General features: G+C 40.0%; 5 protein-coding genes across 6 annotated transcripts; 2 read left to right on the top strand and 3 right to left on the bottom strand.

Moving 5' to 3' along the window:
* Nucleotides 1-889: 889 nt before the first annotated feature.
* On the top strand, nt 890-3263 carry LOC119723103 (tctex1 domain-containing protein 1-B-like). Its single transcript, XM_038193628.1, has one exon. The coding sequence runs from the start codon at nt 1318-1320 to the stop codon at nt 1765-1767; it is 450 nt and encodes a 149-aa protein (XP_038049556.1). The 5' UTR covers nt 890-1317; the 3' UTR covers nt 1768-3263.
* A 19772-nt stretch (nt 3264-23035) lies between these two features.
* LOC119723099 lies at nt 23036-24433 on the bottom strand. Its single transcript, XM_038193622.1, has one exon. The coding sequence runs from the start codon at nt 24185-24187 to the stop codon at nt 23051-23053; it is 1137 nt and encodes a 378-aa protein (XP_038049550.1). The 5' UTR covers nt 24188-24433; the 3' UTR covers nt 23036-23050.
* A 7295-nt stretch (nt 24434-31728) lies between these two features.
* LOC119723098 (RNA exonuclease 1 homolog) lies at nt 31729-54960 on the bottom strand. Its single transcript, XM_038193621.1, is given in 16 exon segments — nt 31729-31963; nt 32680-32800; nt 33329-33467; nt 34470-34585; nt 35201-35311; nt 36123-36196; nt 37187-37300; nt 38035-38175; nt 39806-40061; nt 40815-40946; nt 45667-46035; nt 46702-46785; nt 46894-47672; nt 47675-48361; nt 48364-49779; nt 54645-54960. Coding segments are annotated over 16 exon segments (4755 nt in total). The 5' UTR covers nt 54763-54960; the 3' UTR covers nt 31729-31865.
* Nucleotides 54961-55933: 973 nt separating this feature from the next.
* LOC119723097 (E3 ubiquitin-protein ligase UHRF1-like) lies at nt 55934-75094 on the top strand. Its single transcript, XM_038193620.1, has 16 exons — nt 55934-56281; nt 58810-59070; nt 60011-60477; nt 61735-61903; nt 63499-63670; nt 64371-64557; nt 65122-65245; nt 65487-65594; nt 66915-67019; nt 67554-67660; nt 68601-68763; nt 70039-70176; nt 71066-71210; nt 71920-72059; nt 72753-72851; nt 74777-75094. Exons 1-16 carry the CDS (start codon nt 56129-56131, stop codon nt 74921-74923), a joined length of 2685 nt encoding a protein of 894 aa, XP_038049548.1. The 5' UTR covers nt 55934-56128; the 3' UTR covers nt 74924-75094.
* Nucleotides 75095-83788: 8694 nt separating this feature from the next.
* LOC119723096 (ankyrin repeat domain-containing protein 13C-like) lies at nt 83789-109126 on the bottom strand. 2 transcript variants are annotated; one of them, XM_038193617.1, is made up of 12 exons: nt 108913-109126; nt 105092-105133; nt 101998-102102; nt 94654-94785; nt 92682-92893; nt 91276-91293; nt 89114-89313; nt 88324-88414; nt 87163-87242; nt 86164-86230; nt 85258-85387; nt 83789-84195 (listed from the first exon to the last, which is right to left on the bottom strand). In XM_038193617.1, exons 1-12 carry the CDS (start codon nt 109037-109039, stop codon nt 84062-84064), a joined length of 1338 nt encoding a protein of 445 aa, XP_038049545.1. In that variant the 5' UTR covers nt 109040-109126; the 3' UTR covers nt 83789-84061. The 2 variants fall into 2 exon arrangements, with proteins under 2 accessions (XP_038049545.1, XP_038049547.1); XM_038193619.1 differs by lacking the exon at nt 91276-91293 and having other exon boundaries at nt 83793-84195.
* Nucleotides 109127-121390: the final 12264 nt, after the last annotated feature.

Here is a 121390-nt window from a genome sequence, read left to right as displayed (position 1 = left end):
GTAAACAACAGCTGGTCCCTATCGATAGCGCCCTCTAGCATCGCGGCAGGTGGTGCATACGAAAAACACCAGTCTGACTGTTGAGTGACCAACTTTATTTGACAGAAAATCATCCGGTAAACAATGTTAAATATTGAATTTAACGATCCCATACCAACCGGTGTATTTTTTATTATCTTTCTCGCCACCGTCCGGTATATATTTCGCCTCACATACGTTTCATAATTCAGAGGCCAAAACTTTCGCTAACGTACCCCCGGTCCGCCCTGCAATAATCAAACGGGCAGGGCGGCCCCGCCCCGCCCTGCAAACAGGCAGGCCGCGCGGGATCGGGGTACGAGCGAACCCCAAACCTCGCATTACAAAAGAAAAACTACTGGAACGAATCGGGCGATTTTGGTTTCATTCTTGATTCTCCATGCATTGATGTGGTTTGAGTCTCAGGGTACTGAGGTTCCGGTTTTTTTGGTTGGACCACCCTGTAGGCTGTATCTATATGCCTAGTACAACTGTCTTTTTGCTCTTCAAAAAATTCATTCTGTCTGTTTACGATTTTTGAACGTTTTAAGTTTAATGAAAAAAAAATCCATGTTTTCTTCTATTTTGGGCGTCTTCAACGGTTCAACCCACGGAAAAACTCTAATAATGAGTATTCAGTCAATGTTAGCCTGTTTCCTCATTATATGCACGGTCATACCGTATGACTGTATACGAGAAGATACTTATTAATAGCACATCGTGCCACCTCCAAATTCGCCTACTGGCGGACCGCACAGTTATATTTATTGATCATGAAACTTTCTTTTGTGTGAGAACAGACCAACACTAAGCCGCTTGTGGAATATTGTCCCAAATGCAGACCGCTCAAAATTACACTGCACAGACACAATAGGCATGGAAATCGATGAACAATGCGAATGCATCGCCCCTGGTTGCAAAAAAACACCGGGCGGCCGCGGCGCATATAGTTGTCCCAGCATTGCCAACAGTCAACTGCTGGTGCTTGACTTTAACCAAACTTGGCTGTTCGAAACATCACGGTTCATTCAACATTTTGTTCTCCATTTTTGCACTGGTGGAGTTTGAAGCAAAACGTGACAACCATCACATGAGCCGGTTACGGTTTAATTGGTGTGGCACATGAACGGTGGATGTGCCCTCCGGGTAGGCCTACACCTATTGACAAGTCACTGACAAGCAAAGTCAAACACCTTTGAACTTGTATCCTGTTGTCCCTTGTAGTTGTATAGCACCGTGCTGTACTGTTTAAAGGAATACCACATACTCTTGTCGAGGATCTTCCTCCCTGCCGTCGCCATGGCCCAAGTTTCCGTCAGCAAACTGTCCGCGTCCACCCAGCGCAGCAGCGAGGCTCGAGGAGGTGGGCCCCTGGGAGGCACCCGTCCCCAGGCCCGCTACGAGTGTACCTACAAGATGGAGCCCGACAAGAAGTTCATGTCGCACCGTGCTGGCAACATCATCGAGGATGTGCTGGAGGCGGAGCTACGGGAAGCCAAATACGAGCCGGAGCGGAGCCAGAATCTCTGCCGATACCTCGCCGACACCATCAAGAACAGAGTCAAGGAGTTGGACTTCGACCGGTACAAGATTGTCGCCGTCGTGACCATCGGCTCGCTCGACCAGAACGCCTCGTCTCTTGCTAGCCAGTGCGTCTGGAACGAGAAGTACGATACTTACTCCGAGTTCACTTTCAAGAACGGGTCTCTGTATGCTCTTGGAGTAGTGTACGGGATTTATCAAGAATGAGGCTTTCCCGCCCCAGAAAACTGTTCTTTGTGTGTGGCTTGCTGCAATGTTCTCGTCAGGATGTTATTTACGGTGCCAAGAATATAAGGTTTTGTGACGGCCAGCCTTTGCACCTGTCTCCAAAAGACATCGGGCAGCCTTTACATCTAATAAGGCCGATCAGTTTGAACTGAACATTTGGCACTTTATGAACCAATTTAGCAGGTATTAGTTTGTTTGGTTTTACTTGTTTTTAAGTGTGATTCCTTATTTTACTACCTTACAACTTGGATCAATCAAATACAAATCGTCCACGTTTTGACCTCATACCGTCATAATTACGTGGTCGACATATAGGGCCTAAATGCCCAATTGTTTGGCCAATAATAGTTTTCCCACTGTTTGTTTTTGTAATAACTTAGTATTTGATAATTGTGAATGTATTTTACAATTTAGGTTTGTCATCAGTGTGTGTTAATCAAAGTTGCAATAACGCGCTATTTTTTTTCACTTAGTATTTTCCTATAAAAGTTATTCACTTTTGAATGAGACATCAAACGAAAAAAAAACCCCTTCACTGACGTTTAAGTTATTGAATTATATAAATTCAAATTATTTGCGACCCCACAATAATTTGGCTTTCAATTTCATTTGTGCGCAAAATGAACTTACCTTTTCAGGGGGTTGCACGTGCCCAAAATCGGAACAAAGTTTTTTTTTTCCTTTAAAACAAAACATACAATATAGGAGAGAAAAAAATCTATCATTTGAAGAGCATGGAGTATGCAACCTTAATATCATTAAAGTTGAGTACACATCAATCTATATGTAAAATTATGTAAGAATCCATGCAGAAACCAACGATATGTTTATGTTTGCAGTGTGTACAGGCTTATTCCTCAAAAGTATTCTTATCCGTAAGCCATGACTCAAGTTTATTTTCCAAGATGATTACAACACCTTAAATCGTTTCTGTTTCACAAGAAACTCAGAATGCAGTCCAATGTTTGAAACTGAACAATAAATTCGTAATATGGTTTATATTTTTGTTTACAATTTGAAAGAACGAATACAAAGCATTTTTATTGAACTAATCAATCTTCATCCTAATTATGTAGGCCTAATTTGGTTCAACTTGCTCTATTCGTTCAACAGATTTGAAGTGTTATATACAAGAAAAGAACCCTGATATTAACGCCCAATGTCAGTAGGCGTTTTCACGAGAAAATGTTGTATAATATCACTATTAAAAATATAATTATATGATTTTGGTCAAGAACATCCATTAAGATGCAATTTACGCCCGTCACCGTGAGTATAAAGAGGGTGACCAAACTTTGAAATTGAATGGTAAATGACTAATTTGGTTTTGTTAAAGGCGTGTGAAATTTAATGTTGAAGATATATCGCCTCTAGTGAAATAAAATACTCGCCTTGAAATCTAGTGAAACATCGCCAATACACATCATGCAGTCATGTAGAGGCAGATTAAAAGGGGATTATCTCATCGACCGATAGCAGTGTATTCTTTGTGTTCTTAACTTCCCCGCGGCCGGCCGCGCGGCCCCTGGATCGAACGCCGGTTAACAACGGTTCGGACAGTTATAGGCAAAGTCTATAGTACCGTTATAAGCTGTAGATTGTCTAGTGTGTATTGATAATCGATTCTAGATGTAATGGTTGGCTTTTAGATGATAAAGGGAGATGCGCTAGCTACGCATTAACGCTGCGTCCATATATAATGATCGGTACAGGTGCTATTTCAATCACCTTGGAATCGACGTTTGGAAGATTGTTCCCATAGGGTTGCAGACCAGTGGTAAATTGCCATAGACCCCAGTGATAAATGCCCCCACTTCCGAAATTCAGGAAAAATACTCACAACTCTCCAAAGGTTCGAGACACAGTGTGTGACACATCAAATTAAAGCGTATTTCTTCATCTTTCATTTTCTTACCAATTTTTTTGGGGGGTCGACCGATGACTTTTAGGAGAAATTTCCATCCGAATATGATCACCCCTTAAAGTAGTCAGGAAGCCCGTCGCCATTTTGAAAAACGATGCCACAACAAACTGGAGCAAAATAGGCCCAAATTTCATCCAAATTGCACAAAACTACAAGCTCACAGTCCTGTGCTAGGCCCAGGCGCGGTTCTAGAACCAATATTTTTTTGGGGGGGGGGGGCTAGCTCGGTGAATCCAGATTTTTTTCAGGGAGGCGTGCTGAAATGTTGACCGGTTATTTTTTTCCAGACAATTAGGCCTCCGAAAATCAATAGGGGGGGGGGGGGGGGGGGCTCATGCAGTATTTTCAATGGGGAGCGCCAATAAAATCCTAAAATCATTCACACTATATTAACTAATGCACCCTTGTCACAGCTATTTCTTCTTTAGGGGAGACCGTTCGCATGTACATCACAATCCTTCTTTTGCTAATACAATTTTTTTTACGGAATTTATTTTGGGGGGGCTAGACAAAAATTGAGGGGGGGGGGGCTAGGGGTAGAACCGCGCCTGGCTAGGCCTCCACCTCTATTTTTTTTTAAAACAAACTCTCAAGTTCATGACCCACAGTATGTTCAAATATCGAAGAATTTGAGGGCATGTAAATCGTGAGTTGGCCGGCGTAGCCAATTTTGCACCGATTTACTGTCCATTCGAGACCTAGCCCGGGCATCCCCGGGCGACCCGCTCCGGCCGCGCCGTCTCCCCCATGCGCTGGCGCGGCACTCGGCGGCGCCATGCTTCCAAAACTCTGTTGTGGGACACTCCCGACTACACCCGGAAGACAGCCGGCGCCCCACTGGAGCACGGGCCGGCCGGGGAGAACCAAACCTCGGCCCCTTGGGCGGCCGGGTTTCTCTCTGATCGGTCATGATCCTTCCGCAGGTTCACCTAAGGAAACCTTGGCCAAGTTCGCGCAAGGACTATAGTTGACCAATATGGCGTGTCAAACGTTGCAATATTCAATATTTTGCAATATTTATGTTGGATGTTCAATATGTGTTTGTTATCTTTTACATTTATGTGCGATGTTCAATATAAGTGTGCGATGTTTTTCATTATTTGCGCGATGTTTAATATATTTGTGCGATGTTTTACAATATATGTGCGATGTTCAATATATGTGTGCGATGTTGTACATTTATATGCGATTTTCAATTTATATGTGCGATGTTATTGACGATATATATGTGCGATGTTTTCAATATTATGTTCGATTTTTTGCATTAAATGTGCGATGTTTTTCGATACAATTGTGTGTGTTGTTCTACAGTTTATTTGCGATATATATGTGAGCAATGTTTCACACATAATTATGTTTGACATTTCGAGCGATTTGTATTCGATGTTTCATCGGTATGTTTGCATTCGATCTTTTGCAATATGCATTCGATATTTCCCTTTTCATTCGATGTTTCTTTAAGAGTCAAAGTCTGGTTGCTAGACCGTGAAAGTCTGACTATTTTGCCTAAAGTCAGTGTATGAGACGTCAGGGGATCGCGTAAAGTGATTAGAGCCAGACCTAAACGGTAAAAACCGGAATTGTGGGTAATTCTTTAAGCATACGCAATGCGTTCATCATTGTTTGGGCAGTACCCCCAGCTGTGCCTGTACTACCCATAGTGTTATGTGCATCATCTATGCATTGAGGAGTGCATGACACATGGTCTGAGCTCCAAGGCCGATGTGCACCTGCCCCGTTTAATGATCCAGTTATTACCTGATAATTTGTTTGAAAAATTCCAGATGTAAATTTGGGCAAAATTAGATGTTTATGAAAAAAAATCAAATTATAAGGGGTTAACCTTGCATTTTTTTTTAGCAAAATCGGGAAAAATCAGATGTTTCTGGAAAATTGCAGATTGTATGGGGTTAGATGTTTATGAAACATTTTAAATTGTAAGGGGTGAACATTGCAGATTGTTAGGGCTTAACCTTGTATTTCTAGCAAAATTGGGCAAAAAGAAATGTTTATGAAAAATTTTAAATTGTAAGAGGTGTACCTTGTATATTTAGTAAAATTTGGAAAAATCAGATTTGTATGAAAAATCTAAAATGGTAAGGGGTTAACCTTGCTTTTTTAGCAAAATTTGGAGCATATTTTACTAAAATTGGGCAAAATCAGATGCTTCTAAAAAATCCAGATGTAAAGTTTCCGCAAAAACAGCTGTTGAAAAAGAGCCCAATGTTGAACTTTACTGAGTCTGAGGTCTATCGAGGGGACGATCCTTATTTCAACTCCCGGAGATTCGCTGACAGTCTCTATTTTTCTTTTTAAGAAAGTCGAAATAGCTGAAGAGGGAGGTGAGAATCTATATGTGCCCAGATACAAAGAGTAGAAATCTACGCGTCTGCCTTTTGAAAATACACAATTGCGGTGTTCATTGTTGCGTAATGATCCGCCTAGCACAGGACTGTTTTGCACATTAGGCTGTGTTATGCAGCTTCCTAACAAACCAAACACACTGGGCTCATTATATCGACTTGTTTTTACCCATTAAGGTAAAGCAAATGGACCCAGTAATCTTCCTGGCGCGTTTGCTTACCTATAAAGACAACTTTTCTCAGTTTAAGGAAAATTCTAAGGTAACGAAATGGCCGAGTGGTTACGATTCGTCGTCCACGGTTAGCGGGGTCCCGGGTTCGAATCCCGCTGGTGTCTTTTTGGTTTTTAACGTATGAGTTCAATTATTCACTATAAGAGATTTAATTTCCCGTCGTAAAGTACCAACAGTACCTTAGCTTAATCGGTAAGCACTGCTGCTGGTACTGTCCGCGAGTTCCAGGTTGGCGCCTTCGTACAGGTTCAGGGCATGTGGTCCACTCGGAGGATCAGGGCTTAGGGGCCGCCCTGTTCCTCCCTTAGCTCTTTGCTTTTACATGGTGCCTGGCCCTCCGGGGTTATATGGATGGATAGGGAAGGAAGTGTGTATTGGTCGGGGACGCCGAGACCCCGGAAGAGAACTAAGGGATCGGCTGGGGCATTGTTATGGCTCAGACCGATCCCTGAAAGCTTGACTAGCACATAACTTTTTGATTTTTTTTTTACCCTCTATCTTTTATACTTTGGTTTAGTTTGATATTTACAGCTGCTCGGCAGGTCTACGGGTAGTATCAAAATTGAAACAAAGGTGTATGTCATAAATCAATGAATATTTCATAATTGACTATAATCAAAACGGAGTTTCGTTTGATCAATTTGACTATCATTATATAATGACGCGATTGCCAATTGACGTAAGAAACGCCATAAATTATATCGGGAAAGAATAAAGATGTACATTGTAATATAAATATATTTATGCATCTTTCAAATAACGTGTCTTTAATTGTGAGCATTCCAAACAATACAGTAACTCGCAATGGTATTAGAATGGTATATGATAGCACGATCAATGCGTCTCTATTAAATTTAAAAATATATAATTTAGGCCCCTATGTGTGAAATATTCTTTGATTGACTATGAGCATTCCATACGAATGAGTTAATTCGCAAAATGTAGCAACAACAAAAGAGAAAGGAAAAAGAGAAAATTCCTTTACCCTAAAAACTGGAAAAATAATTTGTTTTAAAAAAGTCAAATGGGACACTTCATGTATTGATTGAACAGTTTGCAAGGAGTTAGCCTTACATTTTAGCAAAATTGGGAAAAATCAGATGTTTCTGGAAAATTGCAGCTTGTAAGGATTAACCTTGCATTTTTAGTAAAATTTAGATGTTTATGAAACATTTCAAATTGTAAGGGGTGAACCTTGTATTTTTTAGCGAAATTGGGCAAAATCAGATCTTTCTGGAAAATTTCAGATTGTAAGGGGTTAACCTTGCTTTTGTAGTGATATTTGGCAAAATAAGATGTGTATGAAAAATTTCAAATTGTAAGGGGTTAACCTTTCTTTTTTAGTAAAATTGGGCAAATTAAATGTTTATGAAAAATTTCAAATTGTCAGTGGTTAACCTTGCATTTTTTTTAGCAAAATAGGGCAAAATCAGGTGTTTATGGAAAATTTCAGATTGTAAGGGGTTAACTTTGCATTTTTAGCAAAATTGGGCAAAATCAGATTTGTATGAAAAATCTAAAATTGTAAGAGGTTAACCTTGCCAAATTAGGGCAAAATCAGTTATTTCTGGAAAATTGTAGATTGAAAGGGGTTAACCTTGCTTTTTTAAGCGAAATTGGGAAAAATCAGATGTTTCTTGAAAATTGAAGATTGTAAGGGGTTAATTTGGCATTTTTAGCATAACTGGGCAATATCAGATTGATATGAAAAATCTCAAATTGTAAGGGGTGAACCTTGTATTTTTAGCGAAATTGGGCAAAATCAGATCTTTCTGGAAAATTTAAGATTGTAAGGGGTTAACCTTGCTTTTTTAGTGATATTTGGCAAAATAAGATGTGAATGAAAAATTTCTAATTGTAAGGGGTTAACCTTGCTTTTTGTAGTAAAATTGGGCAAATTTAAATGTTTATGAAAAATCTCAAATTGTAAGGGGTTCACCTTGCATTTTTTTAGCAAAATTGGAAAAAAAATAAGATTTGTATGAAAAATCAAAAATTGCCCAATTATTGCAAAATCAGATGTTTCTGGAAAATTGCAGATTGAAAGGGGTTAACCTTGCATTTTTAGCAAAACTAGGCAATATCAGATTTTTATGAAAAATCTCAAATTGTAAGGGGTGAACCTTGCATTTTTAGCAAAATTGGGCAAAATCGGATGTTTCTGAAAAATTTCAGATGTAAGGGGGTTAACCTTGCTTTTTTAGAAAAATTGGGCAAATTTTAATGTGCATGAAAAATTTGAAATAGTTAGGGGTTTACCTTGCATTTTTTACGGCAAAACCAGGTGTTCATGAAAAAGGGTTCACCCTGCATTTTTGGGAAATTTCAGATTGTAAGGGGTTAACCTTGCTTTTTTAGTAAAATTGGGCAAATTTAAATGTTTATGAAAAATGTCAGATTGTAAGGGGTTCACCTTGCATTTTTAGCAAAATTGGGAAAAATCAGATTTGTATGAAAATTCAAAAATTGTAAGAGGTTAACCTTTGCCCAATTAGGGCAAAATCAGATGTTTCTGGAAAATTGCAGATTGAAAGGGGTTAACCTTGCATTTTTAGCAAAACTGGGCAATATCAGATTTTTATGAAAAATCTCAAATTGTAAGGGGTGAACCTTGCATTTTAAGCAAAATTGGGCAAAATCAGATGTTTCTGAAAAATTTCAGATGTAAGAGGGTTAACCTTGCTTTTTTAGCTAAATTGGGAAAAATCAGATTTGTATGAAAAATCAAAAATTGTAAGGGGTCAACCTTTGCCAAATTATGGCAAATTCAGATGTTTCTGGAAAATTGCAGATTGAAAGGGGTTATCCTTGCATTTTAAGCAAAATTGGGCAAAATGAGATTTTTATGAAAAATCTCAAATTGTAAGTGGTGAACCTTGCATATATTAGCAAAATTGGGCAAAATCAGATGTTTTTGAAAAAAATTCCGATGTAAGGAATTAACCCTACTTTTTTCTTTAGTGAAATTTTGTAAAATTTGGTGTTTATGAAAAATTTCAAATTGTAAGGGGTTAAGATTGCATTTTTTTTTTAGCAAAATAGGGCAAAATCAGATATTTATGGAAAATTTCAAATTGTAAGGGGTTAACCTTGCATTTCAGCAAAATTTGGCAAAATCAGATGTTTATGGAAAATTTCAGATGTAAGGGATTATCCTTGCTTTTTTAGTGAAATTAGGCAAAGTAAGATGTTCATGAAAAATCTCAAATTGTAAGGGATGAACCTTGTATTTTTAGCGAAATTTGGCAAAATCAGATCTTTCTGGAAAATTTCAGATTATAAGGGGTTAACCTTGCTTTTTTAGTGATATTTGGCAAAATAAGATGTGAATGAAAAATTTCAAATTGGAAGGGGTTAACCTTGCTTTTTTACTAAAATTGGGCAAATTTAAATGTTAATGAAAAATCTCAAATTGAAAGGGGTGAACCTTGCATTTTTTAGCAAAATAGGGCCAATTCAGGTGTTTATAAAAAATGTCAGATTGTACGGGGTTCACCTTGCATTTTTATCAAAATTGGGAAAAATCAGATTTGTATGAAAGATCAAAAATTGTAAGAGGTTAACCTTTGCCCAATTAGGGCAAAATCAGTTGTTTCTGGAAAGTTGCAGATTGAAAGGGGTGAACCTTGCATTTTTAGTAAAAATGGACAAATTTTAATGTGCATGAAAAATTTCAAATTGTTAGGGGTTAACCTTGCATTTTTAGTAAAATTGGGAAAAATCAGATTTGTATCAAAAATCAAAAATTGTAAGGGTTAACCTTTGCCAAATTAGGGCAAAATCAGATGTTTCTGGAAAATTGAAGATTAAAAGGGGTTAACGAAATTGGGAAAAATCAGATTTTTATCAAAAATCAAAAATTGTAAAGGGTTAACCTTTGCCAAATTAGGGTAAAATCAGATGGTTCTGGGAATTGCAGATTGAAAGGAGTTAACCTTGCATTTTAAGCAAAATTGGGCAAAATGAGATTTTTATGAAAAATCTCAAATTGTAAGGGGTGAACCTTGCATTTTTAGCAAAATTGGGCAAAATCAGATGTTTCTAAAGAAATATCAGATGTAAGGGGGTTAACCTTGCTTTTTCAGTAAAATTGGGCAAATTTTAATGTGCATGAAAAATTTCAAATTGTCAGGGGTTAACCTTGCATTTTTTAGCAAAATACGGCAAAATCAGGTGTTTATAAAAAATATCTTATTGTAAGGGGTTCACCTTGCAACTTTAGCAAAATCTGGAAAAATCAGATCTTTCTGGAAAATTTCAGATTGTAAGGGGTTAACCTTGCTTTTTTAGTGATATTTGGCAAAATAAGATGTGAATGGAAAATTTCAAATTGTAAGGGGTTAACCTTGCTTTTTTTAGTAAAATTGGGCAAATTTAAATGTTAATGAAAAATTTCAGATTGTAAGGGGTTCACCTTGCATTTTAAGCAAAATTGGAAAAAATCAGATTTGTATGAAAATTCAAAAATTGTAAGAGGTTAACCTTTGCCCAATTATGGCAAAATCAGATGTTTCTGGAAAATTGCAGATTGAAAGGGGTTAACCTTGCATTTTTAGCAAAACTGGGCAATATCAGATTTTTATGAAAAATCTCAAATTGTAAGGGGTGAACCTTGCATTTTTTAGCAAAATACGGCAAAATCAGGTGCTCATGGAAAATTTCAGATTGTAAGGGGTTAACTTTGCATTTTTAGCAAAATTGGGCAAAATCAGATTTGTATGAAAAATCAAAAATTGTAAGAGGTTAACCTTGCCAAATTAGGGCAAAATCAGTTATTTCTGGAAAATTGTAGATTGAAAGGGGTTAACCTTGCTTTTTTAAGCGAAATTGGGAAAAATCAGATGTTTCTTGAAAATTGAAGATTGTAAGGGGTTAATTTGGCATTTTTAGCATAACTGGGCAATATCAGATTGATATGAAAAATCTCAAATTGTAAGGGGTGAACCTTGTATTTTTAGCGAAATTGGGCAAAATCAGATCTTTCTGGAAAATTTAAGATTGTAAGGGGTTAACCTTGCTTTTTTAGTGATATTTGGCAAAATAAGATGTGAATGAAAAATTTCAAATTGTAAGGGGTTAACCTTGCTTTTTGTAGTAAAATTGGGCAAATTTAAATGTTTATGAAAAATCTCAAATTGTAAGGGGTTCACCTTGAGTTTTTTTAGCAAAATTGGGAAAAATCAGATTTGTATGAAAAATCAAAAATTGTAAGGGGTTAACTTTTGCCCAATTAGTGAAAATCAGATGTTTCTGGAAAATTGCAGATTGAAAGGGGTTAACCTTGCATTTTTAGCAAAACTAGGCAATATCAGATTTTTATGAAAAATCTCAAATGGTAAGGGGTGAACCTTGCATTTTTAGCAAAATTGGGAAAAATCAGATGTTTCTGAAAACATTCAGATGTAAGGGGGTTAACCTTGCCTTTTTTAGCGAAATTGGGAAAAAGCAGATTTTTATGAAAAATAAAAAATTGTAAAGGGTTAACCTTTGCCATATTAGGGCACTAAAAAAGCAAGGTTAACCCCCTTACATCTGAAAATTTCAAATTGGTAGGGGTTAACCTTGCATTTTTTAGAGAAATACGTTAAAACCAGGTTTTTATGGAAAATTTCAGATGGTAAAGGGTTTACTTTGCTTTTTTAGCAAAATTGGGCAAAATCAGATTTGTATCAAAAATCAAAAATTGTAAGGGGTTAACCTTTGCCAAATTAGGGCAAAATCAGTTGTTTCTGGAAAATTTCAGATTGAAAGGGGTTAACCTTGCATTTTAAGCAAAATTGGGCAAAATGAGATTTTTATGAAAAATCTCAAATTGTAAGGGGTGAACCTTGCATTTTTAGCAAAATTGGGCAAAATCAGATGTTTCTGAAAAATTTCAGATGTAAGGGGGTTAACCTTGCTTTTTCAGTAAAATTGGGCAAATTTTAATGTGCATGAAAAATTTCAAATTGTCAGGGGTTAACCTTGCATTTTTTAGCAAAATACGGCAAAATCAGGTGTTTATGAAAAATGTCTTATTGTAAGGGGTTCACCTTGCAATTTTAGCAAAATTGGGGAAAATCAGATTTGTATGAAAAATCAAACACTGTAAGAGGTTAACCTTTGCCCAATTAGGGCAAAATCAGATGTTTCTGGAAAATTGCAGATTGAAAGGGGTTAACCTTGCATTTTTAGCAAAACTGGGCAATATCAGATTTCTATGAAAAATTTCAAATTGGTAGGGGTTAACCTTGCATTTTTTAGCAAAATACGGCAAAACCAGGTGTTCATGAACAATTTCAGATTTTAAAGGGTTCACCTTGTATTTTTAGCGAAATTGGGAAAAATCAGATTTGTATGAAAAATCAAAAATTGTAAGGAGTTAACCTTTGCCAAATTAGGGCAAAATCAGTTGTTTTTGGAAAATTCCAGTTTGAAAGGGGTTAACCTTGCATTTTAAGCAAAATTGGGCAAAATCAGATGTTTCTGACAAAAATTCCGATGCAAGGAATTAACCTTACTTTTTTTTTTTAGTGAAATTTGGTAAAAATATGATGGTTATGAAACATTATAAATTGTAAGGGGATCAGCTTGCATTTTTTTTTAGCAAAATAGGGCAAAATCAGATGTTTATGAAACATTTCAAATTGTAAGGGGTTAACCTTGGATTTGAGCAAAATTGGGCAAAATCAGATGTTTCTGGAAAATTTCAGATGTAAGGGATTATCCTTGCTTTTTTAGTGAAATTTGGCATTTTTTAGTGAAAGTTAGATGTTTATGAAAAATTTCAAATTATAAAGGGTTAACCTTGCATTTTTTAAGCGAAATTGGGGAAAAATCTGATGTTTCTGGAAAATTGCAGATTGTAAGGTTGCTTTTTGAATAAGATTGGGAAAAATTAGATGTTCATGAAAAAATATCAAATTGTAAGGGGTTTTTGTTGCATTTTTTAAGCAAAATAGGACACAATCAGATGATTCTGGAAAATTGCAGATTGTTAGGGCTTAACCTTGTTTTCCTAGCAAAATTGGGCGAAAAGAAATGTTTATGAAAAATTTTAAACTGTAAGAGGTGTACCTTGTATATTTAGTAAAATTTGGCAAAATCAAATTTGTTTGAACAATCTAAAATGGTAAGGGGTTAACCTTGCTTTTTTAGCAAAATTTGGAGCATATTTTACTAAAATTGGGCAGAATCAGATGCTTCTATAAATCCAGATGTAAAGTTTCCGCTGGAAATACAAGGTTCACCCCAATTTGAGATTTTCCATATTAATCTGATATTGCCCAGTTATGCTAAAAATGCCAAGTTAACCCCTTACAATCTTCAATTTTTAAGAAACATCTAATTTTTCTCAATTTCGCTTAAACAAAGCAAGGTTAACCCCTTTCAATCTGCAATTTTCCAGAAACTTCTGATTTTGCCCTAATTTGGCAAGGTTAACCCCTTACAATTTTTGATTTTTCATACAAATCTGATTTTGCCCAATTTTGCTAAAACTGCAAAGTTAACCCCCTTACAATCTGAAATTTTCCATACTGAAACACCTGATTTTGCCCTATTTTGCTAAAAATGCAAGGTTAACCACTGACAATTTGAAATTTTGCATAAACATTTAAATTTTCCCAATTTTACTAAAAAAAGCAAGGTTAACACCTAACAATTTGAAATTTTCCATAAACATCTGATTTTGCCCTATTTTGCTAAAAAAATTGCAATCTGAACCCCTTACAATTTGAAATTTTCCATAAACATCTAATTTTTTACCAAATTTCACTAAAAAAAATGTAAGGTTAATTCCTTACATCGGAATTTTTTTCAGAAACATCTGATTTTGCCCAGTTTTGCTAAAAATGCAAGGTTAACCCCTTTCAATCTGCAATATTCCAGAAACATCTGATTTTGCCCTAATTGGGCAAAGGTTAACCTCTTACAATTTTTGAATTTTCATACAAATCTGATTTTTCCCAATTTTGCTAAAAATGCAAGGTGAACCCCTTACAATCTGACATTTTTCATTGACATTTAAATTTGCCCAATTTTACTAAAAAAGCAAGGTTAACCCCTTACAATTTGAAATTTTCCATTCACATCTCTATTTTGCCAAATATCACTAAAAAAGCAAGGTTAACCCTTTACAATCTGAAATTTTCCAGAAAGATCTGATTTTGCCCAATTTCGCTAACAATACAAGGTTCACCCCTTACAATTTGAGATTTTTCAGAAACATCTGATTTTGCCCAATTTCGCTAAAAAATGCAAGATTCACCCCTAACAATTTGAAATGTTTCATAAACATCTAAATATTACTAAAAATGCAAGGTTTACCCCTTTCAATCTGCAATTTTCCAGAAACATCTGATTATGCCCTAATTTGGCAAGGTTAACCCCTTACAATTTTTAATTTTTCATACAAATCTGATTTTGCCCAAGTTTGCTAAAAATGCAAAGTAAACCCCTTACCATCTGAAATTTTCCATAAACACCTGGTTTTGCCGTATATTGCTAAAAAATGCAAGGTTAACCCCTACCAATTTGAAATTTTCAGATGTAAGGGGGTTAACCTTGCTTTTATAGTGCCCTAATTTGGCAAAGGTTAACCCCTTACAATTTTTAATTTTTCATACAAATCTGATTTTGCCCAATTTTGCTAAAAATGCAAAGTAAACCCCTTACCATCTGAATTTTTCCATAAACACCTGATTTTGCCCAATTTTGCTAAAACATGCAAGGTTAACCACCGACAATTTGAAATTTTTCATAAACATTTAATTTTTTCCAATTTTACTAAAAAAGAAAGGTTAACCCCTTACAATTTGAAATTTTTCATACACATCTTATTTTGCCAAATATTACTACAAAAGCAAGGTTAACCCCTTACAATCTGAAATTTTCCAGAAAGATCTGATTTTGCCCAATTTCGCTAAAAAATGCAAGATTCAACCCTAACAATTTGAAATGTTTCATAAACATCTAAATTTTACTAAAAATGCAAGGTTAACCCCTTACAAGCTGCAATTTTTCAGAAACGTCTGATTTTTCCCAATTTTGCTAAAATGTAAGGCTAACTCCTTGCAAACTGTTAAATCAATACATGAAGTGTCCCATTGGACTTTTTTAAAACAAATTATTTTTCCAGTTTTTAGGGTAAAGGAATTTTCTCTTTTTCCTTTCTCTTTTGTTGTTGCTATATTTTGCGAATTAACTCATTCGTATGGAATGCTCATAGTCAATCAAAGAATATTTCACACATAGGGGCCTAAATTATATTATTTTTTTAATTTAATAGAGACGCATTGATCGTGCTATCATATACCATTCTATTACTATTGCGAATTACTGTATTGTTTGGAATGCTCACAATTAAAGACACGTTATTTGAAAGATGTATAAATATATTTATATTACAATGTACATCTTTATTCTTTCCCAGTATAATTTATGGCGTTTCTTACGTCAATTGGCAATCGCGTCATTATACATGTATAATGATAGTCAAATTGATCAAACGAAACTCCAAAAGTCAATTATGAAATATTCATTGATTTATGACATACACCTTTGTTTCAACTTTAATACTACCCGTAGACCTGCCGAGCAGCTGTAGATATCAAACTAAACCAAAGTATAAAAGATAGAGGGTAAAAAAAAAATCAAAAAGTTATGTGCTAGTCAAGCTTTCAGGGATCGGTCTGAGCCATAACAATGCCCCAGCCGATCCCTTAGTTCTCTTCCGGGGTCTCGGCGTCCCCGACTAATACACACTTCCTTCCCTATCCATCCATATAACCCCGGAGGGCCAGGCACCATGTAAAAGCAAAGAGCTAAGGGAGGAACAGGGCGGCCCCTAAGCCCTGATCCTCCGAGTGGACCACATGCCCTGAACCTGTACGAAGGCGCCAACCTGGAACTCGCGGACAGTACCAGCAGCAGTGCTTACCGATTAAGCTAAGGTACTGTTGGTACTTTACGACGGGAAATTAAATCTCTTATAGTGAATAATTGAACTCATACGTTAAAAACCAAAAAGACACCAGCGGGATTCGAACCCGGGACCCCGCTAACCGTGGACGACGAATCGTAACCACTCGGCCATTTCGTTACCTTAGAATTTTCTTTAAACTGAGAAAAGTTGTCTTTATAGGTGAGCAAACGCGCCAGGAAGATTACTGGGTCCATTTGCTTTACCTTAATGGGTAAAAACAAGTCGATATAATGAGCCCAGTGTGTTTGGTTTGTTAGGAAGCTGCATAACACAGCCTAATGTGCAAAACAGTCGTGCGCTAGGCGGATCATTACGCAACAGTGAACACGTATCGCAATTGTGTATTTTCAAAAGGCAGACGCGTAGATTTCTACTCTTTGTATCTGGGCACATTTAGATTTTCCAGAAACATCAGATTTTTTCCCAATTTCGCTTAAAAAATGCAAGGTTAACCCTTTATAATTTGAAATTTTTCATAAAAATCTAACTTTGCCAAATTTCAATAAAAAAGCAAGGATAATCCCTTACATCTGAAATTTTTCGGAAACATCTGATTTTGCCCAATTTCGCTAAAATATGCAATATTCACCCCTCACAGTTTGAAATGTTTCATAAACATCTAACCCCATACAATCTGCAATTTTCCAGAAACATCTGATTTTTCCCTATTTTGCTAAAAAAATGCAAGGTTAACCCCTGACAATTTGATTTTTTTTTCTCATAAACATCTAATTTTGCCCAATTTTACATCTGGAATTTTTCAAACAAATTATCAGGTAACTGGATCATTATCCCCGCATGCTACCAAAGACACAAGCGACCGGAATCAGAGGCTGCACACTCAGCATTCTTTGTTACCTGTGGCCTGAGCAGCCGTTTATTCAATATGCCAAACATCATGTTCCCGCCCGAAGCTGATAGCGCAGAACTGCAAATATATTTGGCAATAACGTAAAAGGTTGTTCCCGCCCGAAGCTGATAGCGCAGAACTGCAATTACATGTATACATAGCAACAATACCACAGATTGTTCAGCATTAATCTCACAGATTGTTCCCGCCCGAAGCGGATAGCGCAGAACAGCAATTACATGTATACATAGCAACAATACCACAGATTGTTCAGCATTATTCTCACAGATTGTTCCCGCCCGAAGCTGATAGCGCGGAACAGCAATTACATGTATACATAGCAACAATACCACAGATTGTTCAGCATTATTCTCACAGATTGTTCCCGCCCAAAGCTGATAGCGTGGAACAGCAATTACATGTATACATAGCAACAATACCACAGATTGTTCAGCATTATTCTCACAGATTGTTCCCGCCCGAAGCTGATAGCGCGGAACTGCAATTATACTTAGCAAGTATAGTTAAAACAATCTTGTCAAAGTCTGCTCCCCTCCAAAGCTTGATAGCAAAACCGCAATTATAAGCAATACAGTATTGATACTGTTAATTCCGGTCCGAACTGGTGACGCGGAACTGCAATTGCCATGAGCAAGATAATTAAGATGCAAAACCAGAATCAGTAATAGTACACAATGCAACCGTCATTAGCTGAGTACACAAATACCACGAGCATATAATAAGAAACAATTAATAATCCATTAAACCACATCAGAATGGCCAACTATTAAAAGCAATATCTTAAAACCAAAAGCAATAATTGTGTGGCCGTGTTTCGGCATAAGCTTGTTTGCGATATGCTCAAATAATGATATATAAACTTCAAGTGTAACTGATGTATAAATCAATCAACAAACTAGGTAATAGTACAGACTGCCTTTTGTGATTAATCCCGTAATCATCTTGTGCCTGAACCGACAAAAGCAGGGGTCAAGTGCTTTGCCCGCAAAATCCCTGAAGCATCATAAAAAGAGAATAAAATGGCCAAAATCTGAGGCCTATTTGTGGTCTCGGAATGGAATTCCCGCCAAACGGACATGTCTGTCAGTGATAATGCCGCTTCTAAGAAAGGCGAAAACCCCCTCAAAACCACTGTGGGAAAAAAGGGGGAAATTCCTTTCTGGCTCCGCTAAAAATGGCAACCGAGTACTTCAAATTCAAGATTACTGCGTCAAACACTCTAGAATCGGCAAAATCACGCAAACATAATCAAGCAATCCGAAAAAACAAAATTGACCAAGGCAATGTTTAAGCGGAATATGTGCAAAAAGGTGGCTACGAACGGGGAGGAGGAGGGATTTTTTCAGCAAGACAAAACTTCCTTGCAAGACCTAACCGCGCGGCTGCTCAAGCAAAAGTGACCGTGTGCTCGAACTTTCAGTTACCAGTTCATTAAAAGTGAACTAGTTCATGCACTTAAATCATTGTGGCCACAAGGGGAGTGACCTGGAATGGCCAACCTTCCAACCAGCCCTGTCAACGGTCCAGCGGTGATAAATTATTTGAAGCTTCAATTCCATTTGCCTCAAATCGATTATCCCCGCATGCTACCAAAGACACAAGCGACCGGAATCAGAGGCTGCACACTCAGCATTCTTTGTTACCTGTGGCCTGAGCAGCCGTTTATTCAATATGCCAAACATCATGTTCCCGCCCGAAGCTGATAGCGCAGAACTGCAAATATATTTGGCAATAACGTAAAAGGTTGTTCCCGCCCGAAGCTGATAGCGCAGAACTGCAATTACATGTATACATAGCAACAATACCACAGATTGTTCAGCATTAATCTCACAGATTGTTCCCGCCCGAAGCGGATAGCGCAGAACAGCAATTACATGTATACATAGCAACAATACCACAGATTGTTCAGCATTATTCTCACAGATTGTTCCCGCCCGAAGCTGATAGCGCGGAACAGCAATTACATGTATACATAGCAACAATACCACAGATTGTTCAGCATTATTCTCACAGATTGTTCCCGCCCAAAGCTGATAGCGTGGAACAGCAATTACATGTATACATAGCAACAATACCACAGATTGTTCAGCATTATTCTCACAGATTGTTCCCGCCCGAAGCTGATAGCGCGGAACTGCAATTATACTTAGCAAGTATAGTTAAAACAATCTTGTCAAAGTCTGCTCCCCTCCAAAGCTTGATAGCAAAACCGCAATTATAAGCAATACAGTATTGATACTGTTAATTCCGGTCCGAACTGGTGACGCGGAACTGCAATTGCCATGAGCAAGATAATTAAGATGCAAAACCAGAATCAGTAATAGTACACAATGCAACCGTCATTAGCTGAGTACACAAATACCACGAGCATATAATAAGAAACAATTAATAATCCATTAAACCACATCAGAATGGCCAACTATTAAAAGCAATATCTTAAAACCAAAAGCAATAATTGTGTGGCCGTGTTTCGGCATAAGCTTGTTTGCGATATGCTCAAATAATGATATATAAACTTCAAGTGTAACTGATGTATAAATCAATCAACAAACTAGGTAATAGTACAGACTGCCTTTTGTGATTAATCCCGTAATCATCTTGTGCCTGAACCGACAAAAGCAGGGGTCAAGTGCTTTGCCCGCAAAATCCCTGAAGCATCATAAAAAGAGAATAAAATGGCCAAAATCTGAGGCCTATTTGTGGTCTCGGAATGGAATTCCCGCCAAACGGACATGCTGCGGAGGAGGTCCGCAACATGACCGCCGCCAAATAGCCTCAGGTAGTAACGGCGAGAAAAAACATGCTTAGCAATAGACCGAAATCATGTTGTAGAAGTTGCCCAAAATGATTGAGCAGCCTTCATCAGTCGGATGAACGTCATCGGACTGATATAACTCTGATGCCCACCATTGAAATTGAGGGTGGCAAATGACCCCCCCCCCCCGGGAGCATTTCGGAACAAGCACTTCATGTACCTGTTCACCGAGCGTCTGGTGAGCTCGATAGCCGACTGTTTAAGGGCATTATCGTAAGTTAAATGGGGTAAAATTTCCGAAAAAAACATAATAGTTTGTGGCAGTATCTCCCGCGTTATGGAGAGACACTGCCTCGCCATGATGTTTAAGAGTTGCTTATGCACGAAGCCGATGTCGTTGGAGCCGACCTGTATAATGATAAAGTCAGGCAATGATGTAGCTCCATGCCATGTCTCCATCAAAAAATCAGCATACTGGTGCATCCGCAGGCCCCGACGTCCGATCCAATGGATGTGTGCCAACTGCTGCAAGCTCTCTCCCCAGGGGGATGACCGCGCCACCCGGGCAAACCAGTTGACAAAAGAATCTCCCACAATCCATAGAGTCGGCTTGACAGGAGGGGCATCTCATGGGCACGGAAATGAAAGGGGAAATTTGGAAAACCCATTAATACTGAGGGAAATAAATCTTAAGCTTACTTGAAAATACTGGGCGAAATGCGGATGTACCGACGGTAAGCCCCCGACTTCCATCGCCCCATAACCTTAATATTATCCTCTGCCACGCCTGCCATAGCCGCTGAGCCAATGCGAAAGGAATGCGAAGTAAACCTGTCATCGTGAAGCCCTACAAAATCAAGGGCACGACGAAGGACTGCTGAAAACTGGGAACGCGTGACCGGGCTCCCATCGAAATGAGACAAAAATGAAACATGTGGTAACGTGGAACAAGCAAGAAAAGACAAAGTCGCCTGAACAGGGCAAAACAAATCATCACGATTTTGTGATGCTGGGATGGACAACACAAAACCATGACCATGCTGGTCAGTTTTTGAATGACGCAGCACAAGTTCGACCCTTAAAGGGGCATCTTTCACATTGACATCGGAGCGACACAGCGGGGGAAGCGAATGGCGGGACTGGGCAGTTAACTCCCCAATGCGGAGGAAACCGTAAAATGCAAACAAAAAGGCCACTCGAAAAAGGCGAGCTTCAAACTGATTCGTGCAAATGGCCTGTAGGGCCGGCACAATGCGGCATAAAATATCAAAAGTGATGGGGCGTCGTCTGTCTCGGCGACTGTTTCGCCTACGGCAACCCTCCAACAATCGTTTCACAACAAAATGCTTCGTTAAATCAGGATAACTCAACAACTGTAAATGCGAGGAAATTCCAGATACGTATGACGCAATTGATGTAGGGGCATAACCAGATACCGACATAAATGCTATGAACTGAACAAGCTGTTGCAGGGAGGGACAACGCTCGACATCAAATCCATGGCTTGTACTAAATGAACGGAACAGATGCCAAGCCCTTTGATATAATAAGCTCGTGCGGGGGGCAAGGGCGTCTTGTAAAAGACCTTGCACTTCTAACTGAAGTAGTTCCACAGGTTGACGGGCAAGGGAGTCATATCGTGGTCGGCAGAGGGGGCGAGATGACGAAATCGTGTCATCTGAAAGCGAGAAAGAGCATCAGCGATGCCATTAGCAACACCTGGCACATGTCTAGACTTAAACTGAATATTAAACGTTAAACACTGCACAACGAATTGACGGACCAAGCACATGATCAACTGACACTTAGACGTTTGCCTATTAATGATACTAACCACAGCCTGATTATCGCACCAAAGTATCACCCGCTTGTTTCGCAAATGATCCGCCCATAATTGCAAAGCAACCACAATGGGGAACAACTCCATACAAGCGATAGAAAGTGACTTAGCCTTAACATGCTCTGGCCATAACCCTTGAAACCAACACCCATCAAAATAGGCCCCAAACCCAATTTCCGCAGAGGCATCAGTATACAAGTGCAACTGATCACTATTAAACCACACCGAGTCTGGGAAAATGACCGTTCCGTTAAAATGGGCCAAAAAATGCTGCCAAGCCTGCAAATCAGCTCGCGCACCCGCAGTAATGCGAATTCTGTGGTGGGCCTTGGACACACCCCTTGTCAAATCGTGTAAACGACGAAGAAAGGCCCTACCAGGCATTACAGCTTTACAGACAAAATTAAGCCTACCTAATAAAGACTGAAGCTCACGGAGAGTTAATTTCTTCATGCTGAGCGCACTAACAAGCTTACTCTGTAAAGTAACCAGCTTGTCGGGTGGAATTTCTATCCGTTGCGCAACCGTGTCAATTGCTAAACCCAAGAAATTAAGGTTGGTTGTAGGTCCCTCCGTTTTTTCTTCTGCGAGGGGGACGCCAAATCGCTCACAAACCACTCGGAAAGATTGGAGGGAACGCGCGCACTCGTTAGAGTTACAAGCACCCACAAACAAGAAATCGTCCAAATAATGCACAATATATTGAGAGTTAGCTACCTTACGAGTAGAGTACTCAAGGAAAGTACTAAACCGTTCAAAAGTGACACAAGAAATCGCACAACCCATTGGCATACATTTATCGTAATATATCTGGCCATTGTGAGAAAACCCTAGCAAATCAAAATCATCCGGATGAACAGGGAGTAAGCGAAAAGCTGATTTAATATCCGACTTAGCCATAAGTGCACCCGTACCCAAACTAGATATCATGGTTATTGCATCATCAAAACTCGTGTAATTAACAGCAGTGCTAGACGGGTCAATGAAGTCGTTCACTGAACTCCCTATTGGAGACGACAAATTATGAATCAACCGAAATTCCCCAGGGACTTGCTTTGGTACCAGACCCACTGGTGAACAACGTAAATTGGGAAGAGGCTCAGACAAAAACGGGCCGGCCACACGACCCAAGGCAATCTCACGATCGATTTTGTATTGTAAAATGCCTGGATGTTCACGGGCAGACTGAGAATTACGAGCCGTAGAACTAACCCTTGGTCCGGAATAACCTATTCGAAAACCACAGGAAAAACCTGCCATCAAAATCTGTGAATCTAGGGTGTTGGGATAAACACGCAAAAATGGGAGCATGCTATTTAGTTTTACCGGCGTTCGCGCTAACGGCCGGCCCGCGAGATGGTTGGTTCCTCCGACAACGGGTTGCCGAATGGCCGAATGCAAGGCAGGCTGAGCAACGGTGTGCGAAGCGGCATGTGGGGCGGATGCATTGCCCGCGATTGAAATCATGGCATGTGGGTTGGCCTCCGGTAACTTGCCGTCGGCCTGGTCCGAATGGGGACCCGAAACTGGCGTAGGGACGATCGCGCTGCTGGTAGGGACGAAAATTAGGCTGTTGTACTAGGGGCGCCCCGAGCAGTGTTAACCACAACTCGGCATCGATGCTTGCCCAAGAGCGGGACGGCAAACGCGCCTGTCGCAGGCGAAACTGAATATCATAATCGCGCCAACCAAAGCCAACATGTCGGAAAGCAGCAGAACGGATGGTATCCGCATATTTCAGCAATTGGCGAGCATGCGTAGGGTGTCGCAACAAATAAACCGAAGCAAAAACTAGAAAAGCAGATGTCCACTGCTCAATTGATGTTATACGGGGTGCCTGCTTATGAGGACGAATCTGCCAAGCCGGAGACTCATTGGAGCCGATCGTAAAATTCACAGCTTTAGCCAAAGAATCATCACAACCCGAACCACGCAGTGATTTCAAAAGTGCGCCGAACTCTACAAACTCCCCTTTCCAAATTTTTTCTTGCAAAATATGAGGAACTCCAGACCCCAGATCATCACAAACACTAGTTAAAGTGGTATCAGTGGCAAAAGAAGAAGATGCAATTGTAGCAGTTACAGGGGCCGATGTTACGGACAGTGACGGGCCCGAGGAACTTTTAACCACAGGTTCAGGGGTAAATTCGACATGAACGGACTTACCCAATCCCAAAGTCGGAGACGCGCCCCCTCCAGGCAGACCGATGGGGGATGGCGTAGCAAGCTGGCTGTCAATACTGATGCCGCTATCCAGTCCCACGGAATCCAATGGTACCGAGGTACTTGCCACGGACACCGTGTCCCGTGTCACACCTGATGAACTCGCACTTCCATCGGGGACTGGGACTGGAACCTGCCGGGCGGACGATCGAGGCCGTCCCCGCCTACGCTTCACTCCATCGACCGGCCCAGAGGCAGCTCGCCCCTTAGACTTGGACTTGGGCATAACTTAACACAAATTTTTTCAGCAAGACAAAACTTCCTTGCAAGACCTAACCGCGCGGCTGCTCAAGCAAAAGTGACCGTGTGCTCGAACTTTCAGTTACCAGTTCATTAAAAGTGAACTAGTTCATGCACTTAAATCATTGTGGCCACAAGGGGAGTGACCTGGAATGGCCAACCTTCCAACCAGCCCTGTCAACGGTCCAGCGGTGATAAATTATTTGAAGCTTCAATTCCATTTGCCTCAAATCGATTAAACGGGACAGGTGCACATAGGCCTTGGAGCTCAGACCATGTGTCATGCACTCCTCAATGCATAGATGATGCACATAACACTATGGGTAGTACAGGCACAGCTGGGGGTACTGCCCAAACAATGATGAACGCATTGCGTATGCTTAAAGAATTACCCACAATTCCGGTTTTTACCGTTTAGGTCTGGCTCTAATCACTTTACGCGATCCCCTGACGTCTCATACAATGACTTTAGGCAAAATAGTCAGACTTTTGCGGTCTAGTAACCAGACTTTGACTCATAACGAAACATCGAATGAAAAGGGAAACATCAAATGCATATTGCAAAAGATCGAATGCAAAGATACCGATGAAACATCGAATACAAATAGGCCTAGCTCGAAATTTCAAACATATGTGTAAAACATTGCTCACATATTTGAGAATATCGCAAATATATTGTAAAACAACACACACAATTGTATCGAAAAACATCGCACATTTTATGCAAAAAATCGAACATAATATTGAAAACATCGCACATATATATCGTCAAAAACATCGCACATATAAATTGAAAATCGCATAATAATAAATGTAAAAGTAAACATCGCACACATATATTGAACATCGCACATATATTGTAAAACATCACACAAATATATTAAACATCTCGCAAATAATGAAAAACATCGCACACTTATATTGAACATCGCACATAAATGTAAACAAACACATATTAAACATCCAACATATATATTGCAAAATATTGAATATTGCAACGTTTGATACGCCATAGCGAACTGCATAAATCTAGTGGTCTCGCACCGCCAAGACATACATCCGCATTCCGCACGCCGTAGAATATTTTAAGTTTCGTTCAATATATAGAGGGCGCGCCACATAAATAGTGGTCTCAACACCGCGTCAACACGGATGCGGCACAATTGAACAAAAAGAACAAACTCGTTTCCGATGAACTACTCAAGAAATACAAAATGGATTAAGTTGAAATTTCGTGCAATTAGTTTTCACGATGTGTAGCGTAAGCAGTTTGAATGGCGTGAGAAACCGTGGATCTGTAAATATAATATGATCGGAACAATCTAGTGTTTTAAACGCTAAAAGTCCACGTTGACTTCCATTAGGATTGTATTTGTCGCGATTAAAACCCTCTATTGTTACGGTCATAATAGCTTGATTATTTGACGTTTTTTTATGAAATTAATTTTTTTTTATGTCAAACATCAAGACAAATGAGTGTACGAACATTCTTTTTAATGTAACGTGTATGTCTTGAGTTGTTGGCCCCAAATCGAGTTTGGTGGTGGAGATCGAGACCACTATAATGACTATTAATAGTGGCGCTAATTTGCAAAGGAGTGCAGGGATCATGGATTGGCTTCGCCACCACTGACTTTTGTACTGGAGTGGTCATCACATGCTCACAACTTTTGATCGCCAAGGCATTTGAAATTTCAATCAATTAAATCTAGTATTTCTTTAGTTGTTGCCCCCAAGGTTTGAGTTCTGCATTTCAAAATTGAATACTCCTCCAGCAATTTGTCATGATGACTGTGTTACATTATGAGATTTAATTTCATGAGAAACCATCCAACAATAAAAAAAAGAGCATACCCGAAACAAATATATTATTTTAAATGTGAAAAATACAAACCAAATGATGAAAAGATAAAAAGTCAACGTCCATGGAAAAATTGTTTGAGATGAGCAATAACCCGAGCTCACCATGCCAAGCTATATTAAGCAAGGGTGGATCCAGAACACAATTTTTTTTGGGGGGGAGGGCCCAAAAATAAAATTTGTCGCCCAAAAAGTGGGTCTGCTTAAGGGCCCCGAAAAACGTTTGGATTCTAGATGCTCTGTGGTGCGATTTGAGGCAATTTCTAATCACTTTATTCAATGTTTTTTTGAGAAAAAGATGGTGGTGTACTCATTGCCTGCCTTTATTGCGACGTCACATGAAAAAAATGGTTTTCGGGGGTGTTTTTTTTTGGGGGGGGGCATGGCCCCCTAGTTGCCCCCCCCCCCCCCCGGATCCGCCCTTGACCGGCCACAGCTTTTAAGAGCGAGCCAGGCGGGGACACATGAAGCAAAATCGGCCAGTCGGAAAGAGCGTGTCACCTCAGCACCTCAGTCGGAAATGATGAAGAGCGCCACCTACTGTCCGATACTTATGTCCGCTTTTAAGGTTGCCGACCAGTAATAAACTGCCATAGAACTGGGCCAATTTTAAATGCCCCCACTTCCGAAATTCTGGAAAAAACATACTCACAGCTCTCCGAACCGTTCGAGACACACAAATTAAAGCGTATTTCTTCATCTTTCATTTTCTTATCTATTTTTTGGGGGGGTCAACCAATGACTTTTAGGAGAAATTTCCATCCGAAGATGATCACCTTGAAGTTGTCCTGAAGCCCATCACCATTTTGAATAACGATGCCTACACTCCATTGCAAAATAGAGCGCTTTTAGGTCCCACATTTCATCCAAATTGCACAGAACTACAAGCTTACAGTCCTGTGCAAGGCTTCAGCCCCCTTTTTTTTTTACAAACCCTCAAGCTCATGTCCACTAAAAATGTGCTCAAATAACGAAGAATTTGAGGGCATGCAAAACGTGATTTGGCCGGCGTAGCCAATATGTCACCGATTTACTGGCCTGTATTCTTTCAAAAGCTGCAGCTATAAAAAAATATATCTTTATAAATAGGCCATTGATAAGTTACCCAGAAAGACATCCCCACTTCCTACACACGATTCTGTGAAGCTCATCAGCCCTTGAATTCCCGGCCTAGCGCCCTAGGCCCTGTTTGCAGGGCTGGGGTGGGGTGTACCACCTGCGAAGTTCCATTATGCACATCATGAACATCGCCCTACGTTTCAATGTGTTTTTTTTTTTATAGAATTAGAAGGAAAAGAACGTTCTGCTCACATTATTTTTCAGGAAAACAATGTTTAATTAAAGGCTAATGAAAGACTGTTGGAAACAGCGAACGGAACAGAGGCCTGATCTACAGTGTAAATCCGTTAAAAAAATCCTTTTCTAAAAACGTCCATATAATGTTGAAATAGTAGGGACGGAGTTTAGAAAAGAGAAGAAGTCGGTCGCGGGTACAGACGGGGTCGAAACATCCCCCCCCCCCCGGCATTAAAAAAAAACACGAAAAATATATAATTATTTTAATAATGACACGGTCCGCCTGTCCACAACAATCGGATATGAACATCTGACGGGCCTGGACATCCCCCCCCCCCGCAAAAATTCCGGGTCGCCCCTGAACGCACATTATGCCTTTTCAAAAAAGCCTACGTCACGGTGTTAAATGGTGCGTAACGATAAATAGGTTTATAACAAATGAAAACAGTTGGCTCATTGCTGCCCGAAGTATCAACTTCTGTTCGTCCATGGAGCTAGATAAAACAGATGCACTCAGCAATGATCAATGTTTCTCCGCCTGTTTAGAAAAATCGTTTTTGAGCAGAATTCTAAGGAAACCGAATGGCCTAGTGGTTAGATTCGTCGTCTACGAATCGCGGAGCCCGGGTTCGAATCCCATCTGTGTTTTTTTTTTTTTTTTTTTTTGCTTCTCAGCGCTCGCATTCAGTCATTATAAGATGTTTAATTTCCCATCGTAAATCACCAACAGTACCTTATATGATGCACATTATGGACAGCGCCCTACGTTTTTTTTTTTTTTTTTATAGAATTAAAAGGATGAGAACGTCCTGCTCACATTATTTATTCAGGAAAATAATGTCTGATTACAAGACCCCGACACGGGAATCACTGAACCAGCTATATTTATTGTGTAAAGTTACCCGAGTAGAGGCTATGCAAGCTTATGGCGGAAGCGAGCAAAGAGCGAATTAGCGCGGAGTCCATAATGATCGGTATATACAGGTGCTATTTCAATCACCTTGGAATCGACGTTTGGAAGATTGTTCCCATATATAGATTGAAAAAATTTACACGGGCAGCTATGTAATATTTACTTTTTTTTTTCTTTAAATGATACAAATGTCCTTCATATCGATCCGGATCCCTCATTCAAAACCAAATCAAAAATTTTGATAAATTAAACAGATGCTAGTACAACACGGGGGGGGGGGGGGACGGGGGAAGACGAGGCTACAGGCATCAAGCAAAGGGAGAGGGGGTGGGTGGGAGGGAGGGCGGGCGTGCCCCAGCACTAGGTTAAAGGGAGAATACAACATTAATTTTGCAAACATCAAAAAATAAAACTACCAAATTATTTTGAAATACCTCGCTGGACTGTTGTTAGTGAATGACAGTCTAAAGCATCCTGTAAAATCATGGCACCTAGTCATATTCAAGAAAAGTGGTATTCGTATCAATTTCCAACGCTGGTCGGCCGACCAGCGTTGAAAAAACTGACTTTTTTTTCAAATACTGGCCCCAATTGACCATTTAGTTAAACCGCATTTGTTTGTTTTTTGGTTTTTATAGCATCTATGAACCCAAAACGTCAAAAAGTCAGTGTAACAGTATTTGCTTTATATTACCACCCCCCCCCCAATCCATCCATTTCTGAAAATTACAGCAAAAGCAAATGATGTATATTCCCTTTATGCCACCATATTTCAACCACGGCAAAACAGAATTAACCAAAATCAAATAAATGACGATAAATACAATTCCAGGAGTCTTTACACTTTGCCGCAAATTTAGCATTGGTTTAATTTCTTTAAACCGGGAGTATGGTACAAAATACAAATTAATAAAACAAAATAACTTCGTTCTGGTTTAATATATTATTGATGCTACGTATTGGAATCTCGAACTTTTAAACTTTCAGAAATTGCAGAATTATCAACGACTTTTTGAAAACCCAAGTCACAATCTATAACCCTTTAGTTGGTTTCCATGGCAATTTGATGATAACAAATATGTAACATTTTTTTATGATGAACATTTCTATTCAACAGCATTCACTACATAATATATATTGGCCGTATGCATTTTGCGAATCCAAAAATGTGACCTGTCACTACGAAATGAGCTTAAAGTTGGAAATTGCCATGTTGCAGTGCAGTGGGGCAAAGCCCAAATTTGAAGGAGTGGTAATTTTTTTAATATTATTTTAAGGTAAACCTTACTCTGTAAGTCATATTTTACCTTTCTACAATTTGTTTTGTTCCGTCAAACATCTTAAAAACATATTTCATCCCGTCAATTATAAGTTGACTGTTCATTCACCGTAACACAACTGCAGGATTTTTAAATGCCATTTTCTCAAGAATCAGTTTTACAACTTCCAGTAAGTTGGTGATCCATTATTTCAGTTATTGAACTCAGTACCCCTCAATGTTGTACACCATTGGAAAGTTCTTGTTCTGCAGAATCCAGATGTATAAATATCTCAATTCTTAAAAAGTCAGACTTTAAGCCCATTTTGTGCTGACAGATTGACTGCAGAGCTAGAACTCCTATAAATTCTTTCAGTACAGTGGAACGTCGCTATACCGAACACCGCTATACCGAACATTCGGCTATATCGAACATCGTCCTTGGCTCCCGATTTTTGTGTACCCAACCAACCGAACATTGTTGTCGTAAACCGTCAACAGAAGAGCGACAAGTCGCTAATATTTCCCCAAGGCATAGAAGGAGGAAGCCACCCATTGATGTAGGTAGTAAGCTCAAAACTAAGTAATTACATAAATTCAATAGTTTGTCTGCATAACGCACACGTTTGTGTCCAATAAACAATTCTTGTTTCGACATTGCCAAAAAAAGGTTTTGCTATTTGTTATTGTGCACTCACCATTGACGTTACAGACTATTGTAGAGCGGCAACGTAAAAAGCACACACTGACTTTCAAGCACAAATGGTAAAGGGTTACGGGAGACGGAAATAAGGCTAGCAAGCGAATGTCTCCAAACACACTGGATTGTGCCTCAACATGGCCACTTCTTTTGAAAATATCGGTTGACATTTTCACCCTTCACGAAATATGGCGTCAACAATAACAAGAACAAGTGGGTATAAATTGTCACTTCTTTGACAAATAGAGGGAAAGAAACTTTGTTTCATTATCTCAACATAAAGTGTTTCACATAAATTAATATTTCAATTACTTTTGGAAAAAGTAGTTTCAAACCAGTGTTGTAGCTGAGCCCATCACAAGTCTTCACAAGCAGCCACAAGTCCATCACAATAATAATAATAATAATAATTACCCTGGATTGGACATTTGGGAGACCTTCCCGTAGACATGTGCACCCAATTTTTCAAACTTAATTGTGCCCTAACCCAATATTCCTTTGTCTTTTTTGCACAAATTTCGGTATGTTTACTAATTAGACCACGAGCAACAAATATAATCTAATTGCGGCAGCAAAATTTTGCCTCTAAAGGGGGGCTGTGACATTAGGGAGACATGAAAATGTCTCCCTAATGACCGATGTCTCCTACCGTTCGAAGAAATTACGATACCGTGTCTCCTTAATGGTACCATAACACGTATAACAGTTACATGTACATATATAGCACTTTTAACTCGGATAAAAGTGCTTTACATTATTATTACCCCCCATCATTGGGAAAAGCAAACATTCCAAAGACAATCTCAGCTCCCTGGGGAGTATATAGCACCACGCTGCCATTTCGGTGCAAAGCAGCTAAAATCAACTGCAATAACCATCTGTGCCCTCACAGGTACCCATCTACTCCTGGGTGGGGAAAGGCAAGGAGTGACAAAGTGCCTTGCCAAAGGCACACGCACAACAGCCGCAGGCTGGACTCGAACCCACAACCTGCAGAATTACCCAAACCTGCAGAATTACCCACAGACCATAAGTCCAATGCTCCAGACCACGAGGCCATGCCACAAACTATTGAAATGAACTCTGACACTGGCATTCCTTTGTTACTGTTTGTCCCGTTATTTGTGTATGGACTTGTGAATGGAATTGTGATTTACTTTGTGGGGTGCTGTGGTCCAATGGTTACGGTGTTCGACTCGTGTGCCGTGGTACATGGGTACGAATCCTGACCGTGGGAACATGGTGCTTGTGCTCTTGAGCAAGGCACTTTACCATTATTGCTTCGTGTGTTGTGTAATGCACGTTAAAGAACCCAGTAGCACTTATCGCTAAGAGAAGGGGTTTGCCCCGGTGATTCTGGCAGCGGCTGCAATATGCGCCGCAGCACCTTGTAAACCCTTATAACGGTGCTACATAATGGGTCTCATATTTCTCATGTACTTCACTTTACTTCTCTTTAAAAATATACATAATTACCAGCGCCTTGAGTACCTAATTGTTGGTAGTATGTGCGCTATATAAGTCTTCAGTATTATTATTATTATTTGTGACCAGACTGGTGATGTACTTGTGATGGATTCGACTACAACACTGGCTAAAACAGTAATGATAATGCAACATCCTCTACGAGATGAAGACTATAATAAGCTTTTCTTTGTCTTGGCGTCTTGCTTGGCTCTCCAGATCATGAGCTCCATGCAACTCTTGGCATCTTCTTTACTATCGTGTCCACCGACTGTGAAACAAAGAACATATTTGAAAGAAATTACATTGAAATCATTTTTTTTCTCCATAATCCATCAAATCCAAACCTCTCAAGATCTCAAGGATTAGTTGTCAAGCTGAAGGTCCACGATGACGATCATGCACAAAACATATGGGAGGTCTTCCTAAAATTTTATAGTACAAACAAAAGGGACAATAGGGGGTCCACGATTGAAGGTGTCTACACTTGTGTGGGGATGTAAGGTGGGGGCATAGATCTCGCTCATGAGACGCCATCTTTGTAGGAAAATTACAACTGCGTACCAACGCCATCAGATGCCTGGAAGCGCTGGGTGCATAATGTTCTAAACACACGCACACATTGCTTCGAAATACGGCGCAGCCGGTGTGCGTCATGAAAATTTGACGCCCAAAATGCTGATGCACGTGGCAATCTGTAGGAAGTGGCGTCATTTGAGAGAGACCTATTGGGTGTCACAACCTCCTCCCATCAATACTTTTTGTCAACAAAATCGTCCTGTTGGCAAAGTCACGTGTCTGTTGGCAAATGTGCCACAATGAATAGCGCCTCCTATTGGCAGACAGTGTCCAAAATTGTCCTCCCGATATTTTAATTTGAAAATATTTCCTGGTGACCTTCCAACACGTCTATTGGCAAATTTGTTGTCACGCCACACCCCCTCCTCCCATTGAAAATGGTCTGGCGACGCCCCTGGCCACACTCACCGTCATTCTGGATAATTCTGTTCAGACACTCGGCCATCAGCGTCCGGAGAGCTCGCTTGAACGGCAAGCCACGTCTGTGCGGAAACAGCACCGCGGTGTCTACGACTGTGCTGTGAATCATCTGCAGAAATATATAATCAACAAGAGCTTTGTAAGTCAATTTTTTTTAGTATCAGGGCCCAATTTTGTTGTTCTGTTTACAACTTTGTTCAACGAAAAATCCTTTACTGTGGCTGAAACTGTGAACTGCAGGTTCACATATTTCACAGGTTAGTGAGGAATTTTAGCATGCACACATCATGTGACTAAGGATTCTGCACTTTAAAGCATTAGCAAGAATTCAGTTCCCTAAAACTGTTACAATGGTGATCTTAAGCGCGAAATTCTGTGGTTAGCATTTTAGCAGTGCCCAGATCAGTCTTTGGGTACATTTCATTTCATTTCAGCTTGCTTGAGTTCCTTTGATGAAAACTGGAGCATGCATGACCTCTGGTCTGCAGTGAAATAGACACACCTTGTGCTAGGAATGACATTCTATATACATGTACAATAACAGTGGCCAGGCTGCATACAATTCCAATCCTACAAAATCTTCCGAAAACTTCTGGTGGAATTTGAAGGATTTGGGAGGGTTGAGGGGTCTACGTACCTTGAGCGCGAGCATGTCGCTCTCCAGGCTGTGACCAATCAGGATAGTGTCGCTACTGACCATGCTCAGTAGGACTGCTTGGACGTCTTGCAAGGTTGTCGTCGCCGACTTCAGATCCTCTTCTGTAATGCCACTGAATCTGTAGATTCAAAGTATTGAAATAAATAGTAATAATGTGTTACTTATAAAGCAAACATATCCACTGTTATTGGTGCTCAAGGCACTACTTCATATTTCCGTACTCATTGGGCCAATAAAACGATCTCAGCTCCCTGGGGAGTATACAGCTCCATGCTGCCATATCGGTGCAAAGCAGCTAAAATAAATCACAATACATATCCTTGCCATCACAGGTAACCATTTACTCCTGGGTTGGAAAAAGCAAATAGCGACAAAATGCCTTGCCCAAGGGCACACGCACCATAGCTGCAGGCTGGACTTCAACCGCACAATTAGTAAATCACACAGTTAAAAAAACAAACACACAAACAAACCATGCACGCAATTGTTTGAAAACAATCTTTCTCATGCTTCACATTGAACCTTCTTTACAAGTAGATTTCTGCACACAAAGAGGCTAAACCTAAAATTAGCAGAATTTTGATGACATCAGCAAGACTGCAGTGACAAACTGTGTAATAAGCCCTATATTATCATGTTTAACCCTAACCGCCCTGAATCCTCCAAAATCCTTTTTGCAAATTGGAGGAATTTGCAGGATTGAGGTTACATGGCAAAAGTGCGTTGCTGATTTCGGAGTACGCACTGTGTCAAGGTCTTGGGCCGGACCTTGTGTTGTTTATGCTCAGCCGTGCATAAATTTAGTCCTTGATTATACTTGACATCCTCCGCACTGCTCCAGGATGTCACTGCCTCTGCCTCAGCCTATTGACAGACATAGCCGGAGGATTTTGCAGGATTCAGGCAGTGGTCATCCCTCCATGGACCATATTCAAGAAATAACGGAGGAATTTGCAGGATTGAGGCTATATGCTATTTTTCCATGAGGCCAATTGGAGGATTTTGCAGGATTGAGGCTACATCCTAGCAAAAAGGCCTAGGGAGTTAGGGTTACTTAATATTTCTTTGCCACACAGCCATATAGGAACTACTTCATACAGGAAAAAGTTTCAAAGCCTACCTGGTGTTGTAGTCCACAATATCAGCGCTAGGCTTAACCAAGGCGTCATACACACACTGGAGTTTATCATCAATGACCGTCACTCGGGTTAACTCCAGCGCTTTGACAGTGTAACACTGCAAAAAGATAAAAGGTCGGAAACGATTTCGTAATGAGAAAAAAAATTGTCCCTTTGGAAAATTTAATATGAGCTTATTTAATATTAAGAACATGTAGGCATCGATTAATTTTGTTCAAGGTAGCCGACTAGCTGATATTTGAACGATTTTAAAGACGAAAAAAGAGGTAATACTCCTCACAGAATCTCGAAAGTCTTAGTAAATGTCGACCAAAATGTAGCATTTGTCAGACAGTAGAACCTTGCAACTTAAAGTAAGACAAACCCTTTCTTGAAATATTCAAAGGGAAATATGCAATTCAGATATTCAGTGGAAGATCGAAAATATTCGAGTTTTCGGTATATTCGGCACAGCCCTAAGATCTTTGGCATTTAGTTGCTTCCAATTGTTTGAAATTTCAAACTAAATTCAAATTTTTTGAATAATTTGCTTTGGTGACACATTGGGACTCCATCTGAAACAGGTGGTAGGCTGCATCCCAATGACATGGCTACGGATTGCAATTACACATGCGTCTATGGAAGCCGCTGCAGCCACTTCTCATAGAAGCATGTGTTATGGCCGGTCGTAGCCATGTAAATCGGACACAGCCTTAGATCTAGAAGATCTTACCATTTCACAGTCTATAGCATAGATCCCTGGGTTACCGTCTGCTGGGGGCGACTTGGCCACTGTCTTCATGAATCCTGTCAAGTTGCTGGTTTTGTCATCCGTTACGTGGTACTAATAAATAATAAAAACAATATTGATATTAATAACCAAAACCAGTTCAAATATTCAAGAAAGAACTGCTTGGGAAATTGTAATCAGCGAATGAATTTGTTGCACACAATCAACCCCAAGCTAATTTTATATTATTAAAGACTATACTCTGCATATTAAGAATTCATTAAGCAACAGATGTGTGGAGTGCTGTGGCCTCGTGGTCTGGAGCATTGAATTCGTCTGAAGAATTTGGTCTGGAGCATTGAATTTGTGCTCTGCGGGTAATTCTGCAGGTTGTGGGTTGGAGTCCAGCCCAGGGTTATGGTGCGTGTGCCCTTGGGCAAGGCACTTTGTCACTCATTGCTTCTCCCCACCCAGGAGTAAATCGGTACCTGTAAGGACAGAGGTGGTTATTGTGATTTATTTTAGCTGCTTTGCACCGAAAGGGCAGCATGGAGCTGTATACTCCCCAGGGAGCTGAGATTGTCTTTGAAATATTTTATTGTCGCAACGAGCAGGGTAATAATGATGTAGTGCTTTCAGCACCAATATTGGTGGTTATATGCGCTTTATAAATACAAGTTTTCGGTACCTTGTTATCCAAGTTGTTAAAAAAATTTGCTCGAGAGATTTTTGTACACACGAGTGTGAATTATATTATTTTTTTAAACTCATACCAACATTAAAATGACAGTAGTTTAGGGCAAAAACAGATGACAATGATCAATTTGTCACATTTTAAACCATTTTGGATGTAAATAAGTATGATCCAAACAAAGTATTGTTGCCTAAGAAATCCGATGAAGAGCCGGTAAACCTGTAAGCTAACCTTAGCAATGCAGCAGCCTTTGGCATCCGATGTGCCAGAGCAACAGTTGAAGCGACCTTCAATTGAACCACCAACTGTAACAAAAAGAAGTTATCACTCAAATAAGTATACAATCAAATCTTACTTCTTGATATGAGGTGTCACCAGAACCTTTTTTACTCATCCGAGAAAGTCAGACTTGCAACTCACACATTTGGTGTGCAATATTGTAGCATAAGGATATGGAAGCCTATCACACTTCATGAAGTATCTGAATTCCGCTGCTATTTTACCTTAGTAACTTATTTATTTCACAGTGCCTTAATAATGCAGATGCAGGAAGCATATCAACTTCACAGAGTGTACAGTTATTTGTAAAATCAGCATTTCGTAAACCTCCTGTAAATCTTCACCATAGCATAGTAAAAAGTAAAGTCTGTCAAGAGTGTTAATCTCCAGTTTCAGTAGCATGAAACGACCGAGAATATTTACATTCCCCTGGATGGGATGCTTGTCCATCGCAGGTTACTCCCCAGCTAATGCCGGTACCCATTTATACTCCTGGGTGGAGAGAGGCAAGTGGGGGTGAAGTGGCTTGCCTAAGGACACAACATATGACCAGCAGCTGGATTCGAACCCTGACCCTCTGATCATGAGTCACGAGCATTAACCACTAGGCCACACTCCCCCACCATGATAGCATGAAGCTGATTTAATTTGTTTGACTTTTTATTTCTTTGATTTTTTTATTAAACAAGACCCAATCTTTTTGTTACCACAGATCAATATTTTGAAAGACAGGGGCGGAAGTTGTTGCGGGAGGTGGGGGAGTAAACAGGTAAGATATACATGTAGGCAATTGCAGGTAGAAAGAAAAAGTAATTACTTAAGTAATGGGGCTGTTAAACACAGACATTTGCCGAGTGCAAAAAAATGTTTTCTTGGCCAAAACAGGCTACCAGCTAAACTGTCATCCTGCACGTATGCACATATGCTTGTAACTGGTTCCCAGCAGATCTTTAATTAGCACATAAAATCTGTATATAATTATCCAAGGTATCTGCCTCACTACAGCACAGCTTTACCTTTGTTGTGCCAGAACTTCCCCCAGTGGTAGGTGCAACTCTCCCGCGTGATGTAGTGCCCATCTGGACGTCGCAGGAACGTCTTACCACATCGACTGCATATGTGCTGGTTAGCTACGAGGAAAACAAGACAACAGAAGCTTTTAGTAAAGCTGGTTCCAGAATGCACAACATTATATCCAATTGATTCAAAGGTTTATAGGATACACTGTTTAACAATTGTTGACTGCTGTGATGTGGGGTATGAAGTTTTGAACTGCTGAGGGGTGCATGGCACCAAGGCGAAGCCAAGGGTGCTATGTGCCCCGAGGGTGTTCAAATCGTCATATCCCACATCACAAAAGTCAAGAATTGTTTTGTTATACCCTTTGTCTTTGACTCTTTGGATTTTGATGTAAAAATCACGAAAACAAACAGCAGTGAAAAGTTGCACCCAAGGCACACCTGTTAAAATGTGTGTGCGGTAATAAATACTAGAGCTGCTGGATTCTATAAATTTCAAGGGCTTTAACATGCTGACCGGATGGGAACAGTGAACCCCTGTCTACAGAAAAGTTTCCATATACAAAGAAGTGACATCTGACAATAAAGCGCTACAACTTTATGATTCAAAAGACATCACAATCGTGTGTGTACGTGCGTAGTGGGTTTTTTTCCCTTGAATATTGAAACCGGCAAAATGCTAATCGAATGTCGATTAATGATGGAATGTTCGAATATTCAGCATACTCGGAACAGCCCTATTAGTCTCATACCCATTACAGTGTAAATGTAATCAACCACATGTACATGTACAACACTGTGATTGCCTAGTGTTTACAAAGGGGAACTTTGCAAGAGGAACTCACGATCGGCTGAGGTATGTCTCTTGGTGTCGCCCTCCTTGACGGTCGCAAGGCCTGGAGTGTCCGATGGACGGGGGTATTTGTTGTCGACCAATTGCTCCTCAGTGAGTAGGTACGGCTTCAGTTTCTTGTACAAAAAGGCACCTACAAATTACGCATGGGAGAGACATCTTTATTAATATAAAAAACGAGGTGTCCAAAAGCTGCAAAAAATGATATTCTCCCTGCGAAATATGCTGACTTGTGTCACATGGGGTCTCAAAGCAGAGCTTTTAACCCTAACTTTTTCAACTCCATCAAAATTATAACACCTCACCCACAGATTCTGTATCTCGATCGGCTGAGAGCGAGACACATGGCATTCGCTATTTTTGCTATCTTGCTGTGCACGGCCAAAAGTACTATACCTGTAGCAACCAAAGTACCATACCCGTAGCAACCAAAGTATGGGTACTATACGCATAAGAACCGGTGTTGTGTGCAAATGCACATACAGACATACAGATGTGCGCGTTGCGCGTATTGTTCCCAAGCGCTAGCTCTACAGAGCTGGGTTTAAACATTTCTTGAAGGGGTAGTTTGGAAAAGTGCAAGTTAATTTTTCAATTAATTTTGTATTAAATTGAAGTACATTTCAATTGTGTTTAGATGAAATTAATCGTTTATCGCTTAAAATCAAGCAGAATCTGTGGGAGAGGCGTTATAAAACAAATATTGACTGCTTTATCTCGTGGTGTAGTAAAACTAGCCTCCCTCGGTGATCCATGGAGCATTCTATTTTCCCTCGGCTTCGCCTCGGGACAAATAGAATGCTTTATGGATCACCTCAAGAGGCTAGTTTTACTGTACCACTCGAAGCAGTCAATATTTGTATACATGTACTATTCCTCCATTTTGGGGAATTTTGGCAGATAGGCCATGAGTACCAAGTCCAACAAAATCCACCAGCACCAGTGGTGGATTTCAATGGATTTAGTCCTGATTGAAGCATTATAAGAAGCACAGCGAGTGATGGAATTTTGACAGATTTGGTTCTCTACTTAGTCAAACTCAGTAGGGTGAACTTTACGGTTAAGAATAAATAATAGAAACAATGCCAAACTTTAAATTCTTGTTTTAACTTGTTAAAAACCTTCTTTAACCCTGACCTTCCCAAGTCCTCAAAAATCCTCTTTGTAAAATGGAAGATTTTCTGCAGGATTGAGGCTATATGGCAAAAATATGTGGCCGATTTTGGAGGATGCACTGTGTCAAGGTCGTAGGCCAGACCTTGTGTTGTTTATGCTCAACCGTGCATAAATTCAGGCCTAGATTATACTTGAAATCCTGTGCACTGCTCCAGGATGTCACTGGCTCTGCCTCAACATATTGACAGTGATTGCTAGAGGAGTTTGCAGGATGGAGGCAGTGGTCACCCCTCCAAGGACCACATTCAAGAAATAATGGATTTTGGAGGATTGAGACTGTATGGAATTACTACATGGAGACAGTTGGAGGATTTTGCAGGAGTGCGGTTGCATCCTAGCAAAATGCCTAGGGAGTTACATATTATTTTCCAGAATTTCAAAGATTACTGAGGTGTTGCACAAATTTCTTATGTTGTTTATTATAACGACTGCACTGGGAAACAGTATAAATCTATTTCCCTATGTGCCATAGTTATACGTAATTGACCAATGTGGGACAATGAATATAGCTCATGAATATGCAACAGATCATAAAGAAAAAAGTAGAATATCTGATATAATGAACACAATGTGACATTCACGCATACCTTCATACTTGGCATCGTCCTGTAATGCCAGTCTGCTGTTTAATGAGCGATTCAGCGTGTAGGTGTGCTGAGTCGCAGGTTTGCCGCCGATGACCGCCTCGTGTGATATGCTCGCCTTGCTGGGAGGTGAGGACGTCAGCTTCGGCTCGCTGGGTGCCCGGGCGGTGCGCAGTCTCTTCAGCGTGTTGATGGACAGATTCAGGTAGATGTTCTTGGAGGTTGCTCTCTCATAAACAACCTTTTCTTCCTTCAAACCCTGCATCGTGTACAAAGTTAAACACGTAATATAGTCAGTCAATTCTGAGAAATGTTATAAACTGACTTAAAAAAGTAAAACCAAGTTTTACGCATGGGCTCCGTGCACAAGTACATTGTACTTCCTCAACAGTATTAAGAAAGTGTGAAAGGCCCTAAAGCCTTTATTTGAACCTCACTGGCCACATATACAATTTTTTTTTGAAGGTATAGTACATCATTTGCAGCTATCCAAAAAGTAACTGACGTATTAATTGTTGAAAGGCTTACTTGGTTTAAAGATAGTAATGGGACTAAACTCCCTGTGAAATTATTCTTTCTAGCAAGGTGTCATTTTGAAGAAATCAATGAAAGAAGGCCTTTCCAAAAAATGCGTCTAAAGACGAAGCGCGCGCAAGCGTGCCGTTGACCCGACGCACACACGTGTGGGTGGTTGCTATTATTTGTCGGTTCAGTGCGCGACATCGTTTAGCTGCAATCGGCTTTAGTTAGAGTGTGTCTCGAACGCTGAATTCAGGCCCAATTCAAAACATGACTCGGCAACTTTTGATTTGAAATCGATATCCTAGTATATTGTTTTCTTGGAAAATGCAGCATTCACTGAGCTGAAATCTCATCAGGTTAGTCGTTCGGCACCCTTCGTTAGATTTTGAGCACTATTGTTGCTTCAAACGAACATTATGCACAAATTACAAATGATGGACGTTACCTTTAATGAATATCACAATGTAAATGTGCGACCATTAACATTTACCTGATCAAAAGCTTCTTGCTCTGATTGCGTGGTCTTGAGGAACTCATCAATGAAGAGGTTGAGATATCGCTGGCGGACGTTGGAGGGAACTTTGCCGGCCGTGTCGGGTGGAATAACCGGCCGGGGATTCACCTGTGCAATGAAAAATACAAACAATAACATATAAATGTAACAAACAGATCTGTAATGAATACAAACAGCCATTGTAACGTTGTTATATCAATGGGTACCCTTACAAATACAGTAAAAAAAACTCATCATTCAGTAGTGACTATCATTTAATAGATTTATAATCACAGTACACAACTTTAAAACAATCAAAAAGCATGATATATGAGTATTTGCAGTGGCGACAGCCCCCCCCATGAAACCTTGTCGCCCCCCCCCCCAGTCGCCCCCCACTGAGATTTTGAGTTTCTAAAAAAATTATCATTGATCTACATGACGCCCCCCTATGAAATGTTCCAGCCCCCCCAGTGCCCCCCCCCCCTCCCCCCACTGAAAAATTCCTGGCTACGCCATTGAGTATTTGCATGGGCGCAATTGGTCGATTTGTGCTATAGATCGCTCGATTGCGCAGAAATGGGTTGTTTCATGAAATATTACAAAATTCATGAAACAACCTGCGCAGATTTGTCGGCCATTTTAAAGCAAGTCTTGATCGGGAAGTACGAAGTGGCACTTGTAGCCGCACATTTGCAGACCAATTACACCGGCTGGAACCATGAAAAATTCCTAATTTTGGTAAAATCTGGACACGCCTGGTAAGTGTACCTACAGTACAAGCCCAGTTTGAGGCCGATTGATTTCCATGAAAAATCTAAATTTTTCAGTAACTTCTCGCAGTTAAAGCCAGAGTCCATCATTTGCAGCTATCCAAAAAGTAACTGGCATAATTATTGTTGAAAACATATTTGGTTGAAAGATAGTCAGGGGACTAAACTCCCTATGAAATTATTCTTTCTGGCAAGCTGTCATTTTAAAGAAATCAACGAAAGAAGGCCTTTCCAACGGTGCGTCTTAAGAAGCACCGTTGGAAATTTCCGTTAGTAGTTCGTTTTTTTATTCGGTGAAGTGTGCGCAAGCGTTGACACGCAGTTGCTATAATTCGTCAGATCGGTGCGCGACATCGCCTAGCTGCAATCGGCTAGTGAAAACGTTTCTCGGGTCACGCTGAATTCAGGCCCAATTCAAAACATGATTCAGCAACTTTGGATTTGAAATCGAGATCCTAGAATGTTGTTTTTCTCGAAATATACAGCTAAAGCTGAGCTGAAACTTCATCAGGTTAGTTGTTCAACACCCTTCTTTAAATTTTGGGCACTTTTGTTGCTTCAAACGAACAAAATGCACAAATTACAAATGATGGACGACATGTACATGTATACCTTTAAGGCAGTATGGCCTCTAGCACAGAGTCTACTCTAGTGCGTTGCCATAGAATAGGGCAAGTGTGGAACCAGACTAAGATTTTGTCATGATCAAACTTATTAAATAAAAAAAAAACCCACCCCAGTCACTAAGCATGTTCAGCGCCATTCCGGCTTAACATCGTTTACTAACCGACGCTAGCCAAATATCCACTGCCTTGTTAGTCTGGTTCCCAGACCAAAAGATTCTGACTATTCCCGATGAATCTTAGGTCCGGTAGCCTCCGGTAATACATTGTATTACAGTTTACGTCACGTGACTAAAACGGGAGGAATTCCTCCTTTTTCCGAAAATTTCCAAAGTTTGCCGAATTCGTTTCGTCGACAATCGGATAGCGCCCGAGTATTTCCGAATATAATATAGGTTTAATTAACTGCTAATTGCTTATTACATTTTTTTTTTAAATGAGTTGATAATTAATATTCATTGCTTTCATTTAGAAAACTTGAAATTTAGCGACGATTTTGTGAATCAAATGTACTCGGAACGTATGGGCGAACTTTTTGCTGCGTCATGTACAATTTTGAATTTGATGACCGTTACTGAGATTTTCCAAAACTCGGTCTTCATTCGGCTCCGCCTGTTAACAGTGCTATTTGGGTGCCTAATTTTGAAGATTCCAGATCAACATTAGTCAATGTTATCTTACAGAAACATCAAACTGTATTATCATAACTGTATGATATTACAAAGCAAGTGATTTACTTAAAAATTTGATTAGATCGAACATTAAAAGCTAAAGTGATAAAGCAAAATCGGAAACGAAGCCGAGCTTTGAAAAAAAGGGCCATCAATGTCGTCATGTTTATTTTTAGCCACGGAGGCTGCCTGACCTAAGATTCATCAGGAATAGTCAGAATCTTTTGGTCTGGGAACCAGACTACTGCCTTGTGTATCTCCCTCGCAAGCCATCAGCTACACATACCTCTTGTTTACAATGTGGTAAAACTAGCGGACGATACTATTAGTATATTATACTTAATCCCCTTCTCCTTAAAACAATTTTAAAAAATACTCAAGCCCTCGTGGTTCTGGATCCATCCTTGGGAAATCACATTCCTTTGAATGTCAATGAATTGAATTTCATGTAAGCTAAAGAATGATCGTTTTAATGTTTGGCAGTCATGTATCTACGGGCCTGGTTCTAGGGAACAACATCCACTTTTAAATTAATCGACCTACATGTACCAAACTAGTTGGCGACATTAAGAACATACAGGTATGTCATAGATAAAGGGCATTGGGGTTTTGAATTTTTGAGGAAAATTTGGGTGAAAAATGACGATGACATATGACAAAATGCAACGAGAGAATAAGGATGGCGATCACCGCGCGATGTACCGTGAACGCGAAGGCGCACTGAATCGCAAAGCACCGACTGTAAACCCGAAGAAAAATTGTAATATCTACCAAAAAAAAAAATGTTCAAAAATTACAAAAAAAGGTGTCATTATATTGAGAGAACTCTGTTCTAGGTTGAAAAGGTCATTTTTGAGTAATAAAAAAAACACCTTTGACCCTAATTTTATCAAAACTAAACAGGGGCCCTACACTACACGATCGCCTAAGCCAAGGCTAATGTTTACAATTCCAGACATTTACTACGTTACTATTTTAACATTTTTACTGCATTTAGGCCTACTTACAGTTTCAGCAAAGACAAGTTCTACAATACGAGGTTTTTTACTAGAAGCCGCTCCCGAATGTGCAGAGGTTGCCTTCCGTTTTCTCGCTGAGGCAGCAGCAGTACTGCTGGTCTTGGTTTTTGTTCTACTTGTCCTTTTTTTCCTTGTGGTTTTACTTTTTGTTTTACGTTTAGTTCTTGTCTTCCTTTTGGTTTTAGTTTTTGTTTTACTGGTTGTACGCTTAGTGGTGGTCTTTGCCTTACTTGTAACTTTAGGCATTTTTCCAGGCTAAAACCATGAAATCCATAAAATGTTGTCCGACTGTACACTGCAATGCAATGTACAAAGCTGCACAAATTGATTACTGTACACAATGCATGTATGCAACGGTACCCTGGCCCACATACATAGAATATTACACATTCCTAGTAATGTCACCAGACTGTATGTAAAATGTTATTATACCGCCCTCTATTGGCCAAAAGACAACAGTCAAAAGTTTTTTTTAATACCTGTTTGTATTTTGTATAAATGCTACATACACCAACAGTCACCACTTTTTAATCTGACTTCCCCCTTAAAAACAGGAAAAGAATATTAATCCAGCCCATTCCAATAACTACTAATCTTGACAAATCTTTAGAGTACCTTGATGCAATGAATTAATGATTTCTTAAAAATAAAAATAGCTTCAACCCCCCCCCCCCCCCCAAACAAGCTTGTGCTAAAAAGGCATTCCCCCCCACCACTGATCCTATAATATTTTAGTAGTTATAAATGCATTCCTTGCTGCAATTTAAATTGTTTGAATATTTGTTTGAATTGAAATATATTAATGTCAAAAGCTGTATATATATAGTTTGTTAAAAAGCTGTATATAATTTGTCATGAAGAAAATTTAAACTACAGTTTATAAAGCTAATCTTCATTGTTAACTTCTTTATTTAAATTGTTTTAATTATTTTTTAATAGAACTATATTAATTTGTCAAAAGCTATTCACAGAATGTGAAAAAGGCTATAGAGTTTGTCATGAAGATGTAAATTTAAACTAAAGTTTTATAAAGCTAATCTTTTTTTGGGGGGGGGGTGTTGATTGAAATTTGGCAACACTTTCAATAACTATAACACTTTATACAACACCTGAATAAATCCCCGTCATCTGATTGGTAGATTGTTGATCACACATCATTGAATTATTCATCCCAACGCACAGCGTACAGTGCAATGGAAGTTCTATTGCACGGTGAATAGAACTTCCATCGCACGGTTTGACTGCTGCCAGTGGTGGCGCTGTGGAACAGCTTTTAACTTGCATAAATTGGATATTAAAGTTCTGAACTTGTTGCACTGTTTAAGTTCTGAAAACTGTGGAACAGCTTTTAACTTGCCATGCATAAATTGGTAATAAAAGTTCTGAACTTGTTGAACTGTTCGAGTTCTAAACTTGTGGAACAGTTTAAAAATTGATAGATAAATAGAATATGATAGTACTCAACCTGTTGAACACTTTGCATAAATCAAATATGGTAGCTCTGAACTTGTCGAATTTTTAAACAGTTTTTAACTTGAATAAATTGGCTATTAAAAGTCAACCAATCAGATGAGGAGGATTTATTCAGGTGTTATAAAACAAATAATGATTGTTTCACGTTTGAGCAATGGAAAGAATAATTTCACTTGGTGACAGATGAAATGCTCCATTTGTGGAATGGAACATTTCATCTGTCACCTCATGAAATAACTCTTACCATTGCACTCACAAGCATTCATCATTATTTGTATAATATGACTCACCTTTTTAGGGACGTGTGCTAATCTTCTTTCTCCTTTCGGTGCGGTTATAGCAACTGTCTTCCGAGCGCCTTCCGAGTGCCCGATGGAATACTTCTGCTGTATCTTGGCATTTATTCCCATGACCGACGATGCTGACGACTTAATACCCGTAGTAGGACTTGATCTCGAAGACGGAACATGAGATACCCTTCTACTGACGTTGTTAGTGGGTGTATATCCAGCAGGAATTTCTCTCGTTTGTTGTTTCCGTTCGTCTTGTCTGTCCTGTTGTTCGCGGAGATGTTGCTGGGCCTGCAAATAGCGGTTGTGGCACACTTGTAGCGGGGTCAGCCTTGCTTTGGGTTGCGGAGCACACTTCCTGTATTTTGCCTACGGATTAAAGAAAAATAAGGATATCAAAGCATGCAAATTTTGTAAAGCCATAAATAAAAGGATGAAATTTCAAGCTTTATAATACTCCCTGTGGTGTTTTTACAAATTTCTGATGGCATACAAGAGACCAAAAAAATGAGGAACATACATTAATTATGTTTCATCAACTTTGTTATCAGCAAATGATTTACTGTTGCACCTTATGTCCAGCTTGATTTATTTGAGGGTACAGGATTTACAGTAAGTACATTTAGCAAAAGGAGAGGCTACTTAATAGTGTAGCTCACACAAGTCAAAGAACTACGCAATTGTTAACCAGTTCGCATACGTGCAAAAGATTTACGGTATTCGGAACAGCTAAACACACAGGGAGCAAGGCCGAAATATCTCGCAGCGAGCGAGGCCGGAAATAAAAGTGTGCTGCCCGAGGGCGATGGCTTCAACCCGTCTGGCTTGAGGTTGAGTGAAAAGTAATCCCGTGCCTTGTTCCGTTCTTGTCAAAATAATCCCGGTGTGAACTGGTTAAAGGCGGTCTACATTACTTAAATACCAGTGACTCAAGTTTTGCGGCAGATTTTCAGAACCGTTTCTTCAACAATGTGTTTTTCAAAACACAATTGCACCTTTGCCCATGATAAATGTGGGAAGATTAGCTGAACATACCTGAGACGAGTTGAGTTTGGATGTATGAGCAACTCTTTGTTTTACTGTTGACAAAACAAGGTCTTCACTTCTTGGCTGTTCAGGCTGAAAAAAGAAAATAGGAAAATCAACGTTTTACCAACATCAAAAGATTCAAAATTCATTACGACTTAGAACAATATTAATTGAATGAAAAGCAACCCAAAAGCTTACTTCTCGGTGAGGCGTACGTGGCTGCTTGATTGGTACTTCTACGTTTTCCTCTTGGAAAATTCTCAGACATTCTTCGAAGGTGTCCGACTCGGAGAAGCTCAACTCCATGTCATTTAAGTCGTACTCGTCACTCAGTTCAGCATCTTCATAGTCTGAAGTTGAGACACTTTCAAGTCCAAAATCCAGAGCCAAGTTGCTTAATCCTTCATCGCTCGTGTCAAAATGAGGACTTTTGGGAGGACTTGGTAAAAATTGCTTTTTCACCGTCGGTTTAGTTCTATTTCTTGTACTGGAATCACCAACCCTGACTTTATCTGATGTTAGTTTGCCTTCTATGCTTCGATGACTGGAATCGTGGTGATACTTGTCCTCTTGCGAAGATTTTGGACAATTTCGCTTCTGTGAGGATGCTGTCTTACTTTCTTTACTATTTGTTCTCTGATGACTGGAATCGTGGCGAAAGTGATCTTTCTGAGTCGATTTTCGGCCATGTTGTGTCCGAGAGGAAGATACTTTACTTGTTTTTCCACTTGTTTTCCTGTCATCTGTCCTGGTAGATCCAGTATTTCCAGACAAATTTTTATCAGCACCTTTGCTTTTATTCTGTTTGACTGTGAAGGTTGAAGTACTTTCTTTGGCAGTGGAGTGACGCTTGGATTGGTGCATCTTTACTTTTCCATCAGTACCTGAAGACCCGTCACTTATCAAAAAAATGTCGTCTTCACTTTGTCTTTTTACAATTTGCACATCCGAGCTGTCGCTGTCGCTGTCTTCCCCAAGAGAAGTTTCGTTGATGCCTTTCTTTTGGAGATTTTAGCGGCGAGGTTCTTTCTGTTTTCAAGTGGGTTTACCCCACTCTCTTTCCGTGCACCATTTGTCATTGTGCTTTTTGACGTCTTTGCTAAATTGTCTTCTGAAGAGCTGGAGCTATCAATAATGATTATCTTGCCTTTTTCAGGAAGATTATGAGATTTGGGATCATTGCTGGCATTTTGTTTTCTACCAGAGCTAGACAGGTTTTTACTTTCATTTTTTTTCGCCAATTCTTGGGAGGTTTTCTCGGATCCAGCTACTTCGGACTTCTTTGTTTCCACGGCAGACTCATTCTTGGCGAGTTTAGTTGTATGTTTGCTTCTGTCCTTGTTGGCGTTAACTTTTGCTTTTTGACTTTTGTTTTCATTCATCCTTTTGAAGAATGAAGACAGCTGATCCGAAGACACTGATGGTCTTGACTTCTCTGATTTTTCCACTTCACTGCCACTTTTACCATCTGCAGTTATCTCTCCTTTTGCTCCGTTTGTTTGCTTGTTTTCATTTTCATGTTTCTCCTCGTTCTTAGTCACACTACTCTGTTTCTCTTTAGTCACGTCCTTACGCTTGGACGCATCGACGCTCTTTTTAGTTGAACTTTTCTCCTTTGTATCACACACTGACTTTGTCTTCAAAGATCCTTTTTTAATTTCTTTTGGGCCGTCTTTCGTGTTTGGGTTGTCTTCTTCTCTGAAACTGCCTTTGAAGTTTTGGGTGTTTGTTTCTCCTTGGTACAACCGTCATCCGCGGTGCTTTTTGAGAGTTTTGTCAAATACTCCACAGGATTCAGCTCCTGTTCGGCCGAGTTCAAGCCGTCCTGTCCTTGGTGGGTTTTGCTGGGGTTGTAACTGTAGGTTGGGTTGAAGCTGCTTGTAGAGTCAGACGGTGGGTCAAAGTTCACACAGGTACCCACCAGAAAATTATCCTGCGCTAGATCACCCAGCCAAGCATCGCCGGCTTTTTCATCATCAATGCTGCCTTCATTTTCAAGAGCGCTGCTATGGTCATCGCCTGCGCATTTCTGTTTCTTGCGTACTGGCTCCTCTTCCGAAGACGAGGTCTTCCGTTTGTTCTCGGTCTTTTCATCTATGACAAGCGTGTCGCTATCTGACGAAAATTCCGATCCTTTCTCCAAGTTCTGTTGTTTCTCAAAGGTCTCTCCGGAAGAAAAATTTGAGCAAGGGTCGTACTCGGTTTCATTTCCTTGCTCCGAATGAATGGTGGCAATGGAGTATTTTGTTGTCGGAGTGTACTTTGCACTATCGTGAGGAGACAAACTGTCATCGTTATGAAAAGGGTCGTATTCATCGATCTCATCAACGTTTTCATCATTTTTCTCGGAATCGTCAAAGTCATATAGACCATCATCCTCTTCAACTGTGGCTGGTTTTAATGCTAGTTCTTCCTGTGTGCTAGCTTGGGTGGGTTTTTGATTACACAAATGCTTGCCCGACGACCCTTCCGTCCGGGATACCTCCGTTTCCAACAAATCGGGCAATTCCAAAGATGCATCACCCGAATGACCACGTTGAACTGAAGTTTCAGAGCTTGCAGCTTTTTGTTTGCCCGACGCGAGCAAGCTATTATTTCCCAACGGATCATATTCATCTTCACCTACAGGAACTCCGCAATCCAGGGAGTATTTTTCTGACTTGGCATCACTCGACACTGCGTAGCTAGTCCTTGTGGGATCATACTCAGAGTCATCCCCCTCATTCACCAAGGAATCAGTAAGTTGATATTTCTGGGAGGACAAGTTACTCTCTGGCTGTACCGCGATCTGAGAGAGTGGGGTCGGGACGTACGTAGGCGTCGACGTCTTGGCCTTCTGCGAGGTCCTGCTGGATGCCATTTTGTGACGTCTCCTTGCCAGTGCGATCTGTGCGATTGGAGTAGGCACGTACTGTACTGGACCGTCTTTTGGGATGACATCTTGCGTAGTAGTGGAAGGAACAGCAGGTGACGGAGGTGCAACTGGGGTTGGGGTTGCCACGACAAACTTACTGACATCGGCTGTCTGGGGGTAGACATCGTCGATGCTTCCTGGGGGCCTGCTGGGTTGAGGCCTCTCGGTTTCTATGATGAAATACAAACAAAAGTCAACCAGCATCAAGATTGTGTTACCAGCATTTGTGACTGCATCCTCTGAAATACAAATGAGGACGTGTAAGCAATCTTAGTGTTTGTATATATTTTTCTCAGAAATTACATTAGTTTAGAGGAAAAGTCAATTGTGTCGGAGCAGGTAGTCTAAATGTAACTGTAAGCAATCACATCTGATATACAAACAAAATTTTTTCAAAATCCGGAGTCGCAGGTTAGAAAAAAGAAAGAAAATAGAAGACAAAAAATGCTGTGAAGTTGGTTTCAAAATCAATGCGTCTTGGGGTTGTAAGACACCTGCGTATCAGTCTGTTGGTGTCGAGTTCATTACGTCTGGCCACAAGTAAATCACTAGTCCACTCGCAAGTTTTGGTCTCAATTCACAGCGGATGACCATGTAAAATAAGTGTCTTCATCACAGCTTGTAGCTTGACTTGAGACTGGAGGACTTGTGATAGACTCTACAACACTGCTATAATGACCATTTTACAGGAAATACATCTGAAGTTTTTGTTTTAAAATCCATTTTTTTTAAAAACTGAATACTTTGCTCGAGTTATAAACAGCGATTATTTTTACAGTCCAGCGTTAATCCAAGAGTCTTTGTCATGCGGACTTAAGTCTGATCGAGTTGCTCAAGTTGAATCAAGAGTCAGTCATGTCTGGAAACAGGCAGTGTCATACATGTACAAAGTGGGAAATGTGTAAATCAAAAATATCTCAGGGATTTGGGAATTTTTAATCAATACATTTTAAAATCATTAACTCTGCGAAAGTTTTTAAGTTTTTTGGCTCATGTATTGTACATTGTTTGTAACATGTTAGAATGAACAATGACACTTGTTTATTCTTACAATGCCTTTTTTTTAATATGGCTCTTTGTAAAAATGTTGATTTTTCTGATGGTCATGCAAGCATGGACGAGCATCAACCGACTTCATTCTCCCAACACCGAAGAACTACCGGGCTGCAAGTGAAATTAAAACCATTGGGGAAATGTCTTTGAAATGTTTTTTTTGATGAGCATTTTTGTAGCTCTGCAAAATAATGTTAGAAGGGGCAAAGGTGTACAGGGAGGAATGGGGCAGGACGGTTGAAACCTACAGGGCCAGGGGCCCACACAGGCAACCAGTTCAGCATTTTCCACGTTTTCATCTCTCAAAGTCTCTATTTTGTTTACAAGTATTTAAGCAAATTCACCAAGCTTTTACCCAACATGCTGTGTTATGCATGAACTTCTTGTAGTCCCTTAAGTATTGTGTACTATAAGAATTCTGTCATACAGTGCAGTAATAAAAAGTATTGCATCAGATCATTATAATCAAAGAAAGAGCATTTGAATATTGGATAAATTTGGATTTTTTTACCCCCTGACCTCCATTCAACGAAATGTTTGCAGCAAACAGTTAAGAATTTTGCTGTTCGCCCAAATGATTGTTGCTCTTTGATGTGGTTTCTTTTTTTTTACCGGTATTTAAAAGTCCCTATGCCTTTCAGAAAGACTCTGGGCTTTAAAAAAAAATTCCAAATTAAGTATATAATGTACATGTACTTTTAAAAAAAAATTGGAAGGTGATTTCTATGTGTCATCTGCTCTTTACAAAATGGTCTATAGTGCGAGTTTTAAGTGTAGTATAACCATTTCTCTTTTGGGGGGGGGGGGGGTTGAGAGGGTAAGAGTCCGTGAACCTCAATATGTTAATTTCTTTTTTGTGGCTAGTGGGTTGGTGAACAAAACTGTATTGTGCTGATCTTTTAAAATGTATATACATGTATAAACCGGTCTTGTGTGCTTTGTCCTTAAATGCCAATTGATGTGTGAAGGGGCGAACAGCAGAAAACAAATTCCTCGTCCCAAATCGTTAGGACCAACTATAGTGCTGCCAAGTTGTCCAGTATTCCTGCATTAGGGTCGCCTGATGGCTGGCTACCAACCGATCAACAGCCTCCGCGTCGCATCACAAAAACATTGCATCACGCATGCCTGGACGTCTAGTCATTGAGTGATTTTGAGGGAAATCTGGATAAAGTTTGCCTAAACCGACTGCAGGATTTTTAAAAGATAACTGGACGTCCAGAGCCTGATGTAAGGGATTTGATTTTTCCTGCTTTTTAACCAGGTTTATAAGTAGCTTCCACAGTGGATATCAAGTGGAAATTGTCTAGATTGAAATTCAGCGCACAAAGCCTTTCAGGAAATTTTGAACGCATCACTGTGAGGCTCACAATACGGATGAAGTCCAGGATTTCAGTTGTATGGGGCTATAACGCACGGTTGAGGCAGAACAAAGGCATTTTCATGTGGGGGGGGGGGGCAAAGCTACATTGCTGACATTAGGCCTGTATCAAGTTCCTGTCTGACGCAAACTGACGAACCATCTCATGCAGAGAGCGTACCACCAGCTGCAAATAAAAAAAGGGGGTGGGGTGTGCTGAACATTATGCTGTTCAGTGACACCAAGTGACACTGCATGGCGCTATTCATGACAACTTCATAAAAAGGATAAGATAAGTTGTTTGCGGTAACATCATGTGGTAAATCTCTTTTGTGAGTATGTGTGGTTCTGATTAGAACCGGAGGGAACTCAACGTTTTGGACAGTAGCTCTGCCCGTCGTCAGGAGACTGAGGGATTCCAACGGTAGAGCAGAGTTATATGGTGCCTGGAAGCGGTGAAGTGTGAGAAGGATGCAAACCAAGGGTACTCATGCAGGACATAGGGGATGCTGGATGATCATTGAGGCGTGTCAGTCTGAAGGAAGGGAGCAAAGGGGAAGGTTGCCGAGGGTATAGGGGACCCATAGGCTGGAGAACTAAGTTTTCCTAGGGTATAGGAGACCCATTGGAATGGGAGGTGAGGATGGGGTGCCAGATGTCGCTGATGGAGAAACCGATGTCTTGGGGAACCATGTTCTGTTTGAGGATTTCAATGGCTTCTCTGATGTGGCGGGGGTGCCAGCGTTCGATACTGGTGATGAGATCGGCCTGGCTCCAGTTGATCTGGTGGTCCTCGGTGTGGGAGTGTTTGACGATGGATGATTTCTCAAAGTCTCCCCTTCTGCCATGGGCTTTGTGTTCATCAAGTCTGGTGGGGAGGCCCCTGTCTGTCTCCCCCATGTACACTTTGCCACATTGACAGGGGATCCTGTGCACTCCAGGCCTGCGCTCTGTATCTGACTGGTCCTTGTGCGAAGTCAGCAGATTCTGGATCTTCAGGGGGGCTGTGTGGATTCCATACTTGTGGAGGATGCGCTGATGTGATGTGAAGTACTACATGTACCTAAGTGGGAGAGGGTAATGGAACTAGGTGCCCTAACTAGTTGGTTTTGGGCGTAGGCGACCCTTTGGCCGTTGGTGATTCTGGTGTCTTGTCTCAACTTGGCTTTGCTTGTATCTGTCAGAACCACACATACTCACAAAAGAGATAAACCACATGGATGGTGCTTCCGCAAAAAAGAAGTTATCTCATTACCTTTTCTCTGCGCAAACCTTCAAAGCATGTCAAGAGGAATCAGCCAAATATGCAATTTGCAAATAGAATTTGCAATCTTTTGACGTTTGACCTGTGTTGGTCGACAGTTCGTTTGCTGATAATGCTGATATAGGCTAAACTGCCGTATGAAAAATGATTGCTAGCTTGCCCCCCCCCCCCCCCCCCCCCCCCCCGGCGCCCTTTGCTACACCCTAGAATAATGGCGAGTCCTGTAATTCGATACACCAGGATTGTCAAGAAAGGATCCATGGGATATGCATGATTTGTGCAGTCAACACCTCCTACTCTAGCTCTACTGAGTGGAGCGTTGAATTACGGGTACCCCTCCATACAAACGCTCCACCGATTTGCCATACTTTGGTAGCACCATACACGGTCGTCATGACGGTATGCATTTTGTGCATGCCCTCGCGAGGACAAGGCCCCAAAAAACTGATAAAGAAAATACAAATGAGGAAGACAGTAACCCTGGATAAATCCACACATTCATGACATTCCATATGACCCCTCAAATTGTTTCAAACAACCGGTAATTTTGAAAAAAGAACAAAATAGTCTGAACTTACCGCTCACAATTAAATGTGTCTGCCGAGTTGCACAGTCTATTTCACTGACATGACTGATGCATAATTCATTGCGCGCGTGTGTGACGTCACTATTGAAGAAAAACAAGTTGCGCTTACTCAATAGCTGTTTTATGTAGTCATATGTGCCCCGCGCCGTCTGACTGTGGGTTTTTGGTGCGGGGCACATATCAGTACATGCAACAGTCATTGATTAAGCGCGACTTGTTTTTCTTCAATAGTGACGTCACACACGCGCGCAATGAATTATGCATCAGTCATGTCAGTGAAATAGACTGTGCAACTCGGCAGACACATTTAATTGTGAGCGGTAAGTTCAGACTATTTTGTTCTTTTTTCAAAATTACCGGTTGTTTGAAACAATTTGAGGGGTCATATGGAATGTCATGAATGTGTGGATCTATCCAGGGTTACTGTCTTCCTCATTTGTATTTTCTTTATCAGTTTTTTGGGGCCTTGTCCTCGCGAGGGCATGCACAAAATGCATACCGTCATGACGACCGTGTATGGTGCTACCAAAGTATGGCAAATCGGTGGAGCGTTTGTATGGAGGGGTACCCGTAATTCAACGCTCCACTCAGTAGAGCTACTCCTACTCCTAGTCCTAGCCTAGTTACATTTACAAGCACACAAAATAATGAAAATTCACACATCTTTATTCCCAATCTGTAAGAAAATCCAAGTAACACAGTGTGTTACCGTCTACAAATATAAAACAATGGCAATGTTTCAGTGTTGTTGGCTAGATGCTGGATCCCCTACCTGTTCGACTAGTGCTACGGATGTGTCGAAAATGGCAATAGGGTCTGCGACAAACGCCATTGCCCAGCGCGTAAAATGGGCAATTCAGACCCCGGAAATTGCCACAACTTGTGAACATAATGCACAGTCTAATTCATCGACAATGATATGCCACTTTGTTTGAACTTGAGACATGCCCCGCCTAGCATAAGCTACTTCGTTAGGAAGCGAAAAGTGTCAATCTATGTTGTTAGGCCTTTTGTTTACAGAAAGGACTGTCATCTTTTTACTGTCACTTTGTCAGTGCGCGAACAAAAGTGCGACGTGCTTCGAGGGCGCCATCTCTTGACCGTATACACTTTCCTTTTACGCTCGACTAGACTTGTCTCGAGTCGGACTGTCGCCTTAATTCGAAACGTCACTGTAGATGTGCACTCTTTTTCTGCTCGACTTTCTTCATGACTTCTAAAAGAACCGATAAAATGTCTATGAAATGTCGTCTATTCTTATCATTTTTCATAATGTACGACATGGGCGTCGCCAGGATTGTTTCCGGGGGGGGGGGGGGGGGGGGGGGGGGGGGGGGGGGCAAAGCACATTTCCCCCAAATGTTTTAACTTTTTCAACATAATCTCAGTTTAGGCCAAATAAAAAAAAACCATAGCATCTCCGCCCCCCCTTCCTTTTTGGAGGCATCCTCCTTTTTCTTTTTTAACCCCAAAAATGATAAATTTTAAACAGTGACATCATTTTGTCCTCTTTATCTGTTGCATCTAGCCCATATAAAGCTGGTATGTCAATTCCTGAGTCCAAGTGGTGGCCATTTAAAAAAAGCTGGGGACCATCTTGAAAATAGCCGGGTCGGGCGGCCATTTTGGAAGGGAAAAAAAAGGACGCTATAAACATTTTTTTTTTTTACTTATCATTCTCCAAGCGTAGGCAGGACACATTTGCCCTACCCCCCCCCCCCCCCCGGGGCCCCCATCAAATTAACAGCAATATGGCTTTGCACCTCTTGTTCCTCCCCCCCCCCCCTTATTTTTTTCGAGGGATACAAGAATATATTGCACTCGCTATGACAATATTGCACTTGTCTTCAACTAGTATCACATTGTTATAGCTCATGCAATATTTCTTGTACGCCCCTGAAATCCATCCAATATTATAAAATTATCCTAGAAAGGTGAAAAGCTGAATTAAATGTAACCGGTTGGGTTGGGCGTACTTACGCCTTGATCAGAGTCTACACCTTAACACGCGTGAACTTTAAATACTTGACCCGAGGTCATCTGGGTTTCCCGCCACCACTCACATGTCATTGATACGTACAAAAACAAGCACAAGGTATAGTCGCATGTGATAAAGTTGGACTAGCGTTTGTGCATGTTGGCTTACGGTTTAGGTTGAATATTTCCAGCATTTAGAAGAAAATCAACCCACCAGTACTTTTGAATATTAAAGTTAGTGTGTTCAGTGTGATCTTGAGAACATATTGAGCTGCAGACATGTGGATTCAAGTCCGTTCGTTTGATGGTCAAAAGTCCATCCGCGTCGACGACTTGTCCAAGTTGACGAAAATCGAGGAGCTGCGACCGAAACTGGTGGCTCCGTTTGACGCCCCTGAAGAACGACAGCGTCTGTTTTATCGAGGAAAACAGGTATATCACGGGAAGGGGACAACTGATAACGGCAAATACAGGCCCGAATTGCTAGGGAAAAAATGGTTTAGGCATGTAATTTGTAAAGGCTGGTGTAGGCTGCATGGCACTTTAAAAAATAAATATTTTTAGAAAATTGTACATGTTGTGCCCATTCTTGAAAATCACGCATTCTCGAGAATGGGCATGCACATTCTCGAGAATGGGCGCGCATTCTTAAGAATGAGCGCCCATTCTTAAGAACGAGCACGCGTTCTTAAGAATGAGCGCTCATTCTTAAGATTGGGTGGGAATATCACGTGCACAATTTATGAATTTTGCCCAATCTTAACAAACATTGCACGACATAATTATGTTAAATGAATTGTATAGCGGTTAAAAGGGAAACAATTCATATAAAGAGGAAAGAAAATGTTCTATGCTTAAGTACTCGTATAACTACGATAATTTGAATCATATTAAACCTGTTATTATTGCTTTTTTCTGCCCACTATGGGAAGTTTTGTAATAACGGAGGACTGGGAACTAGTCTGGGAAGTGCTTTGTTTAGGCTAGACAAGTTACAAGTCCCTGCATGTATCATATGCGTGCCACGAAAAAAAAAAACGATGTCCAGAAGCTGCCAAAATTGCCCTTTTGACTAGATAGAATCCAGCTCTGCGACGTTATGGTGGGATGTGAACAATAAATTGGTGGCAATTTAAATGGGAAATAGCATTAGCACTATGGGATGTTGCAGTATTCATTTCATTCTTCACATTATTCATTCTTGCGTGTCCCCCCCCCCCCCCCCCCCCCCCCCGCTTTTATTATCCCAAAAATCAGAATTCTTTGCACTAGTATTATTATGTCTCTTATTTTTTCCCGGTCCCCCCCCCCCCCCCATATCAATACGCCTTTACTTATCATATCCACTCTACTTTTCAGCGCCTTGCGTTGCAACAGTATAATTATTGAGAATCAGTGAACGAGGATTCAGCTAGACTTGCCAAGCGCAGCCGGTGCTCGGCATCGACAAGACCGTTATCTTGTCGCGCATTCTCAAGAATGTGCGCTCAATCTGGAAGAGTTATTTTTTGCCAAGATTAAGCAAGATTAAGCACATTCTCAAGAATGTGCATGCCCATTCTCGAGAATGCGTGATTTTCAAGAATGGGCACAACATACATAAGTCACAGCACGTGTGGCCCTGAAATTGTGCATGCTGTGGGCCGCGCGCAGTGGGCCGCAATGAAGTTGTGTTTCTTGCAGGCACGGTATACATACCTAACTCATTGTCAACATGCATGGTGAAGGGATTGAAAGGATTGTACAGAATTATTTTGGTAATCCTTACTTTTAGGACACCTCTATTTTGTACGAGTGCTGTTCAAAACTGTCTTTTACAGATGACTGTCCAGTACCAAAGTGACTTTTGCAGGCTAAAGAAGTCTTTTCTCTTCAGACAAACTCATGTTAGCTATCATTTTGCAAGCCCTTTCAAAGAAAATGTGACTTTCCTACCTTTTTTTGCAGTTCGCCATCTTGCTTTTTTAATATATTTTCTGTTTGTCATCGTTGTCTTTAACCCCTCATAAATCAAAACCCTGCCCTCTTTCTACAAAATCAAACCTGCTGATATTCAAGAGGTGTCATTGCCAAATGTTCAAATGTGTCAAGAAATATCAGAATGTCACTTTTGAGTGTCATTTAGTCAGCTGTTTTGGTGAGTCTTTTAACCTTATATAGGAAAGGGGTCCTAAAAGTAAGGATTACCATTATTTTAGCGTACACATGTATACATGATGTGTGGGGGTGTGGTTTGCATCTTTTCCTGCCCATTTCCATTAATTTGTTGTGCTGCCTAATAAAAAATTTGGAAAAAATGTTGCAACCTGACGCCATTTTTTTCTTCATATATCATCTCAATGAAAGTCAGTCATTGCAAAAATGATAAGACATGAATCTGGGACTGAGAAACAATTCCAATTTTGTAAGGAAATACTAACAAATATTTCTTGACTCTCCATAGACTTTGTACACAACCGCTGAAGTGGCGTCATTATTTTTTCCAAATATTTTCCTTTCGAATCTTGTTAATTAAAAAAAATTAAAAAGGCAAATTGCAATTTTGAAAAAGTTGTTGCAGTTTACTTCATTGTAAGATATTGATTATAATATTGATATTTAAATATTTTTTTTTATGATTAGGCTTATGTTATATTAGGCCAATTATTACAAACAAAACAAACCTTTCTTGTCTCCACAAACAGTTTCTCATCCACGCCCACTTCCCTTCCCCCCACCTTGTTTTCATGCAGGCTCAATATCTCGTAGAAAGGGCGATGGCTCCTTTGGACTCAAAAAGTGTTGGCAAAAGCATCGCGAAAATGAATGAGTCCATCTGCCATCTTAGGAAAATAAAAAGCCGCCTCCCTCTTTTTTTTTCTCAAAATGCCAGGATCAGAAACTATTTTGTTTTATTTGGCCATAGTTCACATGGACTGCTTTGTTTGAGTGTCTTTATGTTAATTCTTTTTGTCTTCTAGTTGGTGGATGGACAGACATTGTTCGACTACAACGTTGGCCGAAATGACATCATTCAGATTATGATCAAAGCAGCCTCTGTGGCTACACCAGCTACCACATCTGATGGGGAGCCAGCTAGCCGTAGCAAACCAGACAGTGGGTTTGTGTCGGAGACCAGTGATTCCGAACATTCCACTGTTGGCAGCAACTTGAGCGACGCATGTAATGATGATGATAAGCCGTCCACCAGCAGACAAGACCAATTTACGGGCACCTATCAGGTACATGTATTAGTGGGCCACGGTGTGGAACTTAGCGGGCCACATCATGGGGCTTAGTGGGCCACGGTGTGGGCCTTAGCGGGCGATGGTGTGTGCCTTAGCGGGCCACAGTGTGGGCCTTAGCGGGCCACGGTGTGGGCCTTAGCGGGCCATGGTGTGGGCTTTAGTGGGCCACGGTGTGCCTGCAGCACGGTGTGGGCCTTGGCGGACCACGGTGTGAGCCATAGCTGGCCACGGTGTGGGCCTTAGCAGGCCACAGTGTGCACCTTAGCGGGCCACGGTGTGAGCCTTAGCTGGCCACGGTGTGGGCCTTAGCAGGCCACAGTGTGCACCTTAGCGGGCCACGGTGTGAGCCTTAGCGGGCCACAGTGTGGGCCTTAGCAGGCCAAGGTGTGGGCCTTAGCCGGCCATGGTGTGGGCCGTAGTGGGTGAACGGTGTGGTCCTTAGGGGGCCACGTTGTGAGCTTTAATAGGCCGCGGTGTGAGCCCTAGCAGGCCACCGTGTGAGCCGGTTTGGAGAAAAGTGGTGTTAAAATCAACATAAGTACCCGAACCCTTTAACTTCAGTTAAAAAAGTGACAAGGCCAAAAACTTTTCCGTCTTCTGTGTATGATCTTCTACCCCTTTTCCTAAAACCAGAGCCACATGCCCTAACAGAAGGGTATATTAACATTAGAAAGAATATTGCCACCTAGCGCCGCTTCACTGGTTGTGTACAAAGTCTATGGAGAGTCAAGAACATTTTTCTATGTATTTCCTAACAAAATTGGAAATGTTTCTCAGTCCGAGATTCATGTCTTATCATCATTTTTGCAATGAATGACCTTCATTGAGATGATATATGAAGAAAAAAGTGGTGTCAGGTTACAACATTCTTTCCTTGACATTAAATTTTTACAACTAACATACATTTTAATTTGTGTCAATTTTTGTATTTTAGGTTGGTGATTTGATTGACGCTTTGGACTTGAGCATCGGAGCCTGGTTTGAAGCCGATATTGTCAAGGTTACCCAGGCCGTGACGACCGAAGAAGCACAACCCAACAACTCAGCCTGCAAAGACGACGTTGCTAAAGACTCTGACGTGGATGCTAACCACAATATCAAAGACGTCTCTGTCAATGGCCATGACGCTGAGAAAACCACCACAGAAACTAACGGGAGGTTGCAGGGCTTTCAAGAAGATGATGTTGTCGCCATGGAAACAGGAGAACTAGTGAACGGGAAGGATGCCGTTCCGGTCGTTAATGGTGTTAGTGACGCTCTTGCCACAGACATTCAGGAAGACCCTTCGGTCAAGCCAGCCATCTCGGACAGCGCAGTATGTGATGGTAAAACATCCACAAAAGAGCAGACTTCTACAGATGCCGGCAGCGACGGATTTATCTATCACGTGAAATTTGAAGGGTAAATAAGTATGCCTGAATCTTCACTTTCCGATAGCCTGAATGATACAGTTGTTAGAAGATTACCTGCATGCATAATTATGGAACAAACTACTCTTTTTCTTTCAGGGATGTAGTCGAAATGGGGATAGATGTTGTCAAAATCCAAATCCTTCAAACAAAGTTTTGGATGATTTAGCAGAAATTTTAAGTTGAATTTACAGCCCAGCCACCTAGTTGGGATTTTGTGGCCCTTAACAATTTAAGTGCAAAGAGTATGCTCATGGGTTCTCACAAATGGAGGATTTTCAAAGTGTGTCTACCATTGTTGATGACATGAATTTTGCTTCGCACTTGCTTTTGCGTGAAGTAAGAACCATGCTTAACCCTAACCCCCTAGGCCCTTGCTGCTTACAACCATCCTCAATCCTCCAAAATCCTCCAAAATTTTCCAAAATTTTGCAACTCCGCCTAAATTTTTCAAAATTGTCAGACAGTCCTGCCTCAAAATGCATTCATCCTCAATCCTCCAAAATCCTCCTCATCCCAAAACTTTGCTCTCATGTTTAAATGAAGGATAACCAACGCCAAATCCTTCAAAATCATCAGACAGTCCTGCCTCAAAATGCATTCATCCTCAATCCTCCAAAATCCTCTTGTGCTTCAATCACCATTCATCCTCAATCCTCCAAAATCCTCATGTGCTTCAATCACCATTCATCCTCAATCCTCCAGAATCCTCATTTGATTCAATCACCATTCATCCTCAATCCTCTAGAATCCTCCAAAACCGCCAGGAGGATTTTGGAGGATTGAGGTGGGTTAGGGTTAAGGGATTGTTCCCAACAAAAGAAGACAAAGCAAACCCAGTAAAAGTGATCCCAAAGATACACAATTTCACTCGATCTATTCAGAATGCTTTTCACTGGAAGTCTTGTTCATGCGTCCAGTATAAGCAATGTGCCAAAATTAGCCCATCCTATACAATAGCACTGCCCAGTTTGGGAGGATTGATGATGAATGGAGTTTTTAAAAAACATGAGGATTTTGGAGGATTGAGGATGAATGGTGTTTGAAGAGGAGGAGGATTTTGGAGGATTGAAGATGAATGCATTTTAAGAGGTAGGACTGTCTGACGATTTTGAAGGATTGAGGCGTTGGGTATCCTTCATTTGAGCGTAAGTGCAAAATTTTGGAGGATTAAGGATGGTTTCTAGCAAAAAGGCCCTAGAGGGTTAGGGAGTTAAAGTTTATGATGCATTTGTGGTTGTACTTTCAGGTATGAAGATCAAGGTATACTGGAGCTACCTAGTAAGTACCTGAGGCCGCGCGCCCGCACCATGATTGATTACGATGACGTCAATGTCCACGATGTTGTCATGGTCAACTACAACCCCGACGAACCCAAGGAAAGGGGATTCTGGTACGATGTAGAGGTCACTGACAAGGTAAAATTTACGGAAAAAATAGAAAAATACAAACAAAAAAGTGAGGAACATTATTTGGCAAGAAAAGAAGTAAAGTCCGTCGTAAGCCAATGTGACCCATCAGGCTGGCGTTTATCTCCGGTTTCAGTAGCATGAAACGACTGAGAATATTTCCATGCCTTCTTGACGGCATGCTAGTCCATCGCAGGTTACTCCCCAGCTAATGCCGGTACCAATTTATACTCCTGGGTGGAGAGAGGCAAGTGGGGGTGAAGTGGCATGCCCAAGGACACAACATTAGGCCAGCAGCTGGATTCAAACCCCTGGCCCTTTGATCGTGAGTCACAAACCCTAACCACTGGGGCACACTCTCCCAAGACACAAGTTAAAAAAAAGTAGTGTGGTCATGCGTACATACGATTGTTTGGACCAGGTCATTTGTACAATTCCATGTCAAAACTAGCATCCCGCTGAAAATGTAACAACATTTTTACTTTAACATATAATCGTTTAACGTCCTAACTAAGTTTATGGCTAATGTCATGTAAGCAACTTCTATTTACATGCAACTTTTTCGGGCAGGCACTTTTTAAGTATGTGTAAGTTTCAAAGAATTCTGGTACACTATACCCTTTAATAGGTTTTCGCATCAGTTGAATGCCATATTTCTTCCAGTGTGTATCTCATATCATGTGGGTTCATTACATTCCTGGCATAATCGAACTATTTATAGAACAAGTCCATGCAAACCACTGATAATAAAATAACTTTAAAAAGTTGTACATTTCATACTGATATGGCATCTTGATCGCTGTGAAAATGGGTCGTTCCATAAATTTGGGGTCCAATTTTGTTTATGTCACTGTAACCTCTGATTTAAGATTTTGTAAATTGAGGACACATTCTTTCACCCTAACAGAACTCAATCCATCAAACCTCAACGGCATGTTTTGTTGGAATATGTCAGGATGGGTACAGTACCCCTAAACTGACAGTCTTTTACATTGGGTCGGCACACCTCCAGAATCAAAGTTAGAAATATGTGTGTGCAGGTTCCCATATGGTGTTGGAATTTGCCAGGATTGGTGTGGTTCCGAGTAAATCATGCTAGGGAGTTAGGGTTAATCCTAACGTACATGAATCCATCAAAATTCGCACCCCTGTTTTAGAGGATTTCGGCGGATTCAGGATACCTCCATATTGAGCAGTTGGGGGACTTTAATGGATTCAGAATCTCAATAGTTTAACTTCTTGGCTATATGTTTGGTGTGTACGAGGTATATGTACTACACTGGTGGATTCTGATGGACTCACTGGTGGATTCTGATGGACTCACTGGTGGATTCTGATGGACTCACTGGTGGATTCTGATGGACTCACTGGTGGATTCTGATGGACTCACTGGTGGATTCTGATGGGCTCACTGGTGGATTCTGATGGGCTCACTGGTGGATTCTGATGGACTCACTGGTGGATTCTGATGGACTCACTGGTGGATTCTGATGGGCTCACTGGTGGATTCTGATGGGCTCACTGGTGGATTCTGATGGGCTCAGGACACCAACATTTGTTCGCATTACAAAAATGGTGGATTTTCATATTCCGTGTCTCGGCAGAAAATGACAAGAACTTACAAGGAGCTGATCGGCAGCATAAGACTCGGGATCGACGCTGACGTACTGAAGGACTGCCGCATCCGACTGACGGACGAAATCTTCAAGATTGAGAAACCCGGAGAGGTGACGTGCGACCCCGCATTACTCACCGGAGAAAACTCACCTGTGAAAAGTACGATTTAATTGTATTGTATTTCAATATCAGGTTGATGTTTGTTTCTCATTTTTTAGCTGCGGGATAGCAGCTCAACAAATTTTCATGTCTCTCCGTTAGTCCATTAGTTAGTTAGTAACGAACGTTGACATTGTTAATTGCTCGTACATACGTTGACCGATTTCTACCAAACTTTGTCAAAATATCAGTATCCCAGCCTGACATGTCACATGACCAAACTGGGGTCAAAGGTCATCATGGGGTCACTGGGGTCAAACTTTTTTTTTAATCAAAACACTACTCTTTCCAGAAATTGCATGGCACAATCACGTGACTCGTGGCCCGCAGCTTCCGAATTGTTTCCAATCGAGCTTGTTTTTTTTTATCACCTGTGAACAAAGATATTGACAAACTGAAGAACCGCTAAATCAGGGCTGGATAGCTCATTTGGCATAGACCAATCCAGACACGTTATCAGTTCTGTCGCGAAGGCCCCCTTCAATGGCGAAAGCATTGTGCTAGCTATTGTTCAGATAATCTGTCACAGGGCAGTTGTTGTCTATAATAGCATGCACACATGGTTTCTCCATTGAAGGGGGCCTCGTATTTGTACACCGGTACATTGTCTTGGGGTCGCAGGTTCAAACCCCGCTCCAGTCAACTTCTTTGTTTTCAACTTTGTAAGTGTTTACTTTCTGTTTCTCCAATTTGGCAACAGGATCCAACAAGGCGGAATGTGCGTACTGCAAGGACAACCCGCGGCGTAAATGTAAGCACTGCGCGTGCCACGTGTGTGGCGGTAAGGACGACCCGGACAGACAACTCCTGTGTGATGAATGTGATATGGCCTTCCATCTTGTCTGCCTGGACCCGCCGCTGGCTGAAATCCCCGATGTCGAAGAGTGGTAAGTATTGCGGTTGTAGTAGCTTCTTTCAGGGTGTTATCTTGGGTTGTATTTTTTTTGTATGGGAATGCAATCTCACGCTCCGTTCTTAGAAATGGCCTAGAACATAGATAGCAAACTAACGCCATGGTCCAGTGGTTGTGGTGTTTGACTCATGTACCAAGGTGCGTGAGTTCGAACCCTGCCAGGAACATGGTGTTTGTGCCCTTGGGCAAGACACTTAACTACAATTGCCTCTCGCCACCTAGGAGTATGAATGGGTACCTGTGAGGGTCGAGGACCGATTGAGCGCTGATATCGGCTGCCGCGTGGTACCATGGCGTGATGAACGGGGTAATAATTGTACAGTGCTTTGAGATTGTTGATACGATGGAAAGCGCTATATAAGCACAATTATTAATTAATTAACCTGAAATTTGAGAACAAAACACTGTCGGAAAGTTGTCAATGTTTGTTTTCATTTGGACCATGTAACCGTTGGAACATGGCACTCCATATTGTACTTATAAAACAGTTCCATAGACAGCAAATTGGTAAATGTGTATGTTTGTGATGTCACTGCAGGTATTGCCCCCTGTGCAAGAACGATGCATCTCAAGTTGTCATGGCCGGAGAGAAACTCAAACACAGCAAGAAGAAAGCCAAGATGGCGTCGCAAAAAAACGACTGCAAACGGGACTGGGGAAAGGTGAGTGAACCAGTAGTCTGCAATTCCATCTAAAAACTAAAAACCGTGAAATTAAAAATGGGGACAAAAATATTTGAGTCACGTTTCTGTTTACGTACCTCCAATTGCAGGGAGAAGTGAGAATTCATATTTACTGAAAAATGCAACGTTTGATTCATGTTTGAAGAAGTTTGAGTTGTTTCTGGTTTCGAGGTGCATGGTTTAGAGGTGCATGGTTGTTCCTTATGTTTCCTTCATGTAGGGAATGGCTTGCCAAGGACGCACCAAGGTTTGCACCATCGTCCCACCCAATCACTTTGGAGAGATTCCTGGTATCCACGTCGGCCAATCCTGGAAGTTTAGAGTCCAGGTAAATAATCTCTTATCGACTTCAATTTTCTGGTTTCCAGTTTTGTAATTGGTATGTTAAATCTTAATGTTTTTTTTTAAATTCAATTACATTTATATACTTTTTAAAGAAAGTAGATGTGCCACTTTAAAGCAAATTACATATGTAAGGTCTTCTGTTTTGAAAAAATATCTGTATTAAATATTGCCAGTTTTGTTTTAAAAAAAAAGAAGACTTTTTTTCTATACAGTGGAACGTCGCTATTACGAACATCGCAGGATCCACAGAAATTGTTCGTAATAGCGATCGTTCGGTATAGGGATTTTAAGCCGATACTTACCAGCTTGTGGTTTTTCACACATTAGTGGCGCCCTCTTTTGACCATTGTTAAAAGCGTAGTGGCATTTACATACCATGCGCTGCGCTGATGCGCCAAACTTGTCCATTCATCTTTTCAATTCCGTAAGCAGAACTTCAGTCTGCACGCCCTGGTAGTTACTGAAAGACAACTTTGAACATGTGCGACTATTGAATCATCTAATTACACAGTTTTTGAGCTTACACTGGTGGCTTTCCCCTTCTATTCTTGGGAAGTTATAGCCATTTATCGCTCTTTTCTTGACATTTTCAACAACAATGTTTGGTACGTTTTGTACGCAAAAATCGGGGGGCTAAGGATGATGTTCGGTGTAGCGACGTTCCACTGTATTAACCCCATGCGCACGGGAAGCGGTCATGGCCGCGGCCGCTAATCCTCATTGGAATGCAGTTGCCAGCTGTGGTATGCCGTGGCACACCGTGGCACACCGTGGCACACCGTGGCACACCGTGGCACACCGTGGCACACCGTGGCACACCGTGTCACACCGTGGCACACCGTGGCACACCGTGGCACACCGTGGCACACCGTGGCACACCGTGGCACACCGTGGCACACCGTGGCACACCGTGGCACACCGTGGCACACCGTGGCAAACCGTGGCACACCGTGGCACACGGCTAGTGGGTAGTTCCACAGCTGCTGCTTTTGTGCAGTCCCGCTACCACACAAAAGCTGTGCAGTCATGCGGGCCACTTGCTCTATGTGTGGAGGAATGTCCCCATTACACCCCGTCCTTAAGGGGTTAACAGGCTGTTTGTTTTGAAATTGTAAAAAACATATTGGCACCAGTGTTTGCACTTTTCTTTTAAACTGTACCTCAAATTTCAGGCCAAAATATCAGAGTCCACAAGACATCCCTGAATTAAGTTTAGCTTGCTTTTTTGGAGAGGGTACCTATGCATGCAGTATACACCTACGCGACTTAATTAAAAAAAGAAAAAATGCATTGAATTGTGCAGGTGAGTGAGGCAGGAGTGCATCGCCCTCATGTGGCCGGTATCCATGGCAGGGAAGATGAAGGAGCCTACTCCATCGTCTTGGCAGGAGGCTATGAAGATGATGAGGTAGGTTTAGGCAATACGCAACACATGACGTATTACACGTACATAGGATCATTTGCTCTCTGCATTTTTTCCCACATGAAGCAACAAAATTGCTCAAAATATTAAGTAGAATGCATGCATGCAAACTAACCTGTTGACGTTTCAGCCCAGGGCCGGGGATACCATACATTTTGAGAAAACCTAGAGAAAACATGCACAATTTTTGGGTCCAGTAGGTGGATTTCGTTGGCAACGCATGTTAAAAAAGAGTTTCCCTGTTTCTAAAACCACCTTCAATGGTTACTTTCTATTGAATCATACCATTTCATCGAGCTACAAACTGGTCGGAGTGGTCCATCTCTTTCCAACACTATGCTCGACAGGGACAGTTGGGCCCAACTCATCAAATCATCATGAAAATGAATGAATGAAGAAGAAGAAGAGGCAGAAGTTCACTGGGTTTTTGGTACCTTCAATTAGTTGTATTCATGGTTATTTAAATTATCAATGTTCCTAAGTGCCATTAATTTGTGCATTGTATCATATTGTGTACAGGATAGAGGCAATGAGTTTCTATACACTGGCAGTGGAGGCAGGGATCTATCTGGTAACAAGCGCACAGCCGAACAGTCTATGGACCAGAAACTCACCAAGATGAACATGTAAGTCATTATGCAATTTGTCACAGTGTTGTAGTCGAGTCGATCTCAAGTTCGGTCACAAGTGAATCACTTGTCCATTTACAAGTCTGGTCATAAATAAACAGAGGATGAACAATACCAATACCTTTGTGACATCTCATTTGAATATCCTCTCACTTTCCTTAACCGTAACCTCTCCCAACCCATCAAACCCCAAAGGAATCTGTCAGGATGGGTACGGTACCCCTAAACTGACACAGTCTTTTACACTGGGTTGGCACACTCCCGAATCAAAGTCAGAAATATGTGAGTGCAGTTTCCCATATGGTGTTGGAATTTGCCATGATGGGTATAGTTCCTAGTAAATCATGCTGGGAGTTAGGGTTGAGGACTTGTGAGGACTTGTGATGGATACAACTACAACATTGTTTTGTCATATTCATGTTTTGTTGACATATCTTTTTGAGTCAGGATTTGGAACAAGCAGTAGCAATGTTATTCCTGTAGACTATCCCAACAGGATTTGATCCCTTTCCATGAATGTACACATTCAACTTGCAACTTTTCAGTTGCACGATGAAAAAAAAAAGAAAAAAAAAAAGGATTTTATTGCCAGGCCGACTTCTCGTAGATACTTGCCAAATTTTGGGACAATTTCTCACAACTTTATAAACCTAAATTGTTGTAGATTGGAGGAGGAAACATTTAAACAGTATTTCATCCAATGAGCACTGTTAGTGTTAAAGTAAGACCCTTTAGCACTATTAGCACTTGTATTACATTGTAATACAATGTAATACTTTGTATTTAGTCCCCAAAAAATCTATGAAACTGTACATTGTTGGGGTGGGTTTTGGGAGGTATGGGAAGTAACAGTCAGGGCGGCAGGGGCAGTACAGATGATGGGTTAATATTGTATTATTAATTTGAAAGTATTTTGTTGAAATTATTTGTTGCCTAGGGCTCTTGCACGAAACTGTAACGCATCATTGGACTCCAAGAAGGGCAACGAAGCCAAGGATTGGCGTGCTGGCAAGGCAGTCCGCGTCATCCGCAACTCCAAAGGCCGCAAACACTCCAAATATGCACCGGAGGAAGGCAACCGCTACGATGGCCTGTATAAGGTAATACTGTCATTGGATGTCTAAAAAATGGTGTGATAACCTCCATTGGTATTGTAATCGAAGGAGACAGTCCAAAAGATTGGTTAGGTTTTATTAACCACTTCGCGCCGGGATTATTTTTGCCGAAAGGGAAAATTTTTCAGCGAACTTCTGATATACAGCTAAACGCCACAAGTAATGATTCGCAAGAGTAAATTCAACAGTATTTGTACGATATTTCTTGCCAAAACCTTGTATGTTTCAATACTCCAGGGTTTGCACTGAAGCGTAAATTGTACAAATATAGGCCAATAGGTGTGTGTCCAAAAGGCATGAGGGATTAGCATGTTTAGACGTCACCTGGAGGCAAGTCGAGGCAGGAGGAGGACGTCTTAACCCGGCAGCTGTGCCTGTGTACAAAAACAGCCAGTGCGTGTTATCACGGCCTCTGGCGTGAACTGGTTCAATTACTCACAATTATGAGTATTTTCAGAACAGCTTCCACCCAGAAATTTGGTGATTTTTCGGAAAAGATTAGGAGTGAGACGTACTCTGTACTTTTGATCAGTGACGATGACTCAAATTCAAAGTGGAGTTTGTATGTCGTTCTCTTCTCCAGTTTATAAAAAAAAATCCGAAGTTGCAGGGTGGCAGGCACAAGAAAATGTATTAGTGCTACAGTCTTTATAATGGTGTACACATACCAAAACAAATGCAGGACAACAATTTTATTTGCGCAAGGGAACAGAAATTGTTAAACAGATAGGGAAAAACATCATTTTTTTATAACCAGAAAGCGACTTTGTAAGGACAAGTGATATTTTGGGTAGTTGTGAGGAAAGAGCCAGTATGTAAATTATGTTGTGATGACAAAATAACAGGACATTTTCACAGAAAAAAAAGATTTGTTCAAGGTATTGGATTCTAGAAGGCGTGAAATATAATTATCGTCATTTCCAATTAGCCCTTACCCTGTCAGATGCAACACAGTGCATCAGGTCCAAAAGTCTGTGGGACCTTGCTGCATTGAGCCAACAACACCAGTGCATCAACGGCCAATTCTAAAACAATGAGAGCTAGTCCCATTGAACAACGCCGCAGTTGTATGCTGCTTCATGCGGTGACCACGGACTCTGAGGCAGTTTGGCCTTGAGACTTTTTACAAGTCGTTTTGACAAGTGTTGCATGTTGCTGCGTTCAGCCGGGTTTCTAGCCAAAATATCCTACAGGGTTAGGGGTTAAGGTATGCATTTTAATGAATTGCATGTTTCATTTCGTGGAAACGTTTTGGTGCAGGTTGTGAAGTTCTGGTCGGAGACAGGGAGAAGTGGTTTCTTAGTGTGGAGGTACTTGCTGCGCCGAGATGACCCACAGGCTGCACCATGGTCCAAGGAAGGAGTCAAGCGAATTAAGGGGCTTGGTCTAAAACTCGAGGTATGCTTCATGTTGTCAAATCTTGTTATATGTTTACCAATAAATCATGTCCACATTTTTACTTGAAATTCCAATTCGTTGATAAACATTCTGTCAAGCCAATTTAAAGGTAAAATACATTGGCACATAATTTTTTTTTTTAAATACCAAATTATTATGAAATACCTTACATAAGTGTAAGTGAATAATAGTCTCAAGCATCCTGTGAAATCATGGCAACTGGTGTGCAGTCATTTAAAAAAAAGTGTTATTTTTGTTTCAATTTCGAGCGATGGTTGGCTGTCGTACTTGCAACAATTTGGAAATTCAAACTAGCTATCTAAAATGAGTGAGGCTGTATTTGAGCAATGAGGTTTGGCTAGTTTTGCTTTTATTTTATTTCTCCAAATATATTGATTATCCCTCCTATGCAAACATACACTATGTTGTCCTCTCAGTCAAATCAGTGAAGTGACTGTTTTGAACAGCTACGAGCTCCCTGCCTACGTAAAGCAGGATTGACTGACTGTGACTGTTAACATAACCTGATACAGCTATGCTTTGACTGTAGGTGATTGATAAGCCAGCTGTGCCTACCACTTGCCTGCTTTTGTCTGTATACTGAATTTGACTAGTCACAGTGCTTGCGTGAAACATGATCTGACTGTTGGTGACTAGCCTGTGTAAAAGGCATGGCAGGGGAAGATGATCAATTTTTGATTATCTGTGACTGGTCAAATAGCAGGAGGGCTAATCAGCCCTTCACCTTGCCTGTTGCCCCCTGTACTTGTCCCAAACTGCCCCAGTATTGTATGGTCTTATTGATTCATCAGTATTACATTGTTACATAGTGATGTATAGGTGCAAATGGGTTGTAATCGAGTGACTTTGCTTGTATCTGTCTTGGCAGTATCCTGACGGTTACCTGGAAGCAATGGCCGCCAAGGAGAAGGAGAAGGAAGCTGCCAATGGACACACGGAGTCTGAAGACACTGAGGAGGAGGGAGGGAAGAAACGAAAGAGCAAGGGCAAAGGCCGGAAGCGGAAACGAGATGGTAAGAAATCTTCTTTGACGTCTGGAATTTTGTCTTTTTTTCACGTTGACTGTGGAATAAATTGCCTTCATCAGGTGAAAGCAACCTGTCCGCCCCAAACCGCCCCAAACTTTGTTACTCCCTGTATCACCCAACATTTCCCCTCACTGTATTCATCATGGAATGAATACGGGGTTATTCCGTGTCAAATCACCCGGAAAAATTGAAAGTTTATACCCCGCCCCTTTCAAATTGGTTAATATTTAGTGTATGGGGTAATTTAGTCTGAAAGAGCTGACAGTTTTAGCGCCATTGGACCGACGGTTTTCGCGTTACCGCCTGCCGTTTTGTGGCAATTTTAGTCAAAATGGGCGTGACCGCCAATTTTCAAATGACCATATCTCAATAACCTGTGGGCCAAAGTAGTTAATCTTGGTTTCTTTGGAAAGGTTATATCATATGAAATTCAAATTTACCATTATTTTTCATGTCAAAGTGGTTTGAAGTATAGCCTTTTGACCTTGAATTTGATCTTGTGAATCATGTGACCTTGATTCGGACTTGGATGAAAATTATAGCCCAGCATGTTTCTATAAAATATCTAAAAATTGGGGGTTTTATTTTATTTTTTTTCGTTAAAAATGTACAATATGTTCCCCATAAAGTGAAATATCTGCGAGGATTCAGGATGGTTGGAAATAAAAAAGCTCAAATTCTTTACTTGTTGCAGAATCTGAGGATGAGGTCCCAGCCTCAAGCCCCAAGAAGACCAAAGTGGTGATCCCTGCTGACATGAAGAAGCGGATTAAGGAGGACGAAGTCAACAAGAAGGTGTGGGATGAGATCGCTAAGGAGATCAAGACGGGCAAGGTAAAGAAGCAAAACGGACCAAAATTGCAGAATGCTCGCACAAGTCTTGTTAAAGGCACAATGGGACATTTGCAATTACCTGGAAACGTATCTGCCAAATTAACGAGAAAAATTCCTTGTCCAAAGTGAAGATTAGTCTATGTATTAGACCCTTGCTCTTTGCTATGATCAGATTCGCTGATTAATTATGCAAGACAACAACCTCTTGACCTCAAGTTTCTGACCACTCAGCGGGGCGCTTTCTATATCGGGTCTTCGGTCATTCACCCGTTGTCGCGTCATAGACATTGATAAATAAAACCTAGACACGACAATAATATGCTGCGAATTGAGCAAACAAAGGCTGTGGTCACACGCTCTGTATAATGATACGCCTACGCCGTGCCAAGCTTGTCTAGGTTTTATAAACCTATGCCCGGCCGTTGTTGTATTACAAACACCACTGCATTCAAATTGACCAATCAAAACTTTATTCCAGTGATATGTCATCATCAAATGTCATGTATATGTGTACAGAACTATATGTTCGATTTGGTTGTAACTTGATATGTACGTATGCTATGCTGTGTTACAGATGACATTTGAAGTGACGTCATCAAGTGTTCATCACGCGCACAGAGCCATTTCAAATATCTGAAACAGCTTGCGTTTGTCCACAAACACATTTCTATTTCTCTTTTCTTCCAATCGCAGACATTCTTGAGTGCCGTGGAGGAGGCCTTTACTTGCATCTGTTGTCAAGAGGTGGTGTATCAGCCAATCACGATGTCTTGTCAACACAACATATGCAAGGTAAGACTCTCATGTCTTTCATGGTAAACATTTAACAATTATTGACTGCTTTGGTGTGGGATACAGTGTTTGTAACACCCGAGGGTCGCATAGCACCCCGAGGCCTCACAAGGGGATTAAAAACCACATATCCCACATCGCGGCAGTCGACAGTTGTTTTGTTATATATCGTGCCAATAAGTCAAAAAGAAAAAGGCTTGTAACTTACCAAGGAAGAAATATATTAAATCGCTGCATCGCTACCTTTGATAAATGTGAGCTTTCTTGCCGGACATGAGACTGAGCGGTTGCAGTTTCCAGTTATGAGGTGGCGTAGGCAGTCCCTACACGCGTGCGCACTGTTGAGGTAGTTTATATGCGACGCAGTGTATATGAGGTAGTTTATATGCGACGCAGTGTATATGAGGTAGTTTATATGCGACGCAGTGTATATGAGGTAGTTTATATGCAATGCAGTGTATATGAGGTAGTTTTTATGCGACGCAGTGTATATGAGGTAGTTTATATGCGACGCAATGTATACAAGGCAATTTATATGCGACGCAGTGTATATGAGGTAGTTTATATGCGAATCAGTGTATATGAGGTAGTTTATATGCGACGCAGTGTATATGAGGTAGTTTATATGCGACGCAGTGTATATGAGGTAGTTTATATGCGACGCAGTGTATATGAGGTAGTTTATATGCAACGCAGTGTATATGAGGTAGTTTATATGCGACGCAGTGTATATGAGGTAGTTTATATGCGACGCAGTGTATATGAGGTAGTTTATATGCAACGCAGTGTATATGAGGTAGTTTATATGCCATGCAGTGTATATGAAGTAGGTTTTATGCGACGCAGTGTATATGAGGTAGTTTATATGCGACGCAATGTATACAAGGCAATTTATATGCAACGCAGTGTATATGAGGTAGTTTATATGCGACGCAGTGTATATGAGGTAGTTTATATGCGACGCAGTGTATATGAGGTAGTTTATATGCGAAGCAGTGTATATGAGGTAGTTTATATGCGACGCAGTGTATATGAGGTAGTTTATATGCTACGCAGTGTATATGAGGTAGTTTATATGCGATGCAGTGTATATGAGGTAGTTTATATGCGATGCAGTGTGTATGAGGTAGTTTATATGCTATGCAGTGTATATGAGGTAGTTTTTATGCGACGCAGTGTATATGAAGTAGTTTAAATGCGACGCAGTGTATATGAGGTAGTTTATATGCGACGCAGTGTATATGAGGTAGTTTATATGCGACGCAGTGTGTATGAGGTACTTTATATGCTATGCAGTGTATATGAGGTAGTTTTTATGCGACGCAGTGTATATGAGGTAGTTTATATGCGACGCAGTGTATATGAGGTAGTTTATATGCGACGCAGTGTGTATGAGGTAGTTTATATGCTACGCAGTGTATATGAGGTAGTTCATATGCTACGCAGTGTATATGAGGTAGTTTATATGCGACGCAGTGTGTATGAGGTAGTTTATATGCTACGCAGTGTATATGAGGTAGTTTATATGAGACAGGGTATATATGAGGTAGTTTATATGCGACGCAGCGTATATGAAGTAAACAGTTATTTTTATCGACTGGACATGTGGCCGTTCTAGACCAATGAAATTGCAGTATCAATGACACGATATAACAGTTCAAAAATGGTGAAATTTTTTTGTGGTGATCTTCTCCCCATCAACAGAAGACAGAATCCTTCTATATTATGCTCATTTGAAATTCTTTCATGTGCTCGCTACAGTTGCAGCTACTTTTATTCCATCATAAATACCTCAGGCACGGATGAGCTCTTCATCCAGATTTTGACAATCCATGTCAACATTTTCCTGTGTGAGATTTAAACCGAGTCATACATTTACTTGAAATTTGTGTAATTGATGATGGTCTTGAATTTCTTAATTTCAGTCCTGTCTTCAGCGTTCTTTCAAGGCCAGCGTCTACCAGTGTCCGTATTGCCGTCACGAGCTGGGCAAAGGCTACAGTATGTCCTACAATAAGGAGCTACAGGCTATACTCAAGGAACTCTTCCCTGGCTATGAGGCAGGTCGCTAGATCCAAACAAAGATTCCTTATAATTCTTTTTTAATAAAGCTGCAAACTGTTGCTTGCGGGATAGGCTGCTGCAGAGTATTTAGATTTAATTTTTGCAAATGATGGGCTTATTATATAGTTTAGTGTTTTTCTGGATGCACAAATAAAAAACAAAAACAAAGAAAGCACAAAACAGATATGCATGCTTCTAGATTACGAAGACAACTGACTAATCTTAAAGATAAATGCAGTATTTTTCAAAAGGATAACTTCTTGGTTCTGAACTGAATTCCCTGTGTAAAATATTCGGTGTATTTGAATTCAGTCAGTACCGAGAACAAAAAGATTTTTTTGTAAGATGGAATTTGCGTCAGGGAGATTTATATTTTAAATTAGGTTTTTGCCCTTCGCCGGCATATTTTATAAATACTGTGTACTTGGTGTTGTCCGATGGCAAGTCCTCAGGGCGAGTCAGAATGATCTGGACCCAAATTAAAGAAACTATTAAAAATATGTAGCAATTAGCAAAACAAGTGCAAATGAGGTATGTTATGGGCTGGTATTTTGGACATATTTGGTGCAAGTTTCATGTATATCCATTATACCATTTTGAAGAAAAGCGCTAGCAAAGAACACACGCTAAAAACACTCCGACCACGGTTCCATGGTTCAACAAATTTATCAAAATCGCATACTGATGTGAAGCAGTTTAATAACAAATAAAAACCTAGTCATTGTGACTGACTCACTTGAAGTTATTGACACATTTAACAACGGCAAAACCAATTCCGTGTGCAGACTGGAAAATGAGCCACTTCAATGAAAATGGCATTACTCCACAGCACAGCCACTAATTTGAAAAATTCAAAATTCGTGTGGAAGACAAGTTAATAACCACTCATATGAAACACTCAGTGTTTTTTTTCTATTTACTCTATTTACCGAAAAAAAATAGGTGAACTTGGGTTCAGATCATTCTGACTTGCCCTATATACAGTGTTTAAAAACATACATTGGCGAAGGGCAAAAACCAAGTATAAAACAAAACGAGCGTGGGCATTTTTTAAATTGGACTTTAAATGTATTGACAAAGCCATGAGGTTGTTTCTGTCTGTCCATGGAAGATTCAACTGCAAATATTTATAGTGCTAATCAGATTTTGCACTGATTTTTAAAAACGCCTCGATCTTCTGAATGACCTGAATTTGGCCAGTGATGTGACAGCTCATGAATATGTATGATGTGGTTATTGGAAATGACATTACGCGGACACGGTCCAAAACGAACAGTGGGTAATACGTCAACTTGTATATTTGAGTTTTTCTATGCAAAGGTAGTCGATAGCTCACACTGACGTGTGGAATATCTTTTCGCTGGTTTTATTAAATAGATAGATGGATATATAGTAGGATGACATTGTAACATTCTGTTAGCTTTTGATATTTTTCATTTACTGTTATGCTACACAGAGCATTATTTAACTGTTTACTTCGGTCAGTCGGTGTTTTTGTAAAGTTACCTCAGTTTATAATAATAAAAAAAACAATGGACATGAAATGGTTTTTAAATAAAAATGCGAAATATAAATAAATCTGGTAATTAGTGCTTTAACATTTTATATTTGAAAATGACTTCTTGTACATATTTCTGCCATTAAGTATACTCAGATATGACATTTTTATTGTAAGGTGCCTTGTAATATTCTCTAAAATTGGAGTGGGCATGTACATAATTTTGCCAGTTACATTTGAACAACATCTGGTACACTGACTTGCTCGTAATGCTTGGCACATTGTAATTTTGAATTCTCCAGACCAAAGACACTGTTGCTAATCACATGATTCGGGGCAAGCTCTTGCATAGTTACGTAAGAGACGCTCAGCACCAATACATTGCTCACAATGGTTGAGAATTGCACAAAGGCATCAGACCATGCCAGAGCTGGGGGTTAATTGCTAGCATAAGGCTTGCCCCGAATCACGTGGTATAGCAACAGTCTCTTTGGTCTGGAGAATTCAAAGTTAAAATGTGCCAAGCATTCAAGCAAGTCAGGGTACAAGACGTCACTCGAATATAATTCGCAAATGGCTTATTGCGTGTCCTAGTTTGAATGTACTCACCCCTCTGATAATATGCTTTAACTTTGGGCTAGGTACATTTTCACCCATTCTGCACAAAAAGATAAGCCTCAATTATTGTAGGGTTGCAAATAAATTTGAAATTTGTTAGGTAACTATTCCATAATTAAACGTGGATGGATTTTGTGGTCGATGTCTCATTCAAAACTAGATAACTTTTGTATTGCTCAAAAAAAATTGCAATTCAGAAACAAAAATTATTTTCAGGTTAAAATCAGAAAATAGTACGGAGAGAGCAGCTTTTATTGACCCAACATAGTTGTGGAAGAAATGAGCAGTTTTCAAGTAACTGTTACATCAACTTTATATCCCGGTTTGCTACAAACGACCGTGTAGTTTGCTTTTCTGTCTCTTGAAAAATGGCTAAGTGACAACTCAAGTATATGGTGTGACCAACTGGCACAAAATTTAGTACTCGACATTTTATTTTTTTTTTCAAGATTTCACAAACCTAATATCAAACTATCGCAGACAGTGTAGGATATTACTAAGAGAAATATAGTCATCAGAATCTTCGTTCTTTCAATGTTAATGTCTCGGAAATTCACCGTTGCTGAGTTCACATTTTGTGGGGGCGGTCACATGAAAAGGACAATTTAGACAGTTTAAAGTTATGCACATTTTACTCGCATGTCCACGTTAATAAGAAATTTGGCATTTTAACACTGTTATTGTTCAGCTCCGCATGTAAATGTGATTTTGGTAACGTTAACATGAATTTTGTCTCATGATTGTTTCAAGATGCAGAGTTTTTGTGGAGTTTGATAAATTTGGTATAATGTTTTAAAGATAAGAAACTATAAAGGTAAATAAAGAGTTAATCGGATTTAAAAAAAAAATTAGATATAGTTTTGTACTGTGTCAATGTTGAAGTGGTTATTATTTCTCAAGATAATTCCACCAAATAAAAAAAAATCAAACTAGAGATCTATATCTGTTAACAACAGAACAAAGGGCTTTGCCGCATTATTATTATATTTTTCTTATCAATAACACGTCCCTGACTATGCATGTACAAAGTTTCAATCGAATCGGACCAATGGTTGTTATGTATATCTTAAAAATATACACCTTTAAGACTACGCCACAAGACCCATGATCACCTGCCAACAAAGTGCGCTCAAATATTGCATGACGTTACTGGTCAGATTTTGAAAAGCCCACCCTTGCCACAGACTAACATCGTTGAAAGCAAGTTTACCAGGGGTGTGAGTGGAGTCCAAAAAAAATAGCTGAAAATAGCTGAACCTGTAAATAACCGAACCTGCGAAAAATGCATGAACATGGCATCGTATACATGTACATGTAGTACACACGTACGTACAATGTACATGTACATGTACATGTACATGAACATTGAATACTCGCTTGCACGCACCCCAGAGCTACCGTGACGTGTATGTTGTACTAGAGCGGATCGCGTGCGTTCGGCGGCGGCGGCGGAAAATAAAATAAACGGAAATAAAATCAATGCTTACGCGCGGGCGAAAAAGCGAGGGGAAATTTTGACCATCGGAAGAAAAAAAACGGAAAACAAAATGTGGCACGCTGAACAAAAAAGCGGAAATCCGCTAAATAGCGGAGATTTCAAACCCCTGGTTTACATCTTTTACCAATTTGAAACTACAAGGCACTTCTTGTTTCAACCAGAAGAAAGGGTCACGTGATTTTGCAAATATTATTTAAAAAACATGACCCTGGATTATTCTATCCATTCCTGTCAAAAAGTAAAATAAGATCTCTCACAGTTGATTTAATATTGATTTTCAAAGATTAAATCTAGAAATATTTGGTTGCTTGTATTGCAATACTTGAAAGCATCGTGACGTCACTACCAGACAGCTGAAGAGCTATGCTTACTGTGCTATTTGAAGTAAATATCTGGATTATATCTCTCGCGGTTGATTTTTCTGCAATTTTTTAAGGTTTAAAGTCTTTTCATTGTAACTTCCTGTCTGGTGACGTCATCAATCTCCCCCCCCCCCACTTGTTCTTAGCATGTATACATCAATTATAAAGTGGTTTCAGCAAACTTTGCCACACATATTAAAGGGAATATACATCATTTGCTTTTGCTGTAATTTTCAGAAATGGATGGAATTGGGGGGTTGGAAATATGAAGCAAATATAGTTACACTGACTTTTTGGAGGTTTTGGGTTCGAAAATGCTATAAAAACCAAGAAAAACGATCATTTTCCTGTAGTCTGGTTCCCTGACTCCATATAAGAAGAAACAGAGCAGTTTACATACATTGGGGAATTGTAAGGTCAGGGAACCAGTCTAGCTGGCCCGTACCCGTTCATAGGTTTGTAATCGATTGCAAACAAGTGCAATGGTCAATTGTGGCCAGTATTTGAAAAAAAGCCAGTTGTTTCCAACGCTGATCGGCCGATCAGCGTTGGAAATTGATACAAAAATACCAATTTTCTTGAAAATGACAGTATACCAGGTGCCATAATTTTACAGGATGCTTTAGACTGTCATTTACCAACATCCTATTAAGGTATTTCGCAAAAACTTGGTAGTTTTATTTTTCGATGTTTGCAAATGTTGTATATTCCCTTTAACTGATTATTCATTTCAAACATTTTTCAACCAGCCGCTAGAGGGCGCTCTAAAATTGTATGACATCACAGATAATTTTTGTGGGAAGTACAGCCTAGCCAGAGACTAACATTGTTGAAAACAAGTTCACATCTTTTTCCAATTCTAAATTATAAGACGCTTCCGGTTTGGACCGGAAAGAAGGGTCACGTGATTTGGCTCACACAAGATAAAATGGAGATCCTGGATTATTCTATCAATTCCAGCAAAAATTAAGTTCAGGTCTCTCGAGGTTGATTTTATATTGATTTTCAAAGATTAAATCTATTAATCTTTAACATGATGTCACGTATATATTATCAAATATTTAAATCAAAAGGACCCGTCCCACAACGATGAAATGTACAGAACATACAGACATCATCAATTAATGACTCCAAATCAAAAGATACTGTTTAAAAATGTGTAAAATTTATTTACATCTTTACAGTTAAACATGGTGAGAAAAACAATTCTCGAGTGCAGTGTTACCATTATATTCTACACATTTGGCCATATTTAATGGCCAACTGCAAAACCCAACAATCCTTAGTACAGATACAATGCAACGGCACTGGCCACTCGTATTTATGTCCAAAATTTGTCAATCATTCTGCAAATTTGATGTAAACAATAGTAGACATAATCGCAGCAATAAATTGTGTTATATGAAATTTTGACTCCTACAAAATTTGGTCTCTTTGACCTTACATGTATATGGACTCTAACCTTCACACGTGACCTGTCACTTAAAGGGAATATACAACATTTGCAAACATCAAAAATCAAAACTACCAAATTATTATGAAATACGGACTGTTAGTGAATGACGGTGTATTATCCTGTAAAATCGTGGCACCTGGCGTGCTGTTATTTTTAAGAAAAAAAAAGTTTTTTCAAACACTGCCCCCAATTTTCCATATTAGTCCGCATTTTGTTTGCAATCGATTACACACCTACGAACGGGTACAAGCCAGCTAGACTGGTTCCCTGACCTTACAATTCCCCGACGTCTATAAATTGTGCCGGTTCATCTTAAGTGGGGTCAGGGAACCGGACTACAGGAACATAATTGCTTTTCTTGGTTTTTATTCCCTTTAAGCATACACAATGCAACCAATGAGTCTGTCACTGTATTTCATAAGAGCCCAAATTTCACACTACACTGACACCACTTTTCCTATTCTATAATATTACAGGAAAACAACATGTCCCACTGAAATATGGTCCCAAACTGGGCAGTATTAAAATCCAGTAGTCTAAACTTGTAATTTAAATACATGAATGTTTAGGTTTTAAAAGTTACAATGTTTTTCTCCAACACTGTCAGCTTTAAATACAGTAAAGTTAAGCTAAAAATGGGCTTTATAAAAAGGGTGTGCATTATTGTTGGTCACGTTACATGTAGTAAAAATAGTGCTAGATATAAATTGTATAATTGCTCCCACTGACCTGTGCTGTGAGTACATATTCTCAAAAAATTCACTCTTAGGCCAAAAAAAAATAGTCGGTCTCTGGTCAGACCAAAGTTCTGGAATCGATGCGACGATGCGCGTGATTTTTTATTTTAATTTTTAAATTTTTTTTTAAAGCTTGGATTGTAGACAAGGTGGGTACTATTTTGCTTGTTTTTTGTCCTCATATACCTTGGTGTCCTCCATTTGCCTTGTGGCCTTCCCCATTATTTGGTACGAAAATTTGAGGTGGTGGGGCAATAGAAGGCGCTGTTGTATCTAATGTGGAAAATTTGAAGAAAAAACGATTGATGCGCATGATCAAAATTGACGCGCGCGCTGACCACAGATCGACTTTTTGGTTTTTTTTATAGCCCAATGGCATACTATTTACTTTGCAACCAACTTACAGCTTGGAAAGCCTATTGTTGCTTTGTCTATTACTTCTACTTTTTAAAATATCTTTAGAAATGTCTGATTCCCTCAAACAAGTCACAGCATTTCCCATGTATTGTATGTCTTAAACCCTCTTGGTCACAAGATATCGACTCTACCTCTAACAACGAAAAAATAATTTGTTTAGACATTAACATGAAGGAAAATAACCTTCCAATAAAACAAAATATTGCTTTGGCTACAGTAATTGCACAGGGACATGTATACTACATAAGACAGCAAAATACTTCAAAAAGCTGTACAAATAAAAAAAAAGTGCTTGAAAACACAGAAGCAAAAGCACTAAAAACACAACTGCAGAAAACTCTGACTTTTGAAATGGGTTTCGCCCTTTGGGAGTTATTTCATAAATTTGTCCAAGGGCTTGCAAGAAATATTCTTCGGTTACTCAGATGGGACTCAAACCCACGACTCAGACTTACTACACGTACGTCTGCATTCACAAATAGTGCATAGATTTGCAAACCATTTCATGAAAAGCTTTTTAAAAAAGTTATTAAAAAACCAAATGATTGTCCAAAAACCAACATTCCCTCTATCAATTCATCCCTGACATGCCTTTCATCTCAACTACTACAACTTGAACTTGTATTAAAAAAAATAGTTTTAGGGCGTTCAGAATGCAGTTTTTCTATGCCTTGTATACATGTACAGTACATAAATGTACATACCAGTACGTGTACATGTACACATACATGTACGGTACATGTAAATCATATACTTGTTCCGTAACTGTAGGGGCTGCATTGTGCCTGCAGAAATAGTCTGGCGCCATGCCATTCAACAGTTAACGATTAATGACATACATTCAGGAAACTCGACAAAAATGGCCAACTCCCAAATAAGGTCCATGGGGACCTAATTTGCCTAACAATAAAAAAAAAATTCCCTGCAGCCTGCCCATCATGTTTTGAGCATTTATCTCCAGATAGTCAACACACAATGTGACTTGCATTATACATGACCTTTCTGCATTCCAAGATGCATGTTTTTGGAATTTTTTGTCACAAATTCTATAGGTCACATGACATTATCTACTGGGTGTGGACTAAGCACCGTCGATATCAGAATCTTTAATAATTGATATATATCGGAAATCCAATATCGAGAATATTCGTAACATCGATTGTCCCATGTAAAAGTTAAAGACCATAAAGATGACACATTGATATTCATCTTTGTGTGTGCACCCTTTATAAAAATTCCCATTAAAGTAAAAATTAAAAAAAAATAAGTGATTTCTCTCTTTGCTGAAACGCAGTGGTCACAAAGAATGAATTCAATTTAGACAAACACCATGAAAAAATGATTAAAAAAATACAGATCACAAAAAAAAAATTTGTTACTGCACATATTTAAACATATGGTTCGTTACCCAACACTACGGATTTCTCTACACATAAATTTAAACATATATTTGTGTATAAATTATCAATATTAGCACAAACACTGGTGGTACTGATTAAATATTATTTTGGTCAGCAGTTAGTTAGCCTAAAATCTGGTTCATATACTAAGTGCAAAAGTAAATATGACCTTAAATTTGTGACGTCACAAGTCATCTTCGCGCTGCGAATTCGCAAAAGCTGAACACATTTCAACTCCAGCGAATTTCGCATCGGATGTTTCATGACGTCAATTTTGCATCACCACTGCGTGAAGTATGAAGCTGCCTTAAAGGCATGTAGGATCATTTGCTTTTCATGCATTTTGTGCATTTTCCAAAAACAACACCGCTCACAATCCAACGAAGAATATTCAAAATCTAATCTGTTGAAAATTCAGCTCAGTGGAAATTACACTTTTTGACAAAACTGTGAAATTCCATGTACAACTTTTTGATCACGAAACGAGATTTTGTCAATAGCACTCTTTCTTTGCGAAAATCAGTCAATTCGGGCGATTCACAATGCAGTGCGCCACCAAGAGTTTGCCACGGATAGTTCATTTTTCCCAGTGCATTGTGGGAGATGGTCGACAAATTCGCAGCTCGGGACATTTGAAATTGTTAGTTTTCCGGCCAGAAAGTTCGTAAACGTATGATTCGAGTATCTGTTTGCCCTTTTCTTTTCGTTTGATCAATATGGAGTTTTTTGTAAGGCGGCAGAACGCTTTGCCCCAATCTATGACAAATTAGCTCAAGTTTTCTACTGACACTCGTTCAAATGGGCCATGTTTTGTCGACCGTGACCTTGAAAAACTAACTCTCCGTGGCAAACTCTTGGTGGCGCACTGCATTGTGAATCGCCCGAATAGGCTGATCGTTGAAAATCACCTAAATTTGTTGATTTCTTTGAAATGACAGAAGGCCTGACAGAACAATTTCACTGGCCGTTTAGTACCAGCACAATCTTTAACATGTTTAATCCAAGTAAGCTTTTTGACAATAATTTGGTAGGTTATTTTTGGGATAACAATTATGCAAATGATCCTATATGCATTTAGAACTGCATTTACAGAACCTTAAAGTAAAAATACTGGTAGTGTTACCTCCTACGTGGTTTCTAGTTGGTCTATTCCCGGCGTGTTAAAGCTCAGGAAAGCGACTCGCATCTTGGGTGTAATCGCGCGGGATTTTGAAGAGAGATGGTGAGATGTTGTCGCGATACTGGAAGTCATGGAAGGTGACCCGGGCAGTGATTGTAGGCAAGACTGGCACATCTTGGGAAAAAAAAACAGAAGAATTTACTGGTTGAAATGTGGGCTCCGTGCACAAGTACCCCTTCAACGGCCAGAAAAGGAGAGATGGGGGAGACCTAGTCTGGGTCCTGATTCATCCACAGTTATTGGGGCGGGGATTAGTCTGGGAGACCATCACAAGAAACATTTAAATGCATTTGCGCGCCGATGACGCCTGACGCTCACGCAAAGACGCTGTGGCTAATAGCTTGGCACATTTAGGAAGTCGTATTACTTCGCGCGCAAACCAGTACAGTACGCACACGCTGTGTGTCCCATCCAAGGGGCTGTCAAAATTGGTAAAAATGCGCCCTCTTTTATTGGCGCAAGAAGCCCATAGCAGTCCAATCGCCAAGGTGTTAGACTCATGTGCCGTGGTACGTGGGTTCAAACCCTGACAGGGAGCATGGTGCTTGTGTTCTTGGGCAAGACACTTTACTACAATTGCCTCTCTCCACCAAGGAGTATAAATGGGTATCTGTACAGGTAGAGACCAGACTGCACTGCAGAAAAGTGGTCTCAGTTTGATGAATGAGGGTATAATCTATGAGAAATTTGTTTTAAAAACCTACAATATTATTATTTTTATACACAATGGCATTCGGATTTCTTATGACCGAAACCAAATGAGGAACTGGCACTATTTATACAGCCGAATTTTTTTTTAGTCAAATCTGTTTCACAAAATGCCATCTTCGACAATTCGTACTAGATGCTGAGTGATTCAATCAAGTGACTGAACCTTTTTGATGTGTGCGATCGGAGAACATATTGAAATTAGATGGAATGGAATTTCACATGTAGGCTTGGACTCATCAGTGTAAAAACAAGTGCGGTTCTTGCACCGCATGTCTTGCCTGCTGTTAAGATTATCTTTAAAGAGTGACCTTTGACCTTGTATGTGACCTTTGACATCATTATCATATGAAAGTTTCAATGTTGCATCTATGACCCAAGTTTGGTTCCAATTGGACTTCCACTTTTCAAATGAGACCAATTCCCCGAAAGGCGAGACAAAAATCAAAAGATCATGCACAAACTGACCTATTTTGATGGGGAATCCGGGAGGCATCTTGATAGACATGAAGTCCCGTAGCTTCTGGAAGTGTTTCATTGGAGTCAGGACCTCCAAGATGTTCAGTAAGTCTGGCAGCTCCATAGGAAACTCCTCACTCTGTCAATGATGGCACACACACACAAAGAATACAGGTAACTTCAAAAAATTTCATCACTACTGTATTGCTATCTATCCTATGCTGTACAAATGTGAATGCAGAAACATAAGTTAGGCTGAGCGCTCACATACTCAAATTTGTATCCTTGTGGAGACATCGCTTTGTTCTCGTGAACAAAAATTGTGAGAGGGTCGAAAGCCTTTTTTCAAAATGCTCCTATTTTAACCCGAATTACTCTCCTGGGTTGACATCCTGACCAAATATCCCTTACATAAAATACTTTAATTTGCGATTGATAAGTATACCTTGAAAATTCCAAGTTTTAGAGTAAAATCCATATGTCTATTTTGTGAAATCCTTGTTGAGACTTCTGAAATTGCCTCGTGGAGACCTTGACAATCTTTTGTTCCGTATTATATCCGGGTCTCTACAAGGCATCATTTTTTCGAAACACTGGGTACGAGTTCAGCGCGCTGACAGCACGAAGCAGGTAACCAATTATCTTATTGGCTCATGCGCGTCAAGCAAGCAACACGCAGTGAATTTTCCTATTGGCTGAATGACGAAACGTAGTCTTCTTTTTTTCAGAGTTGATTTCCTCCATGTGGGCAAAACAAAGATTTGTTTTTCTTTCCATCTGGGATGGAATGCCAGAGTTTTTCCCCAAAACATGAATAAGCTACAGTCCGAAAACGTGTATCCTTGTTCATATATTGTGATTTCATTTGAGTGTTTTTCATGCAAGGCAGACAAAGGATGCAGTTAACCAACTCACCAATGCTACCGTAGCCTTGAAGACCTTCTTGGATTCTTTACACACTTGTGGTCTGCCGATGTGTGCTCTGTAGTTCACATGTAAAGATAAAATATGTTCTTCTCGTAAAGTACATGTACATTTAATAACTGTTGACGCGTGTAACGTGTGACTTAAACAATTGTATGCTGTGAAGTGGGATATGACGTTTTTAACACCTCAGGGGCGCACATCACCAGAGGCGAATTAAATAAATTATAATCACTGCGACACAACCTTTGATAACTGAAGGTTTTGACGTCCTGCCGGACATGAGACTGAACATTTGACGTTGCAGTTCTCATTGCGCAAAGCTACCATGTATAGTGTGCGTCGGCAGGTTCCGGACGCACGTGCGACGCATGCAATGAACACAGTGCAATATCACCCTTGGTGTGTGATGCAACATGTATTTTTTTTGTTCAGACACTGAAATTACTGTATCCAAGCACACGATATATAACAATGTGGGTTTTTCCACTGGAATGATGAATGGCACCTTAGGCAAAGCTAGGGGTGTTAAACATCCTTGCGAGAGTCAAAATGCATATCCCTCATCAGAGCAGTCAACAAGTACTTTTTATTTTGTCAACAGAACTACAATGGGAAACTGACAAAATGCATTATAATAATTTAAAAAGTGAACAAAGAAACTGACTGCAGCGGGGTCTGAACCTGCGACCTACGGATTGCCGTTCTGGTGCCCTACCAACTGAGCTATCCGGCCCTACGTCGGTGGATCCCCGAATTGCCAGTGACTTTGCTCAAGGGGTGCTAGTCAGAAACAATCAACCCATACGGTATTTGCCATGTAGCCAGGCATCACACCTTAAGTCACGATAATAGCAACATTAGGAATGCCCTAAGTCACGATGCTAGCAACATTACAAATTCTGCAAACAGGGATCATTCCGAGAGGATACGGCCGTGTTGGGTTCCATCTCACAACCGACTAGCTCATAATTGTTGCCTTGGCCTTACCTGGAGGGTCGTCCTTTGATGTACTCTGACCATGTTATATCGGTAGAGGGTGGAGGGGGCAGGGAGTGTCTGTACTGGGGCTGAGAAAACAATCAAACCACACTGGAATGAATATAACGAGGGTCTTATAATTGAGTATTAAGAATGAGACCTGCCCCCACGAAACCCTGACAAAGTTGCAGAAGTTGTTTTCGCACAAAGGACATGCACAGTCATTTTGGGGTGAAACTGACCGTTTTGAGGTTTTGAGATTTTCTGACTCGGTAACTATTAATCTACAACCTCCCAAAACGTGAATATAATCCATCAAACAGAAGTGTGTTTTTGGTTGATTTAGTTTTTTAAAATGTGTGTAAAAATTTATACAAAAGCATATAAAATATCTAAATATTTGGTATACTCGGCACAGCCCTAAAAAAATACATTCATTGACATGTGGCTGATATGGAGACATTAATGTTAAACATCAGATCAACCTGCATCAGACAACTTATGTTTGATCACGGTTCAATCACATGTGAGAGGTGAAATGAACATGTAGTATCATCATTTGCAGTTTGCTCTGTCCCATCTATGCTGCACTACCAGTATGTACACATACAAATATAGTGATCAACGAGAGAAAGATGTAAAACTTGTGCGCAATGCCACCCTGTACCCATATCTCAAGAAAGATACTTTTAATAGATGTTTGCACGTTTAGATGAAAACCGGTTGTGCATACTCCATACATGTATGCCATACACAAGAGAACCAGCATCAATTTAATTGTAATTAAAATATGAAAATTGGAAAAAGGTCTGATTCTTATTCTTATTCGTGACACAATTTTGAAAGTTGCCGCACGACTCTTAAGAAGTCAGACAAGACTATTTTCAAAATGGCGGGTGGGGGTGATTCGAAGGCTGTTTCGTGAATACACAAACAGCCATCGTAAATGCTGCTAATATCCTCGTCCAAGATATTTAAACTATTTAAAACATTGCGCAGCTTTGCCAAGTTTCATGAAATTGATCGTAAGCTTATTGCGCATCTGTGCAACAAATTTCTCGAGTAAGTCCTATGCATGGCTTCCATGTAAGTTGCGCAAAGTTTCGTGAAATCTGCTACTGCTGACATGCTTCATGCAAAGTATGCTACCCAATGTCCAGTCGTACATACCTGTAGATTAGCTGGTAAGACTCGGCCTTTGTTTAGGTTCTCCAGAGCAGCTTTGTTCTTTTGAATGTCTTCATCTGATAGATGTCCTCTCCTGTAAGTAAAAATAATTTTTAAAAAATCACTTGTGCTTTAACGTTTTGCTTAACCCAACTGCTAACTACTAGCCCTAATTGTGTGAGGTCTCATTTTGCTCATGCGTGCACTCTTTTACTTTTCGCTTACTACTGTCACCCAAAATTAAGTCTGTACAAAAGTTATTTTTCTGGGCTTCACACTTGAAATTTTGAATTTCTCACTAACCGCTAAAATGTCCTGCTACAGTTAGCGGATACATGTTTTTTTCCCTTAATACATGTACTGAAAGCAGCCAACTGGAGCTAGCTCACTGCGATAAGATGTTTATTTACAGTCAGGCAGATTGGTGCAAAATACGATAGAATTTCTCATTTGCTGATAAAAGCATGAAAGTTGGCACACAGAAAGTATATGACCTAGAGAAAGTTTTCCACTATAGGGCCATCACAGATTTGTGGTTTGAAAAAATATTGGTAGAATAATAATCAATTTTTAATTTTTAAAATGGCTGCCATTGCTTGTTATTCAAAGGACAAATCTGCAATGGTCCTACTCTGACTGTCTGCCATATTCCATGCCTTTATAATCAAATGACCAATCCCATCACCAATCTGCTGTACTATTAATGACTTTCTCAGAATGAGATTACTTTGGGGTGGTTGGCTTATATGCACTTTTACTGTATCCACCATGGTTTCCCATTGACCATATTTACCTTTTCCTTGTCTCAACGATGACGTTGTTGATGACGTAGACGTTTGCATAGAAGTTGCCCACCGTTTCGCACTTCTTTTCCCTGAAGAGCCACCCGCTCTGTGCGCGGGTGAACGTGATGGGCTTGGTGGACATGGTCATGGTGACGACGTCGCTGCTCATCAGAATGTCCACTTCTTCTTCCAATTCTTTGTCAGTTTCCTGTAAAGAAAATGCAAATCATTTCTTCATGAACTCCATTCGTGCACAATAGACGGCAATTTCTACAGGGTGAGTAAAAAAAAAAAAAAAAACCAAATGTCAGGACCATTGTTTTAGTGAAGTTCTGCATATAGCGCTTTCAAAATCTAGGATATGAAATCCTAATTCATAAGCTTTCTTTTAGTACAGGAATCATTCGAATCACTCATGTAATTTTAAAGTTACGAATTTTAAACACAACCGCCGTTTTGTTTTCGTTTTGCTGAAAGAACGCACACCTTTTTTGTGATCCGTGGACAGAACTTTAAAACGGTGGTTGTGTTTAAAACTCCGTAACTTGAAAAGTGCACGAGTGATTTGAATGATTCTTGTACTAAAAGAAAGCTTATGAATGGGGCTTTCATATCCTAGATTTTGAAATAGCTACATGAACATTCAGAACTTCACTAAAACAATGGTCCCGACATTGGGTTTCATTTTTTTTAATCATCCTGTAGAGCCCCAATGGGATAGGCTTGTTGCATGCACACTGGTTTGCATGCGAATGGCGCAAAGCACGCCCAACTTATAATTCTGAACATGCAAAATCCTGTAATATCAGGACCCAGTAGTAGTCTAGGGGCTAGACGTTGTTATGGTTTGATACGCCATAACCTGCCGCCTTACGAGGGCATTAGCATGACCAAATATCACCCACGAACCAGTCAAAAACAACATCTATGGAAATTTGTATTGGTTGTGTAATGCGCGCGCACCTGTTTTGCCTAATATATGCAGCGCACATTCAGAACATTTCATTGTAGTTCCGAACCAAACTCTTAAATTTCTTACCAGTAGTATAAAAGATGCAGCAAGACTTTTGTGCAACTTCACTGGTCAGCTCTATTGCGGTGTGTAGTATGCATTTTTGTAAGTGGGACTGAAAATGGACCGTTATTGCCTGCAGCAGTAGTGCATGCGTACTTGTTTCCCCCAATTTTCGGGGGGACATTTTACGAATTTCCCTAGACGTTGTTCCTGACAGGTTCATGGATGATATTGGTTGGTCGTGATAGCGCCCTCTCGCGGCTGCGGTTATCGCGTATCAAACCATAACAACGTCTAGCCCCTAGACTAGCCCAGTGGTCTCTCTCCTGGTAAACTGTACTTTCGGGGGGGGGGGGGGGGGGGGGGGGGGGGGGGGGGGGGGGCTCCTTGTGCATGAGTTCATACATGTCAAAAATTTTTTACTTGGATGTGTAAACGATATCCGGTGTATGTTCAGTGCAAAAGAACGTGTCCATGATGTACCGGTACATGTATTGGAAAGCCAACAACTCAAATAAAAAGGACATCACAGTTTTTGAACATGGCCAAAAAATGTCAGTCTCTTTTTTCATATTCATGTACATGTACATGTACATGTACATGTGCCTCAAAGCATGTTCTATTGATTCACCGATATTAAAAAAAAAAATCAAACGTAGCAGACAAACGTATATTTCTAATACAGTGTCCTATTCACATGAGGTTTATCATTGTGTTGAACATTGTCAGATGCCGACATACAATTTTGATGTCTGATGTTTGATAATAATATATAGAAATTGGTTGAAAATCTATGACTTTTGAATGAATGCCGTCACTGCAAAAGCGAAAATAAAATTAATACTTTCTAAATGATTAAACCAATTCCATACCCCTGAAAAGTAAAAGAGTGAATAAACGGCCTCATTAAACAGTGTAGGAAACATGAACATTATGTGTACATACAAGCGGATGCTGTAAACCATTTCACCTTTATGTGCATAGAGTTTCCTGTGCCACCAATAAGGGTGTGTACAGTAGTTGATTTTTGCGACAGTAAAATTTTCAGAAAATTTCATGAATAAAACAATGAATGTAAAGACTGTTTCCCAGCACCGGCGTGTAATGTGCAAATGCAAAATTAAAGAAATTGTCTAATTTCAGACTGGACTTAACCTTTCTTGTTTTGTAGTGCTTTATAGATGGTTATTCATCCAAAATTAAGAAAGGATAGAAACAAAAAAATGTTAGAATGTGGTTAAAAGTTAACAGAAAATATAAAGGCCTTTAAAAAACAACTTATGAGACGAGATTTGAAGGTTTGCATGGTGGAAAGATACGGTACTAAGACAAGATAAGTTTGCGGTAGCACACATGTGAATAAATCTCTTTTGTGAGTATGTGTGGTATCAGACCTTACCGCGGTTTATTTTTGATATCAAGTCATTCCAGGTAATCACAACTCATAATATCAATCACAAGTCAATCGCAAGTCAATCACAAGTTAATCGCAGGTTAATCGTAATTTAATCGCAATTCAATCACAAGTCAACCACAAGTCAATCACAAGCCAACCACAAGTCAATCACAAGCCAACTACAAGTCAATCACAAGTCAATCACAAGTCAATCACAAGCAAACTACAAGTCAATTACAAGTCAATCACAAGTCAATCACAAGTCAATCACAAGTCAATCACGAGCCAATCACAAGTCAATCATGGGCCAACCACAAGCAAATCATAAGTCAATCACAACTTAATCACAAGCCAATCACAAGCCAATCACAAGTCAATCACAAGCCAACTACAAGTCAATCACAAGTCAACCACAGGCCAACCACAAGTCACTTAGTTTCAAGTTAAGTGACAACCTACATGTAGTTAAATGACTTCAACAAAGGCGTTTCTTTGTCATACACCCCATAAATTGTGACCAATTAACCAACTCGATTACAACTCCTGAGTCATGTATGATAATGACAACCCTTTAGATAAGAGATTAATGCTGCAGAATCTTGTGCAATTAAGCAAGGTAAGGTTGGGAATGAGTAAAGGAAAACATTGATGGAGCTACTAACATGCTTAAAATAAACTGTACAGGGTGAGTAAAAAAAACGAAACCCAAATGTCGGGACTATTGTTTTATTGAAGTTCTGCATGTAGCACTTTCAAAATCGAGGACATCAAAGCCCAATTCATAAGCTTTCTTTTAGTGCAAGAATCATTCAAATCACTCATGTACTTTTCAAGTTACTGAATTTTAAACACAACCACCGTTTCAAGGTTCTGTCTACAGATCACATAAAAGTTCAGTGTTCTTTGAGCAAAACGAAAAGATATCACATACATTGTAGGGATGTGTGAATTGTTTTTGTTTTGCTTTTTTGTGATCCGTGGACAGAACCTTAAAACGGCGTTTGTGTTTGAAATTCCGTAACTTGAAAAGTACATGAGTGATTTGAATGATTTTTGTACTAAAAGAAAGCTTATGAAAGTGCTACATGTAGAACTTCAATAAAACAATAGTCCCGACATTTGGATTTCGGGTTTTTTTTACTCACCCTGTACTTCAGTAACTTACCTCATATCTGACCCGTTGGTAGAGTTTATTGTCGTTGTCTAGAATAACTAGCGAAGTGTCCGGTTTGGCCTCTCCATTGAACAGGAACGTGTTGTTGCCCCGTTGCCATCGCATGTCATTGAAGTCCACTAGGGTGGTGTCCATACGCACCCGCGTGCCACGCTTCAGGATACGGCAGGTGTCAGAGGGCAGCATTCGGGAGACTAGGGGAACTAAATAGAAAGCAATAGGAATTAGGAAATATGACGTAAAATCGTTTGTGATGCATTCTGGCACCACTCGACACTCTGGACAGAGCGTAAAATTGAGATATGAGCAAAACAATTTAAAAGGGCTGAATTTCTTTTTTCATTTAATTTTCAATTGCAAATTTGAAATAACAAATTGATGAAATATACATGTACTATAAAAGGTGCAGGTCATAATTTTGCCTCTAAAACTAATTTTTAGATGATTTTTAGAGACGTTATGATAATAATAATAATAACGGAGTCTTATAAAGCGCACGCATCTACCAACAATTAGGTACTCAAGGCGCTGGAAATTATGTCAATTATTAAAGAAAGGTAAATAAAGTTTATGAGAAATGATACGAGAAATGCGAACCGAAACTGTTATCAGGCAACCACTAAACATGCTACAAAATGTATGTAACCATGCTGAACCCTAATTCTCCTGTTTCCTCCAATTTTTATAAGATTTTTGAAACACCCTACTGGGTTAGGGCCAATGTCTATTAATTTCCTATGACATTTTGCTCCAGATGGCTGTTATATGCAGGCATGCAATTGGGAATTTAGAAAAAAATGAGGAAACTCCAAACCACACAAGACTTTGTACAGCATTCTTCAATTTGTAATGGCATTCATGAGAAGTCAAAAACAAGGAAATCAGCGGATCCGAAGAAAGGTTGCATGCCTATATGTGGATTCAAAAGGCTGCACTGTTTTGTTGGATTATTCACAGCAGGTGGCCAATTAGGTAAACCCCACTGGTATTAGGTTAATCATGGCAAAGACCTTGAGGGTATGGGAGAAATGAGCTTTATGTACATGTACACATACCTGTACCTATCAACTGCAATTACTTGTACAAACTGTAGTAGACCCTTATTGTTAACCTTTCAGACATTAATTGTGTCAGATGTGTCTTCTGGAGTTATTTGAGACCTGTTCTGTCAAAAGCAGACGCTTCTGGGCAGAGGTTGAAATTGAGATAGGGCCAAAAAACGCTGAGGGGGTGATTTTTTTTGATTTTCAGATTTTTGCATATTGGTAATCCTGAACATGTCTAAAATATACTATAAAAGTTTGAAACCCGAATTTGAACTCTAGATATACTATTTTTGATGATTTGTTAAGGTACAAAATGTATATTAGTTAAAGAAATGACTGTTTTGTGACGTTCGTGGCCATTTTCTCCGTTTTCTACTTTCCGACACAATGAACTTCAAAATAGCATAACTCTTCCCAGGAATGACCGGTTTCAAAAATTAAACCACCTATTAAAAGGAAAAAGAACATACCGTATTTTAACAATATGCAAAAATATCATTTTTGACCTTATGCCCAGAAAAGTCTGATTTTGACAGAACAGGTCACATTTGGCAAATTTCCCCCAAAAGATGGTTCCAATTGTGAACATTCAACCATTAAAACGGTAAATGGCACTGGATTTCATAGGAGTCCAAATTTTCATGTGACATCATCCATTTAAGACCGGTCACGTGACAGGCTCTCAATCAATAAAAATGGGTATACTGTTTCAGGTATTTATGAATACATGCAGTTGTTAATGTTACGCACCCTACTTAAGATTTTGAGCAATTTTCATTGCTTCAAATGAAGAAAATGCACAAAGAGTAAACAATCCTATGTGACTTACATGTTACAATCAGAAAAGGACACTGACTGGTATTTGGACATCAGGAAGGCGCGCCCATAAATTAAAATCAGATGGCCACAGTTCTTACCCCAGCTTTGGAAGTCCCATCTGACTTCCATGTAGAAATCACCCAGATCTTCCAATGCCTGGATCAGTTGAGGTCGTTTGGTTTCTAGTAATTCCCTGGACTGCTGTTTCAACTTCCGTAATAATGTCGTAACTGGACAAACAAAAAAGCAATTTCAAACATCTGTTGGAATGCATGCTACCGTAATAACCAAGCTATTATTTTACCGACTTCAAGCTGCTTCTACAGCGTTCCCACAGAAATCTTAGAGTGAAATTCGGGCGATTCACAATGCAGTGCGCCACCAGAAAAATGGAGAGTCCATTTTTCAAGTTACGGTCGACTAAACTTGGTCCATTTGAATGAGTGTCAGTAGACAACTTGAGCTAATTTGTTATAGATTGGGGCATAGCATTCTGCCGCTTTACAAAACACACCATATTGATAAAACGAAAAGAAAAGGGCAAACAGATCCTCCAATCATACGCTTACGAAACTAATGACCAGAAAAACTAACAATCTCTCGGTGGCGCACTGCACTGTGAATCGCCCAAATTCCATGACTCTGCTTGGACACCAAAAAAAAAAAAAAAAAAGAAACAAAAAAAAAAACGAGGAAACTCCTATCTCTGCGAGACTTTGGACTGTGTTTTTAATGGCATAAGTGTCAAGTGAGAAACAAGGAAATAAGCTGATCCGAGAAAAATTTGCACGCCTACACTGAAAATACACATGTAAAGGTCAACGCAGTGTGCAAACTGATCCTCCCACTTTTTCAGGTAAAAATTACATGTCAATTGTCATCAAACACTTAAGCCGAACAAAAAAATACTTCTGCTTTCGAATACATGGCACTTGGCACTTGTTTTTGTGTACGATCACATGTAGGTGTCTGCGTGTAGTCAAGGGTAAAAGGTAGTAATTGATGGTTTGGGGTGTTTTTTCCTCATTTTTCCCATAAAAAAAATACCGGTAGAGTAGGGGCTGTCAGAATAGGGTAGTGAGAGAAACCGGAAGCAGAACTACATGTATTTTTTGTTTTGGCCTTATTACAAATAGATGTAGAAAACATCTGAAACTGTACAAAATTCTTTCTACTGGTATGTACAAGAAAGCTGTGCACACGTACATTTACCGCGACATTAGACTCATTGCACAGTACATGTGAACAAATATGTTTTTTTGCATCTCGGTAAAGTCACTGACGGTATTATGCATGCTTGAAACATATCACATGAATGAATAAATATGTCCCCTGATTCGGAATATGTTCTTATACTGGTACCTATAGTCCACGGCTGTCAGTGTGGTTTGGCTATATTGTGCTGCGCTAAATCAAATTTTTGAGGAATTTTACATTTTCATTCCCCACAGCCCCCCCCCCCCCCAATGAATTTTCTTCCCTAAATTGTATAATCAAGTCCTGATGATTGATTAAATAATTTTACCCTTTTCTTCTCATTCATGGCTCTGGAGCATTTCTTTGTTTGTTTTTTTCAAGGGAATTTACATGTACTGTAAGTCCTAGAACCATTCTGTTCCAGTCATGGACTATACAATTGCGTACAGTATGTGTAGTACAGGAATGGCAAAGTCCATCTTGCAAAAGTTATGTACACGTACAAATTGTACGCTTTATGTCAAATGATGCCAATTGTAAACTCTTTAACTTGAGTGTGTTTTGTTTTGAGATGATACTCAGTAGTCGTACTGTATTTGTACAGTATCTAAATGACAGTAGTCTGATTGTACATGTATATTGTATGTTTTTGTGCCCATACATGTACTCAAGTTTTTGAGAAAAAAAAACACAAAGGCACAATGACAGATGCAGTGTATTACTCTCCTCAGGCATATACTGCATGTACACGTATACAAAATTGCAAACTAATATCTTAAACCAGAATGCCAGTCTTTTTTTGCTGGTCCCTGAGGACTACAGTCTATAGACCTTTATCATGCTGCCACCATTTCAGTCATGTTCCCTGTATCCAAAATGTCCAATAACAGTAATGAATGATAATGTTTTTGTGCAATAAAGGAACCAGACTATTTTTATATCATCTAATTTGCGCCTCTCTCACTGACTGAATCACTGACTCGCTCCCCGACTGACGACTGACAGACTGTCACCGGTGAGCCGGGCAGTGCTATTGTATAGGATTACCCTGTTACAAAGCCAATGACCAGGCATGCAACTGTGAAGTCACACAAAAAGAGGAAATTAAAATCTCCTCAAGACTTTCTGCAGTGTTTTTCTATTTTCAATGGCACACATGGGAAGTCAAAAAAGAGGAAATCAGCTGATCCGCGGAAAAGTTGCATGCCTGAATGACTAGGATAAATCCGGCCAATTGTGCAGATCAGGTGAACGAAAAGACTAGCAGTGAATATAGCCATTCAAACTCAATTCAATTCAAATTCAATTCAACATGCTTTATTTATCCTTAGAAAGGCAATTACATGGTTGGACAGCTCACTATAAAAAACCCACTATATTCTGAATTGATCGAATATGTGTGGTACGGAAGCAGCTTTACTATGCTTCCAGTCTAAATGTGATTACATTGACGTGAGAAATGTGTACATAGGTCACATGAATACCAACATGATCATACCATACGCCAGTTGATTCTAACAAAATGTACATAACCAAACATGGCTCAGTCAATTAACATTTTGTAATTTATGCTCGCTGAACAATGGAAGGTCACACATCTGGTACTGCACTTATTGTAATCATTCTTAAAACACAAAATATGGAATCAATCTGGTAGTAGGCTAGCATGCTTTCGACTACCGGTATGCCAAAATTCATGCTTCTATTTTTTATTACTGGTACCAGCAATAAATTGAAGGCTGTTTTCCCGAAGCTAGAATGCATGTAAATTGACTTATTGATTTATTTTGTTTTTTCTATTTCTAATTGCTGATTTGAAGAAAAAATATTTTCATAGAAACATATTTTTATTAAAACCCTAACCGCCCTGAATCCTTCAAAATCCTCTATGCCAAAGTGGAGGAATTTGGAGGATTGAGGTTACATGTACATGTACATGGCAAGAGTGCATTACTGATTTTGTAGGATGCACTTTGTCAAAGTCTTGGGCCGGACATTGTGTTGTTTTTGCTGAACTGTGCATAAATATAGGCCTGGATTATGCTTGAAATCCTCCGTACTGCTCCAGGATGTCACTGGCCAAGCCTCAACATATTGACAGTCACTGCCACAGGATTTTGCGGGATTCAGCCAGTGGTCACCCCTCCATGGACCATATTCAAGAAATAATGGAGGAATTTGCAGAATTGAGGCTACATGTGTATGCTATTTTCCATGAGGCAATTGGAGGTTTTTGCAGGATCGAGGCTACATCCTACCGGTAGCAAAAAGGCCTAGGGAGTTAGGGTTAAATTTCAAAAGTAACGCAGGTGATTTCGAGTTTCCCGCATGTTCTTCAAAAACAATTTTATAGTACGCAGCACCATTGGTAGAATATTCATTTAACAAGTTTAAAACAAATGCTAGAATGAATCTGTGCAGTGGTTATCAATCTTTTCAAATGGCAAGGTTATGTGAACCTCCAAATTGTGTTTATTCTTGAGCTTGATTAAACAAGGTCAAACAAATGAACTCTGTGACGCCCGAATGACGACAAACCACTTTCATGGCATTGTTCTCTATTAACACTGCAAACTATTCTTGTTTATTGATGTGTTTTCAAAGTAAACAGTACAGTTCACCCTGGCCTGCGTACTGTATATGGTGCATGCTGTTTCTGTTTACGTGTTATTCTTTGTCCAATACTGGTTTTGGGTCGTCCTTCGACTTGTTTGCGCTGCGACGGAACTGTCTACATCAAACAGAAAAGTCATGCTCAGGTCACAAAACTGAGAAATCATGTGATTAACGTGGAACAAGTGGCATCTCGACAACGACGCGATGACTATTCCGCGGCATAAACGTGATCATGTGACTTCTTCAAAATGGCAGTGCGAGTGGTGGCAACAATCAAATGATCTGACATGGCCATGTCTGTTCATTCAACCATTTTTGATTGGCTACACCATGCATCTCGACGACGACGCAATGACAATTCCGTGGCATAAACGTGATCATGTGACTTCTTCAAAATGGCGCTACGCGTGGTGATAACAATCAAATGATCTTCCATGGCCACGTCTGTTCATTCAACCATTTTTGATTGGCTACAGGATGAAATGCGATGATCTGGACGCACTATGTCTTGAACTTCGTACAGGTCGACTGCTTCAGTGCGATTGATTCCTTCCTGACAGAAACACATTCCATCGCAGCGCAGAAGCTGAAAGTTTTCTTATCACATAACGACAGACTGTTGATTTTTTTTTAGCACCGACTGATGCTGATCGTCTTAATATCGTCGCAATTACACTCAAGGTCGCAAAAAGTTGGTGACTGATATGTTTTCCGACAGTCGTAACTCAGGTGCAGCTTGATCCTGACAAGTCAGTCGCAGACTGATCTGTGTCGTCGCAAGGTTGACCTGAGGGCAGCCTAATTTAGCCAAAATTCCTCGCTATCCCGTGAAATACATGTACGCTTACCGTAAGCACAGAATGTTCTGATACAGTAAGCAGGTATTTTTCTGCTAACGGTAAGCAGAGCCATGAAATCGGGCCTTGTTGCATTGGGGGAACAAACTCTGAACTCAAGTCTTGAACTAAGACTAGTACCTAGTAACAATTACTTAGCATATGGGGTAACTGAGGCTGAAAAAGCTAAAATTTTAAGTTTTAGCGCCATCGCACTGAATGTTTTTGCGCTACCGACCACCATTGTTTGGCAATTTTTTGTCAAAAAAAATAATTTGTCAAATAACCATATTTCTATAACCTGTGGGCCAAATTTGCCGACCGTGGTTGCTTTGGAAAGGTACATGTAACATCATAAGGAATCCAAATTTACCATTACCTTTCATGTCGGAGTAATTTGAAGTATGATGACCTTTTTGACCTTTACATGTACTTTTACCTTGAATTTGTCCTTGTGGATCAAGTAAACTTGAGCCAAACTTTGATGAAAATTATACCCCACAGCCATTCCATGGTGACTCGCGTGACATTTGAACAAAATGTAAAGTTTTAATGCATTACTGTTGTTAATCTGGCATTTATTCAACTCAAATTAGCATGTAATTGAGTCAGGGCATTGTGAATATATGGTTTAGTTTTTATATGATTACTTTAAAATCGCTATTTTTTCATGTATCACAGTTTCTTTGACGTGACTCGCGTGACAGGATAGAAAAAGGGATTTTTGACATCCCTTGATTCAAATAGCTTTTCCTATGGATCTACCAGTATTCTAAAAATTATTCTTACTGAACTTAGAACTTAATACCCTCACCCAATACATGCATAAGTTGTATTGTGCCAAATATCCCTTGTTGTAAGAAATGGCCTGAAGAAAATGTGACTCGCATGACACAAATGCGTGACTCGCGTGACACAGTAGCTTTTCACTTTCACATTATAACTGTAATTTTAGTATAACAAATCAAATCATAATATTATATTAATAAAAATGATTTACCTGTGAATACCTTATGAAACAGTGTGAAAACGGCTATTTATCCGTTTACTTTGGCAAATGTTGGTCGTGGAAATCTGGTTTAAACACAATATCCTTAACAATGACATGGAGAGAAAAAAATGTTTCAGAATTTAAGTTACGAAGTGATGTCATCAATCCACGGGTGATTATTTCAGGAAAACAGTTGTAATTCTTGGTCATGTAGAGTCACAGTTTCCTTAAAAGGTAAGAGCTGCAATTAATGAGCATATCCACAAGACCTGCCGATCAGCATCCTGGGGAATTGTCAGAATCGGCAAAATCAGGAAATATCTGACCAGTTACTCAACAGAGAGACTGGTCCATGCACTCATTACATCTCACATTGATTATTGTAACAGCCTGTTGTCCGGTTTGCCCAAGTCAAACATCGCTCCATTACAACGCATTCAAAACTCTGCTGCCAGAATGGTCACTCGGACTAAGAAACATGAACACATTACACCAGTCCTTCGGTCTCTTCATTGGCTTCCGGTTCACGAACGCATCATCTTCAAAACACTTCTCCTTGTTTTCAAAATCATCCATACAACCTTGCCCTATCATACCTCCAGGAGCTCGTATCTACCCAGTCCACAGCCATTTCATCTACATCCCACCACCTCCCATCGCATTCTACAGCCCATCTTCAATACTGCCTGGACCTACATTGTAAAACCAAAACCAGCTATGGCGACCGTGCTTTCTCTGTGCTAGCCCCGAAACTCTGGAACTCTCTTCCCATCCACATCCGTGAAACTGATTCATTGGACTCGTTTAAGACAGTACTTAAGAGCTTTCTTTTTTTCACAAGCCTTTGATCAGTAAAATGATAATTGTACAAGAAACAACTGTGCGCTTTGAAACATGGTGGAAAGCGCATTATAAATTTTGAACAGCGCCCCTATTGAAATTGGTACCAGCCCCCCCCCCCCCACGCCCCCCTCCTCCAGTTTTTTATTTTACGGAGGCCAAGTGTCCGGAGAAAAAAACGTGTACATTTTCAGATTTTTTGGCTGATGAAACCCCCCCCCCCCTGCGAAAAGTCCTGGATCCGCCCATGGTGACTCGCGTGACATACATCATGTGTGACTCGCGTGACATTCTTGAGATAGTTTTTTCTATAAGGAATGTAGAGCAAATAAGAATATTCATACTTTTATTGATAGACCACCACTATTTCATTTACAAATATCAAACACTAGCTAAATCCCTCTCTAGTTATTAAGTAATCTGAAAAAAAAGTCCTATTTTGTGACTCGCGTGACATATTTTTGAGGGTGTTTTCACGATGAAATAGTGGGAAAATACTGAAGACATTTGGAAAAATTCTCAATGTTTTATCAAATAGACTGGAATAGCTACCAAATGTATGCAGATAAAGCACAATCTTATGAATGAGCTTCAATTACTTCCTCAGTTTGTGATTTATACCCCTGACCCTCCGTTTTGCCCACAAAATTCATCCATGTTCAGGAGGCTGAAACTTTAAATCAAATGATTTATTTTAAAAAATCTTTTGAGATTTAGATGGTTTCAATATTCCTCTTATCAAATATAACTGACAAAAATTTATTCCTTTCACTTCAATTTTGAGTTTGGTGATGACCCTTACATGGAATGGCTGCCCAACATGTTTTATACAAAATATCAAAAATTTGGGGGTATTTATAACATTTTTTGTTTTCCTACTACATATCGCTCATGTCAGAGTTGGCAAACCCATGAATAACATGTACATGTTTGATGTGAATATGATGAAGGTTGTCACTTACTTGTTGGTCGATCGCCGTAACTGACTGCCTCGGCTAATGAACTCCATCCTTGCGGGTTTTTGAATCTCACCGGTGCGTTATGGGCTAGTAACAAGTGTATACACTCTGTAAAACAAGGAAATAATGCATACTATACATGTATCCATGTATTATCAATGTATTACATTAACTTTAAAAACAGCCATTATATGCTAACGGTATGTCCAATTGAAGTGCACAAACAGTATTGTAAGGAGAATTTTACTCTCTTTCCTAATACATTTACCTCGTTTTGACCTCTGCCCAGTTAAAGGGAATATACATCATTGGCTTTTGCTGTAATTTTCAGAAATGAACTATTTGAGGGGTTAGTATAATAGATCAAATATTGTTACATGTTTGAAGTTTTGTGTTCGAACATGCTGGAAAAACCAAGAAAAACAAAACTGTTCAAGTAGTCTGGTTCCCTGACTCCACTAAATATAAAATGGATCAATTTACAGATGCCGGAAAATTGTAAAGTAAGGGTACCAGTCTAGCTGGCCTGCACCTGTTTATGAACATGTAACCAATAGCAAACAAAATTTGGACTGAATTAATGGTAAATTTGGAGCAGTAGTTGAAAAATAGTTAAGTTTTTCCAACAGTGGTCAGCCGACCACCGCTGGAAATTTTTTACAAAAATACAATTTTCTTGAAAATGACTTCACACCAGGTGCCATAATTTTACAGGATGCTTTAGACTGTCATTTACCAACATCCTATTAAGGTATTTCGCAAAAACTTGGTAGTTTTATTTTTCGATGTTTGCAAATGTTGTACATGTATATTCCCTTTAAGTCTCATTTTGCCAGAACACCACACATATTTTTGAGCGAGTGCGGATATTTTAAAAGACAATTTTTGGGGGTACAAACGACAGAAATATCACAATGATTGAAACAAATTATTCAGACTTTCTTTCAATCTAAAATTCAAAAACTGCAAAAGATTTCTAACAAATTTACAGCAACATGTAAATTGACGTAACTAACCCTGAATTAACATCTGTTTGTGTCCCAAACATATGGCCTATTAGCATTTTGCCACTTTTATATCTGAGTAAAGCACAATTTAGAAGCCATAAGTCTGTACACACATACATGTGATCAATGATCAAGCCCAAAGTCATGATGCTAACACGGGGTTGTCAAAGTTGCAGGTTGATATCAATTTCTTTCCGCTACCTTATTTGATCAAAAATATGAGAGCAATATGGAAAAAAAAGTATAGATTAAAGTTAGCATTAAAATGAAAGGGATGAGCTCCAATATGGATTTAAAAAAATATTAACCAAACATGTAAATATGCACTACATGTACATGCCACCAAGTACCGTATACACATGAAGAATGGTAAATCATTAAAAAAAAATATTAAAAAAAAAAGTCTGATATCGGCAAATTATTAAATAGTAAACACTAAAAATTATGATGTTGGTGCCTGTCACGTTGATGCAGTGCATGTACACTATACATGTACATTGCTTTAATTAACCTTTAAAGGGAATATATATACAACATTTGCAAACATCGAAAAATAAAACTACCAAGTTTTTACGAAATACCTTGCTAGGATGTTGGTAAATGACAGTCTAAAGCATCCTGTAAAATTATGGCACCTGGTGTGAAGTCATTTTCAAGAAAATGGTATTTTTGTTTACATTTCCAACAGTGGTCGGCCGACCACCGTTGGAAAAACTTAACTATTTAGCAACTACTGCTCAAAATTTACCATTTCTTCAGTCCAAATTTTGTTTGCTTATTGGTTACATGTTCATGAACGGGTACAGGTCAGCTAAACTGGTTCCCTTACACAATTTTCCGGCATCTATAAATGGATCCATTTTATCTTTAGTGGAGTCAGGGAACCAGACTACTTGAACATTTTTGTTTTTCTTGGTTTTTCAAGCATTTTCGAACACAAAACTTCAAACAATGTAACAATATTTTATCTATTATACTAACCCCTCAAATAGTTCATTTCTGAAAATTACAGCAAAAATCAATGATGTACATTCCCTTTAACCCTGCTGAATCCAACAGGATCCAACTATCTCATATACCCGATGGAACCTGTTGGATTGAGCAGTAAACCCCTTGTGTACATTCCTAATGCAAAATGTTGGATTCAGCAGGCAACTGAACTGCATTATAACGCATTGTTGGACTCCGTTGGATTAAACAGACAACTGAAAATAAGGCACAGTGGATTGAACAGGAAAGTCCGGTTGGACTCCGTTGCATTTAGCAGGGTAGTCCTGAGGAACTACTAGGGAGTTAGGGTAAAGACTTTGCACAACATATGGCTTACACATTATACACATGTAACGATGTACAATGTACATGTACCAGCAACTTTTGGGGAAAAAATAGCAAGCGAAGAGCATAAATTACATGTTTATGAATTCAAACATGTACGTACTTGAACACTGCATTCCATACAATGACTGCAAACATTTATTGTAGCAGGCCTTTTTGTAATGTAATTGTTTGTCCCGAAAAGTTCAAACTCGTTATGACACAGGTTAAAACGCACAAACCTGTGATGATAACACCTAGCTGCATTAGATCATTTGACTCCAACAAGAAATGTATGTATTTATACCGGTATATTTGTTACTTAAAATTATTAACGGTAGAGTTGACCATTTGCAGCTATCCAAAAAATAACCGACCAAATTATTGTTAAAAAAGCTTACTTGGTTTAAAGATAGTAATGACACTAAAGTGCATGTTAACTTATTCCTTCTGGCATGCTGTCATTTTGAGGAAAACAATAAAAGAAGGCCACTTCCAAAGATGTGTCACGTGACACATTTTTGGAAATTTCTGTTGGTTTGTGATTGGGCGAATCCATGAATGGGTGCAAGCGTTGACGGGATGCACCGACGCGCACATGTGCTTGGTTGCTATTATTCGGCGTCTGGTACGGTATGTGGCATCACATTGTAGAGCCGAATCGGCTGAATAAGAATCATGTCCCGAATGGGGAGTGATTTCAGTATTGTGTCGCAAGACACAATCCTGAACATGATAAATATCATGTTCTATGTATCACTGGAGATTGTGTTTACCTTTATGTCCCAGCATAACAGCCAAATGCAGTGCAGTATTCCCTGTAAAAGAATAGTCAAAAGGCATTATTTATATAATTTGAATAAAATACACAAGTTTATTTCTCTCAAGTACACAAGTACAACCCTCTCGGGGCTCATACATACATACGCCTCATACATCCGACGCCTCATATGACTTTGAGGCATCATATGAGGCATCGAACTTATGCGGCATAAATTCCGCCTCATAGGTCCGACACCTCATAAGTCCGACAATGGACAAACGCTGTTTCGGACTTAATGTGAGGCGTCTGACCTATGAGGCGTCGGACTTATGAGCGGACCCCAACCCTCTCATGCTGGCAGGCTCTACTCTATTGTATTTTCTAGCACCCAGACCATCAACCGAATGGTTCTCGGACTTTGTTTCCCTTTGAATAAACACTCTCCAAAGCCACAGACAAAAAAAGAGAGAAATGTACTGCTATAAAAAGGAGGATTAAAACCCTAACCCCCTAGGCCCTTGTTGCTTACAACATCCTCAATCCTCCAAAATCCTCCAAAATTGTTCAACTCCGCCTAAATTTTTCAAAATTGTCAGACAGTCCTGCCTCAAAATGCATTCATCCTCAATCCTCCTAAATCCTCCTCATCCCAAAACTTTGCACTCGTGTTTAAATGAAGGATAACCAACGCCAAATCCTTCAAAATCATCAGACAGTCCTGCCTCAAAATGCATTCATCCTCAATCCTCCAAAATCCTCTTGTGCTTCATTCACCATTCATCCTCAATCCTCCAAAATCCTCATGTGCTTCAATCACCATTCATCCTCAATCCTCCAGAATCCTCATTTGATTCAATCACCATTCATCCTCAATCCTCTAGAATCCTCCAAAACCGCCAGGAGGATTTTGGAGGAGTGAGGTGGGTTAGGGTTAACTTTAAAACATTAAAAGTATAGAAAATTATTAAAAGAACAAAAAAGACCTTTAGCATGGTAGGGGTCTAGGTATGTTTAGTTCTGGACTTGAGAAGTTCAAGTTCAATGTTTAACCGATCGAGATGTTGACTGCAATCGGTCGATCAGCGCGATTAGTCGATCGCATTGCATGATGGGCCCATTCTGTAGGATATCGCGGACTTTACTTACAGCCCAGTAGAGTTGTAACAAGTCATTGATTTTTGTGACTCGAGTCGAGTCAAGTCATTTTAAAGAAGTGACTCGAGTCGAGTCAAGTCATGAGGTAAAGAAGGTGTGAAGTCGAGTCGAGTCGAGTCAAGTCGAGTCAAATATTTAGTTTGAGTCAATTCGAGCCATGAATATTTGAACACTATAACAAATAAAGACAAGAGAAAAAGTAATTTGTATCACTATGTATTATGGTCCCACTAACTGGGGCGCTAGTACCAGAGAACTCCTTTTTTGACAATTGGGATGTTGGTCTACATGTATCCCAAATGGCGAAAAAGGAGTTCTAGTGCCTCAGTTAGTGGGACTATGTATGAACAGTTAACTATCTGATTTGGCTTTGGGTCTAGAATTGTTTTCCTTTGATATAACGAATGCCAAGAAGCCTCCAAAATGAGCTGAAAATGACACGAAAGCTGGAGAGTTGAACACGTGTTGTGCATCAATTTTAATTATAGGCCTAGCCTGGGCTATTTGTTAATTTTATGAACAAGGTGTAGGTTTTTTTAAGCATAGGCCTAAACCAACTTAGACCCGTGCACGCAGTCTGAATATGAAAACAAATTTGGTAACAAGTGCTAGTAACAGTAAATAGGCCACATTAAATTATGGGGCTAGGGCCTAGGGCTAGCACTGCCTTAGCCCCATAAATGTGGCCTATTTACTGGACTGCCTCCGTAAACATAGGCCACACATCCACATGTACAAAAATCGTGTCGACTTTGCAAAATTTTGACATTTAGGCTTAGTTTGTAGGGTTTTTTGCTTTTGAAGCATACTCACCCTCTTTATAGGCTAATCAGAAAGTGCTGCCTTTTTCAGATGTATATTTTTCGTGAAATTTCCAGATTCATTTTTACACGTTTGCTTATCAAAATTTCAACATGAAATTTCACAAAAATTAGACATCTGAAAAAGGCAGCACTTTCTGATTAGCCTATAAAGAGGGTGAGTATGCTTCTGAAGCAAAAAAATCCTACAAACTAAGCCTAAATGTGAAAATAAAAATTTGGCAAAGTCGACACGATTTTTGTACATGTGGACAAATGGTGGATGTGTGGCCTATGTTTACGGAGGCAGTCCAGTAAATAGGCCACATTTATGGGACTAGCACTGCCTAAGCCCTAGTCCCACTAACTGGGTCGCTAGAACTCCTTTTTTGTAATTTGGGATGTTGTTTCTGTCGTACTAGCATGACTAGTACGACAGTAACATACCCAGTGTCAAAAAAGGATAGCGACCCAGTTAGTCAACTTAGTGGGACTACCTTACTCCTTAGCCCCATAAATGTGGCCAATTTACTAAATCAGAAAGTGCTCCCTTTTTCAGATGTCTAATTTTCGTGAAATTTCATGTTGAAATTTTGATACGCAAACGTGTGCAAACGAATCTGGAAATTTCACAAAAAATAGACATCTGTAAAAGGCAGCACTTTCTGATTAGTAGGGTGAGAATGCTTAATTTATAGCTGGAGTTACCCAGCCCTGAGTTTTATCATTGGGTTGTCATCTAGGGCTGGAGCATATTTTTCTCGTAACTTGTAGTATATTCAAAAATTTTTGGGAAAATGTTCAATTTTGTCCCCGTTACACACTAATTGCAACTGCAACTCACCCCAAACTTGCCTGGAATAACCATTACACAGGTCCTTGAAGTAAAAAACGATCCACGATGAAGATTCAGCCTACAATTGCAGTGAAAACAGGAGGAATAACCGCTAACTTGACAACCTTGCTGGATTGGCCAGGACCGCTATTGGTTTGTGCACAAAAAAAATTGTGTACAATGAATGGCGGTCGATTAACAGGCACAGAGAGCGATCGCTGTCAACTACTCGTTTTGCCGGCTGCGCTGGCTGTTGGCGCATGACGTCACGTGGAAGCGTAACACCCGATGACTGTTTCATGCACTATTGGTTGCGGTTCCAGTACCAAAGCTGTGATGCGAGTGGTAAACCTTATACTAGTGCATGAAACAGTCATCGGGTGTTACGCTTCCGCGTGACGTCATGCGCCAACAGCCAGCGCAGCCGGCAAAAACGAGTAGTTGACAGCGATCGCTCTCTGTGCCTGTTAATCGACCGCCATTCATTGTACACAATTTTTTTGTGCACAAACCAATAGCGGTCCTGGCCAATCCAGCAAGGTTGTCAAGTTAGCGGTTATTCCTCCTGTTTTCACTGCAATTGTAGGCTGAATCTTCATCGTGGATCGTTTTTTACTTCAAGGACCTGTGTAATGGTTATTCCAGGCAAGTTTGGGGTGAGTTGCAGTTGCAATTAGTGTGTAACGGGGACAAAATTGAACATTTTCCAAAAAACAAAAAAATTTTGAATATACTACAAGTTACGAGAAAAATACGCTCCAGCCCTAGATGACAACCCAATGATAAAACTCAGGGCCAGGGCTGGGTAACTCCAGCTACTTAATTTAAGCAAAAATAAACTACAAACTAAGCCTAAATGTGAAAATCGAAATTTGACAAAGTTCGACATGTTTTTGTACATGGTGGAAATGTGGCCTTTATTTACGGAGGTAGGCCAGTAAATTGGCCACATTTATGGGGCTAGCAGTAGCAGTACTAGCACTGCCTACGAAAGTACGAACACACGACGAATAGCGTAACGTGTCAACAACTTGAACGCCATACCGTGGATATCTTTTTCGGCGACATCGTGTGTCCGTAGAAGGGCAGAGAGTTTTCTGATGTCGTTGTTGAACACACTCTCGTGTAGCGGATAATCAGACAACATTTCTTTCAGCGTTAACGAAGCCATTTCTGACAATGTGAGATGTCATTCTTGAAGTTGAAGTTGGAATGTAATTGTGCTGACTACTGACTGCGAACCGCCCATTGTTGCACTCACAGTATTGCTGTCGAATGAGGGCGCTACTCCAAATATGCATTCCGCAAATTCCGCGCCACATGCTGGATCTCTAGGGCCGTGTAATATGCAATGTTTTTATCCATAAAGTGCGTTCTTGTGTCCCATTTGACTTTGTTTTCAAAATTGTGTATTTCTTAGATTGCGCCATGAATAATGGTAATCATAATTATCAACGTTAATTGATAGTTTGAACTAATTTTTGTTTCGCTATTATGGTCACATTATGCAAATCAATTTCAACAAGTAGACTCTTTTGTTTCGTTTTCCCGGCTATGCATAGTTTATTATTCGGATTAACTGTTTCTAATATTGTTGATGTACCCTAAAGTGGCGCGGCCCCTAACGTGGCGCACTTTGATTTTTCGCCTGTAGCGCCTAGCTAGAGCAAAAGTTTTAACTGAAATTTCACAGAAAGCGAAATTTCATCAAGTTCTAAACACTCCCGTTCATAAATTGCGAGTTTATTTACCCGCTACAAAGTTAAAAGAAAACTTTATTTTGGCGTGATTTTCCGATTTTATTATCAAGTGCAAAGTGAAACCTTTGAAAATGCCCCCAAAAATAAGAAAATAGTTTTCTGACAAACATCTGCCTGGGTATGTAAGTAGAAATAATAATGATTTATCAGAATTGATCAAGTTTACAGAAATTCTTAAATGTTAATTTGGAATTTTCCGAGATTTATTTAAGTGCGCCACGTTAGGGAACACTCCGCCAATTTGTGCCCAATTTCCGGACGCCACCGTTTTTTTAATTTCGGCTTAAATTTTATGAAACCGAAATAGTTCACGGAGGTTAAATAGCAAGCATTAATAAGGTAAAAGTACCAGTATTTTACTGCATGAATTTGAGGTTTGTCAACAAAGAGGTTTGGCAACACTACACGAGGAAATTTGGGTAAGCTTCGAAGTGCGCCACGTTAGGGAACACGACTATATTCAAATTCGTCCATTAATATCGATGAAGTGCTCTTAATTTGTTTAATTTCGTCTCAAGTTTGGCCGACAATTCATTCAGTTCAAGCAAATTCAAACAATGACTGGAGCACACGACCGGGGAATTCCATTTCGCACGACTCGTCTATGATGCCAAACCTTGTTATCATCTGAAATCAAATTCGGCGATAATTGATTGATATAAGACGAATTCGATCTGTGAATGCTGCCATTCGGCAACAATTTGGACGATTCGATCCGTATATTAACCCGGTGACTAGGCCGCTTTTCCGCAACATCTCAAATTCGAGCCTCTATTAAAATATGTTCGCCGTTTCCAAACAGTATTTTTATTTTAATTTATTTGGTGGGAAATAAAGCTTGTGAAATAATATTGACAAGGCAAACAAAAATAGTGCGTTCTCATCCCAAATTCTAGAAAATGTACAGGTGAAGGAAACGTAAAAGACCAGAAATAACTGGGTATAGGAAACTAAAAATGATGATCACTGAACACGTCATCTTTTCATTTTCTTTTCATTTTTTGGGTGGGTTTGACCAGTGACTTTTCGAGATATACTCACCCAAAGAAGACGACCGCTATTTTTGCCCAAAGCCAAAAAGTATAGCCATCTTAAAAACCGATCCCTCCGCAACATGACAAAATAGCGCCACTTTCGAGCCCCATGGCTCTCAGAAATCTCTATTAGAACATCATATTTTGAGGGCCGGTTTAATTTTTATTCATGAGCTCGGCGGATGTTTTTTGGCCTATTTGCCGGTGTGCACCCACAGACGGCAAATAGGTTGCAGACCCCAATGATAATACCCCCACTTCAGAAAGTCCGAGATAAAATTACTCACAACTCGGCAAGGTTTTGGAGACACACATAAAATTGAAGCTTATAACATCATCTTTCATTTTCTTTTTCAATTTTGCTTCTGGTAATCTGATGACTTTTAGGAAAAATTTTGTCATCATGGTTTGAAAAACGGTGCCTACACTCCATTGGGAAATAGAATTAGGGCACCAATTTCTTTCAAATTTCACTGAAACACAAGCTCACAGTCCTGTACACGGCTTCCACCCATGTTTTTTTTTAACAAACCCTCAAGTTCGTGGCCCACAATATGCTCACATGAAGAATTTTAGGGCATGCAGATCGTGATTTGGCCGGCGTATAGGCAATTTTAGACCGATTTACTGGCCTGCAACCTCAGAATGCACACACCGGTAAATAATCCATCTGCTGAGCTCATGAGTAAAAGTTATACCATACGGCCCTCAAAATAGTCTAGGCCTATTAGGCCAAAAAAGTCTCCGGTTTCTGGTATGGAGCTTGCCAAAAAGTGGTGCGGCGACGCGGCTTTTTTTTTTTTACCTGATTTTTTGGCTTCAAATGTCGGCTGATGACTGCAAATGGTGCCCGACTAAACTTAGTGCAACTATATGGGAGTCCAGAGAGGCCACATATAGCTTATTCTCGACCATATTCCAATCTAAAAACACGTTGAAATTGTGCAGCAGCAGGATTCCAGTCAAACCAGTGAGTTTGGCGGTTTTGAGAAATCATCTTTTTTATTTCATTGAAAAAAAAAACTTTTTCATTTTGCCGACGCGCATGGCTGCGGCGACGCGCGCGCATACCAGAAACCGGAGACTTTTTTTTTGTTGGCCTTAGAGAGTTCCGAGAGGCCTTGAAGAGATGGCAATGTAACCTCTGGCCCGGAATAGGGGCTTCCAATTCTGAGCATTTTTATGCAATTGGGCTCGAAAGTGGTGCTATTTTTGCCATGTTGTGGAGGGATCGTTTTTCAAGATGACTACTTTTCCGCTTTGGGGAAATAGGGGTCGTCTTCTTTGGGTGAGAATCTCGAAAAGTCAATTGGTCAAACCACCAAGAAAATGAAAAGAAAATGAAAGATGACATGTTGATTATCACTTTTCTGTGCAGCAAACAGTTCAGGGAAGTCAAAAATAGTCGTCTAGAATTTTCTTCGTTTTAATAACCAAAACAAATACTTTAAAAAGACACTTCCTTGGCAAGCAGGAAAATTCAGATTTTTTTGTGGGGCACTGGGAATTTGTGGGGGCCACTCCCCCCCCCCCCCGCCACTGCTCCATAACCATTCAGTGTTATGGAAATTGGGTCTAGGAACTAGATATGAGATTTCAGAAGTTCCTCGATGTCCGCCAACCCATAAACATTTTAACCTACATTAGGCCAAAAAAAAAAAGTCTCCGGTTTCTGGTATGCGCGCGCGTCGCCGTAGCCATGCGCGTCGGCAAAATGAAAAAGTTTTTTTTTATGAAAGATGATGTCTCAAAACCGCCAAACTCACTGGTTTGACCGGAATCCTGCTGCTGCACAATTTTAACGTGTTTTTAAATGGGGTTATGATCGAGAATAAGCTTTATGTGGCCTCTCTGGACTCCCATATATTTGCACTATAAGTTTAGTCGGGCACCATTTGCAGTCATCAGCGACATTTGAAGCAAAAAAGTCAGGTAAAAAAAAAAAAAAAAGGCCGCGTCGCCGCACCACTTTTTGGACAAGCTCCATACCAGAAACCGGAGACTTTTTTTGGCCTTATGTACTGAGGCCTTATACTTGTACACACCAAATGAAAAATAAACACACATCTATTAGGCAAACTGTATTTCTTCTGCAAAGTTTGCAGTTTTATTTTACCCAAGATATACACACTATCCATATACATACTAATTATCATCATTACAATTGGTGGATTTGTTTAAACTTAGTAGCAATTCTCCGTGATGACATTCACAAAGTACACTGTTTTCAAGTGAAATGCTCATGGGCATTTTACAGCAAAAGTATATACTACATTGCACACAGTATGCTGGCTTATACAGCTCCCATTGGTGGTTATGCATACAAAGCATGATGAACAATTTATGCATTTACCATTTGAAGGTCAAGTCTGTGAGTACATGTATACGACGATAAAGCAAACGCTCTTTCTGAGTTTTCGTGGTGCTCAGAAGATCTGGTGATGTTTTTTTTGGGTTTTTTTTTGGACAGCACACTTTGCCAGTCACCAAGAGACCTTTGCTTTCAATTTGGTGTTGCTACACCCCAACCATAGCACCATTCCAACTATGAACTCCGTGTGCCAACAAAAAAAGGGTGCATTTTCGCAACTTTTGAGAGCCCCGTGGACAGGACTCGTGCGTACTGTACTGGTTCGCGCACGAAGTACCCACGCCTTTCTGAATGTGCCAAAGCTAATAGCCACAGCGTCTTTGCGCGAGTGTTAGGCCTCGGCGTCACGTCTGCGCGCGAATACGTTCAAATTGGTCTCCCAGACTAATCCCCGCCCCAAATATCTCTGGATCATTCGAAATACACAGTGGATGGACTGAGAACCAGTCTATGTCTCCCCCAACTCTCTTTTTCTGGCCGTTGAAGGAGTACTTGTGCACAGAGCCCATAGCTAGCTGGGATAGTCCAGACTATTGTTGGGGATGTCTCAACCGTAGTTGGGACTGCCCCAACTATAGTTAGGACAGCTGCTGTAGTTGGACTAAAATAGTGTTGCATATGGAACCTTTGTTATTGAAGTAAGCAACCTTTGTTATTGAAGTAAGCAGCTTTTGCCAAAGTGCGTCAATGCATGTGTTGCTAAAAGACATGATTTGGGGAGAGGATGTCATCATTTAGGAAACACTCAATAAAATCACATCCTATGCAGTTCCCCCTTATCCATTTTGAATACAAATTTCATGCAGGGGTTTCACAATGAAACAAAAACACACGAAAATGTCCATGAATGGGGAAGACCGCACCTTCAAGTATACACTGGTCGCTTCACAAATTCCACTGGAAATATTTAGAGAAAAGAAAGTGGCCAAATTTCACTTTTTTTGAGTTGTAGCAATACATTTTTTTTTAAAACATGTAACAGTAGCCAAGGGCAGATCCAGGGGAACCCAATTTTTTTTCCCTAAAAAATAAAAATTGGTTAAAGAGGTCAGAAATTGCCTCAGATCACACCACAGAGCATCTAGAATCCAACAATTTTTCGGGCCCCTTGAGCGGGCCCGAACCCCTCACCGTAATTTTTTCAACCCACTTTTTGGGGGACCAACATTTTTTTTGGCTCCCCCCCCCCCAATTGTGTTCTGGATCCACCCTTGGCAATAGCAAGAGTTTGACTCAAGTCGACCACGAGCCAGTCACAAGAAAGACCCAAATAACAGGAAAGGTCATCACAGTTCATTCGAACAGTTCGACACAGAATGTTGACTTGTGACCGACTTGTGATGCACTCAGAGGGCTCAACTACAGCTCTGCAAAATAGGCTCCAGATTATGCTAATTGTACGGTCCTCATTTTTTTTAATGCAACAATCATGACATTTTTAAAAAGGCAACTCCAAGGCAAGACCTTCAGTTCAACTGCCACAACGTCATAAAGTTCAAGCCTCTAAAGTTGCTGAGTTTCAAAATGTACTTGTTCCCAAATGCATGGTGCAATACTTTTATGCGTTAATACTAGTACAATAGTTAAACATGCTTAAATAAAAATGCACAGTATATGAAAAATTATTGATAAATAAAAAAGAGGCTTACAGTGAAATACAAAATAGTAACATATCTACGATATTAATAAGGAAAATATAGCTATGGACAATTGCAGCCGGTTCGTATAAGGAGTCCAAACAAATGACAATGCTAAAGGAATAATGCAGAACAACCATCCCCTATCCAACCACACACACTCTCACAATTACTGGTTACTTTGTAAACATTTTATTTTATTTTAGCAATAGCAAGCTTAAATATTTCATCAATGCTGCAGTTGGTTTAACACCTTTACTGGTATTTTGTTGGAATCTTGAACCTCCCAAAAGCCAACCCTTATTAAAGGTGCTTTCCAGGCATGCAACTGGGAATTTAGAAAAACCGAGGCAAGTTCGAACCACACAAGACTTTGTACAGTATTTTTCAATTTGTAATGGCATTCATGAGAAATAAAAAAACGAGGAAATCAGCGGGTCCGAGGAAAAGTTGCATGCCTTGCTTTCCCCGTGCACTTCAAAATTTCAATTTAATAAATTTCACTCTGTGTTATTCCAACCAAGATACAAACAAGTGCGAGGGCATAATAAGCTTTGGCCGTCTTGCATGAAAGTCTTGCATGAAATCTATCAAAATGATCCCTGCCAACGCTTCAAAATGCGACGCCAATGGCAAATGTGGAGCACCATACTTTAGATTAATATCTAGATTTTGCAGTGGAATCCAGCGACAAAAATTAGAAGTTTTTCTGCGGTGGTGTCACGCTCACGCACGTGCTTCACCGTTCTTAAAGACGAGGCGCACTCTCACCCTCTTGCACAAAGCTGATGAAACTCGCTTCATAAAATGGGTCATGCCCTGTTTACATGATCCAAAATTCTGATTTACTTCCATTGGTAAACAACAGAGGTATTTAGGATCAAAAGTAGGACAAGTGTTTTTTGACACGTAGTATACCAATAGTCACGATATAAGAGTTTTGAAAAAGTTTTTATATGTCTGGCTATTTCATTGGATTGTGGCCCACATGGAAATCAACAGCATCTTCAAGCCTGAATTGAACTTTACTGACCCCCCACCATGACACCGATATCAGCATATCTGTAAAGTACTACATTTAGTTTCTATTTTAAGCTGCTTAAATACAAATTACATTCAATTGCTCTGTAAGATACTACATTTAAAGACAGAGTATCTGTTTAAAAAAGTACTGACCTTGAAAGTAAACATTGTAAGGTATCAAAATATTTCTGTTGGAAATCACACAATTAGTGTGTGACCCATCCAAACTTAAACTACTCTTTTTTTCCCCCCCCCCCTAATTCTAGTTCCGCACAAACCCTAACGTAAAAGATATAAAAGAGAAAAAAATCTGTACAAATGAAATTCTTAACCAAAGTGAAAATGGATGAATGGCAAGAACGACCACTGCGTGTATTCCCTTAAATGCCACCTTGGCAATGTCAGGCCGTCATCTCAAAAATTCAAATTCTTGTCAAGGCTGAGATCTGTTGTTGGATAACATCTTTACGAGAACCGTCTCACGGTAAACTGGTTGAAAAATGGATAGCTGACAAATTGCGAATAAAACACCAGAAAGTCGTAATTGAAATTGTAAACCCTGACTCAAGAAACAATCATTACAAATTCCAATCCATTCACATCTCGGGAATTTACTCACAATTCTGATCACTGCAAACTCCTGATGCGTCCTTCAACTGGCGAAGCCATTGTGCACGATATTGTACAAAGCAACTGCCCAGTGACGGGTTATCTGGACAACAGCAAGCACAATACGCTCCTGCCATTGAAGGGGACCTTCATGATAGAATTGATGGCGTGCCTGTTTGATGATCGTTCTGTATGATATTGTACCTTGTACTCGGTGTATCATAACTCCTGATTCACAGGATATAACTAAAACCACTGTAAATTGTACATGTTTGCATAACTTGCACTGTTTTTGCGGGCTGTGGAACTACAAATTAAGATCAGGAGCACCCTTTACGCAAACTGGACAGAGGAAGATGTTTCTCATGTTTCTGGAGTCAATATAATACAATCCAAAGCATTGACAAACCCTAACTCCCTAGCATGATTTACTAGGAACCATACCAATCCTGGCAAATTCCAACACCGTATGGAAAACTGCACACACATATTTCTGACTTTGATTCTGGAGGTGTGCCAACCCAATGTAAAAGACTGTCAGTTTAGGGGTACTGTACCCATCCTGACAGATTCCAACAAAACATGCCGTTGGGGTTTGATGGGTTGAGTTCTGTTAGGGTTAAGCACCATGTTACGGTAAGTTGTATGAGACATATTACAGTCTGTTAAGCTTGAGAGGGGACTTCATGTGACTTGTGCAGTTTACCCACACCGTTAATTACATGTACCGGTACATACTTATGTAAGTGTACATGTACATAGGCATATGTACATATTCCAAAATCATTCAAGTAATATCTGTATGCTATATCCTAAAATAAAACATTAAAAATACCTTACATATTTATGCAAAAAACAACCTTACAAATAAAATGAAAAAGCCTCTTCATGAATTCAATACCAAAAGTCCTCCTTTTTCAGCAAAAAAAAAAATATACACAGTATAAATTAAATCTATTAGTACTGCACATAACCTACCCATATACCTTGTTAGAGTTGTTAATGCAAATTAAACTGACCTAAATATGTGCACACCGTTACTGCAAACATACTTCAATTAATTAAACCGATATATAACAAGTCATCTTCCATTGATCAATTTCTCCACAACATAAGATTCCTCAAGCGGCTTTCAAAGTGACGAAGTTAAACAAGGGAATCAATATGTGCTTGGCTGGTTTTAAACAAGTACGTTTAAAACCAGCTGGAGAACTGGATGTGAATATGGCCAAATCACAGTAAATTTGTCGAATGTAATACAGGGTGAGTAAAGAAAAACTGTTGAGACCATTGTTTTAGAGAAGTTCTGCATGTAGCACTTTCAAAATCTAGGATATGAAAGCCCAATTTATAAGCTTTCTTTTAGAACAAGAATCAATCAAATCACTCATGTACTTTTCAAGTTACGGAATTTTAAACACATGCGTTTTAAGGTTCTGTCCACGGATCGCAAAAAAAGTTCAGTGTTCTTTCAGCAAAACGAAAACAAATCACATAGGGATGTGTGTGAATTGTTTTTGTTTTGCTGAAAGAACGCACACCTTTTTGGTGATCTGTGGACAGAACTTTAAAATGGTGGTTGTGTTTAAAATTCCGTAACTTGAAAAGTACATGAGTGATTTGAATGATTCTTGTACTAAAAGAAAGCCGATGAATTGGGCTTTCATATACTAGATTTTGAAAGTGCTACATGCAGAACTTCAATAAAACAATAGTCCCGACATTTGGGTTTTTTTGTTTTTTTTACTCACCCTCTACATGTAACTTTAACTGCCCAACGGAAAAACAGAAAAGGAAGTTATTGAGTAACTGTTTCCATAAATGAAGTTACGAACAATCTAACACTAATTTAGATGCGAGATGTTCAAATGTGGTATCCTGATATGGTTGACTTTTACCACAGACGACGACATCCCTTTGAATGTTCCTAAACAACATAACGAACTCTACACACAATATATCGTTCCATCTCTAATCCTACACTCAGTAACTGCATTCCATCAAAAACACTTGTACCCGTTTCCAGCACTCAAAACAAAGTGAATGTAATGTGCGATATATAGTGAGCTCATGTATTAGAAAAAATTATACAAGTCTACATGTACATGTCTTCAATAAAATCTTACTCAATACAAGTAAATTTATAAATTTCGAGGTAGTACCAGTATCTTTACCCATGTACAAGAACAAATATCATGCACTAATTTTGCCAAATAATGATCAGGCTTGCGTTCGACTAAAAAACTTGCCAAACAATGAAGTCAAGCACATGCAATGGGCATTTTTCATAGGACCTTCCCTGAATTTGAGAAATTCAAACACCAAACGGAAGCTTCAAAGGCGCATTCAGCATGATTAACAGCCATGTAACGGTAGGATCATTTGCAATTTAAACCCAGAAAAGTACTCATCAATTTTATGACAGAAAGCTTGCTAAAAGTGATAAGATTGGTATAAAAAAACCCTGTGAAATGATAAATTTGTGAGGTCACGGTAAGTTTTCGAGCACCCAATTTGCAAAAGTTGAACACATTTTCAATTTTGCAGCAAATTTTGCAGCAAGCGTTTCATGTCAAATTGGCGTCATATTCACATTTGCGTGAAGTACGGGCCAGGCCTAATATTGTTTGAGGAATAAAGATCCAAATTCACTTCGTGAGCTGCCTCTGCTAGATCTACCATAAAAATCCTACATTGTACATGTACATGCAGTAAACCAGAAAGCTACGCCTCTTTAATTATGTTGAGATCATGGAATATTTTATCTGTACACTGCACTTTGGAATTAAAACGTTACATTCACACTTGTGACCGGCTCCACAATAAAAAGGGTATTATGTCGCAAAAAAGTGAAATTGAGTTATATACAACATGTACATGGTTGGAAAGCACACAATGTAAGCTTTCATTTGGTATATACACGTAATAGAGCACCATAGCTCCTCCCGTTCTGGAGATGTGAGGTATTTGCATATTACATGTAATTACTTCCTTAGAGTTCAAATTACACAACTGAGAAAACAGGCTTTGAAATACATGTAGCTGGCTTTGATGTAGAACAACAAAACGATGCACACAAAATTGTTTTTTTTCCCCACTTTGTTCATCAAAATCAACATTTCTGTGAATGAAACCTGAAACTGTAGGTATTAACCCTAACGTACCTAAATCCATCAAAATCCACCCCCCTGTTTCGGGGGATTTCGGCGGATTCAGGATACCTCCATATTGAACAAATTGGGGGATTTTGATGGACTCAGGATTCGAAGCCTAGCGGAACTGGCGGATTTTGATGGATTCAGGATACCTCCATATTGAGCTATTGGGGGACTTTGATGGATTCAGGATCTCAACAGTTTAACTCTTTTGCAATGTTTGTGGTCAAGTAAATACTGCTGGCACTAGCCCTGGCAAGTCTGTCACATACTGTACAAACATGTACACACATGTACTGGGTGGACTTGCATGGAGGGTCACTTGCTTGCTGGAGGAAAGATACAAATAATGCGCGAAAACGTGACGAACGCAACGCCGTTTACGCGCAAAGAACACCATGTGCATCGCTAATAATTATGTGTGCGCATCGCGTAAATACTCGGTGCGCATTTCTTGCTTTGCGCGTGTTGAGCTAGGTCACGTGCTGGAGGTAAGATACATTTAGCTCCATTGCTTTACGTTAATTTGTTGCGCGTCTATGAGAGACAACCAAAATGGCGGAGATTTATCGCACAGTGACTGGGCGCGTGTAGACGCGCTGCCGATCTAGTCTTTTCATTCTATATCTATGGTTTACGGGCTGAAACATGCGCTAATGTCTTTCACACAAATTTTGTGCGCGAGACGTATTCACTTCGGTACTCATCCATGCTGGGGTCGCCATGCATTGGTGTATTTTGACGGATTCTATGCAACAACACACATCACAATTTTCATGCGAGCATGGTATCCTGAATCCGTCAAAATCCACCAGAAATTTAGGTGATGGATTTTGAAGACTCTATGGAAAAACATGCTGTATTTTTTTTTATGCCACCATGGTATCCTGAATCCGCCAGAATCCATCAAGACTTTTGCTGGTGGATTCTGGCAGAGTCAGGATACCTCCAGAATCTACACTGGGGGATTCTGATGGATTCAGGATACCAGCATTTTTTGCATGACAAAATTGGTGGATTTTGGCGGATTCAGGATAATTTCAAGTAAAAGAGCCCCAGGAGTTAGGGTTAAAGATGTCATTCGTGATAAAAAATGAAAATCACATTTTGACTTAATACGCGACTTAATACCCTTTTTTGTAGAGCCGGCCACATTTGTCCTCTACATCACACCATCCAGGAAGAGTTACAAGTTCCTGCACACGATTACACACGTCACAACTTGCAAGATATCACTAGGAGAACATACATTTGTACATGTAGCCTGCTCTGTTAAAACCAGGAACAAATGATTCATCATGAATTGTTTTTGTTGTTTGTTTTAAAATTGCATTTTGATTTTCATAGAAGATCAATATCTGAAACACTGTTCACCGACAGCAATACCGCTGGGCCAGTAACTTGGTTACTTGTGAGTAGTATATTCTACTCGTGGTTTTTTATTTACTCGAGTACTCGTCCTGGCACGAGCAGAAGCAAGCACTCGTGAGTAGCAATTTAGGATTTAGGATTCACGGCTAAATATGTCCCCTTCAAATAGGTAGACAGCGAGAATATCATCTGGCACATGATGGGGAATGGACCAGTGAGAATTTTGCTCTCGATCAGGAACATAATAATAATAATGATAATAATTTGGGAGGCTAATCATCCTTACTCGCAGCTGGTACGCTGAATTGCGAAGGACGCGGCTACAACGTGGTCGGGCCGCTGGCACGTAAAGGCGCCTAAGGCTGCCGGCCACATCGACCCATATATGACCACGGAGCACAGCCTGAAATCGAAAGTGTTTGATTTTTCCGAAGGGAGGAAAACCGGAGGGCCCGGAGAAAAACCCTCGTGGCACGGGAGAGAACCAACGCACAACTCTACTCACATGTGATCCGCAGCAAGGATTTGAACCCTGGACACATTGGTGAGAGGCGAGCGCTTT

Source organism: Patiria miniata, unplaced genomic scaffold (assembly GCF_015706575.1).
Source record: "Patiria miniata isolate m_02_andy unplaced genomic scaffold, ASM1570657v1 HiC_scaffold_16, whole genome shotgun sequence".
Taxonomy (NCBI): domain Eukaryota; kingdom Metazoa; phylum Echinodermata; class Asteroidea; order Valvatida; family Asterinidae; genus Patiria; species Patiria miniata.
Note: the sequence above shows the minus strand (reverse complement) of the source record. Positions and strands in the feature narration are given on the sequence as shown.

Excerpts from the sequence above, each read along its gene's own strand:
- LOC119723103 (XM_038193628.1), top strand. The coding sequence starts at position 1,318 with ATGGCCCAAGTTTCCGTCAGCAAACTGTCCGCGTCCACCCAGCGCAGC.
- LOC119723099 (XM_038193622.1), bottom strand. The coding sequence starts at position 24,187 with ATGCCCAAGTCCAAGTCTAAGGGGCGAGCTGCCTCTGGGCCGGTCGAT.
- LOC119723097 (XM_038193620.1), top strand. The coding sequence starts at position 56,129 with ATGTGGATTCAAGTCCGTTCGTTTGATGGTCAAAAGTCCATCCGCGTC. Across the intron at positions 71,211-71,919 it reads CCGGAAGCGGAAACGAGATG|AATCTGAGGATGAGGTCCCA; the intron begins GTAAGAAATCTT and ends TACTTGTTGCAG. Across the intron at positions 72,852-74,776 it reads GTCAACACAACATATGCAAG|TCCTGTCTTCAGCGTTCTTT; the intron begins GTAAGACTCTCA and ends TCTTAATTTCAG.
- LOC119723096 (XM_038193617.1), bottom strand. The coding sequence starts at position 109,039 with ATGGCTTCGTTAACGCTGAAAGAAATGTTGTCTGATTATCCGCTACAC. Across the intron at positions 88,415-89,113 it reads ATCGTTGAGACAAGGAAAAG|GAGAGGACATCTATCAGATG; the intron begins GTAAATATGGTC and ends TTTTACTTACAG. Across the intron at positions 85,388-86,163 it reads TCAAGGCTACGGTAGCATTG|AGTGAGGAGTTTCCTATGGA; the intron begins GTGAGTTGGTTA and ends CATCATTGACAG.